Source organism: Mus caroli, unplaced genomic scaffold (genome assembly GCF_978045245.1).
Source record: "Mus caroli unplaced genomic scaffold, Mus_caroli_1 scaffold_8, whole genome shotgun sequence".
NCBI lineage: Eukaryota > Metazoa > Chordata > Mammalia > Rodentia > Muridae > Mus > Mus caroli.
The window spans coordinates 14174610-14296505 of NW_028227263.1; the positions used below are offsets into that span (position 1 = coordinate 14174610).

The 121896-nt window shown below is 42.3% G+C and overlaps 3 protein-coding genes across 5 annotated transcripts; 1 reads left to right on the top strand and 2 right to left on the bottom strand.

The window, feature by feature from the left end:
• Positions 1-37780: 37780 nt before the first annotated feature.
• Positions 37781-83619, bottom strand: Acadsb (acyl-CoA dehydrogenase short/branched chain). Of its 2 annotated transcripts, XM_021168602.3 has the most exons (11): positions 83460-83619; positions 62420-62579; positions 61153-61253; positions 55385-55591; positions 53877-54047; positions 52103-52228; positions 49793-49885; positions 46474-46563; positions 42667-42804; positions 40423-40522; positions 37781-39763 (listed from the first exon to the last, which is right to left on the bottom strand). In XM_021168602.3, the coding sequence occupies exons 1-11, from the start codon at positions 83499-83501 to the stop codon at positions 39693-39695; spliced, it is 1299 nt and encodes a 432-aa protein (XP_021024261.1). In that variant the 5' UTR covers positions 83502-83619; the 3' UTR covers positions 37781-39692. The 2 variants fall into 2 exon arrangements, with proteins under 2 accessions (XP_021024261.1, XP_085697354.1); XM_085841228.1 differs by lacking the exon at positions 37781-39763 and having other exon boundaries at positions 40214-40522.
• A 133-nt stretch (positions 83620-83752) lies between these two features.
• On the top strand, positions 83753-106597 carry Ikzf5 (IKAROS family zinc finger 5). 2 transcript variants are annotated; one of them, XM_085841229.1, is made up of 4 exons: positions 83753-83866; positions 97607-97793; positions 100578-100760; positions 101935-106597. In XM_085841229.1, exons 2-4 carry the CDS (start codon positions 97661-97663, stop codon positions 102876-102878), a joined length of 1260 nt encoding a protein of 419 aa, XP_085697355.1. In that variant the 5' UTR covers positions 83753-83866; positions 97607-97660; the 3' UTR covers positions 102879-106597. The 2 variants fall into 2 exon arrangements, with proteins under 2 accessions (XP_085697355.1, XP_085697356.1); XM_085841230.1 differs by lacking the exons at positions 83753-83866; positions 97607-97793 and adding an exon at positions 99143-99221.
• Positions 106598-107295: 698 nt separating this feature from the next.
• Pstk (phosphoseryl-tRNA kinase) lies at positions 107296-117925 on the bottom strand. Its single transcript, XM_021167708.2, has 6 exons — positions 117691-117925; positions 115260-115554; positions 114831-115029; positions 111167-111242; positions 110573-110666; positions 107296-107558 (listed from the first exon to the last, which is right to left on the bottom strand). Exons 1-6 carry the CDS (start codon positions 117904-117906, stop codon positions 107359-107361), a joined length of 1080 nt encoding a protein of 359 aa, XP_021023367.1. The 5' UTR covers positions 117907-117925; the 3' UTR covers positions 107296-107358.
• Positions 117926-121896: the final 3971 nt, after the last annotated feature.

Sequence of the window (121896 nt, forward strand, 5' to 3'; positions counted from 1 at the left end):
GGGGCCTCCTGTTTTCCGGGGCTGCTCTCCTCCACTCTTATTTATTGTTTCAGTCAGTCACTTTATTCATCCGTCTGTTCGTGGGTGTCAACCTATTTTTAAAAAAATTTTTAATTCCTATTTATAGACTGACCTTAATAAACTCTCCTCAAGTACTGCAGGTTTGTCACTGTCACCAATGAAAACATTATTAATGACTGGCTGGCTGACCTGGACCACGGCTGCCCTTTATTCTCCTTGCAGCTGGCTGGACCGCAGAGGCCGCTGCTGAGAGGAGGGCGGTCGATGAGAGGCAGGGGTCAGCTGCTGGACCCATCATCAAGGCCCCACCGTCGCTGCCTCTCCATCACAGCAGTCCACCATGCCTGAAGGTGGAGCCTTCTGCTTCATTCTAGGAGACAGCCCCAGATTGAAAAAACACCAGAAAGCCCATAGCAATAGGCTAATTTAAATTAAAAATTAAAAAAGTAAACAAGAAGAGAAGGCGTCTCCAATGCACTAAGCTGGGACCAAACCTTTAAATAATTAATCCTCTACTTATTATTATTCAATAAAAAACAAACAATAAAAAAAAAGTGAAGAGACGGGAGGACAGTGTGTTCCTTCGTGTCCAGGATGAAGAGTTTGGGGGAGGCTGGGGAACAGTTTGGCTCGGGTGAGGGTTTGAAATGGCCTCAGTGAAGTGTCTCTGGGAGGTGTCACCCAGACTGTCTTACCTTTAAGACAAAGGAACTCCTGTTCGGGTCCAGCACCTGCCCATCATTGGTGGAGCCTGGAGTTCAATCCTCAGCAGCAAAACAAAAGAAGCAAACAGAATTAGTCTTTCCTGGAGAATGAGCTGGAGCTTGGGGAATCCCAGCAGACAATGCTGACGGCCCACAGAAATGCTGCCATTCCTTGTTGTTGCTGGTTTTGTTTTTGATTTTTTATTTATTTGTTTGGCTTGGTATTTTTTGAGACAGGGTCTCTTTATGTAGCCTGATTGTCCTTGAACTTACTATGTAGACCAGGCTGGGCTAGAACTCAGAGCTTCACCTGCTCCTGCCTCCTGAGTGCTGGGATTAAAGGCGTGTATTGTCACATCCAACCTTTTCTTCCTTATTTCTTTAAAAAGTAGACAAGAATGACTATGAAAGATCACCCTCAAAAATTAAAGGATCTATCCTAGATAATGTTTGTCTTAGTAACAATTCAGTCATAAAAGTAATTTCGTAGTTAGATATGGTGGTTCACACCTTTAAGCTCAGCACTCAGGAGGCAGAGACAGGCAGCCTGACCATTTGAAGCCATCCTGGTCTCCATTGGAAGTTTCAGGTCAGCTATGACTGCATGTGAAATGCTCTCTCAAAGATCAGTATAAGGAGAATAACTTCAACCATGTGTTGGGGGTATGGGGGTAGGTGCTTGCTTGTGTGTGTGTGTGTGTGTGGCGCGCGCACGTACCTGAGAAAGTCAGTTCTCTCCTTCTACCACGTGAGTCCTGGAGATCAAACTCCACAACAGGAGGCAGAAGCAGGTGAGTCTCTGAGTTCTAGTCCAGCCTGGTCCAGGCTAGGCAGAAGCCACCTTTACCCTCCCCTCCTCTTCCCAAAGAGTGATCCATACTTTCATGAAAGGCACACCCTCCCTGCCTTTTTGGCCTTCTCTTGCTACCTGAGTTCATAAACTTTCCAACAATGCCAGCCTGGCAGGTAGAAAAATACTGCATTAAATTGTAAATCAAGGCTGCTCCCATTAGCCTTAAAATTAGACGTTGCTACATTAAGTCCCAGGCACATTCTTAACAGACGATAGCCACCACCCTGCTTCAGAAACGATTATAAATCCTGTGTGTCGCTGGAGAGCTGACCCTTTGGAAATGTTCCCTCCCCTCCCCTTCCCCACCCTTAGGAACCTAAACAAACTTAGCAGTTATTTAGCGCAGGCTATCTCAAATTGCACTCACTTTCATCCTCGAGTCTGACTGCACAGTTTGGACATTAAAAGCACAGCGGGGAGCAGAAGCACCCTGAGCCATGTGGTCACTGCGACACTGAAGTCCCTCCTCACCACCCTCACCACCCCGTCTGGAGCCTGGGAGGTAAATCACACCTGTCCCTGTTAAACGTCTCATGTTGTTGCAGGGTGGTAATTTTGATAGCAAAATAAGCCAGCCAGCTGCATATGCTATGGGGTGACATGTGATTTTAACTTCATTCCGGAGCTGGACTTTTGAGACATTGTTACCTGCTGGAGCCAGCCATAAAGCAGGGATGGTACAGGAATGTGTCAAATAAAGGGCCTTCCTAAATTACGCCGCGAGGCCCAGATTAATACATTTAATATATTCTGGTCATGAGTGAGGTGCTCCGGGCAGAGCAACTGCTGCTTTGTGATATCATTCACACGAATGAGCTACGGTCGCACTGACAGCCTGGAAAAGTGCCTTCACTTTTCAAACTGTACAAATGGTGGTTGGACACAGTAACTCAAAACTGGACACTTCATTTCAAGTTTAAAGCTAGTGGCCCAGCCACAAACTATTACTCCATCTCCTTTATTTGTGGTCCATGGTTTTGTACTCTTTAAGAATCAAATAAATACTGGTGTAATGTTTGCAACTGCCAGTTCAACGAAAAATACTGCTAAATTCGCCAATAAGTCTTTTTTCTACACACACAAATTTATGCCCCCAAGAGCAGAGCCCGTTGCTGCCACCGGGGCTGGCTAGTTTTTTTTAATGCAGAGGGAGACTCACTTTAGTGATAAGAGTTTAAAGCTGAACACTTTTTTCCTTTTTGCTCACTCATAGATCCGGTGCTGGGAGCAGAGGGAGGTGAACGATCGATGTATGTAAGTGCAGAAGCGTTAAGAGCCATTTGTGACTTGGCCAGGAGCAGGCTGGGTTCTTTCCCGCCTCCTCATCCTACTGGGTCCAGCAGGAATCTGCTCATGAGCTACCTATTCATGTTGAGACTCTGCAAAGCTGAGAGCTTCCTGGGGAGAAACACCAGGCGAGGAGGCCTATGTCAGCTCATTGTCGATGTGTCTCGTCTAGACCAGAACAGCTCCTGGGGATGTAGCTCAGAAGTGGAGCGCTTGCCTCCATGCACAAGGTTCTGAGTTTTATCTGAGCACTACCAATCAGTCAACACAAGTCAGTGGACCGTAGCCTCAGTTTTAGATTTATTTTATTTATGTGTACGTGTTTAGCCTGTGTATATGTATATGCCTAGTGTTCAGAAGAGGGGGGTCAGATTTCCCTTGAACTGGAATTAATGATAATCATGAGCTCAGATCCTATGCAAAAGCAGCAAATGCTTTTTAACCTCTGAGCCATTTCCCCAGCTTCTCCCCAACTCCACAGTTTTTGAGACAGGGTTTCCACCATGTAGCCCAGGCTGGCCTGGAACTTACTATATAGGCACTGGTTCTCAACCTTCCCAGTGCTGCACCCCTTTAATACAGTTCCTCATGTTTTGGTGACCCCATAACCATAAAATTATTTTCACTGCTACTCCGTAAGTGTTATTTTGCTAGTGTTGCGAATCGTAATGTAGATATCTGTGTTTTCCAATGGTCTTAGGTGACCTCTGGGAAAGAGTTGTTCAATTCCCAAAGGGGTTGAGAACCACAGGTTGAGAACTGCTCATGTGGACCAAGCTGGCCTTGAACTCACATAGATCTGCCTGCCTCTGCCGCCTGAGTGCTGGGTTTAAAGGAGTGTACTATGCCACCACACCTTACTCTAGGGTCTTATTGTGTTTGTAGATATGCACAGCCAAGTCCCAAGGTTGATTTTAGAATTTTTTTATTAGATATTTTCTTCATTTACATTTTAAATGCTATTCCCGAAGCCCCCTATACCCTTCCCCCGCCCTGCTCCCCAACCCACCCACTCCTGCTTCCTGGCCCTGGCATTCCCCTGTATTGGGGCATATGATCTTCACAAGACCAGGGGCCTCTCCTCCCATTGATGGCTGACTAGGCCATCCTCAGCTATATATGCAACTAGAGACATGAGATCTGGGGGGTACTGGTTAGTTCATATTGTTGTTCCACCTATAGGGTTGCCGACCCCTTTAACTCCTTGGGTACTTTCTCTAGCTCCTTCTTTAGGGGCCCTGTGTTCCATCCAATAGATGACTGTGATCCACTTCTGTATTTGCCAGGCACTGACATAGTCTCACGAGAGACAGCTATGTCAGGGTCCTGTAAGCAAAATCTTGCTGGCATATGCAATAGTGTCTGGGTTTGGTGGTTGTATATGGGATGAATCCCCGGATGGGGCTGTCTCTGGATAGTCCTTTCTACTGTCTTAGCTCCGAACTTTGGCTCTGTAACTCCTTCCATGGGTATTTTGTTCTCCATTCTAAGAAGGAACGAAGTGTCCACACTTTGGTCTTCCTTCTTCTAAAGTTTCATGTTTTGCAAATTGTATCTTGGATATTCTAGGTTTCTGGGCTAATATCCACTTATCAGTGAGTACATATCATGTGTGTTCTTTTGTCATTGGGTTACCTCACTCAGGATGATATCCTCCAGATGCATCCATTTGCCTAAGAATTTCATGAAGTTATTGTTTTTATTTTTTATTTTTTTTTTTTTTAATATTTTTATTACATAATTTCCTCAATTACATTTCCAATACTATCCCAAAAGTCCCCCATAGCGCCCCCCACTTCCCTACCCACCCATTCCCATTCTTTTGGCCCTGGCATTCCCCTATATTGGGGCATATAAAGTTTGCAAGTCCAATGGGCCTCTCTTTCCATTGATGGCCGACTAGGCCATCTTTCGATACATATGCAGCTAGAGACAAGAGCTCCAGGGTTCCGGTTAGTACATCATGTTGTTCCAACAATAGGGTTGCAGGTCCCTTTAGCTCCTTGGGTACTTTCTCTAGCTTCTCCATTGGGAGCCCTGTGATACATCCAATAGCTGACTGTGAACATCCACTCCTGTGTTTGCTAGGCCCCGGCATCGTCTCACAAGAGACAGCTATATTTGGGTCCTTTCAGCAAGATCTTGCTAGTGTATGCAATGGTGTCAGCGTTTAGAAGCTGATTATGGGACGGATCCCTGGATACAGCAGTCTCTAAATGGTCCATCCTTTCATCACAGCTACGAACTTTGTCTCTGTAGCTCCTTCCCTGGGTGTTTTGTTCCCAATTCTAAGAAGGTGCACAGTGTCCACACTTTGGTCTTCATTCTTCTTGAGTTTCATGCGTTTAGCAAATTGTATCTTATATCTTGGGTATCCTAAGTTTTGGGCTAATATCCACTTATCAATGAATACATATTGTGTGAGTTCTTTTGTGTTTGTGTTACTTCACTCAGGATGATGCCCTCCAGGTCCATCCATTTGGCTAGGAATTTCATAAATTCATTCTTTTTAATAGCTGAGTAGTACTCCATTGTGTAAATGTACCATAATTTCTGTATCCATTCCTCTGTTGAGGGACATCTGGGTTCTTTCCAGCTTCTGGCTATTATAAATAGGGCTGCTATGAACATAGTGGAGCATGTGTCCTTTTTACCGGTTGGGACATCTTCTGGATATATGCCCAGGAGAGGTATTGCTGGATCCTCCGGTAGTACTATGTCCAATTTTCTGAGGAACCGCCAGACTGATTTCCAGAGTGGTTGTACAAGCTTGCAATCCCACCAACAATGGAGGAGTGTTCCTCTTTCTCCACATCCTCGCCAGCATCTGCTGTCACCTGAATTTTTGATCTTAGCCATTCTGACTGGTGTGAGGTGGAATCTCAGGGTTGTTTTGATTTGCATTTCCCTGATGATTAAGGATGTTGAACATTTTTTCAGGTGCTTCTCTGCCATTCGGTATTCCTCAGGTGAGAATTCTTTGTTCAGTTCTGAGCCCCATTTTTTAATGGGGTTATTTGACTTTCTGGAGTCCACCTTCTTGAGTTCTTTATATATATTGGATATTAGTCCCTTATCTGATTTAGGATAGGTGAAGATCCTTTCCCAATCTGTTGGTGGTTTTTTTGTCTTATTGATGGTGTCTTTAGCCTTGCAGAAGCTTTGTAGTTTCATGAGGTCCCACTTGTCAATTCTCGATCTTACAGCACAAGCCATTACTGTTCTATTCAGGAATTTTTCCCCTGTGCCCATATCTTCAAGGCTTTTCCCCACTTTCTCCTCTATAAGTTTCAGTGTCTCTGGTTTTATGTGAAGTTCCTTGATCCACTTAGACTTGACCTTAGTACAAGGAGATAGGAATGGATCTATTCGCATTCTTCTACATGTTAACAACCAGTTGTGCCAGCACCATTTGTTGAAAATGCTGTCTTTCTTCCACTGGATGTTTTTAGCTCCCTTGTCGAAGATCAAGTGACCATAGGTGTGTGGGTTCATTTCTGGGTCTTCAATTCTATTCCATTGGTCTATTTGTCTGTCACTATACCAGTACCATGCAGTTTTTATCACAATTGCTCTGTAGTAGAGCTTTAGGTCCGGCATGGTGATTCCACCAGAGGTTCTTTTATCCTTGAGAAGAGTTTTTGCTATCCTAGGTTTTTTGTTATTCCAGATGAATTTGCAGATTGCACTTTCTAATTCGTTGAAGAATTGATTTGGAATTTTGATGGGGATTGCATTGAATCTGTAGATTGCTTTTGGCAAGATAGCCATTTTTACAATGTTGATCCTGCCAATCCATGAGCATGGGAGATCTTTCCATCTTCTGAGATCTTCTATAATTTCTTTCTTCAGAGACTTGAAGTTTTTATTATACAGATCTTTCACTTCCTTAGTTAGAGTCACGCCAAGATATTTTATATTATTTGTGACTATTGAGAAGGGTGTTGTTTCCCTAATTTCTTTCTCAGCCTGTTTATTCTTTGTATAGAGAAAGGCCATTGATTTGTTTGAGTTAATTTTATATCCAGCTACTTCACCGAAGCTGTTTATCAGGCTTAGGAGTTCTCTGGTGGAATTTTTAGGGTCACTTATATATACTATCATATCATCTGCAAAAAGTGATATTTTGACTTCCTCTTTTCCAATTTGTATCCCTTTGATCTCTTTTTGTTGTCGAATTGCTCTGGCTAGGACTTCAAGTACAATGTTGAATAGGTATGGAGAAAGTGGACAGCCTTGTCTAGTCCCTGATTTTAGAGGGATTGCTTCAAGCTTCTCACCATTTACTTTGATGTTGGCTACTGGTTTGCTGTAGATTGCTTTTATCATGTTTAGGTATGGGCCTTGAATTCCTGATCTTTCCAAGACTTTTATCATGAATGGGTGTTGGATCTTGTCAAATGCTTTTTCCGCATCTAAGGAGATGACCATGTGGTTTTTATCTTTGAGTTTGTTTATATACTGGATTACGTTGATGGATTTCCGTATATTGAACCATCCCTGCATCCCTGGGATGAAACCTACTTGGTCAGGATGGATGATTGTTTTGATGTGTTCTTGGATTCGGTTAGCAAGAACTTTATTGAGGATTTTTGCATCAATATTCATAAGGGATATTGGTCTGAAGTTTTCTATCTTTGTTGGGTCTTTTTGTGGTTTAGGTATCAGAGTAATTGTGGCTTCATAGAATGAGTTGGGTAGAGTACCTTCTGTTTCTATTTTGTGGAATAGTTTGTGAAGAACTGGGATTAGATCTTCTTTGAAGGTCTGATAGAACTCTGCACTAAACCCATCTGGTCCTGGGCTTTTTTTAGTTGGGAGACTATTAATGACTGCTTCTATTTCTTTGGGGGATATAGGGCTGTTTAGATCATTAACCTGATCTTGATTCAACTTTGGTACCTGGTATCTGTCTAGGAACTTGTCCATTTCATCCAGGTTCTCCAGTTTTGTTGAGTATAGCCTTTGGTAGAAGGATCTGATGGTGTTTTGGATGTCTTCAGGATCTGTTGTTATGTCTCCTTTTTCATTTCTGATTTTGTTAATTAGGATGCTTTCCCTGTGCCCTCTAGTGAGTCTGGCTAAGGGTTTATCTATCTTGTTGATTTTCTCAAAGAACCAGCTCCTTGATTGGTTGATTCTTTGAATAGTTTTTCTTGTTTCCACTTGGTTGATTTCACCCCTGAGTTTGATTATTTCCTGCCGTCTACTCCTCTTGGGTGAATTTGCTTCCTTTTGTTCTAGTGCTTTTAGGTGTGTTGTCAAGCTGCTAATGTGTGCTCTCTCTAGTTTCCTTTTGGAGGCACTCAGAGCTATGAGTTTTCCTCTTAAAAATGCTTTCATTGCGTCCCATAAGTTTGGGTATGTTGTGGCTTCATTTTCATTGAACTCTAAAAAGTCCTTAATTTCTTTCCTTATTCCTTCCTTGACCAAGGTATCATTGAGAAGAGTGTTGTTCAGTTTCCACGTGAAGGTGGGCTTTCTATTATTTATTTTGTTATTGAAGATCAGCCTTAGTCCATGGTGATCTGATAGGATGCATGGGACAATTTCAATATTTTTATATCTGTTGAGGCCTGTTTTGTGACCAATTATGTGGTCAATTTTGGAGAAGGTACCATGAGGTGCTGAGAAGAAGGTATATCCTTTTGTTTTAGGATAGAATGTTCTGTAGATATCTGCCAGATCCATTTGATTCATAATTTCTCTTAGTTTCACTGTGTCCCTGTTTAGTTTCTGTTTCCATGATCTGTCCATTGGTGAAAGTGGTGTGTTGAAGTCTCCCACTATTATTGTATGAGGTGCAATGTGTGCTTTGAGATTTACTAAAGTTTCTTTAATGAATGTGGCTGCCTTTGTATTTGGAGCATAGATATTCAGGATTGATAGTTCCTCTTGGAGGATTTTACCTTTGATGAGTATGAAGTGTCCCTCCCTGTCTTTTTTAATGACTTTGGGTTGGAAGTCAATCTTATCAGATATTAGAATGGCTACTCCAGCTTGTTTCTTCATGCCATTTGCTTGGAGAATTGTTTTCCAGCCTTTCATTCTGAGGTAGTGTCTATCCTTTTCTCTGAGATGAGTTTCCTGTAAACAGCAAAATGTTGGGTCTTGTTTGTGTAGCCAGTTTGTTAGTCTATGTCTTTTTATCGGGGAGTTGAGTCCATTGATATTAAGAGATATTAAGGAAAAGAAATTGGTGTTTCCTGTTATTTTTGATGTTAAAGTTGGCATTTTGTTCTTGTGGCTGTCTTCTTTTAGGTTTGTTGAGGGATTACCTTCTTGTTGTTTCTAGGGCGTGGTTCCTGTCCTTGTATTGGTTTTTTTCTGTTATTATCCTTTGAAGGGCTGGATTCGTGGAGAGATAATGTGTGAATTTGGTTTTGTCGTGGAATACTTTGGTTTCTCCATCTATGTTAATTGAGAGTTTGGCTGGGTATAGTAGCCTGGGCTGGAATTTGTGTTCTTTTAGTGTCTGTATAACATCTGTCCAGGATCTTCTGGCTTTCATAGTCTCTGGTGAAAAATCTGGTGTAATTCTGATAGGCTTGCCTTTATATGTTACTTGGCCTTTTTCTCTTACTGCTTTTAGTATTCTATCTTTATTTAGAGCATTTGTTGCTCTGATTATTATGTGTCGGGAGGTATTTCTTTTCTGATCCAGTCTATTTGGAGTTCTGTAGGCTTCTTGTATGTTCATGGGCATCTCTTTCTTTAGATTTGGGAAGTTTTCTTCTATAATTTTGTTGAAGATGTTCGCTGGTCCTTTGAGTTGAAAATCTTCATTCTCATCCACTCCTATTATCCGTAGGTTTGGTCTTCTCATTGCGTCCTGGATTTCTTGGATGTTTTGAGTTAGGATCTTTTTGCATTTTACATTTTCCTTGATTGTTGTGCCGATGTTCTCTATGGAATCTTCTGCACCTGAGATTCTCTCTTCCATCTCTTGTATTCTGTTGCTGATGCTTGCATCTATGGTTCCAGATTTCTTTCCTAGGGTTTCTATCTCCAGTGTTGCCTCATTTTGGGTTTTCTTTATTGTGTCTACTTCCCTTTTTAGGTCTAGTATGGTTTTGTTCATTTCCATCATCTGTTTGGATGTGTTTTCCTGTTTTTCTGTAAGGACTTCTACCTGTTTGATTATGTTATCATGTTTTTCTTTAAGGATTTGTAACTCTTTAGCAGTGTTCTCCTGCAATTCTTTAAGGGATTTTTGTGCTTCCTCTTTATTGTCTTCTTCCTTTTTAGCAGTGTTCTCCTGCATTTCTTTAAGTGTGTTATTAACGTCCTTCTTGAAGTCCTCTATCATCATCAGGAGATATGCTTTTAAATCCGTGTCTAGCTTTTCCGGTGTGTTGGGGTGCCCTGGACTGGGTGAAGTGGGGGTGCTGGGTTCTGATGATGGTGAGTGGTCTTGGTTTCTGTTAGTAAGATTATTACGTTTACCTTTCGCCATCTGGTAATCTCTGGGGTTAGTTGTTATCGTTGTCACTATTTAAAGATTGGAGCAGAAGCTGTGTTCCACTCACCAGCAGTCCCAAAATCCTGCGGCGGGGGTCGTGGGTAGCTGGCGGGTGTCAGGCAACCCTGCGCTCCCGCTACCCTGGCGCTGATCCGGCCGGGTGAGGCCTGTGGCCCTACTCAGGCTGGTTTCTGCTTCCCTAACTAATGCAGTCTCAGGTCCCGCGCAATTGGATTGGAGCAGAAGCTGTGCTCCCCTCACCAGAAGTCTTAAGATCCTGTGGCGGGTGTTGTGGGCAGTTGGCGAGTGTCAGCAGACCCTGCGCCCCAGCTGCTCAGGTGCTTTTCTGACCGGAAGAGGCTTGTGGCCCTGTGTGGGCCGGATTTCTCTCTCCCCAACCAGAGCAGTCTCAGGTCCCGCGTGATTGGACTGGAGCAGAAGCTGTGTTCCACTCACCAGCAGTCCCAAAATCCTGCGGCGGGGGTCGTGGGTAGCTGGCGGGTGTCAGGCAACCCTGCGCTCCCGCTACCCTGGCGCTGATCCGGCCGGGTGAGGCCTGTGGCCCTACTCAGGCCGGTTTCTGCTTCCCTAACTAATGCAGTCTCAGGTCCCGCGCAATTGGATTGGAGCAGAAGCTGTGCTCCCCTCACCAGAAGTCTTAAGATCCTGTGGAGGGTGTTGTGGGTAGCTGGCGAGTGTCAGCAGACCCTGCGCCCCAGCTGCTCAGGTGCTTTTCTGACCGGAAGAGGCTTGTGGCCCTGTGTGGGCCGGATTTCTCTCTCCCCAACCAGAGCAGTCTCAGGTCCCGCGTGATTGGACTGGAGCAGAAGCTGTGTTCCACTCACCAGCAGTCCCAAAATCCTGCGGCGGGGGTCGTGGGTAGCTGGCGGGTGTCAGGCAACCCTGCGCTCCCGCTACCCTGGCGCTGATCCGGCCGGGTGAGGCCTGTGGCCCTACTCAGGCCGGTTTCTGCTTCCCTAACTAATGCAGTCTCAGGTCCCGCGCAATTGGATTGGAGCAGAAGCTGTGTTCCACTCACCAGCAGTCCCAAAATCCTGCGGCGGGGGTCGTGGGTAGCTGGCGGGTGTCAGGCAACCCTGCGCTCCCGCTACCCTGGCGCTGATCCAGCCGGATGAGGCCTGTGGTCCTACTCAGGCCCAAGTTATTGTTTTTAAAGCTGAGTAGTACTCCATTGTGTAAATGTACCACATTTTCTGTATCCATTCCTCTTGAAGGACATCTGGGTTCTTTCCAGCTTCTGGCTATTATAAATAAGGCTGCTATGAACATGGTGGAGCATGTGTCCTTTTTACAAGTTGGAACATCTTCTGGGTGTATGCCCAGGAGAGGAACTGCTGGATCATCCGGTAGTACCATGTCCAATTTTCTGAGGAACTGCCAGACTGATTTCCAGAGTGGTTGTATCAGCCTGCAATCCCACCAACAATGGAAGAGTGTCCCTCTTTCTCCACATCCTTGCTAGCATCTGCTGTCACCTGAATTCTTTTTTTTTAATTAATTTTTTTTAATTAGGTATTTTCCTCATTTACATTTCCAATGCTATCCAAAAAGTCCCCAATATACTCCCCCCCCCCACACTCCCCTACCCACCAACTCCCACATTTTGGCCCTGGTATTCCCCTGTACTGGGGCATATAAAGTTTGCAAGTCCAATGGGCCTCTCTTTCCACTGATGGCCGACTAGGCCATCTTTTGATACATATGCAGCTAGAGACAAGAGCTCCGGGGTACTGGTTAGTTCATAATGTTGTTCCACCTATAGGGTTGCAGTTCCCTTTAGCCTCCTTGGGTACTTTCTCTAGCTCCTCCATTGGGGGGCCTGTGATCCATCCAATAGCTGACTGTGAGCATCCACTTCTGTGTTTGCTAGGCCCCGGCATTGTCTCGCAAGAGACAGCTATATCTGGGTCCTTTCAGCAAAATCTTGCTAGTGTATGCAATGGTGTCAGTGTTTGGAAGCAGATTATGGGATGGATCCCTGGATATGGCAGTCTTTAGATGGTCTATCCTTTCGTCACAGCTCCAAACTTTATCTCTGTAACTCTTTCCATGGGTGTTTTGTTCCCAATTCTAAGAAGGGGCACAGTGTCCACACTTTGGTCTTCGTACTTCTTGAGTTTCATGCGTTTAACAAATTGTATCTTATATCTTGTGTATCCCAAGTTTTTGGGCTAATATCCACTTATCAGTGTCACCTGAATTTTTGATCTTAGCCATTCTGACTGGTGTGAAGTGGAATCTCGGGTTGTTTTGATTTGCATTTCCCTGATGATTAAGGGAACTGCTGGATCATCCGGTAGTACCATGTCCAGTTTTCTGAGGAGCTGCCAGATTGATTTCCAGAGTGGTTGTACAAGCTTGCAATCCCACCAACAATGGAGGAGTATCCCTCTTTCTCCACATCCTTGCTAGCATCTGCTGTCACCTGAATTTTTGATCTTAGCCATTCTGACTGGTGTGAAGTGGAATCTTAGGGTTGTTTTGATTTGCATTTCCCTGATGATTAAGGATGTTGAACATTTTTTCAGGTGCTTCTCAGCTATTCAGTATTCCTCAGTTGAGAATTCTTTGTTTAGCTCTGTACCCCATTTTTAATAGGGTTATTTGATTTTCTGGAGTTCAGCTTCTTGAGTTCTTTATACATATTGGATATTAATCCCCTATCTGATTTAGGATTGGTAAACATCCTTTCCCAATCTATTGGTGGTCTTTTTGTCTTATTGACAGTGTCTTTTGCCTTACAGAAGCTTTGCAATTTTATGAGGTCCCATTTGTCAATTCTCGATCTTACAGCACAAGCCATTGCTGTTTTGTTCAGGAATTTTCCCCCGGTGCCCATATCTTCCAGGCTTTCCCCTACTTTCTCCTCTGTAAGTTTCAGAATGTTTTTTGCATTGAGTTTTATCTGAGCACTACCAATCAATCAACTGCCAGTGGGAAGCCCCATACTCACTAGCAATCTCTTTCCTCTTCTCCCAGTCTCTCATCCAGCCCCCACATAACTACCAACAGCCTTTCTGTGCCTGTAGATTTGAAATGAAAAAAAAAAAAAACTGTGTGGATCTTCGGGGTTGACTTCTTTGGCTTAGCATCACACCCTCCTTGTAGCATGAATCCATGCTTTTTTTTTTTTTTTGATAGCAAGCAAATGTACCACTGCATGGACGTACCACAGCTTATTTATCCATCAGTCAGTCAGTGAACCAGAGTATTTCCCTCCCAAGCCCAGTTCTAACCTTCAACAGCTCTTCATAGCAGGCTCGTTGTGTGCCAAACACACAGAGAACAATAATCTGTATACCTACCTAGGGCTTCAAAATTTTGTTAGATACACAGATAGAATGCTGAGCAAACACTGAACATCTGACCAACTTGCAAACTTCAGAAGGGCTTCGTGCTTTCACTCACAGTATTTTGGTTATTTGTCATTCACACACCACAGCCTGCTTGCAGAGGTTAGGGACACCTTTCAAGAGACAGATCTCTCCTCCCACCATGGGTTCCAAGGACTGAACTCATGTCATCAGGCTTGGATGGCAAGCACCTTTACCTGCTGAGCCATCTCACTGGCCCAGAAAGGCCTTTTAAAAGGAAACAAAAACAAAACAAAACAAAAACAAAAACCAAACATCTCTACAATACCTGCCACACTAACAAAATAATGATCCCTTGTTCTTAGCTGAACATCAGTCCGTAGATGGAGAAAACAAAACTCTGTAAAGCTGACATTTGTCAAAACTAACACTTAAAAAAAAAATAGGGCCTAGTTTTGTACCCTGGCTAACTTCAAGCTCTTTAAAAATATTTTTCATTAAAGAATTTTGTACAAAATGTTCTGATCATGTTTTCCCCTCCCCCAACTTCTCTCAGAGCCTTTCACACACACTCATACAACTCCACACCCTTCCTTTCTCTCTCTTTAGAAAGCAAATAGGTAAACAAACAAACAAACAAACAAACAAACAAACAAAATTACCGGAGATGGGAAGTGGGAGGAACAAAAGAAACTCTCATACATACACAAGACGAAATCGACCAAACATAAAATCAGAAACCATAATATACAAGCCCAACCGAAGTAATATGATGCAAAAAAATCTACAAAAATGCCTTTGAGTTAGTTTTGTGTTGGCCATCTACTGCTGGGCGTGGGCGTGGGGCCCACCCAGAAGCACAGGACAACCCCGTGAGGTTCCACTGGTGAAACTGATTTTTCCTTTGTAAGCATGTGTCAGTTGCAGTCAGCGTCTTGTTTAGGGGGTAAGAGCTCGTGTCTACCTCTCTCTCTTAGTGCAGTACCCTGTCAGGCTTCAACCTGTTCAGCCCTGTGCACTCTGCCCCAGTTTCTGTAGTTCATACGTGTACCAATCTTGTCTTGTCCGGAAGGCACTGTTTCCTGGAAGTCATCCATCCCCTCAGACTTTTATGATCTTGCTGCATCCTCTTCATCATGGATCCTTGAGAGTTTTGATGAAGGCGTGTCATTGAGAACTGAGTGCTGCAGAATCTCACTTTCTGCACAGTGTCCAGCTAAGGGTCTCTGTGTTAGTTCCTATCTACCGCAAGAGGACTGGGCCGGGCACTGATCTACGGATATAGCAGAATGTTACTAGGAGTCATCTTACTGCTATCCTCCGTTAGCAGGATAACAGTCTTTCCTTAGGCCCATGGACTATCTAGTCTCAGGTTCTTGGTCACCCAAGCAGTGTCAGGCATGGGTTCCATTTCATGGACTGGCTCTTAAATTCAATGACAGAGTGGTTGGTTATTCTCACAACATTTGTACCAATATTGCACCAGCATATCTTGTGGGCAAGCCACCATTGTAGACTGAAGGGTTTTTAGCTGGGTTGATGTTCATCGTTATTCTCTGGTAGTGTACAGAGTACTTTCCAGTACCATAAAGTTACTAGTGATTAACGCTCTAATTAGACACCAGCTTGACTGTGTTCAATGAGATGTGTAAGTGTTGACTTCAGCAGTCAGGCCTGACTATCTTTCAGTGTATGGAGAACAACCAATAGCCTGGGCAATACCTGAGATGTTCGGGGTTTTCCACAGGGTCTCTTTGACCATCCCTCCCCATGCCCCTCTCTTATCCCTCTTTTCCATCTCCCTCCCCATTCAATCTTCTCACTCCAGTCCTCCAATGTAGGTGGATCCAGCAAAGTGGTTGCATCAGTAACTTGTTACTGTACCAAATATCTGACAGAAAATACAGGAAAACTTATTTTGGCTCACAGTTTAAGGGATACCGGCAGTGTGAGGAGACATGATGGCCAGCAGCTCCACCTAGTGGACATCTAACCTCCTCACACTCAAGCAGACAGGAAGCTAGAAGCAAACACAGCTGGCACAAACCACAAGCCCCTGCCCCAGTGATCCACTTCCTCTAGCCAGATCTTACCTCCCAAATGTTCTCCAACCTCCCAGAACAGTGCTACCACCTGATGACCAAGTGTTCAGACACGAACCTGTGAAGGATATCTCACATTCAAACAGTAGCTGTGGTTGGGGAACTCTGCACCTCCTGGCTCACCACATGCATCAACAATGGGAGTTGTTGTGGTAAGTGACCACAATCCTGCCCAGGTTATAAGCTCCAAAGAACTCAGGGTGAGCCTTCCCCAAACACTCCTACCTTGTAGTACAGAGGCTTAGACTCCTGAAGCCAACTGATTTTAGAAGGCATCCTTTGATAGATAGTAGGAAAATCTTGCTTCTTCTCAGCCTTGGTCCCCTTTCTTTATCCTAGGAGTTTTGCCATCTAAACCAGTCTGAAACTAGGATGGCAATAGGAACAAGAAGGAAGGCAGAGCCCATTGCTCCTGCAGAGAAAAGTTGCCCGGATTAAAGGAAAACAAACAAACACACACACATTGGAGATTGGGGCTGAGCAAGGAGGGTAAGGGAAGAGTAATGACTGGTCCTCTGGGCTAAGGAGGAAGAGGAGGCTAGGGATGGGAAAGGCTTCCTAGGAAGGCAGACCTGGAATTGGGGCTCAGAGGCCATCTTGAGAGGCTGCTAGACTGACACCTGTTTTGCTGACAAGGCCAGAGAAAGCAGCACCAGGCTTGGGTGATTCATAAATAGCCCTTAGAACCTACAGAAGGTCAAGGGTCGTTACTTTCCTGGCCCCCCAAGAGTCTGCCTGCTCCCTAAGCACAGGAAACTCTAACACCCCTCACTGAAGATGGAGCCTACTGGGCCTTCTTAGGGAGCCCCAGAGTGTGGTTCTGTGGCCACCCGCATGACTGTATCGTCTCAGGGACATTTGGGACATTGTCCTTCATGGACTCAAAGGTTAGGTATAGATTCCACCTTGCTGCTGGCAATGAGGAGTCTAGAAGACAGATGGAGCAGCCCCCACCAGCAGTATGCTAATCCCCTGTGAACTCAGTGGACCAGGAAATGGCTGGCCATTTGTGCTGCCATCAACACTCAGAGATGCTGCCTCCAAGTTCACGTGTCTTTAATGCCATCTCCTGGTTAGGAGTCCTTAGAGCAATTGGTCCAGGGTGGCAGGCAGCATGAGGAATGGGACAAGAGATGGATGTATGGGCTGTCTCAGGAGGGCTGCCAAGAGCCCACCTGCACCTCATCCTGCCCTGGCTCCTGTGCCCTTGGGCCTGTCCTCACATCCCCAACCCTGCTGCTCTGAAAGAGCTGTTGGCCAGTGAGCGGGAGGAAATGAGAATAGAATTGTTACAGTGCAGGCTAACCACTTCTGGGGTCTTTGCTGAGCCCCATGTGGCTTTCTGTCCATTACTCATGGGGCCGAGGGTGACAGGTCACATGGGTGATACAGAAGAGAACAATGCTTGCACTCATACCGCTTGATCTTCTGATTCTGTGATGTGCAAGAGGCTGTTTCAGGTCCATCTCCTCAACTTTCTTTCTGTTCATCTCATTCCACACCTTCAGCCCGATGCTTTGGGTGTAATGTGTTATAGCCCTTTCTCTTGTGTCCATAAGTCCTAAGATCCAGGTGTCTAATCTATGGGAGATGGGTAAGCCCTCCTAGTAAGATAAATGTAGACCTGACTGACTACTCCTACCTGCACACCTCCCTCCCTCCCTGCCTCCCTCCCTCCCTCCCTCCCTCCCTCCTTCCTTCTCCCTCCTTCTCTCTCTGTCTCTGTGTGTGTGTGTCTCTCTCTCTTTTTGTGTCTGTGTGTGTTCTATTCACACTATCCAGACTAATGTGGCTCTATAGCCTTTCATATGAGAACATATACATTGTCTTCCCAGGATTTGAAGGTATCACCCGGGTTGCCCCAGGTCCTTATCATCTTCGAAAGATCCTGCTGGGAATACCCTCCCTGTATGCAGATAGGCTTCATCAGGGACCTCTTTCCCAGGAAGTATGAAAACAGCCAAGGAATGAGAAAGAATTTATCTCAAAACTTAAGTTTAACTTAAGTAGGAAAATACATTTATCTAATTGTTGAGTTAAGGCTATAGATTCATCTAGTAACACAGGCTAAGCTAGGAATGAAGCAAATGTGTCTTGGATATACAGGATTTTCAGCACCAAAATGCATGATAGCTTACTCTGTAGGTCGATCTTCATGGCCGATTTTCACAGCATGGTCTTAGAGAGTATCATTTTGATAAAATTATCCGGGCAAATCATGCAGTGTCCCAAACTTAGTTCACAGCACTCAGATCACTCCACTTTGAGTGTCCTCAGTATTACACCCGCCCATTCTTTTCTCCTTTAGACTGAAGAATGGTCATTTTCTCATCTGCTAAGTGTTTTCGCAAAATTCCTATGGTCTTCCCGAATCCCGTTTATGACCGTGTGACATCCTGCAGAGTATACCGTTTGGAGATACAGTTTATACTCCGCATACACAGGCTTTGCAATTGCATCTGACAATTAGTGAGACAGAAAATAAGGATGCTATATGAGATGGGCTGAGCAAGAGAGGCTGGGAGAGTCTGGCAGGGGTGGGGGTGGGGGGTAGGTTTATGTACTATGTAGCCCGATAGCATTGTGATGACAAGAGAGGCAGGGAGAGTCTGGGGTTGGGGGTAGGCTTATGTGGTTGAAGCTTGCATAGATACTATGTAGCCCAGCGGCATTGTGGGGTAGGTTTATGTGAATGAGGCTTACTATGTAGCTAGGTGGCATTGTGATGACTTTCACTGCCCTAAGGAAAACATCTGAAGGACACATTAATGAGTTGTAATGAGAAGCAGGACCAAACTTCTTTTTAAGTGTCTGGTCCTCTTCCCTTTGTTAGGAAGCAGGGGTCAGGCCGGGCGTGGTGGCACACACCTTTAATCCCAGCACTTGGGAGGCAGAGGCAGGCAGATTTCTGAGTTCAAGGCCAGCCTGGTCTACAGAGTGAGTTCCAGGACAGCCAGGGCTACACAGAGAAACCCTGTCTTGAAAAACCAAAAAAAAAAAAAAAAAAAAAAGAAGGAAGCAGGGGTCAGGAGCGACTGCTTTCTTCTCCATGGCTCCTGTTGGGTTCTCCTGGACCAGGTCCTAGAGACAACCTGACAGAAGACACAAGCCCAGAAAGAGAAGCAGCCCTGTGCAGCACAGTCACACACTGCTGAGTAAACCTCTAGACTCTTGGGGACCTCCTTAAGCTGAGTTCCACCAAACTTCTCCTTCCTGGATAGACAGAGGGAGAGAACACTGCCCTGGGCTCTCTCCCCAGGAATCAAGGTGGTGGAAGGTGGCACTTTGGAAAGCCACCCTTATTCAGCATCAGCCACCTTCCAGTTATTAAGTACAACTTGGGATAAGCACTGCCCCTGGGCAGGCTCTGTGTACATTTTACAAGTCTCTCTCTCTCTCTCTCTCTCTCTCTCTCTCTCTCTCTTTCTCTCTCTCTTCTACTTTGTCTTACTACTCTGTTATTTTTTTTTCTCATTTTAACATTGAATTAATGAAGACACAGGAGGACTATCTATTCCAGGATGCACCGTTGTGAATAGAAATGTGCTCCCAGGCTGGCTGCCTCGAGGACCACATACTTAAGACAGACACTGCTAGACAAAGTCTTAGCTTTCTGTCACCGTGGCAAATACCAGAAAGAAACAACTTAAAAGTAGGCAGGCTTCATTTTAGCTCATTGTCTGGGCGAGATTAGTCTTGATTCGCTTAGCTCCTGGTCTCTGAGCCTAAGGTCAGGCTAAGAATCCTGGTGGGAGGGCGCACTGGGTTGAGACCCAGACAAAGAAGAAGTCAGGCACACACTCAGCAATGCACTCCCTCCAACCAGGTCCCACATCCCAGTAAGAACATCCATCTCTCAGGTCAGAGTCCTCAGGATCCAGTTTCTGCTCGGAGACTGGATCCACCACCTGGGGGCCAGACTTTGACCTTGGCCTTCAGAGAAGACACTCCTTAGCCAGGCCTAAACAGACACTAACTTGGTTTTTTCTTCTGGATGTGGGTAACACAAGGAAGCAGCATTGGGTATTGTCCAGCATCCACAGTTGATAAGGATAAACTAGAGACCAGGAAGAACTTGCTTGGTCTGCTCCATTGTTCATCTGGCGCAGGAACAGTTAAAACCCAGTGTCCTCTAAAACCTTAAGGATGCTGCTCATGAGTCAAGAAGGTGTCTCCTTTCAAAGGCTGCTTTGCCAAAGCTGCGGTCGGTCGGTCTCGCCAGGCACAGAGTATTTTTGTAAAGATGTTTCATTTCTTAAAACTAATAAAATAATTGGGTTGAATATGCTCAACGTAGACCTTCCCCTACCAGTGAGCTCTTTTATGGCCACTGAAAAAGTCACTTTTGGGTAGGTGGGGGGCTCATTATCCCTCAAGAGCTTGTGCTCATTTGCATATGAAAGAGGAAGTTCATAAAAGCCCTTTCTTATTTTCTAATGTGGGTTCAAATCTGGGGCCATTATCATCCTATAGAAAGACCCAAATGGCATATGGATCATTCTGGAGAGAGGGGGTGAGTGCCTTTTAAGAGAATTGTTTTAGGTTTTGCAGGAAATTAATCAGAGGGATGGGCTTTGTGGAGCAGGGAGCAAATCTAATCTGTCCTTTGTTCAAATTCGCCCTGCTCCAATTCCTAGCAATTGTACACAACATGATCTTTTGTTCAGGAGACACTTGTTACATGCATAATTAGAGACTGCAGTAGCTGTGTTTAAAGAAAAACTGTTTTCCAATGTAATGTGTGATCTTGATAATAGTATTTTCATCAAAGGTAGCAATTACATTCATTAAGCTGGGACTGGCGTGGAGGCGAGGAAATTAAGTGGGAAGTGAAGAAAGAGCTCCCCTCCCCCCTCTCTTTTTTTTTTTTTTATCTCCTTCCCTTTATAAGTTGAAATGCACCATGGTGAGCTGTAACTGGGAAATACATAGTGAATATAAAAAAATAAAGTCCCTCCTTAACCTTTCTGAATAATGACCCCGCAGACATCCCAGGGACAGATACCATGCATGCACTTTTCAAATTAAAGGGCTTTCTTCCGCCTTAATTTCCAATGCAAGTTTTAAACGAGCCCAACATATGATTCGGATCTTTAAAGGCTGCTGGGATCTTCAGGATTAATTCAATGTCCTTTTCACACATAAATTAGTAGTTTTGTGTCCTTAAAAAAAAAATCACAACAAGGCATAAATCAACCAGATTAGGAGAGAAGCAAAACCAGGTACCTACTTCTAATCACGCCTTTAACTATTCATCAGGCCTCATTCGTTCATTTTGAAGGTGTTGTAAATGAGGAGAGGACACTTAAGATGGAGAAATGGTACCGGGGCAGGGGGGAGGGGATAAAAGAAACCCTGCAGATCTTTGAATCTATATTGCTGGGAGAAAAGACCAAGTATGTATATGCTTGTGTGTGAGCACACACACGTGTCTGTCTGTCTGTCTCTTCCAGGCAGATGTTCTGTGTCCTCACACTCCTAACAACTTGATTAAAAGTCCTGCTTAAAACATAACCTTGCAAGGTCTCAGAGGATATGGAGCTCAGATTTTATGCAGCAGAACAGAAAGAGAGTAAGATGCTCCCAGCAAAAGCTGAAGGGCCCACCCCACTTCCCAGCATCCTTGTTCATGCCCATGTTTAACCTGAGAGGCTTTCTGAGAAAACGAAAGCAGTCCCCAGAAGTCAACTGGGACTCCCCTCCTTTCCACTGGGATGTGTCCTCTCTGGGTTGACTGTCCCACAAGTCATGCCCATCACCTCAGAATAAAACCAAGTTTTTAAACAGCATCAACACTTTCTGTTGCCTGCACAGAGAGGCCCTGATGGCCAACCTAGGTCCAAGTCTAGTCCAAGGGAGTTCTGGAACTTGAAGAGAAGTGGGATTTCTGAAGTGATTCAGATTGACTTTCTAACCTGCTCACTAACAGTTGGTTTGACTTTAGGAGACAAGAACATTGGGTAAGTGTCAGGAGACCCACCTGGTGGTTCCAGCCTGCTGCTGTTCACTGATGGCTGAGTGTGGGACAGGTAATTGTCTTACCATGATCCTTTGAGATCGGCATCAGTATTACCATTATATCCACTTTGCATTTCAGAAAAATCCAGCCTTACAGAGATCAAGCAAGTAGCCACTGCTGTAGTCAGAATATTTTCATCCTTCCAAACCCATAGGCTGAAGCCGAGATGCCCTGGTATAATGAGATGGGGTCCCTGGGAAGTGGTAAATCATGAGGAGTCTACCCTCAGGAACAGGATCATCATCCTTACAAAGGAGCTGGAGGCAGCTCTTGTCTAATGAATCCTTAACTGCATGGGTTTTCTCAGGATATGGTCTTAGCTATTTGGGATGCTAAGATGGGTAGGACATGGAGAAAGGATTCTTTCTCTTATATCCCAAAGCTTTCAGGATTCTAACTTTTTCTTCTTCCTCTTGTTCTTAATTCCATTTTTTTTTTCAGTCAGGAAAAAAAAAAAAACAAAAACAAAACCTGTAATCCTAATTTCAAAAGTCTCACAGCCTTTGGGCTGGCATGGTGGTGCACTCCTTTCATCCCAGCCCACAGGAGGCAGAAACAGGCGGAATCTCTGTGTGTTTGAGGCTAGCCTGGTCTACGAAGTGAGTTCCAGCACAGCCAGGACTTTTGCACAGAGAAACCCTATCTCGAAAAACAAAGAACAAAGCAAAAACAAAAAGCCTTACAACCCACCTAACTTTAATTTTCCCAAATGCTTCTTTCATCTTTCTCCTCCTGTGGAACTCTGGCCTGCTCCCCAGCACCCAGAGACCCATACTCAGCCAAGGCAAACCTCTCCATCACCGTCTGGTGTATCCTGCATTCTATAGCTGCTGCTCCCACATCCACTGTGTTTCTCCAGCAAGGGCAGCCGGGAATCTTCCCTTTGAGTGTCTTTCTCGCTTTCTAAGGGCAGTGCTGCTGGATGCATCCAGGCTCCAGCTTGTTTCCTGAGGCTGTTCTTTTGCTTTTCCTTAAGATTTTGGGCTTCTCATTACCCACACTTGGAAGCTCCTGGCCTAACTTCATATTTCACTTGCTAAGAAAAGTAAAGTTGGGCTATCTTCCTACATTCGCCTTCATCCCACTCCAGAGAGTATCAGATGCCTTTAGGGACAAACTGGTGGGGAAGGGCTAGTGGCTCCACCTCCTCTCAAGTCCTCAACCTAAACAGTTGGCTTGAAAACAGGAATGTACTTCTGCCATACACATATATGTCTTGTTCATACTGCAGACCCCATGAGGGTGGGTGGAGCCCAGTTAGATTTCCTTATGTCAGGAACCCCCTCACCCACTTTCCCCCAAAACTCTGGTTGGCCCAGAGTTTATTCAATTTGTATCCCTCAAACTCAATTTGCTTTCCTCTGCCTCCAAAGGGCTGAGAGTAAAGGTATATGTACCTTTACTGGCAGAAGCCAATTCTTAAGTGAGGAAATAGCAATCTATATGAAAACACAGTAATAAAGGCATTTAGAGAACGTAGCTTTTAAATTAATTAACTAGAAGCTTCGTGATGACTAACATTTTTGGTACTGGAATATTCATGGTAGCAGGGCATGCTACTGGAGGAGAAAACAATCAACAATTTCACCTGGCTACAAATCCTGCAACCTACAACCGAGGCCTGATTTTATATAGTGGTGTAATAATGGCACAAATGCTATGGGATTAACCAACCACTTTTTGATGAATTTAAGGCCTACTCTGTGAGATGGAACCCTTAGTTTGTGCTGCTAATGTGGCTGAGACTAAAGAGTTCATTGGCCTATGGGGAAAACCTACAACTGTTATTCTGCTAAATGAACCTAGCAATAAAATGACTCCTAATGTCATTCTGCAATACTGTATAGATCAGTACCTGTTGGGCTCAGCCATCACCAGAGAGGCTTCCTCTTGTAGTACATGGGAACTAACACAGAGACCCACAACTGGATAATGTAGTGAGAGTGAGAGACTTTGGAGCATTCAGTTCTAAATGGGATGCCTTTATTGAGCCCCCCTCCTCAAGGCTCAGGATCTATGAGGAGAGGATTCAGAAAGACTGGAAGAGCCAGAGGTGGTAGATGACTCAGGGAAATAGCATCTTCTAGACACAGGAGAACTCTCTCTCTCTCTCTCTCTCTCTCTCTCTCTCTCTCTCTCTCTCTCTCTCTCACACATACACACACACACACACACACACAGAGCGGGGCGTGGTGGTGCACGCCTTTAATCTCAGCACTCAGGAGGCAGAGACAGGTGGATTTCTGAGTTTGAGGCCAGCCTGGTCTACAAAGTGAGTTCCAGGACAGCCAGGGCTATACAGAGAAACCCTGTCTTGAAAAACCAAAAAAAAAAAAAAAAAAGAACTGACACACACATGAACTCAGAGATGATGAGATGACTCAGGGAAACAGCATCTTGCAGACCCAGCAGAACTGACACACACATGAACTCACAGAGATGATGAGATGACTCAGGGAAACAGCATCTTGCAGACACAGCAGAACTGACACACACATGAACTCACAGAGATGATGAGATGACTCAGGGAAACAGCATCTTGCAGACACAGCAGAACTGACACACACATGAACTCACAGGGATGATGAGAACACAAGCAAGACCTGTATGGTTCAAGCCAGACATAATCCCAGCACTGAGGAGTCCCATGACTAACCAAGACACAGGCCTATCCCTAACCAAGATTTGCAATTGATACCTGATGGGGAAAAGAAAATCAATTTTCCCTCAGTGGAGCAACACTGGGTATATCAACCATACCCCAGGGCAGGCCACAGGCCCAGGAGTGGTTGGTTGGCTAGTACAAAACAGAATCTATGTTTATGTCTGTGTTGTTAGGGTCTAGGAAAGATGCTGAGGCCTAAGTAACAGTTACCTGGTTAGCCTACTATTATAAGGAAACTTTCTCATGTTTCTGATGTTACTAGGAAACTTTCTTTTTAAAAAAAAATGTTTTATTAGATATTTTATTTACATTTCAAGTGTTATGCCCTTTCCTAGTTTCCCCTCCAAAATCCCCCTATGCCATCACCCCTTCCCCTGCTCACCAACCCACACACTCCCACTTCCCTGTCCTGGCATTCCCCTACACTGGGGCATCGAGCCTTCACAGAACGAAGGACCTCTCTCCTCCTATTGATGTCCAACAAGACCATCCTCTGCTACATATGCGGCTGGAGCCATGGGTCCCTCCGTGTGTACTCTTTGGTTGGTGGTTTAGTCCCTGGGAGCTCTGCGGGTACTGGTTGGTTCATATTGTTGTTCCTCCTATGGGGCTGCAAAGCCCTTCAGCTCCTTCAGTCCTTTCTCTAGCTCCTCCAATGAGCACCTTGTGTTCAGTCCATGGTTGGTTGAGAGCATCCACCTCTGTATTTATCAGACACTGGTAGAGAGCCTCTCAGGAGACAGCTATATCAGGCTCCTATCAGCAAGCACCTGTTGGCATCCACAATAGTATCTGGGCTTGGTAACTGTATATGGGATGGATTATGGGATGGATTCCCAGGTGAGACAGTCTCTGGATGGTCATTCCTTCAGTCTCTGATCCACATTTTGTCTCTAATCTCCTCCCATGGGTATTTTGTTCCCCCTTCTAAGAAGGACCAAAGAATCCACACTTTTGTCTTCCTTCTTGAGCTTTATGTGGCCTATGAATCTTGGGTATTCTGAGCTTCTGGGCTAATATCCACTTATCAGCGAGTGCATACCATGTGTGTTCTTTGCGATTGGGTTACCTCATTCAGAATGATATTTTCTAATTCCATCCATCTGCCTAAGAATTTCATAAATTCACTGTTTTTAATCACTGAGTAGTACTCCATTGTGTAAATGTACCACATTTTCTGTATCCATTCCTCTGTTGAGGGACATCTTGGTTCTTTCCAGCTTCTGGCTATTATAAATAAGGCTACTACAAATATAGTGGAGTGGTATGGCTGGGTCCTTAGATAGTACTATGTCCAGTTATCTGAGGAACCCCAAAACTGATTTCCAGAGTAGTTGTACCATCTTGCAGTCCCACCAGCAATGGATGAGTGTTCTAGCCCAGAACCAGATGGTTTAGTGCAGAGCTCTATCAGATCTTCAAAGAAGACTTAATACCAATACTCTTCAAACTATTCCACAAAATAGAAACAGAAGGAACAGTATCCAATTTGTTCTATGAAGCCACAATTACTTTGATACGTAAACCACACAAAGACCTAACAAAGAAAGAGAACTTCAGACCAATTTCTCTTATGAATATTGATGCAAAAATACTCAATAAAATTCTTGCAAACCAAATCCAAGAACACATCAAAACAATCATCCATCATGATCAAGTAGGCTTCATTCCAGGGATGCAGGGATGGTTCAATATACGGAAATATATGTAATCCACTATATAAACAAACTCAAAGATAAAGATATGAGTTTTCTTAATATTCCAGATGAATTTGCAAATTGCTCTTTTTAACTCTATGAAGGATTGAGTTGGAATTTTGCTGGAGATTGCATTGAGTCTGTAGATTGTTTTTGGCAAGATGGCCATTTGATCATTTCATTAGATGCTGAGAAAGCATTTGACAAAATCCAATACCCTTCATGATAAAAGTCTTGGAAAGATCGGGAATTCAAGGCCCATACCTAAATGTAGTAAAAGCAATATACAGCAAACCAGTAGCCAACATCAAATTAAATGGAGAGAAAATTGAAGCAATCCCACTAAAATCAGGGACTAGACAAGGCTGCCCAATCTCTCCCTACCTATTCAATATAGTACTCAAAGTCATAGCAAGAGCAATCAGACAACAAAAGAAGGTCAAAGGGATACAAATTCAAAAGGAATAAGTCAAGATATCACTATTTGCAGATGCTATGATAGTATACTTAAGTGACCCCAAAAATTCCACCAGAGAACTCCTAAACCTGACAAACAACTTCAGCAAAGTAGCTGGGTATAAAATTAACTCAAACAAATCAGTGGCCTTCTTCTACTCAAAGGATAAACAGGCTGAGAAACAAATTAGGGAAACAACACCCTACACAATAGTCACAAATATGGTTAAGAGCACTTGCTGCTCTTCTAGAGGACCCAGGTTCAATTCCCAGCACCCACAACCTTCCATAACTCCAGTCCCAGGGGAATCTTATATCCTCTTTTGCACATATTGCACAGACATACATTCAGGCAAACACTCATACATATAAAGTGAAAAAATACATAAAATCTCAAAAAATATGCTATGGCCTAATTATTCCAGTAGTATGTATTAGCCAGGAGAAATAGCACATGACCACTCCAGAGTCTTAGCTGTGGCTAAACATAAAGAACCCAAGCTTTTGAGATTCAGCAACAAAGGCATTTAAGAAATATAGCTTTTAAATGAACTACTTAACTTTTAATAGACTTATTTAATTTATTTTATGAGTATTTTGCTTGTATATACGTCTATGCACCATGTGTGTGCCTAGTGCCTAGGAGGTCAGAAAAGGATATCGGATCCACTGGAACTGGAGTTACGCATAGTTGTAAGCCGCTGTGTAGGCAAGAAGTGCTTTTATCCACGGAGACATCTCTCCATCCCCAAACAAACAGACAAATACATTGACTGTTTAGGAAAGAAGAAAGTCTATCCCCCAAACAGCATTGGTAATGAAAGAACCACCAGTCATAACTTGAAAAGGGGAGGAGGGGTAAGCAGAGGCAGGCAGAGTTTTAAGTTAAGACCAGCCTGGCCTGGTCTACAAAATGAGTTCTAGGATAGCCAGGGATATACAGTGAGACCTTGTCTTGTAAAACCAAAAAGAGAGAGAGAGAGAGAGAGAGAGAGAGAGAGAGAGAGAGTTTTACGTTCACAGCAAACTTAGAGGTAGGTATAGAGATCACCCCCCCCCCCCAAATCAGGCTTATGAGCCTCTGTAGATACACTTACTTCTGAAGTCCATAGGTCATGTTAGTGTCAACACTTGGTGGCCAGTGTCCTGTGGGCTTGGACAAGTGGATGATTCATCATTACGGCATCTCACAAACAGCATCTTCTCCAACCCACCAACTCATCTTTCTCTCCTTTAACTCCCAGAGCCCACTAGTCTCTTCCCCACCACCATAACCCTGCTTTTTCCCCCCCGAATATCATCATCCAGATTCCGATCCGGTGTTGCCCATCCAGTGGGTACTCTGTGTTTATTTTGCTTTAGTATATCTCTTCATGGTTTGATAGTTCATTTCTTTTTAAAATTTTTTTAACAATTTATTTTATTCAACTTGTAAATGAGTACAAATCCCTGGGCATTTGGGATAGGGGGTGACAACTGAAGGGTGGGCATGAAGGAGAAGGGAGATGGGGCAAGGATAAACACCACAGTGATCGCATCTCTACATGGAAGGGGAGGGGAGGGGAAGGGAGGGTGAGTTCAGCATAGAACTCATATCTAGAGGAACGCCATGGTGAGGAGGCTTATGATTTAAGCTGCCACCAGCTTCAGTCCCAGGTAACTGGCTACTGAGTTCGTCCTGTAATGGCAGTAGGAGGACGGCCTCAGGGTCCATGCTGGCTAGCAAGAAGAGCAGGTAGGAGCTGATGCCTGCTGCCCTGGGTGGTGTGTGTGTGTGTGTGAATTCCTGTAGGTATCTAGCTGGGGTTGGTTCTGTCCTCACTGGAGGCCCTGGGTTGGCCTCAGAATGTCCCTGAAGCTCAAGGGACTCTGGGGCCCAAAAAGTCTTTTTACCCAACTACTCATCCCTTACCCTGCCTCCTCAAACAGCTCAATGCAGTCAGACCTGGACATCACCATGGTTGGGGATGGGGGCCAAGGGTCGAATCTTAATGTCAATGCAAGATTGAGGTTTCTAGTAGACTTCTGCATCTAATACCATATATTTGGCAGGCACTATACACAGTGGTTTAGAGGGCTGGCAGCTCCAGAAACCAGTCCTTTGGTAAATCCTGAGTACTAGATCTAGGGAAAGCTCAGCACCTTGATAATGGAATCCTGAGCAAGGAGGGGGCCCCATGACTCATGCAGGCTCTGGGCGATTGAACTTTAAAAGGTCGAGCTCCGGAGGAAAAGAGAGCCTTTGAGTCTAGAGCTTGTGGTTAGTTTCCTTCAGTCAATTTGTGACCAGGCCAAGAGCCCCATCTTTCTGAGAGAATTCATTTCAATTCAGTATAAAAAGATTCTTCACTCTGGCTAGGTTATTATTTATTTACCAATTGACTTGTTTATGGCTACCTTGGTTGCTTCAAATTCTGGCAAGTATGAATAAAGCCACTGTAAACATCTACATGCAGGTGTTTGTGTGGCCAAACTCACTTTTTTTTTTCAGTCCCATTGGGTAAGTACTGGGAAGTGTGATTGCTGGGTTGCTTAGTAATGGCACACTTTATTTTCTAAGAAGTAGCCAATGTGTCCTCCAGTGTGGTTGAGCTGCCTTCCAGTCCCACCAGCAAAGAACAAAAGCCTTGGTTGGTTCCAACTCATGGCAGTTCCAGGCACATGTAGTCTTCCGTGGCAAGTATATAGTAGGGATTTGCATTTTCCAGACAGCATCTAATACAGAGCAGACTTCCACGTGCTCGTTTGCCATCTGTAATTTTCCTTTGCTGGGGATCCTCTTAATGTTTGGGTCCACCTTTCATTTTTGTTATTTGAGTGTGTGTGTGTGTGTGTGTGTGTGTGTGTGTACTGTGTATGTGGGTATTCAGAGGCCAGAAGAGAGTGTTAGGGTCTCTAGACTTGGGGGTTGTGAGTTCTCAATGGTGGATGCTGGGAGCTCAACTCAGGTCTCCCATCAGAACAACAATCATTCTTTTTTTTTTTTTTTTTTTTTTTCGAGACAGGGTTTCTCGCAGATTTTTGAGTTTGAGAACAACAATCATTCTTAACCATTTGAACTATGTAGACCCCGACCCCACTTTTTAATTTGGTTCTTTTCCTATTGCTGAGTATTACCTTGTTGTACTGGCTGGTTTTGTGTGTCAACTTGACACAGCTGGAGTTATCACAAAGAAAGGAGCTTCAGTTGAGGAAATGCCTCCATGAGATCCAACTGTAAGGCATTTTCTCAATTAGTGATCAAGGGGGAAAGGCCCCTTGTGGGTGGGACCATCTCTGGGCTGGTAGTCTTGGTTCTATAAGAGAGCAGGCTGAGCAAGCCAGGGGAGGCAAGCCAATAAAGAACATCCCTCCATGGCCTCTGCATCAGCTCCTGCTCCCTGACCTGCTTGAGTTCCAGTCCTGACTTCCTTTGGTGATGAACAGCAGTATGGAAGTGTAAGCCGAATAAACCCTTTCCTCTCCAACTTGCTTCTTGGTCATGATGTTGTGCAGGAATAGAAACCCTGACTAAGACACTTGTCTAGTATGGATAAAGATGCTTGGAAAACATCTTAGTTTGTGGTTTGCCTGTTTACTCTCTCAACCATGTTGTCATCAGAACAGAGCCTTAATTTCAGCCTCTTGAGTCTTTCATGAGTCGCGTGCTACTCGGCTTCCTATTATTATGACAACACTTGAGATGGTCAACTTGTAGAGACAGGTCATTTTGGCTGCCCATTTCAGAGGGTTCAGCCCACTTTTTTTTTTTTTAACCCTGCTACATTTGGGATTGGGGAGAGGAGTACTTTATTTATTTATTTTTTATTGGGTATTTATTTCACTTACATTTCCAATGCTATCCCAAAAGTTCCCCCCACGCTCCACCCCCACTCCCCCTTCTTGGCCCTGTCGTTCCCCTGTACTGAGGCATATAAAGTTTGCATGACCAATGGGCCTCTCTTTCCACTGATGGCCAACTAGGCCATCTTCTGATTCATATGCAGCTAGAAACACGAGCTGGGGGGGGGGGTACTGGTTAGTTCATATTGTTCCACCTATAGGATTGCAGATCCCTTTAGCTCCTTGGGTACTTTCTCTAGCTCCTCCATTGGGGGGCCCTGTGATCCATCCAATAGCTGACTGTGAGCATCCACTTCTGTGTTTGCTAGGTCCCTGCATAGTTTCACAAGAGACAGCTCTATCTGGGTCCTTTCAGCAAAATCTTGCTAGTGTATGCAATGGTGTCAGCGTTTGGAAGCTGATTATGGGATGGATCCCCGGATATAGCAGTCTCTAGATGGTCCATCCTTTCATCACAGCTCCAAACTTTGTCTCTGTAACTCCTTCCATGGGTGTTTTGTTCCCAATTCTAAGAAGGGGCAATGTGTCCACGCTTTGGTCTTCATTCTTCTTGAGTTTCATGCGTTTAGCAAATTGTATCTTATATCTTGTGTATCCTAAGTTTCTGGGCTAATATCCACTTATCAGTGAATACATATCATGAGAGTTCCTTTGTGATTGGGTTACCTCACTCAGGATGATGCCCTCCAGGTCCTTCCATTTGCCTAGGAATTTCATAAATTCATTCTTTTTAATAGCTGAGTAGTACTCCATTGTGTAAGTGTACCACATTTTCTGTATTCATTCCTCTGTTGAGGGGCATCTGGGTTCTTTCCAGCTTCTGGCTATTATAAATAAGGCTGCTATGAACATAGTGGAGCATGTGTCCTTCTTACCGGTTGGAACATCTTCTAGATATATGCGAGAGGAGTACTTTATAATGGGGGTAGATAGCCCAGGAAAGTTGTTCAATCTGATTCCTCGTGGTGAGCCAGGGGACATGGAAGAGAAAGGAACTAGAGCTCTCCTTCAAGGGAATACCCCTAGTGAACTAAAGATCTTTTATTACGACCCACACCCACGTTCATAGCTTCACAAACTCCCAAGAACGCTTTGTAGGAACAAGAATATAACACTTGGACTTTAGGTGACATTTAAGACCTAAAGCACAGCAGGTCATGTCTGACATGTGTCACTTTAAGCAGGCCAGTGAGATGGCTTATTGGGTAAATGTGCTTGGCTTCTAGCTTGACAGCTTGCATTCACACTCAGGGACCCACATGGCTGGCCATGGTGTGCGTGCGTGTGTGCATGCATGCGTGTATGTGTGTACATAGCACATACTGAAATAATAAATAAATGAAAAAAGTCATTAACAAATCCAAGGTCATCTAGCTCTTCTTCTGGGTATTTCACATTTGTATTTTAGACTTAGTTGTATGATTTAAGTTTTGTAACAGGTATAGTCTGTGTTTTTTTTTTTCTTTTTTTGCATGTGAATGTTTGGTTGTTTTAGTTCAGTTGCTGTTAGAAAGGCTACCATTGATTCATTTTTATTGACTTTGTTCCTTTGCTATTGACAAGTTTGCAATACTTATCTGGGTCTATCTTAGGGCTCTGAACTTGGCTCTCTCTGCCTGTTCTTTGACTAATACTCTACTCACCTGGTCACTGTAGCTTTACAGTTGAGTCTTGAGGTTGGGCATCTTCAGTGTTGCTCTGTTCCTTCGATACTGTTTTGCTTACTCTAGTTACTTTGCCTCTCACATAAACTGTAGGATGCTAATAGCTACAAAATAGCTTTCTGGGGAATAGGATATGGCTTGTATTGAGCCTAAGGAGTGGAAGTGTCATAGATACATCCACTGGGACTGTGCTTCACAAATCTGCATTTTTCTTCAACATATTTTTTATCAAATCTTTGGGAACTTTATATCATGCACCCCACTCACACTCATTGCCCAGTCCTTCCATGTCTGTCTCACCATTGTGACCTCCCCCCAAAAGAAAATAAAATTATTAAATTTTAAGAAGTCCAATTTGTGTTATCTATATACTCACTGGAGCATGGCCAAACTCTAAGTGACCTGCCCCTTAAAGAGACACCCTACCCCTATCCCATGCAGAAGCCATCAATTGTGGACAGCTAATTTCAGTATCCTCATCATACTTTTTAAGAGTTCTCTTTGATGGTTTCCTGTTAAGGCTGCTACTTTGGGGGGTGGGGGTGGGAGTAGGAGCTGTCACAGAAGTCTTTCACGTTCCTCTATCTCAATTATACATCTGTAATCATCAGTATCACGGCAAAAATAGCTTCCTGTTGTTTCTAGTCAATGGGACCACCAATTATGAGCTTCCATATGGTTTCTGATGACAGTACAGACCACAAACATAGCCCCAGCTGCAATAGGCCCACAGACCTAGATAAGACCCCCAGAGGCAGCTCAGATCACAGATATCATCATGGCCTTGAGTTACTCAGATCAATATGGTCCCAAGCAGTGGCCTGGTCCGCAGACATCAATCAACGTGGTTTCATGCTGCAGCAGAGACAGACCATAGACATCATGTGGCCTTCAGTGGTAAAACAGGATATGGACATCAACACAGACCCTGGCTGTGGTAGCACTGTGGACCCAGCCTTGATCTTCAACAGCAGCATGGATCTGGATATCACTATGGCCTCAGGTAGCAGTAACATCAGCCTAACATCAGCCTGGTCCCATCTCCAGGTCTGCCTCTCTCCACTGTTTTGGGTTCTTATCTTTCCCATCTCTCCATCATGAATTTGTTCACTGTAGCGGTGCCTGAAGTGTGTGCCAAAAGGCTGGGTGGCCTGTAGGAAGTCCTCCGCCTTCCCACAACTCTGGATTTTAACCAGTTGTGGTTTTCTGTAGGTGTTTTCATCTATTGCAAAGAGAAGTTTTATTTATGAGGAGTGAAGAGAAGACTACACTTATCTGTAGGTACAAGGGCAAATAAATGTTTACAGATTGTCATTAGGGATATGGTCATTAGGGATAAATTTGTGGTCATAGATTATCTTCTGGTAACCATGGCTTCTATTGTTATTCCTCTTATTGAGTGGGTCTTAAATCCAATTAGAGAGCTGTTGGTTACAAGGTTATAAGGTATGTGTGCTACTACTGTACCCTCAGCGTCATCATGCCAAGCTGGCTGTTGATGTGGTTCAACAACTCAAAAGAGGGCTTCTCATATCTGATATTGGGGTTTTTGTTAGTCTTTGGCTCTTAGAGGGAGCACCATCAGCCCAGATGAGAAATGTTTATTAAAATTATATGTATATTTACAGACAAAGCTATGTGTATTACAGGGTTATTTTTGTAAAGAGTTAACAGACTAATTCCTTGTGACTTCAAATATTCTTATTGCTACGTGACTCCCATCTCCTCTTTACTTACATCTTTCACCCTTCCCTAAAGAACCCCTCTCCTCCCACTGCCCCATCAGATCACTTGTATCTTGCCATTCCTTTCTATTCTCCCCCTTCTTCTGTATTTACGTCCCTCCTCCTCCCTAAGGAGTCCCCCCTTTTTCTATTTCCTTGATTAGATTTGTTGTTCCCTGCTATTCTCCTCTCTATCGCTCCCCAAGCCCCATATCCTGGTTTCTGGAGTTACTACAAGCTATGCATTCACACCTGAAGATTATATTAGATATAAGAAATGTGGCAGTAGAACTCTGAATATAAAAGCTAGAAAGAATAAGCCCATTCGTGGGACTGATAGTCACCTGCTAGCTCTAGGCCAGGAATGCAAGACCTCAGAGAGAATGGAGACCTCAGGTGTCCTCTGCTGAAGTGACCAGGTGGCCCTGGAGGGGAAACCACAAACTGAAGTCCTAAGATGGTACAGGAATTCAGGAATTGGAGACCAAATTTTTTTAGAAGTCAAGCGAATAGGACAGTGGCTGAAGAGTAAGAGGTGGATCTTGAGAGAAACGACATAAAAGCCTCAAACCAAAGAACCAATTAACCCTGAACATAAGGGCACTGCCTGCTCCTGCTGAACCCTGCTGGACATGAACAAGAATGGATGAGGGCTGCCTTTCAAGAGCTATTTGAAATGCCAGCGGGATGTTCTGCCCTTTGCCTAGAATGTGCAATGCTTTCCTGGAATGGAGCAGCGGGCTGCTGCCCTGGCATTCAGACTTCTGTATTCAGTTTTATTCAGATGGAGCTCCCTCATCCTCTATACTAGTAGCCAGAGATGCTGGGGCCAGCTTGTTCTGAAATGTTTGTTCTTCCAGAGATCATCCTGGTTGCTGAGGTCCAGTAGAAATTACAGGCTCAAAAGGAAAAAAAAATCAGTGGGAACAAGGTAAAGATGTGTCAACTCAGGGTAAACTGAGTTAAAAAGAGTGCTAGCCCAGACAGCACCCTGCCCACACCAAGGTGACTTGCGAGAACACAGACACTGACAATCTTAAGTCCTTTTAACACAGCATTCAAAACTAAACATAAAGTCCATGTCTTTTTTTCTTTTTTTAAATTCCCACCATCCTTCCTTTCTTCTTTTCTGCAGTCTATGAACTCAGACTGCCTTGGAGCTTGCTTTTAGTCCAGGATGGCTCAAAACCTATAATCTTCCCACCTCTGCTTTTCCAGCAGGACTTCAAGCATACACTTTTCTATATCCAGCAACCTTTCATGTTAATACATTTCAACCTGCATAATTCCCAGGATTTCGTGCCCACTGGGCAAGTGAGGGCATGATTAAGCACATTTGAAAATGAGCATCGCACTCATCAATAAGCGTCTTGAAGCCTGTGTCTGGGAAAGATGGCATATCAAAGGAACTGTACATCTACTGTACTGCGGCTGACCACTAGGCTGGATGAGCCCTCTGACTCCTAGTCCTCCACGGGTACACACTATACTGTGTGATGCCACATCCTAGCATCCTCCTCCTCACAGGCTCTCTTGGTAAGAAGGCAAAGGAAGCGCCATGGAGCCTCCCTTCTGGGGGTGGAAGTGAGGTGAGTAGATCGCCCCTGACAGCTTTGGTTGCACGGACCTAGGAAAGCAGTAGGTATGTGCCTTCCCAGAAGGTCTCTGGGATGGAAGTGGGCATCGGTGATGAACTCTGAGAACAGGTAGAGAACGTTCCCTTTCTCTTCCTCAGGCAGGCGGGGTGGCAGGGAGCCCTGGGCTTTACTGAGCAGGTTTTCCTGGGTGACGCTGGGATAGAAACAGAAAAGGGGTCTTTGGGCTCAGAGTTGTCTTGAGAACCCTTTTCCAGCCTTGGTTTGATGAAGTTCTTAGGGAGGCTTCTAAAGAGACAGATTGCCAGGCCTGAGGCCCAACCAGAGGACGCTTGGCTCTAGAAATGAGCCTTTTGAAAAGCATTCTAGATCATCCCACCCTTACTAAAGGCTTCCTGTGAGGTTTTCTGCCTCAATTCTCTGGCACTTCAACTCAAATTTCCAAAGCCTGCTGGGCTCTCTGCAGAATGACTAAGCTTCTGTAAGGCAAAGGGTACTGTCAATAAGACAAAATGGCAACCAACAGACTGGGGAAAGATCTTTACCAAAGATCTCAATCTGACAGAGGGCTAATATCCAATATATATAAAGAACTCAAGAAGTTGGACTTGAGAAAACCAAATAACCCTATTAAAAATGGGGTACAGAGCTAAACAAAGAATTCTCAACTGAGGAATACCGAATGGCTGAGAAGAACCTAAAATAATGTTCAACATCCTTAGTTATCAGGGAAATGCAAATCAAAACAACCCTGAGATTCCACCTCACACCAGTCAGAATGGCTAAGATCAAAAACTCAGGTGACAGCAGATGCTGGCAAGGATGTAGAAGAAGAGAAACACTCCTCCACTGCTGGGGCCAGGAAGTAGGAGTGGGTGGGTTGGTGAGCAGGGAGAGGGGGTAAGGGATAGGGGGTTTCAGAGGGGAAACTAGGAAAGGGGATAACATTTGAAAATATCTAATAAAAAGAAAAAGAAAGACCCCCCCGGGGGGTACCATTCCTCAGCCTGTACTTCTAAGACACTCCTCACTGTTCTAGAGGATAGTGCAGCTTGTTGTAAAGAAAAGTGGGATACATGGACAGCATCAGGATGGAAGTGGTCACTGAAGGGAGAAGAAGCCAGTCAAGGAGAAGAGGTCTTCGGCAGAGCAAGGCTTCCAGGAAGGCCATCTGAAATCACAGTTGGGATAGATAGAGCAGAGTACCAATTTAGGGTAAAAAGGAGGACTTAGGCATTCAAACTCACCCACAAAAGTGAAAGCCAACAAACAGGGATTGAGAAAGAGGATATAAGGATGAGGAGCTACTGGAGATAAGGCAGCTACAGTCCATTTCCAGACCTGCACAGTAGTGGCTCACAGGAATTTAGAAAGTTTTGTGAAATGGGGTTGATGTCAGTTGGATTCAAACTTATGATATTCCTGTCTTAGTCTCCTGACTGCTAGGATTACAACCCTGTGCCACCACAACAAGCTGCGAAATTTCAGTTTTTTTTGTTTGTTTGTTTTCTTATTTCTTGAGACAATAGATTTCTCTGAGTAGCCTTGGCTGTCAGGGAACTCATTCTGTAGACCAGGTTGGCCTTGAACTCACAGATATCTGCCTTCCTCTGTCTCCCAAGTACTGGGATTAAAGGTGTGAGCCACCACCACCCAACAGGAAATTCAGTTTTTCAGGATGAGGATAAGAATGTGTTTGTAGAGGGAGGGAGGGAGCGAGTAGAATTACAAATAAAATCAAGAGTGAGTATAGCTCATTGTCAATTTGTATTTTGGTATTCTGCCCTGATGGTTTGACAGATTAACCCCTTAAGAGAAATCTGACACAGAGGTAGTCATTGAATGGACACCTTTTCCTTAAAGGGCCAAAAGGTAAATATATTTTAGGCTTTGTAGCAAAAGTCAACATCAAAGACATTGTGTTATTTACATATTGCTTAAACAGAAACCTGTTCTTATTTGAAGCTATGTCATGCATTTTACTACCCATTTACAGCACAGAAACCTATTATAGGCTGTGACAAAAATAGGCAGTGCCGATAGAAGGTACACTGGATTTGGCCCAAGTCATAGCTCACTCACTCAATTTAAAGCAGACACCTAGTTCTTGGTTTAGAGACTTGGGGGAAGTTTCTTTTCTTCTGTCCTGATGACTAAGGATGAGGTAAAAGGAAAGTTTAAATCCTACCTACATGAAGTTGAAAATATCTTAAACAAGAAAGTTGGAGTATATGGGAAAAGACTGCAAATGCTATAAAAACAAAAATAGGAATAACTGTATATTTAACAAAACTGAAATAAAGACAAAACTAATTTTAAAGACTATCTCATAAAAAGGGAGAATTCTCCAAGATGATCCAACAGCCATGAACTTTATTACCCCTAAAAACATAACTGGGAACTACATAGAGCAAAACAAATAGAAATAAATGAGAACAATTGACAAAGCTGTAATCGTGGGCATGACTTCAAAACCAACAAGTCAGAGATGGGAGCTGGGGTGCAGACATGCAATCTTAGCACTGGAAGCCTGAAAGCAGGATTGCCATGAATCTGCGGCCAGCCCAGGTTACACGTGAAGCAGGAGGATTGCCATGAGTCTAGGAAAGGAAGGCAGGCTGTTTACTCATCCTGACTCCCGCTGCCGCATCATCTCTAAGCCCTCCTCTTTTACATTATTACAGGAGTGGAAGGTGTCTGCCCTGTCAGGGGACTGCATCCACCCCTTCCTTTCTTATCACACTCATCTGTCTGTTCTGAAAGACTGGGTGAGGGGCTTTCATCATTTCCCCCATTTGAAAGTCAAGTAGACCTTATCTCTTTGGATTCAAGGTCTAAATTTGTTTTATTTCTTCCTACTGTTTTAATGTAATTCCTATTTCAACTGTATTTATACAACCTTGCATATTTAACTATGATTTGCATTGTGGAAATTAATTTAGCTCAATAAACATTAACTGTGCAAAGCAAAATTACCAAGAGAATGTCAAGTTTCTTAATAAACAGTATCCTTTTGCAAAAGCACTGACATACTTTCTATCTAGAAGTAACGATTATTTCCAGCAACTGCGTGAGCCGCGGGCAGTTTTCACATCTAACTTGTGATGTTTCCTCTGGAAATGTGAAACTCGTTTGTCTACTGTCTACTTCTCTCTCCAGAGGACTCAGGGTCTGCAACTAGAGGGTCTTCTCCCGACTGTAAATCCCTAACACTGATCAATGGCTTCACCAGCTGGATATCTGATTAGGCTTTGCCTGTTTTTCATTTACATTGTAAAACATAGATCTTTGTCTTCACAAATATAAAATTATCTAATATACTATATAAATGACTACATATATTTATACTGAAGGGAGACTACCAAGTCTCCCTTCCCTATCCTTATGAGATTGCGATATTATTTTCTTATGGGGGTATATTTCTCTTAAGAATCAATTTTGAAAACCAAAATTGAATTTCTCAATTAATTACTATTTAGGATAAAGTCCAATAACCAAGTTTGAGGGAAAATACTCAATTAAAATACAGAAATAAATCATACTACCGAAAAATAGTGCATGATCTAATAAATTATTTTCAGATGATTAGGGCAAATTACTTAAACTTTATAGTTGAAAACTAATACAGGGACATGTTTTTTAAATGAGCTGCTAAAAGCCACCACATAATACATCTTTCATTTAGTTCAATTATAGCAGCCAAACATACTGCTTTTGTTGGTTAAAATAACATTTGGGACTTTTGTTATTGTCAATTATATGGCCTACAAGCTACATTTTTTATTTTCTACTATTTCTTTGATATTTAGAACTAAGAGTTCTAGATTTTTCCAAATAAATTTTATCAGTTTCTACCTTGTTTAGCAACTTACTACTGAATCTATAAAGTATTGAATAAAAATTGCCAAGTGTAACAAATGCTCCTCTGGCTCATACCACAGTACAAAGATTTAGTAGGAATATAAATATAAATACAAATATATATATATATTTCTGCCAGCAATACCAATACCTCAAATGGTTTCTTCTTCCCAAATGCTGGTAGAGTGAAACTTTTGTATACTCTGCAATTAGGATGAGAAATACGCGTTCAGAAGCTTGGAAACAGTTTTAGAGTAGATTGGAAAGAGACAGGAACAAAATCCAGGCCTGAGACCAGGACAAGGGGAGTCCAAGGAAGCGCTGCACTGCTCTAGACCCTGCTCAATAAGGCACAGCAGCTGGGAATGGTGCGCCAGTGACCCAGAGGGCCCAGCCCACAGACATCAGTACTCTGCATCGATGTGCTTGGCGATGGTGTTCAGCTGGATGTTGGAAGCTCCTTCATATATTGTACCTGAAACAAAAGGAGAAAGGGGACAATTAGGAGCGTGCCCACAGCTGAAGAGAACCGCACAGAGATGAGTATGGAAGCCACCACCGCTGCACTTGCTCTCAGTAACAGGATTCAGTTTCTAAAGTGATTCTGACAGGGTGACAGTTTCCCATTTGATCTGCAGCTCACTAACACCAGCTCTGAACAGTTGAGGACTTGGCTCTTAGAGCATCAGTGTGCAAGCCCAGCTGCTTCTAAGGACCGGGCAGCTTTCAGGGCTGCCTGCAGTTTGCTCTCCTCGCTGCTGGTGGAGCACTGGAGCACTCAGGCATGATGAGGCAGCTGCCTTCTGAAATTAGAACCATACTTCAAAGAGCAGTATTAGACTCTAGGAATGGTAAATACCAACAACTTCTGTAACAGGAAAATGAAGATAGCGCATTTTGTCGCAGTTCTCTTAAAAGGTCTACGGAGGCATTTTAAGAGTCAATTTGATGTTTTTAGAAATATAAATTCATTTTTCTGATAGGAAGAAATCCAGCCACGAAGAAAAGTCAATAAACATTCTGTAGAGATTAAAATGCTTTTACCTAAGTAGCAGTAATATAAAATCGACAAACACAATAGCCCAAATACCCACAGTGGCAAATAAAACAGGAGACCATGGAAAGCCTGCTTACCGATCTTGGCATCACGGAAGAATTTCTCCACAGGGTAATCTTTGGTGTAGCCGACCCCTCCCATCCACTCGATGCACTTGCTTGTTGTTAGCCCAGCAACCTATCAAAGGCAGGGAGCAGGTTATAGACCAGAACTTTGTACAAGGTGAGTCTTGGAGTGAGATTTTTAGGAGCACACATTCACTGTTAGCAAGTGGAAGGGCTGCAGTTATTTCTCTAAAATTCCCCATCAAATCATAGATTTTTTTTATTTTTTGAAAAAGAAACCAGACTTGTTCATAAGCACACGCTTGCCAACAGGCATCATTTCTTAGCGGATAGTTACTGAAGGTGGGGGAAGACAGACACTACCCTTTCGGTCCTTGTGGTCATTTAGAGAGACGTTAAAACATTTGACACAGATTTTATAAGCTGCAGAGAGCAGAAGAGCCTATCAGGAAAACTGTTGTGAGGAAACAGCTTGGCTGAGGCCTACAACAGCAGTTAGGGGCAGTATAAGCTAAGGAACAACACAACGTGTATAAAGAATCCAAATAGAGCAGGGCCCCACTGGCCTCAGGGACCAGCAAGGAAGAAGGAAGAAGACACTGGAAGGGTGGGCTGGCCCTGAGAGGTGGGCAAACAGTTTGACTATTGTAATGGCTCCTCAAGGATGTCCAGAGAGATCCCAATTCCCAGAAACTGGATGTGCCATCCAACCTGGCAACAGAGGGGCTGTGCAGCTGGGATCTGAAATAAGAAAATTATCCTGGGTTATTGGGATGGAGCACATAATCCCAACAGTGCTTGTAAATGAGGAAGGATGCTGGACAGCTAGTCACTGAAGGCAGGCTGACCACAGCAACGGGGGGGGGGCAGGACAGAGAGGGGGAGGGGGAAGGGGAGGGGGAGGGGAAGGGGAAGGGAGAGGGAGAGAGGGAGAGGGGGAGAGGGAGAGGGGGAAAGGGAGGGGGAGAGGGAGAGGGGGAGAGGGGGAGGGAAAGGGAGTCCTTTGAATATGCTACATTGCTGGCCATGAAGATGAACAAAGGGATGTGAGCCAGGCCCTTGGGAGCTGGAAGGTTCTCTGGAGCCTCTAGAAAGCCTGTTTTGCGAACATCTTTATTTGATATCTGTAAAGCCAATTTCAGACTTCTGACCTGCCAAAGTGGCAGCTGATAAAAGCACATTTTAAAACACTACATTTTGGGAAATTTGCTTGCTATAGCACTTTCAGAAACCAATATGAATATTAGTTCTATTTACTGTGAGAAGTCACTGAAAAGTTCCAAGTGACATGGCCACCAAAAAGACAGCAAGATTGGACTGGGGACAGCAATAAGGACCATGAAAGAAGCTGGGTGCCCCAGGAGTTCAGCTAAGAAATGATGTTGCCTGGACAGATAGGTGGCAGAGAAAGAAACAGAGAGGCGGGAGAGAGACGGAGAGACTGCAAGAAAGAGAGAGACAGCAAGAGAGAGAGAGAGAGACAGACAGACAGACAGACAGACAGACTAGGGTTTAGGCTTTCTCTGGACAGCCTTGAAACCCAATTAAAACAGTCAAACTGCCTGTCCTCTAAGACTAGCCTGCCCTCCCAGTTTCTTCTCTTCTTTTACACTGACCCCAGTTCATGGCAGCCTCTCATTTTGGGAGCTGCAAGGGTTAAGTGAGTATCTGTCAGTGTATCCAACCTGTAGCCCAGGGGCTATGTGTCCCCCAGGAAAGCCACGAAAGCAGCTCATCCCATCTGGAGAAGGTTAAAAGGTCGGCTTCCCCTAAATCCAAATATCAGACGCAGTGTCAAGATTGGGAGACGCCTGCCCCATAGAGTGGCTCAACTCTCTTGCCATAGTTCCACGTGAACACAGAGAATGGATATAGCTGAGTAGAAGATGTTACACATGTAGGCCATGTTTTCTCGGTGCTTTTGGTCTCCTATGGTCCTGGCATGAACATGTCCTCCATGGTAACTCATTGTACCCCAACTTGAAACCACGGCTTGAAGCCATCACTCAGAGGAGGCCTCTATGGGCTTGGGGTAGTGTGCTTCGACCTGAACTGGCCATTCACGGAAACACAGAGACAGCATAGAAGCAACACATCTTCCCACGGCAGCTCTACCCTTGCCCTTCTACTGCAGGAAGTGGAAAGTGTGCATTCTCTTTTTTGGAGGATAGCATAAGCTTAATCAACATTCCCAAGTGAAAGACTAATAATCTCACTTATTTAAAAAAAAGAGGCTGATAACTCCTTCTAATTTACCTCGGATGCATAATATTTGGCCATAGATGCTTCTTTTATAAATGGCCTTCCGGCTTCTACGAGCCTAGCAGCGTTGTATGTTAGCAACCGTGTGGCTTCCAGCTGGGTGGCCACCTGAGCCACTTGGTGTTGGAGCCCCTGTAACATTCAGATCCATGTTAGAAAATGACAATCTGCAAAACTCAGTTTACTTCTAACTGCAAGTTAGATATACAACGCTCACAGACTCATAATCCGTCCCCAAAGAAATCCAAATTCAATCCTTTTAAATACCTTAAGTCTGCAATCTAAAGTGAAATAATAATATACTACAGGTATTATGAATTATTTTTTGAAAAATTTCAAAACTCTTGTAATGCTTCATAGTTTGTTAAGATTTTAAACAGCACCGTAAAAGGTTAGGTTTTAAAACTTTGATTCTAAAATTTATTAATTATTTTCAACTGTTTATGATAAATGGCCTATATTAAACCCAATAGAACAAAACTTCAAATATTCTTTGCTTGACTGAATAAGAAAATTTTGATTTTTGAACATGACCACAACACATTACAAGTTACTAGCTGAGAAATAATGAAAGAATCTTTGTAGCACCAATTTTCTTCCTTCAACTAACTTTATCAATGTGAGTGTACTCCAATGTTCAAGAAGAGATGGCAGCTGTAGATTCCCCCCTCTGTGGCTCTCCCCTTCAGTTCTGGAGACAGGGATCTCACCAGACCTGGTGCTTAGCCTATGGCTGCTGACTAGTAAGTCTCTGCGATGTGGTTTGCTACAAATATAGCCTCAATGTTGACTACAGACTGGAATGTTTCTCATGTCTAACCTATCCACCATTCAAGCACTTATTATATGCTAATCCTGTGTTGAGCAATGGGAGGTACAACACTGAACACTATAGCCAGAATTCCTTGTCTTCATGACCTGAGTCTAACAATAGATGTCAATTAAATTATTTCAGTAATAGGTGATGAAAATTAAGACAGTCTCAATTAAAGCACTTATTTAATAATCCCATTAATGAAAAGTTTTTCCAAAATGAAAGGAGTAAAAACTTGGGCAGTGGGGGCTATTTGTAAATATCAGATAGATTCTTTTCTTTCTGTGATATTTAGTATTTATACTACTTTGATGTGCATAAAGGCTTTTGGAGATATATAAGTTATGAAGCATCACACTAATGGGATAGATACCTGCAGGCCTATGCAGAACGAATACCTCCCTGCTAAGACATGTCTTTTCACTTATGCTCTCTGTTTGTGTTGTGGGCACTGACCACAGGGTCTTATGCTACATTCTAAGTGGCACTCTACCACCAACCTACCCCTCCAGCCCTGCCCACTTAGGACATCTTTCTTGAGGAAAATAAACTGGGTAGACAAATTCTCTGCTTATATTTTTTTCTTTCTTTCTTTTTTCTCTCCTTCCTTTCTTTGTATTTATTTATTTACTTATAGAAGTGTCTTGGTATATTGTCCTGACTGGTGGCTGGCTTCCTACTTGCTATGTTGCCAAGGCTGGTCCTGAAAAATTCACCAATTCTTTTCCTTTACGATTAGTCTTTTTTATGTTTCACTTATGAAATCCCTTCTTTCCTTACTGCTATAAACACAGTCTCCTACTTCTTTTTAAAAATTTAAACTTTTATTTTTGTTTTTTTTTGCTTTTCGAGACAGGGTTTCTCTGTGTAGCTCTGGCTGTCCTGGAACTCACTCTGTAGACTAGGCTGGCCTCGAACTCAGAAATCCGCCTGCCTCTGCTTCCCAAGTACTGGGACTAAAGGCGTGCGCCACCACGCCCGGCTTAAACTTTTATTTTTAACATGGTTTCTTTGCTGTATATGAATTCTATCTGCTGTAAGAAGCAAAGATCTAAAGTTTGCAAGACCTAGGGGTCTCTCTTCCCAATGATGGCCAACTAGGCCATCTTCTGCTACATATGCAGCTAGAGGCAGGAGCTCTGGGGGTACTGGTTAGTTTATATTGTTGTTCTACCTATAAGGTTGCAGACCCCTTCAGCTCCTTGGGTACTTTCTCTAGCAAAAAAAAAAAAAAAAAAAAAAAAAAAAAAGCAGCAGCAGCAAAGATATTTTCATTTTTTTCCCACACGGAGAGAACAGTCTCACTTTGTGGCCTACAAGGTTGTTTCCACCATGTATCAGTGTACAAACTGGCATGTGTCTATTGCTGGCCTATATAGTCTTTGCCTATTAGTCAATTTGGCTGTTTTATGCCAATATCATTATTATACAGGTTCTGATATATTTCTGTGCAGAATTCTGAGATTTTAATCCTTTTTTTAAAAAATATCTTTGTGCCAGTTAAACTTGTCGCCATGGTATACCAATGGTTTAGAACACATGAGCTGTCATAGAAGGCAGAAAGGTAACAGTGGTATGCCTTGAAAAAAAACTGAAAAAAACAAACAAACAAACAAACAAACAAACCCCAAGACAAAACAAAACAAAAACCCAACTCATGATAGCTAGATACAGGTCCCTGAGTGTACTGTAAATAGAAAGCATTGCCTGGGGCAGTGCTCAAGTCTATGCAGAATAAAGAACCGAGAGTTGTAAGAATGAGCTGCCTAGGCCTGTCCTTAAGTCTCTGAAGTCTAGAGATGACAAGGATGTCATTGATACACACCCAAGTGAAAAAATGTCATTTTAGTGAGAGGATAGTGGGATATAACCCTACCGACTCTTACCAAAGCTTTATACAGTTAATGATAAATTTCTATTTTGTCCCTCATACCTTTTTTTGCTTGTTTGTTTGTTTGTTTGTTTTGAGACAGGGTTTCTTTATGTAGTCCTGGCTGTCTTGGAATTTACTATGTAGACCAGGCTGGCCTCAAACTCACAGAGATCCACCTGCCTCTGCCTCCTGAGGGGTGTGATTAAAGGCATATACCACCATGCCTGGCATGACTGAATTTCTTAATATTAAATTTCTGCCTGAAAACAAAAAATAAAGACATCCCAACAGGCTGTGAAAACGCAAGCACTGCTATACTTAGTAGTTTTCCTGACCCTGAGCATATAGAGAGAGACCGATCCTAGCTTACAGGGAAAATCAAAAGCCCCCTTTAACCTGTCTCACTGTCGGCCGGCCCTTCTTGCTGGAAGCTAGAAGCCAACTACATGACTTTGGGAGCCCACCTTCTATGTGCTCCAGTTTTCTTGTATAGGAAGGAGATGACGGCAGGAGCTACAGCTCCTACTGGGCAAGCATTTCTAATCTGAAAATCTGAAACCCAAAATGCTCCAAAATCTGAAACATTTTAAGCATCAAGATGGTGCCACAAGTAGAAAGTTCAACCCGTGACCTTTTCGTTCATAAATAAAATTATTAAAAGTATTATATAAAATTACCTCAGAGCTACATATAGGGCATATAAGGAATATAAATGAAGATTTTTTAGATTTATCTCACATCCCCAGGCTATCTTACATGTACACAAAAATGTCCTGAACTCTGCAAATACCTGAAGCCTAAAATATTTCTAGTGCCAGGCATTTCAGAGAAAATCATATGAACCTGCACACAGAAGAGCGAGGCTTGAACCTAGGGGATACCGGACTTCTGAAGTCGGTGAGGAGACAGCTCTACAGTGCCCACAAGGCATCCCAAACATACATCAGCTGGCCTCAAGGACTATGGTTCTGCCCTTAGAAAAGATTAAGATGGCCACAGTGTATCCCATGAGACCTATTTCTCCTCCCAATAGAACATCCTTAGGGAACTCCCTCCATGGCTTTACACACAGGAAGGGGAAAAGTCCAAGACAACAGAGTTTAATTATATACACCTGAAAATCAAATATTCGTTTGCCAAACTGCATCCTTTCTTTAATGTATGGAATAGTGTAGTCAAAACATCCTTGGGCCAGTCCTAGCATCTGTTTAAAGAAAAGAGAGAAAAAAACCAAAAGATCAAAATGTATTTTGTTACAAGTTTATGCCTTTAGTTGCCTAAGTAGCACATTCCTTTCACAGGGAGACTGAAGCAGGACAGGGCGGGGTGGGGTGGGGCAGGGGGCGGGGCGGGAAGTGAGGAGGGGACTGCAGAGCTGGCAGGTACCTTGGGTATTCACTATGTACCTTTGTCAATGTATCTGATCATGTGGAGACAATGTGGACTCTCTTCATATATGCAAGAGTATGTGCATTTAATTCTAGCAAATTCTGGCTACAGCTATGTTTGTAGGACCAGGATTCTGCTCAGGAGTCCTCATCATTAAATTCTGATTCTCCAGGCATGAAGCAAGCTGTAGCTTAGCCTGGAATGGACTCAAGACTACAGACTCTGTCTCCAGTCCTCAGAGTCAAATCTGGAGTCACTTCGTTGCCTTGCTTGTTTGTTTTGCTTTCTGAAGTACAGAGGGACTAATCCATGGTGCCAGCCTGCTAGACTAGCACTCTACCACTGAGTGGGAGGAAGAGGGAGGAGGGGACGTGGCCTAAACATCAGCGTTTCAAAACCTCCCTGAGTGACTTAACTGGGGTTCAGACAACTGATGAGAGAATCTGGTAAAAACACTAATTTCCACATTTGAAGAACAAGTTAAAAGGTGGTCACAATTTTAGCTGAACTGTCTCACTGCTAACTAATTTCTATAACTATCGAACGATCCGGGCTTAAAAATGGTTTTTAAACTTCAACATTAGGTAGCTAGTAAATCACTATCTAATTATGTCAAACTATGTAGGGTTAAAAAAAAGAAATAGAAAAAAATCAATAGTTAAAGCTTTGGGGGGAAATGCTCACAAACATCAATATTTCATTAGTGTTCATTCACACTTTCTGTTAGCCTTTATTTAGTATTCTCTGGAGAACAGAAGATTATATCCAAAATTAAGGGGACAATGCCCCCACAAACCTCAAGTTAAAATGAGGCAGCAAGTTTTGGTGTTTATAGATGATGTCATCAGTCAGCATGTAAGCCTCTGTTAATGTGAAGACTGGTTTGGGTTCTTAAATTTTTTTTCTTTCTTTTTTTTTTTTTTTTTTTAAAGATTTATTTATTTATTATATGTAAGTACACTGTAGCTGTCTTCAGACACTCCAGAAGAGGGCGCCAGATCTCGTTACGGATGGTTGTGAGCCACCATGTGGTTGCTGGGATTTGAACTCTGGACCTTTGGAAGAGCAGTCGGGTGCTCTTACCCACTGAGCCATCTCACCAGCCCTTTTTTCTTTTCAGCATTTTCTAATATGTATGAGTGTTTTGTCTGCATGTATGTCTGTGTAACAGGTGCATACAGGACCTGCAGAGGACAGAAGAGAACACTGGATGGCCTGGGTCTGGAGTTATAGCTGGCTGTGAGCCACCATGTGTTTGCTGGGAATCAAACCTGGGTTCTCCACAAGAGCAGCCAGTGCTCTTGACTGCTTAGTTATCCTTCTAAGCCCTGACTTTGTTGTTGTTGTTTTTGTTTTTGTTTTGTTTTTATGTAGGTTTTGTTATGTACACACACTGGCCTTGAACTTGCTATGTCTATTTTCAAACTCTCAACCCTTCTGCCTCAAGCCTCTGGGATCACAGGCAAGTGCTAACACCACTGACTTAAACACTGACATTACCCACTGTGAAGGAAAACTTGCATTTCTATCTTGGGAGAATGTTTCCATTTTAAACAATAAAGAAGAAAATTCTCTGCAACTGCAGGATTTTGAAGAACAGTGACTCCAGTTCACTGTTCCATGTACCTCTTCCTCTGAGACTCAGCACGTGCCTGCTTTATTTAGCACTTTACTGGGTTATAAGATAATAGCGAGTAATTGGAATCAATCTCATATCATAGACGTCATGGCCAGAACATCTATATTATGCGTATCTAGAAACCTTAAGGCTTCATGTTAGAGCTCTAATGCTGTATCCAATCAAGTTGTACAACAGGAAAACCTTTAAAAGCACGGGTATGGAAGTACTCTTTTAGCTTTGTTAGCAGCCAAAATTGAATTTTGATCTAAGAATAGTTTGTTAGGGTGAAGGTATAGCTCAGAGGTAGAGCTGATGCTTAGCATGTTTAGGGTCCTAGATTCAGTCCTCAGAATCTCTCCCCTCAAGGGGGGCGGGCACCATTTTGTTAATGTAGTAAAGAATAGCAGGAAAAAAAATGTGGAGTAATAATTCAACATTTAACTATTTTAACAGCTAACAGATATACTTTATATCAAAATCTAAAAGATTTAAGTTAGAAAATCTTAGATACTGCTTAAAAACAAATATATATCTGACTATTGATAGGTTCAGGAAGCGCTTAGGGGGTGCCAACTCTCAATGTTGAACTACCCGTTACTGACAGATTTTAGGTTGAGGGTCAGTCATTGCCTTCAGTTGACTCCACTGGGCTCCAATGCTCACATAGATGGCCTTGGAAATGGATCACTAAACATAGCCAATAGTTACAAAATTCAGTCTGGTAAGATGAGGGGGTGTGGTGTTGCTAAGGATGGGAAGGAGATAAGAGAAAGAGTGGAAAGAGAGTAATCAGAATTACACACACACATGCACATATATATGTGTATGTATGATATGATATAATATATATTAAGGGTTGGGATTAGGGTTATATGTATGTATATATATATATATATGAATAGAACTTTACATAATAGAATATATATGTATATATACATATATGTATATGTAAATACATATGTATGGATTTTATATAATAGAATATATATGAATATATGGATATACATTCTTACATAATAGAATATACATTCTTATATAATAGAATGAGTGCTCTTAATTTTAAAATGTTCTGAAAGCATGAATTTCAGGTTTTGAAAAGTTAACTGAAAAACAGATGCCATTATTTAATATGTAATATATTTGGAAGTTACTGGTCTAGCATTAGATAATGCTTTAATGTTCTCAAAGCAGAAAAGAGCTCTGAATAGGCCATTGTTTGATTTTCTGGGCACTTACATAATTGACCAAAGTAGAATTTGAGAGAAATAACCTGAAGCCATTCTTTCCCCTCATGCTAGGACAGGCTGCCACCTTGTGTTCAAAAGCTTCCAGATAATCAATTGTCTTATTGCAATTCTTTTTTTTATTATTTTTCATTTTTATCTTAATTGGCTCAAAATGTGAAGGAGCTAAGAAGACTTACCTGTGCAGCAATTCCAATTCTACCTTCATTAAGACTTCCTATGGCATACTTATAACCATGCCCAATTTTCCCCAAAATATTAGTTTCTGGAACCTGGAAATACAAATGTATACTTACTTCCAAATTTAGATTTACATCACTTATTTTGATTTTAAATATACATAGCATGTAATTACACACACATACTTGAATCTCCCCCATTTGTGTGACCTTGCTCAATCATGGAATTGAGTAAACTTCAATGAGAAAAGCTGCAGAAATGACTCAGTGGTTAAAAGCACTTGTTTTTCCAAAGGACCCAGATTCAACTCCTGGCACTCTACGTGATTGCTCACAACATCCATATCCAGTTTCAGGGGACCTGGCATCGTCTTCTGACTTCCGCAGGCAACAAGGACACAGGTGGTACACACACACGCATTCATGCAAAACCACTCATACCCAGAAAATAAAATAAATACATCTAAAACATTATAGCTGTCTCCTGAGAGGCTCTGCCAGTGTCTGACAAATACAGAGGTGGATGCTCACAGCCAACCACTGGACTGAGCACAGGATCTCCAATGGAGGAACTAGAGAAAGGACCCAAGGAGCTGAAGGGGTTTGCAGCTTCATAGGAGGAACAAAATATGAACCAACCAGTCCCCCCCCCCAGAGCTCCCAGGGACTAAACCACCAACCAAAGGGGCCCATGGCTCCAGCTGCATATGCAGCAGAGGATGGCCTTGTTGGACATCAATGGGAGGAGAGGCCCTTGGTCCTGTCGATGCCCCAGTATAGGGGAGGGACAGCCAGGACAGGGAAGCAGGAATGGGTAGCTTGGTCAGCAGGGAGAAAGGCAGTAGTGATAGGAGGTTTCCAGAGGGGAAACCAGGAAAGGAGATAACATTTGAAATGTAAATAAAGAAAATATCTAATAAAAAAAAAACCCAAAGAACCAAACTAAACCCTCCAGTTTGATTGCCTGCTGACATCTGTGCGTCTCCTGACCGTTCTCCCAAGTCTGTGCTGCTCATTCGTGCATCCTCCGCAGCCTAAGCACAATCTACTTAATGAATGAGTACATTCAGAAAAAGGGAATTTTACATACTTTGTCAATAACATATATGCGTAACAAGTTACCTCCAATTCTTATTTGTATGTTAATCATGTTAAGATAATTCATTAGAAACTACAGAAACATGAAGTATCTTCAAAAGCAAGAGTAATAAGCTGCTCTTCTGTTGAAATGATTCATATTTAGAAAAGTCTACTGAGGTGTGTGAGTGTGCACTCTCCCATCCAGTAAGTAGGAGAGAAGGAAGGAGAAATAAGCTATAATATTTCCTTATAATATACAAAGTTAATAGTAGAAGTGGAGAGATGGCTCAGTGGCTAAGGGGAATTGTTGCTCTTGCAAGGATCCAGGTTCTCTTCCCAGCACCCACATGGCTACTCACAATCATCTGTGATTCCAGTTCCAGAGGATCCTACATTCTTTTCTGCTCTCCAAGGGCACGAGGCACATATATGGTTCATGCACATGTGCATGTGCACGTGCACGCGCACACACATGCACATGTGCATGAACCATATACGTGCACGTGCACACACACGCACATGCACACACACACACCACATGCAAAACAACATTGCCATACATACAGCAAAATATCCTCAATAATCAATACTTGGAATAAATCAATACTAGAAACAAAAGAAAATAGTTAGGAGGGAGAGCAGGGAGGAATGGACAGGTTAAGGGCAAGTAGGAAGAAGGAAGGAGAGAGGCCCAAAGATATCTGTAACAATAGCTCAGTTCCTCCAGACACAGCTGCCCACAAAGATCCAGGAGCAGTGGAACATGTGTGCCCAAGTCAGGCTCCAGCATCCTGAGGAAGATCCTGCTTTGTGGAGTGTAACCTGCCTGCTTTCCACTCTTACTGAGCAACATCTCCATCTTGTGGCCGTTGGTGTACCAACCTCAGAATTCCTCCCAGCAGTTAGGTTCACAAGTGCCAAGCTTTTAAGTATAAATGTTTCAGAGTATATAAGTTGTAAATAATGAAAATAATAATAATTAAAGTTAATTTCTGGCATTTTCTCTCTAGGTCAGAGGTTGTACAGGAAAGTTTTCCATAGGAAATAACTGAGAAAAGGGCTTCAACTCTTGGCCAGCGCTTAACTGCTGACCAGCTCCACCAAGAACTCTTCCGTGCAGTGCCCACTTATCCCATTTGCTGTTTGGGGCCATTCTCTCATATATTTCCTATGGTTCTACGTAAGGCTGATTTCTCATTAATCTTCTACAGAATAGTCTAGAATACCTACCTTGACATTTTCAAATGTTAACTGACAGGTGGACGAAGCTCTGATGCCCATTTTATTTTCTCGTTTCCCTATCTGAAAACCTTCTGTATCTCGGTCTACTAAGAAGCAGGTGATGCCTCTGTAGCCCTAAAAAAAAGTAAAATATGATTATCACTTAGGCTTTAAAAATCCCTGTTTATAAAGAGTTCGAAGTAAGAAAGTTAAGGGGTTACAGAGACGGCTCAGCAGAGTACTTGCTGCTCTTCCAGAGGACCAGAGCTTGGTTCCCAGCACCTCCATTCTGGCTCACAACTGTCTGTAACTCTAGTTTCATGGGATTTAGCTCCCTCTTCTGGCTTCCATGAGCATCAGACACGCATGTGGTTCACAAACATACATGCGGACAAACTACTCACATAACATAAAAATAAAAAGCATAAAGAGTGAAAGAAAGTGACAAGGCTGGTGAGATGCCTCAGCTGGTAAAGTGCCACTGTGCAAACTTGAGGATGCCTGTTGATCCTAAATACCTGCCTGAAGAGCTGAGCATGGTGGCATGCCCTTGTGATACCAGTACTAGGGAGGCAGAGACAGATGAGTCCTTGGGGCTTGCTGTCCAGGCAGGCAAACACAGTCAGGTAAACGTTATCACTGAGGCCCAGGTCTCAGTGAGGAACCTTGCCTCAAACAGAGCTGGGGGCTTGAGAAAGGAATCCATAGTTAGAGCACAAACTGCTCCTGCAGAAGATTCTCCACATCATTGCGAGTGGCTCACAGTCACCCGTAAGTCCAGCTATGGCAGATCTGCCATCTTCTTCTGGCCTCCTTGGGCGCCTTGAACCCAGTGGACATACCCTTACACAGACAAACATATATACACATTTAATTTAAAAAGACAATCTATAAAACGAAAGTGGCCATTTCCTGAGAAGCAGTGCCTGAGGTTGATTTCTGGTTTCCTCACAGATGCATCCATATCTATACAAACACACATGTGCACACATGTACAAAAAGAAAAGAAAGCTAAAACAGACAGTAAACACCAAGGGACTCTGAATTGCGACATGTGCACTACAGACAGAACCAGAATAATTGGAGAACATTAGTTACTAAACAAGAATCTTATGCCAGGCATGGTGGTGCACCTCAGCGCTTGGGAAGCTGAGGCAGGAGGATGTCAGTGAGTCTGAGGCCAGCCTGCTCTACATAGAGAGTTCTAGGGCAGCCAGCGCCGCCTAGAGAGGGCTCTTACCACGACCTGTACTTTTCCATGCCCCACAGTGAGTGTTGGAATTATTTTTATTAAGTACGTGATCATGAGACCCCCCATGCTTTAAGTTCAATATTCAGAAAACAAAATAAAACATACTTACCATTTTGCTGTATGATTTTCTTCCATCTAAAATACTCTTAAATCTTTTTCAATATTCTTAAAAGTAATGTATTTTACAAGTACTTAAATCCTTCATTATTATACAGAAAAATTAAAGTTCTACCCAATTAAAGCTTAGGGAATTAGGAAAAAAGTCATAAATGGTCCTCTGTGTAGTAAATAACTATGCCAACAAGTTATTTTAGATGAATGAGTAAACAAAAAATATATCATTCAACTCTCATAGAATGAGGAGCGTAAAAAACAAACCCTAGGAAGGAAATGAAAGAAGAAAAAGAAAAAGAAAGAAAAGATGGGAGGGAGGGGGGGAGGGAGGGAGGGAGGAGGGAGGGAGGAGGGAGGGGGGAGGGAGGGAAGGAGGAGGGAAGACGGAGGGAGGGAGGAGGTTCTCTTTATACTCACAGAGCTGGGGTCCACATTGGCGAAGACCAGGAAGAGCTCTGCATGCTCAGCATTGCTGATCCACATCTTCGACCCATTGATGACGTAGTAATTTCCACTTTTTTCAGCTCTTGTTTTCATAGCGAAGGAGTCGCTACCGGCTCCAGCTTCAGAAAGGCAAAAGCTCCCTACCTATAGATGTGAGAGAAAAATACTGTATTTATCCTTTATATTAACAAGTCATAGGGAAAAAATGGGCATTGTGGGTTGTTGTTGTTGGTTTTTTTTTTTCTTTTTCTTCCCTTCATGACAGGTTTCTCTGTGTAGAGCTGGCTGCCCTAGAAACTCACTCTATAGATCAGGCTGGCCTTGAACTCAGAATTCTGCTTGCCTCTGCCCCAGCAAGAGCTGGAATTAAAGGTGTATGCAGCCACTGTCCAGCTTTAAAAAATGGACATATGTAAGTTAAATCTTTAGTTATACCAAAAAAAAAAATCTATATTTGGGCTAGGCATGGTGGTGTATGCCTTTAATCCCAGCACTCAGGAAGCAATGGCAGGCTTCCTGTGCTCTGTCTGTGAGTTCGAGGCCAGCCTGGTCTACATAATGAGTTCAGACCAGCCTAGGGTATGTACCGAGATCCTGCATTTTTATAAAGTTTATATTTAACACAATAGAATTGTGATTATTATTTTCTCAGAAGCACCCTTACTGTTTATCTAAGATAAAATGCAGGCTTAGGAACACATGCTTACTGTGCAGCATTTCCTTGTCTGCCTTCATTAAGACTTCCCATAGCACAGTTAGAGCCTGCAGCCATCTCAAAACTCAAGTAAAAAATGCAGGAAGCTTGTTGTAAGCTTCAAGCCAGAAAAACAAACAAACAACCCCACAAGCTGAAATGTAATTAATTATAGTAGAAAGTGATTTCAACAAAGGTACTGGAAAATGAATTGTGATAAAAGTACTGTTGTTTCGCCGGGCTGTGGTGGTACACACCTTTAATCCCAGCACTTGGGAGGCAGAGGCAGACAGATCTCTGTGAGTTCAAGACCAGCCTGGTCTACAAAGTGAGTTCCTGGACAGCCAGAAACCCTGTCTCAAAACAAACAAGCAAACAAACAAGACAACAACAAAACAAAAAATGCTGGATTTTTGTTTGTTTGTTTGTTTGTTTGTAGCCAGGGTCTCACTGTACATCCCAGGCTGTCCTGGAAGTTGCTATGTAGCCTAGTCTGGTCTCAAACGAGCAGTTTTCCTGCCTCAGCCTCTGACCACTAGAATTATAAGTATGCTCTGCCATGCCTGGCTAAAAATAATTGTCTGATGATTATTTCCTAAGTTTCCACATGACAAATGAGAAGTAGAGTGTGCTTTTCCGGTAGCAGTAATTTATTGAGCATTGCTTGGTTGATGGATGGTGTTGCATTGTGGTCTCGGATAATTAAAGTCAATATGGCAGTTACTGTTCTCCCGAAAACACTGGAACCTTAGACCCAATCCATTTTCAACAACTCATTTCAACTTACTTTTTCTGTAGCCAGCTTTGGCAAATAGGTGGCCTTCTGTTCTTCTGAAGCGTGTTTTCTAAACAGGTTGTTGATTACTGTGTTCTGGATGTCACACAGGAGAGCCACCGAGGCATCCACCTTAGCTAGCTCCTCTATCACTAGGACAGAGCAGAAGAAGGAAGCTTCTGTCCCTCCATATTTTGCTTCAATTTCAATGCCCATCAGCTAAAGCCAAGACAGAGGAGGAAAGATGAGGCAGGTGCAGAAAGCTATTCATACCGGGAGACTGTAAATTGTAAAAACTAAACTGCAAACACATGGATGACCTGGGGCCCCTTATGCTAGGCAAGCACTTTACCACCACCCAAGTGATAGCCATAGCCTACCATATATGCATTCTGAATTTTAAAATTTTATTTATATTTTAATTTGATATAGCTATTTTGCTATAAATAATAGTCTATAAAAACTTTAGATTTTTCGGTTGCTTGTTTGCTTTTCCTTTTTTTTTTTCTTGAGAAGGATAAATTTATGTTAGAGGTTTTATTCCACTTTGGGTATTGGATAACAATGAAAGATGCAAAATGCCTTGAAGCATAAATGAACGGAATAAAAAAATCTAAGTATGCGCTGATAACCTTTCTTATTAAGAAAGTATGAACTGCCCTATATCCCCCAAAGAAATAGAAGCAGTCATTAATAGTCTCCCAACTAAAAAAAGCCCAGGACCAGATGGGTTTAGTGCAGAGTTCTATCAGATCTTCAAAGAAGATCTAATCCCAGTTCTTCACAAACTATTCCACAAAATAGAAACAGATGGTACTCTACCCAACTCATTCTATGAAGCCACAATTACTCTGATACCTAAACCACAAAAAGACCCAACAAAGATAGAAAACTTCAGACCAATATCCCTTATGAATATTGATGCAAAAATACTCAATAAAGTTCTTGCTAACCGAATCCAAGAACACATCAAAACAATCATCCATCCTGACCAAGTAGGTTTCATCCCAGGGATGCAGGGATGGTTCAATATACGGAAATCCATCAACGTAATGCAGTATATAAACAAACTCAAAGACAAAAACCACATGGTCATCTCGTTAGATGCGGAAAAAGCATTTGACAAGATCCAACACCCATTCATGATAAAAGTCTTGGAAAGATCAGGAATTCAAGGCCCATACCTAAACATGATAAAAGCAATCTACAGCAAACCAGTAGCCAACATCAAAGTAAATGGTGAGAAGCTTGAAGCAATCCCTCTAAAATCAGGGACTAGACAAGGCTGTCCACTTTCTCCATACCTATTCAACATTGTACTTGAAGTCCTAGCCAGAGCAATTCGACAACAAAAGGAGATCAAAGGGATACAAATTGGAAAAGATGAAGTCAAAATATCACTTTTTGCAGATGATATGATAGTATATATAAGTGACCCTAAAAATTCCACCAGAGAACTCCTAAGCCTGATAAACAGCTTCGGTGAAGTAGCTGGATATAAAATTAACTCAAACAAATCAATGGCCTTTCTCTACACAAAGAATAAACAGGCTGAGAAAGAAATTAGGGAAACAACACCCTTCTCAATAGTCACAAATAATATAAAATATCTTGGCGTGACTCTAACTAAGGAAGTGAAAGATCTGTATAATAAAAACTTCAAGTCTCTGAAGAAAGAAATTATAGAAGATCTCAGAAGATGGAAAGATCTCCCATGCTCATGGATTGGCAGGATCAACATTGTAAAAATGGCTATCTTGCCAAAAGCAATCTACAGATTCAATGCAATCCCCATCAAAATTCCAAATCAATTCTTCAACGAATTAGAAAGTGCAATCTGCAAATTCATCTGGAATAACAAAAAACCTAGGATAGCAAAAACTCTTCTCAAGGATAAAAGAACCTCTGGTGGAATCACCATGCCGGACCTAAAGCTCTACTACAGAGCAATTGTGATAAAAACTGCATGGTACTGGTATAGTGACAGACAAATAGACCAATGGAATAGAATTGAAGACCCAGAAATGAACCCACACACCTACGGTCACTTGATCTTCGACAAGGGAGCTAAAAACATCCAGTGGAAGAAAGACAGCATTTTCAACAAATGGTGCTGGCACAACTGGTTGTTAACATGTAGAAGAATGCGAATCGATCCATTCCTATCTCCTTGTACTAAGGTCAAGTCTAAGTGGATCAAGGAACTTCACATAAAACCAGAGACACTGAAACTTATAGAGGAGAAAGTGGGGAAAAGCCTTGAAGATATGGGCACAGGGGAAAAATTCCTGAATAGAACAGTAATGGCTTGTGCTGTAAGATCGAGAATTGACAAGTGGGACCTCATGAAACTACAAAGCTTCTGCAAGGCTAAAGACACCATCAATAAGACAAAAAAACCACCAACAGATTGGGAAAGGATCTTCACCTATCCTAAATCAGATAAGGGACTAATATCCAATATATATAAAGAACTCAAGAAGGTGGACTCCAGAAAGTCAAATAACCCCATTAAAAAATGGGGCTCAGAACTGAACAAAGAATTCTCACCTGAGGAATACCGAATGGCAGAGAAACACCTGAAAAAATGTTCAACATCCTTAATCATCAGGGAAATGCAAATCAAAACAACCCTGAGATTCCACCTCACACCAGTCAGAATGGCTAAGATCAAAAATTCAGGTGACAGCAGATGCTGGCGAGGATGTGGAGAAAGAGGAACACTCCTCCATTGTTGGTGGGATTGCAAGCTTGTACAACCACTCTGGAAATCAGTCTGGCGGTTCCTCAGAAAATTGGACATAGTACTACCGGAGGATCCAGCAATACCTCTCCTGGGCATATATCCAGAAGATGTCCCAACCGGTAAAAAGGACACATGCTCCACTATGTTCATAGCAGCCCTATTTATAATAGCCAGAAGCTGGAAAGAACCCAGATGTCCCTCAACAGAGGAATGGATACAGAAATTATGGTACATTTACACAATGGAGTACTACTCAGCTATTAAAAAGAATGAATTTATGAAATTCCTAGCCAAATGGATGGACCTGGAGGGCATCATCTTGAGTGAAGTAACACAATCACAAAAGAACTCACACAATATGTATTCACTGATAAGTGGATATTAGCCCAAAACTTAGGATACCCAAGATATAAGATACAATTTGATAAACGCATGAAACTCAAGAAGAATGAAGACCAAAGTGTGGACACTGTGCACCTTCTTAGAATTGGGAACAAAACACCCAGGGAAGGAGTTACAGAGACAAAGTTCGTAGCTGTGATGAAAGGATGGACCATTTAGAGACTGCCGTATCCAGGGATCCATCCCATAATCAGCTTCTAAACGCTGACACCATTGCATACACTAGCAAGATTTCACTGAAAGGACCCAAATATAGCTGTCTCTTGTGAGACGATGCCGGGGCCTAGCAAACACAGGAGTGGATGTTCACAGTCAGCTATTGGATGTGTCACAGGGCTCCCAATGGAGAAGCTAGAGAAAGTACCCAAGGAGCTAAAGGGATCTGCAACCCTATTGTTGGAACAACATGATGTACTAACCAGAACCCCGGAGCTCTTGTCTCTAGCTGCATATGTATCGAAAGATGGCCTAGTCGGCCATCAATGGAAAGAGAGGCCCATTGGACTTGCAAACTTTATATGCCCCAATATAGGGGAATGCCAGGGCCAAAAGAATGGGAATGGGTGGGTAGGGAAGTGGGGGGCGCTATGGGGGACTTTTGGGATAGCATTGGAAATGTAATTGAGGAAAATATGTCATAAAAATATTAAAAATAAAAAAAAAATTAAAAAAAAAGAAAGTATGAACTGTTTTGGTATTTCCATACTGGCCCCTCTCTACTGATTTGATGTAATAAGTGAATGCAGAGAGTAACCAGCGCCCAGGGAACACGTCTGTAGCTTGTAGTTGTTGGCACAGAGTCTTCTAAGCAGGTCTTTTGACGGAACCTTCTCAGCAGAGATAATGACTGCACGAGCATCTATCTGGGGCCACTTTAGAAAGTCCAAGATGGCTAGCAGACAACACCTGGTTAGTGACACACCCAACAAGTCACAGATGCTGACACACAACACTAAATGTTGGCCGTTTGATTTCAATGTCTAAGTCTGGAACATGAAATGTCCTCAGTACTGCTCTGTGTTTAACTGTCCTTGTTTTAGGAAAGGCACATGCCATATAGCAGTGGTGTAAGAGCCAGGTCTGGTAGCAGGAAGGGGGAAGCTTCCTTTCTCTCTAGGCTCTCCTAACAGCAGTGCTGAGTTAGGGCTATGGCTATATTTCAGGGTGAAGATGTAGCCGACAGAAAGGCAGAACCACGAAGGCTGAGAACTGCAATGGAGTGGGAGGGGAGGAGAACTGATAGTGATTTCGGAGTGGGAGCAATTGTTAGCAATACTGCTCCTCGATAAAGGTCACAGTTCTCTTTAATCGGAAATATGTGGCAGGTGACTAACACAGGGAATGAGGGGTTAGGAGGCAGTTGAACTACTATAAGCAGGAGTAGTTTCAGGAGATGGACAGTGCGGGTGCATGGCCCTGAATGCAAGTTCTACCCCAGGAGAACAGTTTTCAAGCCTTTCAAGCCGTGAGACTATCAAAGTAGTCCCACAGAAGCATGGCCTGGTGATGGGGTCTGTCCATGATGACAGCAGAACTGGGTTGGGAGAAGAACCATCGGGTCTTTGTCTAACACACCAGGTGTCTGTGCGGTCCCATATGTCTCTACAGGGGATTCCATTTCCTAAGCATTTCACTGATAACAAAAAATTAGAAAAGCCGTCAAAAGCTGGTCACATTGAAACCAGAAGAAATGAAATTATATGGCATGGTGCCAAAAGTTATTTTTCAATTAGGTGACAGACAAGATTTAAGAAGGTGGTACTGAATACATACTTAGTATTAAAGACAACCAACGAACCAACCAACCAACCAACCAACCAACCAACCAAACAAACAACTCCTTTGAGCCTAAAGACAAGAGAGACACCAGGAATTAGCATGGGGATTTTTAAAGATGTTCTCCTTGGAGTTCCCACACTGACAATGTCCTACTCATAGCCAGATTAACTCTATTTTAATCTCTTCTACATGTCATATGTGGTGACAAGAGCTATGTGACAAAGACTGTGTGAATCACAAAGCTGGAAATCTGCCTAACATGGAACTCAGATATCAGCTCTGCTTTAAGACTGACACACAAACAAGAATGCACACAGTGTCTCTGGCCTGTAGTGTTTGATGGAGCTAGTCAGCTCTTAGGTGAGCTTCCCTGTGTGTGTGCGGTAGGATGGTCAGTCTGTAGCGCCCAGGCTTCTTCCCACCAGGTGCTAGTGGCCTTCTCCTTCACAACATTGCCAGTTTAAAATGTCAATCCAGTCAGAAATCTTTAACTGTATAAAATCAACTAAGACCTTAACAGAGAAGAAACACAGATACTTTGGACTAGGAATGAGGAATTCACTAAGATTATTATAATCCCTCAATTGAAAAGTTTGCATATATTTTAATATACATGATGTATTTAAAAGTAGTTGGCCAACACAAAATGGACTCTGCTTTTTGTGTACTTTTTTTTTGGTTTGGGTATTTTTGTCTTGTTTATTTTGAATTTTTTTTCTTTTTCTTTTTTTTTTTGAGAAAGAGAAACAGAAAGACAGAGAAAATGAAATTGGGTAGGTAGAGAGGTGGGAGAAGACAGGAGAGGGTAGAGGAGGCAAAAGGATATAATAAAATAGAATTAAGGAACACGTACCCCTTGCTGGAACAATCCCTGGATCACCGATTTCTCCATTTTTGAGTTCTCATCCATAGGGGAAACCAGAGGAGCAACGTGCTCCTGTGCAAATTTTTTGACTGTGGGAAAAAGAATTGCTGATGAGTTTATGTTTAAATAGATAGAGTGGATATTTTTAAGTTAAGAAAGAAATAGTTCATTAACAGTTTGCTGATAAACTTTTTAAATCATAAAACACACATGACTATATTTAGGTTTTCAAGATACAAATTACAATTTCCTTCTATACATACAGAAAGGCAATCCCCTAACCTGCTTTGAAGCAAAAATGTAAAATACTATGGAAGGCATAAAATGAAAAGCGAAAGCCGTGTTCTCCTACCTTGGATTTAGAGTTCATCTCCCCACAGGTAACTGATTTTAAACTCATGTGTCCCTTCTGAAAGCTTCTCTTCCAAGTATGCCTCTGCCCAGACGCTCTACCTACCGGCTCACTTCCATTACCCAAACCAACCTAAGACACACATTCAACCTTCTCCCTGCTTCCTTCCTCCCCATCTTATTCTTTTTGCTATTTTTTGAGACAGAATTTCACTGTGTGGCCCTGCTTGGCCTGGAAGTTACTGTGAGATCAGGCTAGCCTTAGCTCACAAAGAGCTACTTGCTTCTGGCCTTGGAGTTCTGAGAGTAAAGCATATACCATCATGCCAGATGCCTGCTGTCTCCCTGCCTACACCTTATCTTTCTACAGCAGCATATCCCATCTAACATGGACCTTTTAACAGCTGCATGACCACACCCAGGAAGGTTTCTCCACCTAAGTCCTAAGAACGTTCTGGGACGGCAAGCCTTTGTTTCGGAGATGCTTTCCCTGTGCACTGTGGGATGGTTAGTATCATGTCCTTACTCCAGGGCTACAGAAGAGACTGTCAATGAATCAGTTTCTGGGAAGAGCTGGAGAATCAGGGAAGAGAGATGGGGAAACCTTAACCTGTAACCTAACCCTTTATTCTGCTGTTGTTTTTATATTACTCTTTCCAAAATATTATGTGAAAAATCTCATTTATATGACTCTAAATCCTTTGGAGGCTAAGGTAAGGTTATTTGAGCCCAGGGGGTTGAGATCATCATGGGTAACACAACAACACCCTGCTTCAAAAATAAACAAATACCCTGATGCCCCTAAACAGGGCAACCACCGCAGAGATGAGCACAGCTCCCGCACTGATTTGTATTATTTCCCATGACCAGAGGGGCAACAGGGTGAAGTTGAAGGCTTACTTACCTGTCTTCTTCATCATAATTTCCTCATCAGTAAGTGTCTGTAGAGGTGCCAAGGCCAGTGCATTGTTTGTCATACTGAGTAGAGCTTCTGGTTGTGAGGATTTGAGGACATGAGGAGGAATCTTCCAAGAAGACAAGCAGGTTGGGAAGTTTCTTCTCAGCTTTAGGAACAGACCCGATTGAAGAAGACACATGCATAGAGGAAAGCAATTGGGACATTAGTTTCCTTGGGAATAACTCTATTACCCATTCTTACTTATTTATATGTATGTGTGTCTTCATCTGTGTGTTTATTTATACCATATGTGTGCCAGTGCCAGTGGAAGAGGGGATCGTGCCCCCTGGAACTGGAAATTTAGATGGTTGTGAGCCATGATATGGGTGCTGGGAACCAAACCTGGGTCCTCTGCAAGAACAGTTCACATCACTTATTCTTATAGCCTATACCCATATTCTAAAATAAGTGAGGTTAATTTAGTACATTTTAAAATTCACTTTTTGTTGTTGTTGTTGTTTTTCTGAGACATGGTTTCCTCTGTGTAATAGCCCTGGCTGTCCTGGGCTCACTTTGTAGACCAGGCTAGCCTCAAACTCAGAAAGATCTACTTGCCTCTGCCTCCCAGGCACTGGGGTTGAAGGTGTGTGTCACCATGCCCCACTAAAGTCATTGTCTTTTAAACACAGTGAACAGTCATTGACTATGTATGGGACTCCTTTATCTAGCGATGAGCCACTGTAAATAATCAGGCCCTCTAATTAAACATTTATTTTTATTCTTTTTAATTGTGTATATGTATGTTGTGTGTATGTAGGTCTATGCACATGAGGGCCACACAGGCCAAGAGGTGTCAGATCCCCTTGGAGCTGGTGTTATGATGTGAGCCAGCTGATGAGGGTGGTGGCAACTGAATTCAGGTCCTCTGAGACGGAAAGCAGTGTGCTCTCTTCCTCTCCTCTCCTCCTCTCTTCAGGGTCTTTATATATAGCTCAAGGTGTCCTGGAACTCTAGGCAGATCAGTCTGGCCTCAAAACTCAGAGATGCCCCTATCCCTGCCTCCTGGGATTAGGAATGTGTGTCCCTACACCCATCTTCTAGTGCATGTCCTTAACATTAAGTCATATCTCCAGGCCCAGCTACCATTTAACCCACTAGAAAACAAGTTTTTACACTGAACTCATTCTCTAAATACATTTCTCATTTCATTAACTTCTTGGATGACTCCAGTTGTGAGTAACCACTGACAAGAAGGGGAGACAATGCAGTATAAGGATTAAGGAGACAAGCTTTGGAGTCTAAAGGAACCAGGCTTAAACCTTAACAGTGGACATATAACAGCTATACCATTTTGGCAAGGGATTTCACTGTGTTTTGGAGGATGTGGTGGTTTGAATAAGAGTGGTTCCCCGTAAGCTCATATATTTGAATGCTTAGTCATCAGACAGTGGAACTTATTGGAAGGATTAGGAGGTGTGGCCTTGTTGGAGTGGGTGTGGCCTTGTGAGAGGAAGTATGGCACTAGGGTATGGACTTTGAGGTTTCAAAAGTCCATGTCAGGCCCAGGCTCTCTTTTTCTGCTTGCAGATCAAAATGTAGCTCTCAGCTGCTTCTCCAACCTCACACCTGCCTGCCTGCCTGCCTGCCTGCCTGCCTGCCTGCCTGCTTGCATGCCTGCCTGCTACCATGTTTCCTGCCACGATGACAATGGACTAAGCCTCTGGAACTGTATACAAACCACCAATTCAATGCTTTCTTTTATAAGAGTTGTCTTGGTTATGGTGTCTCTTCACAACAACAGAACAGTGATTAAGCCAAAGGGGTACAGGTGATTTTTTAAAATCTCTCACAATCTTAGTTTCTATAACTATAAAATGCAGGTAATTTCTTGCAGTCTTGTGAGGATTAATAAAACAATCTATATATAAAAGATTTATCACAGTATGACCATTTAGCAGGAGCTTAATAAATATTTGTGACTATTTTTACTTATGACTTTGACAATATTTGTGACTATCTCTACTTACGAATTGTAACAAGAATGCTAGGCTAGGAGGAAGGATGGGGAAGCACATTATTTCCCTCTTGATGAGACAAAGAAAAAGTTTCTTACTTGTCTAAGAAAAAGTAAAGAGAACAGGAAAGGAGAAGTGTAAAGGAACTACAGTCAGGAAGGCATGCTGCTAATAGCTGAAGGGAGGCAAGTGCTAGCAGCTGATTCAAGGAGTGAAGGAAGGATGGGAGAAGTGGAAATATGGAAGCAGAAGAGAAATAAATACAAGGGCAATTTTGCTCAGTGCTGGTGATGGAGTCTTGGATTGTGCCCTCAATATATAGTCCAAAGAATGAAAGAATGAGCCAACCACCTCCATAAACTGCCTGTGAAACTTGCCTATCCATTTCAAAGCCTGCAATACACTGGGCTACATTTCTCATTTCTAGGAGAGGTTATTTACTTCACTAAGCTCACTACAGAATTCTTTCTGTCTCTCAGTCAATATATCACCTTAGCACCTACGTTGATCTTTAAAAGAAAGCCCACTGCTGAGAAACTTAAGAAGCCAGTGGGTCTTGCAATAATACCTATTTTTCCTGCTGACACAAGTGTAAGCCCCTTAGTCTCAATATTGCTACTGACAAAGCACATGCCAGTTCAACTCACAACAATTACTTCAGATTCAGAGGAGATAACAGAGGCAAATGAAGTTTTAGAAAGTTCAAAATGGCATCCAATCATAGGGTAGGTTACTGAAGATGCTAATCACAAAATCTGAAGACTAAATGCTGAGTGGGATCCATTTCTAGCCAAAGCATCATAAGAGATTACGTAAGCCTCTTGGTAGATGGTACAAAAGGGAAGGAAATCTTTCCTCCTCTTGCCTTTTACTGCACACCCAGGATTTCACTGTTGATTTTTCTAATGTCCCTATGCTTTGACACTGACCACAGTCATTGCAGTTTTGGTATCCACTCTATCAAAATGATTTTCGGCAGTTATAACCCACTGTATCACATCATCACATTTTTTTTTTTTTTTGTACAGAACAGCAACTATTACTTGAATGGGATAATGGTTATTTATGCCTTGCCAAATCCTTTCCTTAGTTTCCATATGATCTGTTTCTACTCAGCTGACCAGAGAGTTCTGATGTACTATGGCTAGAAAGATCAAGTCCATGAACTTGGGGAGGGTTGAGGTATTACATATTTATTTCATTAACCTCTAGCAAAAAAATACAGCATTAAAAATTATGAATGTGGGCAACACATTTTGGTAATACGAGCAATAAATATGACTCTGCCAAAAGAAATCACAGCCATTTTCATATCACATTGATTTAGTGCTAGTATCTTGAAATATATTTTTGTTCATCATTATGGCAAAATTACAGTGGCTATTAGAATGACTGCCAAGCTCTATTTAAAAGCACACACTGTTCAATCGCATTAAGACATTTTATAACTGTTTCATTATAATTGATTTCCTTTATAACGCTGTATCTTTTATTTTATGCATTTTAAACATTTGGAGGAAAGGTCTATAAACTTTTACTATACTGCCACATATGCTGCACTCAAAGTGCTGAAAAGTTAAGAATGCTTGACTGTGGAATGTTCTGGCAAAACTATTGCCATTCTTGTTACATTTAGCCACTGTGTTAGAGAGGACCAACTTTCCACCATGCTTTGGCATAATGAAGTGTTATTTTAAATGCTCCTAGAGTATTTCCTAACTGCATTCACAGTCCAAGAAAGGCAAAGAACACACTACAGAAATAGTGCTGACTTGCAAAGACTCAGTCAGACTTGCAAAAGGAGAAATTTCTTTTTTTTTTTTATAATTATTTTAATTAGGTATTTTCTTCATTTACATTTCCAATGCTATCCCTAAAGTCCCCTATACCCTCCCCGCACCCTGCTCCCCTACCCACCCACTCCCACTTCTTGGCCCTGGTGTTCCCCTGTACTGAGGCATATAAAGTTTGCAAGACCAATGGGCCTCTCTTTCCAATGGTGGCCGACTAGGCCCATCTTCTGCCACATATGCAGCTAGAGACACGAGCTCTGGGGGGTACTGGTTAGTTCATATTGTTGTTCCACCTATAGGGTTGCAGACCCCTTTAGCTCCTTGGGTACTTTCTCTAGCTCCTCCATTGGGGGCCTTGTGATCCATCCAATAGCTGACTGTGAGCATCTACTTCTGTGTTTGCTAGGCCCTGGCATAGCCTCACGAGAGACAGCTCTATCTGGGTCCTTTCAGCAAAATCTTGCTAGTGTATGCAATGGTGTCAGCGTTTGGAGGATGATTATGGGATAGATCCCCCGGTATGGCAGTCTCTATATGGTCCAGCTCCAAACTTTGTCTCTGTACCTCCTTCCATGGGTGTTTTGTTCCCAATTCTAAGAAGGGGCAAAGTGTCCACACTTTGGTCTTTGTTCTTCTTGAGTTTCATGTGTTTTGCAAATTGTATCTTGTATCTTGGCTATTCTAAGTTTCTGGGCTAATATCCACTTATCAGTGAGTACGTATCATGTGAGTTCTTAGTTGCACTTCCCTGTAGCCATTGTTTTTCTGCCCTGCTTTCCTTCTTGGCTCCTCCTTCTGAGAAGGATCCAGAGGTGTGTCTGTGTGTACTAGCTGCTGACACAGGGCATGAGGAAAGTCTGCTTTTGCTGCTGGGGCTGCAGAGAACCAACACTCTTTCCCCTTCCTTAAATTCAGGGTAGCTTTACTTTCCTCCTGAAACTGTTCTCGCAGTCTCCCTCCTAGGGGGAGGGGAGGCTCCCTGAACGTCACAATAAAACTTGAGAAGGCTTCAGGACTTGAGAATGTCCTTCTTGGAGGAAGAACAAAGAAGGGTGAGCATTTCTCTTAAGACTCAGGAAAGCTATCAAAGGCATCCTTTTCTACCCTTGACCCTTGTTATGCCCTAGTGGACAACTGTCCTTATATTGTGTTGTGATGGTTTGTATATCCTTGGACCAGGGAGTGGCACCATCTGAAGGAGTGGCCTTGTTGGAATAGGTGTGACCTGGTTGGAATGGGTGTGTCACTGTGGGTGTGGGCATAAGATCCCCACCCTAGTTGCCTGGAAGTCAGTCTTCCACTAGCAGCCTTTGGATGAAGATGTAGAACTCTCAGCTCTGCCTGTGCCATGCCTGCGTGGATACTGCCATGCTCCCACCTTGATGATAATGGACTGAACCTCTGAACCTGTAAGCCAGCCCCAACTAAATGTTGTTTTTTTTATAAGTCTTGCCTTGGTCATGGTATCTGTTTACAGCAGTAAAACCCTAAGACATGGGTTTACATCACAAATATTTTTTGTACCCAATACCTATCAAGAGCTTAGAAGATTTCAGGTCAGAGGCCAACTTAAGAGACACTCTGGTCATGACCTCTTCTCACATTCCATGAATCCCCCCACTCCCACACAATGCTACTGTGCATTTGCTTTGTGATGTCACTCAGTACTGCATCTCTTAAGGTCTTTCTGTATCTGACCATAGTCTCAATTGCTGTCCCCCAGCTTTTCTCATAAAATATGGTGTTCGAACATATCACCAGATATTCAAGCTGATCAACAAATCTATTTTTTCCTCTGGTCTCTCTCCTGACTTCACAACCCTCCTTAACTAGCCCAGATCCCATTGTTGATCTTTGAAACCAGATTTTACAATACTGGAAACATTCTTACCAATATCTTCTTCTACTAAACAAACAGACAAATAACAACAACAACAACAACAACATTTTATACTTCGAAGAATGTCGCTTTTCTTTTCCTGGGTCAAGGGCAACTTTCCTTTCTTCACAAACCTTTGTCTGGAATGCCCTATAGGAGAGTTGTGAAAGCCAGTTTTCACTACCTCTCACCCTCTTTCCTTAAGTGAAGAATGCATTTTCCAAATGCAAGGTATTAAAACTTAAAAGCTATACAGTGGAATCAAGATGTGGGGTCCCTTAGAGGTGATAAGGCCAAAATAGGCCCCCCTCTTGTGAACAGAATTCAATCCATTTACCAGTTCCTTTCCTCACTGTTACCACAGACCTGTCAGGAAGCAACAGAAAGACTTGTTGTGTTTGGCTCACTGCTTGAGGATACTTTCCACACCACTGGAAAGGTAACTGAAGACATGCTAGTGGGAGTGGCTTGTGGGTATGGTGACAGAAACACGAGACTGCTTATATTCTGATGGCTTAGGAAGCAAGAGATGGGACAGGAAGCAGGCAAGCCTACACACTTCAAGACTACCCCCAAAGACCTACCTCTTCCAATCAGCCTCCAACTCTCAAATGGTCTACAAGCTCCCAAAACACATCACCAGGTAGAGCATTTTATATCTAAGCCATCCTACCCTTGCAAAAGAGGCTTTCCCCAGCATTCCACTCATTTCCCTTGAGTCAGTCAGTCAGTCAGTCAGTCAGTCATATGAGGTTAAAGCAGTCCTCAGCAAGGAAGCCCACACAGGCAATCTAACCTGCTGGTGTTGCTTTTGGACTAACTAGAGGTTTATAAGAGAATAAACATCTAATCTTTAAAAACTGCCCACTCTCTGGCACTCTGTCATAGCATTATAAAACAGACTAAGATGCCATATTCATAGGAAGACACAGCAATTCTACTGCAGTCATAGGCACAAGTACACACAGACAAATGATATACTGAAGTTAGCAAAAGTAAGACATTTAAAACCCAATTAAATTTAATGAAGGAATAGTTAAATTTTTGTGGTATATTGATTCAATACAACTATTTCATGGCCATTAAGGCAAACCAGGCTTAAAAATACTGAGGAAAAATACAATTAGAAAAAAATGTAAGTTCAGCATGGCAGCATTTATGTACCCTCATAAATGAATTATTATAATATAAATGTAAACTAAGAGAATTAATCTGGCAGCTGTATTTCCTTACCTTATGCTAGTCCCCCAAAACTACTCAGAGAAACCAAGATTTATTTAAAATTGTACCTCAATAGCTGAGCAATTAAATGATCTATCTTTATCTTCTATGCTTGCCTGGCTACTCCTAGCCCCATCCTATGATATTTGCATATTATTATTGATTTGGCTCTTCGGGCTTTAGGTCTGCTTCCATGATCTCTCTTCTGACCCCTTTCTTCTGGCTTCCTTATAGCTGCAAATCCTTCATCCTACCTCGCTGATCGGAGTCTCCCTCTCCCCGCTTTCTCCTTCCTCTGGTTGGTGGACTTCCCACCCTATTCTGGTCAGCCACTGGGTGATCAGCAGTTATTGACAAGGCAGAGAAGAAATGGTAAAAACTGTTTACACAAACCTGAGACAAGAGATTCTTGGTATAAGCATTACAAAACCATGTCTGCATTGAAACTCGATATCAACATTTGAATAACACAAGGGTAAACTTTATACAGTGTATAAAAACATTATGCTTATATAAACTTTAAAGCACAGATGTGCTAAATACTTAAAGAAATGGACTGAAGTATATATATCAGCTCTGGAGTTACTATCTATGAGGACAGGACAGAAGTGTTTGTGTGTGTGTGGGGGGGTGATGTTTATTTCTTTGAAAATAAATCTTAGTAAAGGGTTTGTGTCAGTTTCATTACTTTCTGCTATTTTATTGGTGGCGCACGCCTTTAATCTCAGCACTTGGGAGGCAGAGGCAGGCGGATTTCTGAGTTCGAGGCCAGCCTGGTCTACAAAGTGAGTTTCAGGACAGCCAAGGCTATACAGAGAAACCCTGTCTCGAAAACCCAAAAACAAAACAAACAAACAAACAAAAACTTGACAAAAATTTTAATGTTAAAACTTCTTTTCTAAAATTGCATTTGTTTCTATGTGTGTGAGCCTATGCGTATATTTGTACCATGTGCTTATAGGATCCCATGTCAACCAGAAGAGGGAGTAAGATCCTTGAAGTGGCTGGGCCACAGAACTTTCGTCCTCTGCAGTAAGTGCTCTTAACTGCTGGGTCATCTCTCCATCACCTGATGAAACTTCTTAATGTGATGTAAAAGGCTAGAAGAAGGTTTTAGGTAACACATTCAGGATATCATTTAAGGACCATTTCTTAGATTTCTCAAAACTACAGATAATTAAACTAAATAAATTGGTTTATTCTGGAAATATTTATCAATAACCGACTTCCTTTCCTCTATCTGGCTCCTTTCTCCTTAAGGTCACAAAGCAACGTACCAGGAAGATGCCTTATCTGATCTTACTTAAGACATTGCCTACTTGTCCTCAATATTGCCAAGACTGCATTACACAAGGATGATTAATAGCAGGATAAGTCTAAAATGACCCAGAACTTAGCTATATCTCATCCCAGGCCATTGACTGTCCTTGGGACTATCCATCTTTCCTAAGAATCTTTCTCAGTAACCTATCCCTCCCCCTTTATCTGCAGCCTTTTCTTTCCACACTCCTGTGATCTGTGGTCTGAAAATACTAAATGGAAGAGTTGCAGAAATAAACCAAGTACAGTTTTAAATTGCAAAATATACAGAGTACAAAGGAAGTCTCTCATTATATTATTCTGTCCAGCTGGCCCAGCGATAACTGTGTGGACAGCCAGGCTATCAAACAGATTGTTAGCAGTGTGGCAATTGCTTTGTACAGTTCAGAGAATGATCCACAAATGCTGTTCTTCTGGTTTTGAATAAGTGATTTATTAAGTATATAGTGAGCAAAAGGTACCAGAACAATAGTGAGTAGCAGTTAAAGAGACAGATGGCAAAACATTATCAAACTGGACACTCACAATATCCAGTCAAGACACCGGAGGAGCCCAACTGAGGAAAGCAAACAAAAAGTGATGTCATCAAATTAGGGGGCTGACAACACCTAACAAGCAGCCAAGGAATCCCTTTAAACAGTTAGACAGAATTCCAGATTGAGAGTCTTAGGCGAAGCAGAATATTCTCTGGGTAAGATTTCCAAGTAAAAGAACAAAGAGCAAGCAGCAGATAGATAACATCAAATCAAGTGCATCCATCAGAAATCAGCTGGGGAAGAAGGGGCAGTCAGCTGCAGTCCTCCCTAGAGAGAATCTCCACCTTCTCTCTCTCCCTGGCTGAGCTTCTGCACCACTGAACCTCCTCCTAGTCTCACTGTAAGAATTATTGCATTATAGCATATTCAACAGTAACCTGGGTTGAAAATGGCTTATCTTGAGCTGTTCTCAAGGGCAGAATGAGTTTACTTTTGGGCTGTTCTTCCCTCTCCCAGTTAGAGACATTGGGGAGAAGGCAACCTTGCTTCCAGAGCCAGCCTCTCAGTGAGCACAAAGAGCACAGAGAGCCATGTTACCATTAGAATGCGCATCACAACAGTGCTTGTGCTCAAATAACTTACTTCATTTAATAATGTCTCCAAAGTTTGAAAGAAGTCGGGCTGGTTGGGTGTGCCAGAGAAAGCACGATTTCCTTTAAATGAAAAGTATTTCTTACCTTAATAAGGAAAGAAAAACAAAACCAAACAGATGTTGAGATTGCTAGGATCTACCATAAAAACAAATGATCTGTGAACCTGTGCAAAAGTAAAAAGAACTTCATCCCTGCTTGACTGCAGCACCTCAAGCTACAAAAGCAGTGGGCACAGAGCGGCAAGTGTGGCAGGCACTCAGGACGTGGGAAGGGCATTAGAGGCTTTGGTCTCACCTACAGTTCAGGTGTCCATTGAGCATTTGGGAAAACACACCTTGCAGATGAGAGAGACTATTGTAGTCTTCTAAAGTTTTAATCATCTCCCAGTTGAGTCTCCTCTGAGAAGAAGGGATAACTGAGGGAAACCCAAATAAGCCCTCTAGCTTCAAATATTTTTAGTTGACTATGAAACCATCAGTCATGTTGGATGGAGGTCCTGACAGCATTGCTACAGATGACACCCCTGACTGAACCTACTCAATAGCCTGAAAGTGTTTGTTTGTTTGTTTTGCTGTTTGTTTTTTGTAAAAACTGGTTTTTGTTCTTTGTCTTAACAGTGAGGTTAGCTACTCTGGGAAAAGGAGTTAAAAGGACTTAGTAACTAGCAACTCACTCCGGGTTTATAGAGGGTAGAACATTTGAAAACTTTCTGGTGCTGTCAATATGTGGATCATCTAACACACAGCATGTATTTTTGCTGCTCTATTTTTTTTTAAACTAAAAGCAGACATATAGAACATATTTGCTTTATTGGGAAACACTGTGTTTATCTAAATAAGGCTATCCAGTTTATGGCCCAAGAGACACATGCAGCCCAAAATGACTCTGAATGCAGCCCAATACCAAGTTACTTTAAACACTATGAGATGTGTGTGTGTGTGTGTGTGTGTGTGTGTGTGTGTGTGTGTATTTTAGGTTTATCTTTATTTTTAAGTTATGTGGAATGGGTGTAACTGTGCCAGTAAGTACAGGTGCCCAAAGAAGCAGAAACATTAGCTCCCCTGGGAATAGAAGTATAGGTGGTTGTAGGCCACCAAACATGGGTGGCTAGAAATTGAACCCAGGTCCTCAGTAAGAGCAGAGGCACTCTCAACCACTGACATTTCTACAGCACCATTATAAGTGTTTTGTAATACTTTTTTGGAACGTCATAGTTCTTGAACATAAACTTTGCAGATGACAACATCATATTATAATGTCATGCAAAATAAATGTGAATCACGCGGGACCTGAGACTGCTCTGGTTGGGGAGAGAGAAATCCGGCCTACATAGGGCCACAACCCTCTTCCGGTCAGAAAAGCACCGGGGCAGCTGGGGCGCAGGGTCGACTGACACTCGCCAGCTACCCACAAAACCCGCCACAGGATCTTAAGACTTCTGGTGAGTGGAGCACAGCTTCTGCTCCAATCCAATTGCGCGGGACCTGAGACTGCATTAGTTAGGGAAGCAGAAACCGGCCTGAGTAGGACCACAGGCCTCATCCGGCCGGATCAGCGCCGGGGTAGCGGGAGAGCAGGGTTGCCTGACACCCGCCAGCTACCCACGACCCCCGCCGCAGGATTTTGGGACTGCTGGTGAGTGGAACACAGCTTCTGCTCCAGTCCAATCACGCGGGACCTGAGACTGCTCTGGTTGGGGAGAGAGAAATCCGGCCTACATAGGGACACAACCCTCTTCCGGTCAGAAAAGCACCGGGGCAGCTGGGGCGCAGGGTCGGCTGACACTCGCCAGCTACCCACAACACCCGCCACAGGATCTTAAGACTTCTGGTGAGTGGAGCACAGCTTCTGCTCCAATCCAATTGCGCGGGACCTGAGACTGCATTAGTTAGGGAAGCAGAAACCGGCCTGAGTAGGGCCATAGGCCTCATCCGGCCGGATCAGCGCAGGGGTAGCGGGAGAGCAGGGTTGCCTGACACCCGCCAGCTACCCACGACCCCCGCCGCAGGATTTTGGGACTGCTGGTGAGTGGAACACAGCTTCTGCTCCAATCTTTAAACAGTGACAACGATAACAACTAACCCCAGAGATTACCAGATGGCGAAAGGTAAACGTAATAATCTTACTAACAGAAACCAAGACCACTCACCATCATCAGAACCCAGCACCCCCACTTCGCCCAGTCCAGGGCACCCCAACACACCGGAAAAGCTAGACACGGATATAAAAGCATATCTCCTGATGATGATAGAGGACTTCAAGAAGGACTTTAATAACACACTTAAAGAAATGCAGGAGAACACTGCTAAACAGGCAGAAGACAATAAAGAGGAAGCACAAAAATCCCTTAAAGAATTGCAGGAGAACACTGCTAAAGAGTTACAAATCCTTAAAGAAAAACAGGATAACATAATCAAACAGGTAGAAGTCCTTAATGAAAAACAGGAAAACACATCCAAACAGATGATGGAAATGAACAAAACCATACTAGACCTAAAAAGGGAAGTAGACACAATAAAGAAAACCCAAAATGAGGCAACACTGGAGATAGAAACCCTAGGAAAGAAATCTGGAACCATAGATACGAGCATCAGCAACAGAAAACAAGAGATGGAAGAGAGAATCTCAGGTGCAGAAGATTCCATAGAGAACATCGGCACAACAATCAAGGAAAATGTAAAATGCAAAAAGATCCTAACTCAAAACATCCAAGAAATACAGGACACAATGAGAAGACCAAACCTACGGATAATAGGAGTGGATGAGAATGAAGATTTTCAACTCAAAGGACCAGCAAACATCTTCAACAAAATTATAGAAGAAAACTTCCCAAATCTAAAGAAAGAGATGCCCATGAACATACAAGAAGCCTACAGAACTCCAAATAGACTGGACCAGAAAAGAAATACCTCCCGACACATTATAATCAGAACAACAAATGCTCTAAATAAAGATAGAATACTAAAAGCAGTAAGAGAAAAAGGCCAAGTAACATATAAAGGCAAGCCTATCAGAATTACACCAGATTTTTCACCAGAGACTATGAAAGCCAGAAGATCCTGGACGGATGTTATACAGACACTAAAAGAACACAAATTCCAGCCCAGGCTACTATACCCAGCCAAACTCTCAATTAACATAGATGGAGAAACCAAAGTATTCCACGACAAAACCAAATTCACACATTATCTCTCCACGAATCCAGCCCTTCAAAGGATAATAACAGAAAAAAACCAATACAAGGACAGGAACCACGCCCTAGAAACAACAAGAAGGTAATCCCTCAACAAACCTAAAAGAAGACAGCCACAAGAACAAAATGCCAACTTTAACAACAATAATAACAGGAAACAACAATTACTTTTCCTTAATATCTCTTAATATCAATGGACTCAACTCCCCGATAAAAAGACATAGACTAACAAACTGGCTACACAAACAAGACCCAACATTTTGCTGCTTACAGGAAACTCATCTCAGAGAAAAGGATAGACACTACCTCAGAATGAAAGGCTGGAAAACAATTTTCCAAGCAAATGGCATGAAGAAACAAGCTGGAGTAGCCATTCTAATATCTGATAAGATTGACTTCCAACCCAAAGTCATTAAAAAAGACAGGGAGGGACACTTCATACTCATCAAAGGTAAAATCCTCCAAGAGGAACTATCAATCCTGAATATCTATGCTCCAAATACAAAGGCAGCCACATTCATTAAAGAAACTTTAGTAAAGCTCAAAGCACACATTGCACCTCATACAATAATAGTGGGAGACTTCAACACACCACTTTCACCAATGGACAGATCATGGAAACAGAAACTAAACAGGGACACAGTGAAACTAAGAGAAATTATGAATCAAATGGATCTGGCAGATATCTACAGAACATTCTATCCTAAAACAAAAGGATATACCTTCTTCTCAGCACCTCATGGTACCTTCTCCAAAATTGACCACATAATTGGTCACAAAGCAGGCCTCAACAGATACAAAAATATTGAAATTGTCCCATGCATCCTATCAGATCACCATGGACTAAGGCTGATCTTCAATAATAAAATAAATAACAGAAAGCCAACCTTCACGTGGAAACTGAACAACACTCTTCTCAATGATACCTTGGTCAAGGAAGGAATAAAGAAAGAAATTAAGGACTTTTTAGAGTTCAATGAAAATGAAGCCACAACATACCCAAACTTATGGGATGCAATGAAAGCATTTCTAAGAGGAAAACTCATAGCTCTGAGTGCCTCCAAAAGGAAACTAGAGAGAGCACACATTAGCAGCTTGACAACACACCTAAAAGCACTAGAACAAAAGGAAGCAAATTCACCCAAGAGGAGTAGACGGCAGGAAATAATCAAACTCAGGGGTGAAATCAACCAAGTGGAAACAAGAAAAACTATTCAAAGAATCAACCAATCAAGGAGCTGGTTCTTTGAGAAAATCAACAAGATAGATAAACCCTTAGCCAGACTCACTAGAGGGCACAGGGAAAGCATCCTAATTAACAAAATCAGAAATGAAAAAGGAGACATAACAACAGATCCTGAAGACATCCAAAACACCATCAGATCCTTCTACCAAAGGCTATACTCAACAAAACTGGAGAACCTGGATGAAATGGAGAAGTTCCTAGACAGATACCAGGTACCAAAGTTGAATCAAGATCAGGTTAATGATCTAAACAGCCCTATATCCCCCAAAGAAATAGAAGCAGTCATTAATAGTCTCCCAACTAAAAAAAGCCCAGGACCAGATGGGTTTAGTGCAGAGTTCTATCAGACCTTCAAAGAAGATCTAATCCCAGTTCTTCACAAACTATTCCACAAAATAGAATCAGAAGGTACTCTACCCAACTCATTCTATGAAGCCACAATTACTCTGATACCTAAACCACAAAAAGACCCAACAAAGATAGAAAACTTCAGACCAATATCCCTTATGAATATTGATGCAAAAATACTCAATAAAGTTCTTGCTAACCGAATCCAAGAACACATCAAAACAATCATCCATCCTGACCAAGTAGGTTTCATCCCAGGGATGCAGGGATGGTTCAATATACGGAAATCCATCAACGTAATCCAGTATATAAACAAACTCAAAGACAAAAACCACATGGTCATCTCGTTAGATGCGGAAAAAGCATTTGACAAGATCCAACACCCATTCATGATAAAAGTCTTGGAAAGATCAGGAATTCAAGGCCCATACCTAAACATGATAAAAGCAATCTACAGCAAACCAGTAGCCAACATCAAAGTAAATGGTGAGAAGCTTGAAGTAATCCCTCTAAAATCAGGGACTAGACAAGGCTGTCCACTTTCTCCATACCTATTCAACATTGTACTTGAAGTCCTAGCCAGAGCAATTCGACAACAAAAGGAGATCAAAGGGATACAAATTGGAAAAGATGAAGTCAAAATATCACTTTTTGCAGATGATATGATAGTATATATAAGTGACCCTAAAAATTCCACCAGAGAACTCCTAAGCCTGATAAACAGCTTCGGTGAAGTAGCTGGATATAAAATTAACTCAAACAAATCAATGGCCTTTCTCTACACAAAGAATAAACAGGCCGAGAAAGAAATTAGGGAAACAACACCCTTCTCAATAGTCACAAATAATATAAAATATCTTGGCATGACTCTAACTAAGGAAGTGAAAGATCTGTATAATAAAAACTTCAAGTCTCTGAAGAAAGAAATTATAGAAGATCTCAGAAGATGGAAAGATCTCCCATGCTCATGGATTGGCAGGATCAACATTGTAAAAATGACTATCTTGCCAAAAGCAATCTACAGATTCAATGCAATCCCCATCAAAATTCCAAATCAATTCTTCAACGAATTAGAAAGTGCAATCTGCAAATTCATCTGGAATAACAAAAAACCTAGGATAGCAAAAACTCTTCTCAAGGATAAAAGAACCTCTGGTGGAATCACCATGCCGGACCTAAAGCTCTACTACAGAGCAATTGTGATAAAAACTGCATGGTACTGGTATAGTGACAGACAAATAGACCAATGGAATAGAATTGAAGACCCAGAAATGAACCCACACACCTATGGTCACTTGATCTTCGACAAGGGAGCTAAAAACATCCAGTGGAAGAAAGACAGCATTTTCAACAAATGGTGCTGGCACAACTGGTTGTTAACATGTAGAAGAATGCGAATCGATCCATTCCTATCTCCTTGTACTAAGGTCAAGTCTAAGTGGATCAAGGAACTTCACATAAAACCAGAGACACTGAAACTTATAGAGGAGAAAGTGGGGAAAAGCCTTGAAGATATGGGCACAGGGGAAAAATTCCTGAATAGAACAGTAATGGCTTGTGCTGTAAGATCGAGAATTGACAAGTGGGACCTCATGAAACTACAAAGCTTCTGCAAGGCTAAAGACACCATCAATAAGACAAAAACACCACCAACAGATTGGGAAAGGATCTTCACCTATCCTAAATCAGATAAGGGACTAATATCCAATATATATAAAGAACTCAAGAAGGTGGACTCCAGAAAGTCAAATAACCCCATTAAAAAATGGGGCTCAGAACTGAACAAAGAATTCTCACCTGAGGAATACCAAATGGCAGAGAAACACCTGAGAAAATGTTCAACATCCTTAATCATCAGGGAAATGCAAATCAAAACAACCCTGAGATTCCACCTCACACCAGTCAGAATGGCTAAGATCAAAAATTCAGGTGACAGCAGATGCTGGCGAGGATGTGGAGAAAGAGGAACACTCCTCCATTGTTGGTGGGATTGCAAGCTTGTACAACCACTCTGGAAATCAGTCTGGCGGTTCCTCAGAAAATTGGACATAGTACTACCGGAGGATCCAGCAATACCTCTCCTGGGCATATATCCAGAAGATGTCCCAACCGGTAAAAAGGACACATGCTCCACTATGTTCATAGCAGCCCTATTTATAATAGCCAGAAGCTGGAAAGAACCCAGATGTCCCTCAACAGAGGAATGGATACAGAAATTATGGTACATTTACACAATGGAGTACTACTCAGCTATTAAAAAGAATGAATTTATGAAATTCCTAGCCAAATGGATGGACCTGGAGGGCATCATCTTGAGTGAAGTAACACAATCACAAAAGAACTCACACAATATGTATTCACTGATAAGTGGATATTAGCCCAAAACTTAGGATACCCAAGATATAAGATACAATTTGATAAACGCATGAAACTCAAGAAGAATGAAGACCAAAGTGTGGACACTGTGCACCTTCTTAGAATTGGGAACAAAACACCCAGGGAAGGAGTTACAGAGACAAAGTTCGTAGCTGTGATGAAAGGATGGACCATTTAGAGACTGCTGTATCCAGGGATCCATCCCATAATCAGCTTCTAAACGCTGACACCATTGCATACACTAGCAAGATTTTGCTGAAAGGACCCAAATATAGCTGTCTCTTGTGAGATGATGCCGGGGCCTAGCAAACACAGGAGTGGATGTTCACAGTCAGCTATTGGATGTATCACAGGGCTCCCAATGGAGAAGCTAGAGAAAGTACCCAAGGAGCTAAAGGGATCTGCAACCCTATTGTTGGAACAACATGATGTACTAACCAGAACCCCGGAGCTCTTGTCTCTAGCTGCATATGTATCGAAAGATGGCCTAGTCGGCCATCAATGGAAAGAGAGGCCCATTGGACTTGCAAACTTTATATGCCCCAATATGGGGGAATGCCAGGGCCAAAAGAATGGGAATGGGTGGGTAGGGAAGTGGGGGGCGCTATGGGGGACTTTTGGGATAGCATTGGAAATGTAATTGAGGAAAATATGTCATAAAAATATTAAAAATCAAAAAAAAAAAGAAAAAAAATAAATAAATGTATACTTTTGTAACTGCAGGCTACAGGTTGTGTGGCCTGCACACTCATGAATTTAGTGGATTTAATGTATGGCCCAGACATTTGTTGTCCATTGTAGCTCAGAGAAGTCACAAACTTGGCTATAGCTGATCTAAAAAAAAAAACTACAATATTTAGTAAATAAGGGTTTCTTGTTATGTTAACGATGTTCTGCTGTGAAGAAAGGAGGGCAAACCTCCTGAGAGATGGAGATCACTATCAAGCCTGGATACAGCAGAGCAGTCTTTCTGCTTACTTAGGTCTCTGCAGCTCTTTCCCTTTCTAAAAATAGTCTTTTCACATACCTGGTTCCCCTAAGATGGGCTCTGAGATAACAGTCAGTCTTCTCAAAGCATCAGCCCTTGAAACCTGAGTTACTGGCTTCTCACTTTCCTGACTCCCTCTTGTCAGTAATAAACGTGTACACCTCTTGTGTTGTTAATCTCTTTACTGTCTATTCAGAAGGTTCAATTAGCAAACATTCATTCAGAGGGTGCCGAAGGAAGCTCCTCTTGCCCCACACCACTTGAGCACATCCATATTCTTTTGAATCAAGCAGAATATGTCTCTACCTCTATGCTTTTATTTACATAACTCCTTGTCCTTGCTCTCTACCCTTCTGTTGCTTTACCTAAAGTTAAGCCATCCTTTGGATGGTCCGTTCAAGATTCATCTCCCATAACCACATCTGCTCATACTACTTCTGCAACAGCAGCAACACTCTGTTTTCTAATGTCCACATGACCTTGCTGTAAACGGTAAGACCTGCCCAGGTACTTTATATAAAACACCTTATCCCCTTCCTTTCAGTTTTACAGATAATGAGTTTTGCCTGTATCGATAGCTAGTATTTGCCAAGTCTTTACCACATGCAAGAATCTGTTCTGAGTATATAATAGCTAATACCTAACTTAAACTATTGTTCTTGCCCTTTGCAGAAAAAGAAATGGAAGGAGAGTAAGTCACTTCCTAAGGTTATCAGACCTAAGAGGTAATAGAATTCAAACTCAAGTATCGTGAGTCCAGATCTTATAATATGCAAACCAGTTCTACTCCATCAGCAAGAATGTAAAAGACCAAAGGTAGGGGTTGGTAGAGCATTCCTGAATGCTGTGAGAGCTGGAGGCATTGGGTGTTGCTTTTGAATTCTTCATTTGCAACTCAAACCACTTATACTGACTTCAGAGGGTTCATAGAAAGAATAAAAATCACAGATGTAAAGTATTGTCCCAGTCACCATCAGAACCAGCTCCACTGTGTAGCCCAGCCGGGGTACAAGGCTCCCTTTTTCTCCTGAGTGCTGCAGCTGGTGAGGAGCAGGGCCAGCTCACCAGCTCCCATAACTTCAAGGCCTCAGACTGCCTCAGGTGGTGAGGGGCAAGGGGGTGGAGGGCATCACCCCTTAAGCCCAAGCCACTGAAGGGCAGAGGAGTGGTGGGGCCAGCTCTTCTGCACCCCCCTCCACCAGGTACCTTCTTTGTACCTTATGGTAAGACAGGGTCTTACCACATAGCCCAGGCTGGCCTAGACCTTCCTGCTTCTGTCTCTACGGTGTGTGTGTGTTGGGGGGATGAGGGGGTGGTGTTACAGGTATTTGTCACTGTCCTGGCTCATGTCTCCACTCTCTTTGTCACTTTTTATCATAGCAATCTATATATTTTCACCGTAATTAAGTGCCTCTGAGGCTCTCAGCCTTCAACAGCTCTACACAATCCTAAAAGCTAAACTCTCAAATTCTTTTTAAAATAGTGCCATTCCCTGTTTGTTACAGTGTCCTTCTTTTCCTCCTAGATTCTAAAACCTGTATCCTCTTTGTCCTATAATGATCCCTGCCATTGCTTTCTCCGTTGAGCTCAGGGGTACACTGTGGACCCCTTGAGATCTTCTTTTCTACTGCTAACTGACACGTGGTTAGGTAGAAGCAGGTCTAAATGGCAAGGATGAACTGCTTTAACATATGTGCTTTAGTCTATACTGTATCTGCTATAGCACACGGTGCCTCGTGAATGGGAGTAAAGACATTTACTGAAAGCTGGCTAACCATTATGCTCGTCTATGTGCCTTACAAAAACGTATGAACTCATTCAGCCCTTGCAACAACCCTACAGATAGGTACCGTCCTTCCTGACCCCCACTTTACCCATCAGAAAGCAGACTCAAAGAGTTTAAGCAACCGGTTAAGGTTATACCACAGAGCCTGGGCTCTAGATCCAAGCAGTTTGGCACCAGAACTTACTTAATTAACTACCATGCTACAGGCAAATTTCAGCAAAATATACTATTTTTTATAAAAGAGATCCAAAACCTATGCAAGACAATAAGGCACAAATCTAAACAAAATACTTCCATGGTATCTCCGACCAAGGAGAAGCAGCAGTAGTTTTTGTCAAAGTCACCTAATCCTTTGTCTGAAATCTCTGCATCTCAAGGTTAAACGGCTACTTGTTAAGAGGTTCATGCAAAGTAAGAGAGACTGGAAGCTGGAAGAGCACCAAGGGCTTGTAGGCTGGAAAAACAAAGGGTAGGCCAAACTCAACAACCCACACAAGTCTGCTGGCTACATTATTATTAAGCAACAATTACCAAACAGTATTAAATAATAATCACGAGAGCCCATTTCTAATCCTTTGTGACAATATACTAACACAACTTTATTAATTTCCTAAACACCCCAAGCTTGTAAAACAATAAAATAACGTTAATTATCTACAATGTGAGGTAAAGAGGTGCAGACTGCTGCACCGTTTACAAGCTACTTCCTCTCATCAGTAGCTTGTAAAACCGGGAATAAATACTGCAGGATTTTGATTGCTCGCCAGAATAATGGGTGAGACTTGAGACTTAACATCTATCTGCCCGAGGAAATTTTAAGATTACTATTTAGCTGGAGGTTTTCCAGTTAACTACAACCACAGCAAAGACACCCAACTGTCCTTTCACTTCAAAGTTAGCTAAATGGGTTTGTCAATCGCCTAAGTAGAGAAACATCCTCCAGGAAAGCTGTCTCTTTCAGGCACCTGAAGAAATAGCACCAAGTCCAGCTAAAAACGTAGGTTTGCACATGGTTCTTTTGGCCATTGCCCCCTCTGACTGGTCAGAGTGTCTTCTGTTAGTCTATGACACATGCTGTCTTCTGCACTGTACTGTGTGTCCTAATTCCAAGCTCAGGAAATCCAAGAGAGCAAAAGGAGGCCAGAAACATCCTGGTGAAACAAGAGGCTGGCCTCAGACCAAGTTTGAGGAAGAGGACTAGAATGGGCTTTTGGGCTCCTCAGAATCTAAGGGAGCTGGTCAGAACCCCGCAGTGAGATAAAGCCTAAGAAATTCTTTCCCTGAATGGTTAAGACCCAGAAATATGAGAGGTCCCTTCCAGCTGGGCTGCTGAAGGGAAGAGAGTGTCAATAGGCTCGACAAGCAGGTCTAGATTTTAGCCATTAAAAATCATCATTATCGGTCGGGCGATGAGGCGGAGGCAGGCAGATTTCTGAGTTCGAGGCCAGCCTGGTCTACAGAGTGAGTTCCAGGGCAGCAAAGGCTACACGGAGAAACCCTGTCTCGAAAAAAAACAACAAAACAAAACAAAAAAATTATCATCATCATCATCATCCGGGGAAATGTGGCATGAGCTGGGACCGATCCTGAAGGAAATCCAGACGGAGGTGAAGGGTCTGTGGAGACCAGCCCCAGGCTCAGCCCCCTCCACCAGCCTCCCAGTCCCCCAGCCCATTAGGAAAAGATGACGTCGCCAGGAATCAGTGTGGCCCCAAGCCTCCCGAGACGGTCGCTTCGACCGACCCCACTCACCAGCCCGCCTGCACGCCACAGCTGGAGCGCAGAGACCGCCATCCTCGCTTCGGGCAGGGTGGCCTGGTTAAGGTCGCAAGGCTTTCCACGAACCCTTGCGCGAGACACCCTTGGCCAAGCAAGCTCGAGCCCTGCCCACTCCGAGCATCCGCCCCTCACACACCCCTTTGAGGCCCCTCCCACTCCCGCCTACGGACACCCAGGAGAGACATAATTCTCTCCTTGCTCCCTGCAGCACGCTCACGCGAGACTTGGGCAAGGCGTGGGGCGGGCGGGAAGGGAGCGGAGACACAACAAATATGGCGGCTACAGCTGCGACGCTGACGAACGCTGAGGCGGTGGCGGTGGCGGTGGCGGCGACGGCAGTGAAAAGGGCTGTGGGGATTCCTCGGTGCGGTTGTCAGGAGGTGAGTCACAGGGGGCGGTCAGCTTCCACGGCGACGCTACGGTTACTCAGGGCACGTTGACGGAATGGCGGAAGGTAAAGTGCCGGGTTCATTGCTGGCCGGCTAACACCGCTTTCGCCTTGGCCACAGCGAAGGGTCCTGCGTGCCCCGTGGGCTGGCAGCGTGGTGACTCGGGACTCTCTTGGGGCTCGTAAGTGACTGGGTGCGCCGCCGGGAGGCTCGCGAGTCGGAGCTCAGGGTGGGGAGCTGTCTCCGGCTTTGACAGGTGGCGATCGCCGGGAGGATCCCTGTGTAGTGCATTCTCGGGGTGCCAAAGTCGACCCCAGCAGCCCCGGCGTATCCTGGAGAGGGTGTTAACCTCGACGCGGGTCCCGGGCTGCTGTTGGGAAGGAGTTTTCTTTCTCTCATGACCTGGCGTCTACTGCCTGTACTTTCCAATGTTGGGAACAGGTGAGGTTGGGGAGGAGCTTCCGACTCATTCAAGATTTCTGTCCCTGATCGATCGATCGATCGATCGACTGTCGGGAGTGCTCTTGGATGCTCAGTGTGGCTCCTCCTCAGCTAAGCGTCCAAGTGCTGTCTGTCTAACTGTAGATCCTAAGTATAGTCAGTGGTAGCTGCCAGTAACCACATGGCCTATTTAATGACTCCTTTGTGTGCTGGTCAGAACCGGACAGAGGAGTGAGAACGGACATGAAGACTTCTGAAGTTGTGAGGTCCAGGGAAATTACACTTAGAAGACACAACATGAAAACAGCAGCTTAAAACATCTGGACTACTTGTAAGACTTTGTCTTGAGTTTATGTTGTCTTCAGCACAGCTGAGGATGAACGTTTTCTTGGAAGTTCCTTGCAGGGAACTGGGATGCTTGAAGTTCTTTTCCTGTAAGGGTCCCGTGTTTCCCAGGAAACCGTAACTGTTGTACTGTGGGATACTGAAGATGGGGTTCAGATATGCCGTGGTTGAGTCCTGGTGGTTGTTACATATATTTCCCTGGTTACTGGACTTATTCAGCAATATTAAACCTGACATCTCTTGAAATTAACATATTACATATGAATGGCATTGAAGTTTTTTGTTAAAAGTAAATGACCAGTGGCAACATGATAGTAACACAAATGGCTAGGATGTACTTGTGAGCCACCAAGCTTGCCTTTGCTTTTTTTTTTTTTCAATTAATGATAATGATACACAAGTTATGTTATTAACTTGTTATTAAGCCTGTAGTCCCTAGCAAAGTTTTCACTTATGTGTCTTTCTTTGCAGACTTCTTGTGGCTTTTGAATTTTAGTTGAAATTCCCTCCATGGCCTTTTGGAGGCCTTTGTTGTGCCTCCAGAGTAAATTTCAGTTATTCAACATTTCAGCAGTGTTGCCGTGAAAAGTAAAAAGTGGAGCTAAATTGGGGTGAACAGGTTAGATTGTATCATTCTTTTTTGGATTTCTTCAGATGTGGCTTTGTTTCTGTTTTCCTTTTTATGTTTTCTGACTTCCCAGAAGAGCCTTATCACAGTGTTCATGCATTGAGTCTTTAGCAGCCGGGAACTCCGGAATTGTGTTCTAATTCTTTTTGAAGGTCCATGTTACTCTGTATGAACTAAGTCTCGTTTATCAGCCTTTACTAATGCATATTCTCTTGGAGAGTAAATCTTTCAATGACCATAATCAACAGGTTATAGAAGTAAACACAGCTATTGAACAATAAAGAACTTTAGTAGGCCTGACTAACCTCTGGGTTAATTGTCACATAAAAAGTTGCGCTAACCCAGTACAGGGGAATGCCAGGGCCAAGAAGCAGGAGTGGGTGGGTTGGGGAGCAGGGCGGGGGGGGGGGGGGGTATAGGGGACTTTCAGGATAGCATTTGAAATGTAAATGAAGAAAATATCTAATAAAAAAGAAAAGTTGGGCTAAGTATTGTTCCTTATCAGTAGTAACCCTTCAGTTACACATTTCTTTTAAAGCAGTGCTAGATAAATGTAATACCCTATACTGTTCTTTGAATTCTCCTTTGTGCAGAGGGCATCTCTAGCACTTAGATGACTAGGGTTTGTTTGTTTTTTAAGGTTATACATATTTTATTGCTGAAACCATTTAGCTCATATGGGAAAGATAAAAGCAAATCAGATTCCAACTGAAACATGTTGTAAGTGACTTTGTCCTTAGTTTTCATCCAAATCCCTTGGGGGAGTAAAACAGTTTTGTTTTTTGGCCAGAAATGTCTTGATTTTGAAAGGCAAGAAGTCGAGTCAGACCTGTGCTCATGATGGAGGAGGAGGATGGAGGAGGAGGATGGTGGAGGATGATGGAGGAGGAGGATGGTGGAGGATGGTGGAGGATGATGGAGGAGGATGGAGGAGGAGGATGGTGGAGGATGGTGGAGGATGGTGGAGGATGATGGTGGAGGATGATGGAGGAGGATGATGGTGGAGGATGATGGAGGAGGATGATGGAGGAGGAACCCTTTGACTTTTATCCTATCTGCTTCTTAGTAGTACTTACCTTCCAGTTCGCATCTTAACGCGTCTTTTAAATAATTAGCTCCTGATTAAAAGGTGTTTGATCGTATATGTAAGTACACACACACACACAGGATATGTGGAATATTAATTCTTAGGTATTTTTCCTCTACTAGCTTGGGCAATATGCCTTATAGTCATAAGGTTTGGACGTTTTTCTCTTCTTTAGTTGATGGCATATATATATATATATATATATATATATATATCTTAGTTCACACTCTGATAACAAATTGAATGGACTGTGTCTTGCTTAGGGCTTGTACTGTTTTGATAAACTTCCATGACTACCCTGTATGGTGGTGCACATTTTTAATCCCAGCACTAGGGAGGTAGAGGCAGAGAAGCAGGAGGATCTTTGAGTTTGAGGCTAGCCTGGTCTACATAGTGAGTTCCAGGGCAGCCAGGGCTATACAGAACTATCCTGTCTCAAACAAACAAACTAACAAACTAACTAACAAACTACAATGACTAAAAGTAATTTAGGGATGATAGAGTTCATTTTTATCCTATATTTCCATTAACATTCCATCACTGAAGAATGGCAGGGCAGGGCAGGAATTATGGCACAGAAGCTAAGGCTTTTTCTTAGTGCTTACTGGCTCACTTCTCATGCCTACTCTTTTTTTTTTTTTAAGATTTATTTATTATTCTATGTAAGTACACTGTAGCTATCTTCAGACACACCAGAATAGGGCGTCAGATCTCATTATGGGTGGTTGTGAGCTACCATGTGGTTGCTGGGATTTGAACTCAGGACCTTTAGAAGAGCGGTCAGTGCTCTTAACCTCTGAGCCATCTCTCCAGCCCAGCCTACTCTTTATAAACCCAGGAGCACCTGCCCAGGGGTGGCACCTCCCACAGTGAGCTAGTCCCCAGTCCCCGCCATATATTTCATTAATCAAGGCAATCGTCCTCAGGCTTGCCTACAGGCTAATCTTATGGAAGCATTTTCTCAAATAAGATTTCTTTTCCTCCAGGCATTGTGGCGAAAGCCTTTAATTCCAGCACTCCACTCAGGTGGCAGGGGCAGGTGGATCTCTGAGTTCAAGATCATTCTGGTCTACATAGCATACTGAATTCCAGGCCAGCAAAGCTACCCTAATGACCCCCTGTTTGGAAACAATGTTTTCTTCCTGGATATGCCTGAATTTGTGTCAGGCTGATAATAACCAACTTGGACAGGCTAGGTGATTTAAAGAATTCATTAAGGTTGGAGGCTGGGAAGTTGAGTTCGAGTTGCTAGCAGATACAGGATCTGGTTTCTGGTTATGTTCTCATAGTGCAGAAAACAGAAAGCAAACTGTTATTCTCATAATCCTATTCTGATGCCTCTGCCTCACAACTAATGTCATATTGGAGGTTAGAATTTCAACATAGACATTTTCTTTTCTTTTTTTTAATTAGGTACTTTCCTCATTCATATCTCCAGTGCTATCCCAAAAGTCCCCCACATGCCCCTCCTACTCTCCCACCCACCCACTCCCACTTCCCGGAGGCATATAAAGTCTGCATGACCAATGGGCCTCTCTTTCCACTGATGGCCGGCCAGGCCATCCTCTGATAGGTATGCAGCTAGAGACACAAGCTCCAGGGGGCACTGGTTAGTTCATATTGTTGTTCCACCCATAGGGTTGCAGTTCCCCTCAGCTCCTTGGGTACTTTCTCTAGCTCCTCCATTGGAGGCCCTGTGATCCATCCAATAGCTGACTGTGAGCATCCACTTCTGTGTTTGCCAGGCCCCAGCATAGTCTCACAAGAGACAGTTATATCAGGGTCCTTTCAGCAAAATCCTGCTAATGTATGCAATGGTGTCAGCGTTTGGAGGCTGATTACAGGATGGATCCCGGATATGGCAGTCTTTAGACGGTCTCAGCTCCAAACTTCGTCTCTGCAACTCCCTCCATGGGTGTTCTGCTCCCAATTCTAAGAAGGGGCAAATTGTCCACACCCTGGTCTTCGTTCCTCCTGAGTCTCATGTGCTTCTCAAATTGTATCCTATATCTTGGGTATCCTAAGTTTCTGGGCTAATATCCACTTATCAGTGAGTACATATCGTGTGAGTTCTTTTGTGATTGGGTTACCTCACTCAGGATGATGCCCTCCAGGTCCATCCATTTGCCTAGGAATTTCATAAATTCATTCTTTTTAATAGCTGAGTAGTACTCCATTGTGTAAATGTACCACATTTTCTGTATCCGTTTCTCTGTTGAGGGTCATCTGGGTTCTTTCCAGCCTCTGGCTATTATAAATAAGCTGCTATGGACATAGTGGAGCATGTGTCCTTCTTACCGGTTGGAACATGGAACCTCATGAAACTGCAAAGCTTCTGCAAGGCAAAAGACACCATCAATAAGACAAAAAAAAACACCAACAGATTGGGAAAGGATCTTTACCTATCCTAAATCAGATAGGGGACTAATATCCAATATATATAAAGAACTCAAGAAGGTGGACTCCAGAAAATCAAATAACCCCATTAAAAAATGGGGCTCAGAGCTAAACAAAGAATTCTCACCTGAGGAATACAGAATGGCTGAGAAGCACCTGAAAAAATGTTCAGCATCCTTAATCATCAGGGAAATGCAAATCAAAACAACCCTGAGATTCCATCTCACACCAGTCAGAATGGCTAAGATCAAAAATTCAGGTGACAGCAGATGCTGGCGAGGATGTGGAGAAAGAGGAACACTCCTCCATGGTTGGTGGGATTGCAAGCTTGTACAACCACTCTGGAAATCAGACTGGTGGTTCCTCAGAAAATTGGACATAGTACTACCAGAGGATCCCGCAATACTTCTCCTGGGCATAGAAATTTTCATTTGGAGCAAAATCAGTTAGCATAAAGTAGGTCTGACTTGCAATGTAGTATCAAAATCTATAATAATAGGAATGCTTAAATATGTTTTTCTGATGATATTTTACATTGAAAACATGAGTAATTTCTTGTTCAACAAGTCTAAGGTGTTGAGTTCACAGCCAGTTAGAAAGATACTGAATGAAAAAAAAAGAAATAAAAAGGAAAAGAAAGGATATGAATGGTGGTAGGTATGGTGGAGGAGATAGTTTATTATAGATATGTGGGAGAGCAGAGCCAGAGGCAGACACATCTGAGAAAGTCCAGAGGAGTCACGACCCTGAGCCATGAGGGGAGGAGGCAAGGGAGAAAGAAGAGAGGGAAACCAGGTGCAGCAGCCAGGAGGCCAAAGGTACAGAAAGGACAGGTGGCCAAAATGATTGGCTTATATAGGGAAGGACAGCCCAACCCCTTGGGCTCAAATGTTCAGGGGAGAGGCCAGTATGTGCAAGCCAGGTGGACCCTGTAACAGGTAGGGAATGTTACAGGAGAACTGCTGGGAGATCTTGGTGGCCAGGTCCACTTTGATATGTTAAGTAGGCACCTCAGCCATTTGTCCAGATTTTGAAACTTAACATACCATTTTGAAAGATTATACTTCCTGGATTTTCTAATGTACATACAGTAAGTTGTCCCTCTGTATTCCTGGGGGATTGATGTAGGACCCTGTCTTAGTCAGGGTTTCTATTCCTGCACAAACATCATGACCAAGAAGCAAGTTGGGGAGGAAAGTGTTTATTCAGCTTACACTTCCGTACTGCCGTTCATCACCAAGGAAGTCAGGACTGGTACTCAAGCAGGCCAGAAAGCAGGAGCTGATGCAGAGGCCATGGAGAGATGTTCTTTTTACTGGCTTGCTTCCCCTGGTTTGCTCAGCCTGCTCTCTTATAGAACCAAGACTACCAGCCCAGAGATGGTCCCACCCACAAGGGGCCTTTCCCCCTAGATCACTAATTGAGAAAATGCCTTACAGCTGGATCTCATGGAGGCATTTCCTCAACTTTCTCTGTGTTAACTCCAGCTTGTGTCAAATTGACATAAAACTAGCTAGTACAGACCCCTCTGTACACTGAAATCTGAGGATACTCAGTGTCACACATAAAATGCAACAGGATTTGCATGTAACTTGTTACACATCCTTCTATACACATTTTTTCTTTTTCACACAGGAGTTTTATGTATCCCTCAGTCTGGGCTTGAACTCCTCAAGGCCTTAGGCACTGAGTGCTAGGATTATAGGCACACACTCGTATGTATTCTCTTTATTCTCCAGATACTTTATATTGCATAAGCTGTTCTGATTCTGTATTGTTTAGGGGATCCCAAGGGAAGTGAATCTAAACTGTTTAGGATTTTTTTTTTTTTAATTTTAAATGTCTTCCATTCACATTTGGTTGAATCCATGTATATATCATTCATGTTATGTTTTTAGGGGTTTTAAAATTTGTCAGTCCTGAACAACATCCTCAGATAGCAGGTTATATATGGAGTTCTTGTTATCAGGATGGTGTGGACAGCAAACCTGTATTCTCTCTTTATAGCAGGGGCTCTTTTTAGCTTCAGAATTACTGTTTTTCCATATATCATGCTTAGAGGTATTGACCTGAGATGGAAGAAGCTGCGGTTTGAGCCAAAGACTCAGCTTAGATTTAGGCACCTATTATTTACACAAGTATGTTTCATTGTCTACTGCTATGTAAATAGTTGGCTATCATGCCTGTTGCCCACAGATATATGTAACATAGCTAATACAGGTTTGATGGACACAAAGATGCTTAGAGATGAAGGGTCACTTAAGTTTTAAATCATGGACGGATGTGTAGATTAAACCATATGTGTGTTTGAATCCCTAATTCAGAAACTGGTCTTCATGTCTGCAATGCTTTCAGTTACTTCCTTGGCATTCTTTTTTCTTTAATTCATCATGCATAATTGATAGCGGCATACAATTTATGGCAGAGAACACAGTGAAACTTGTAATGTGACAATGTCAATAGCTAAGACTGTCAAAATATGTCAGCCATGCTCTGTAATTGGGCTCATTTCTGTCCTTAAACTTTACTTAGAGGTATAAAAATCCCATTTCTTCTGCTTGCTTATGGTAGGTCTTGTGTTTTTGTTGCATTGTCAAGCATCGTACAGCAGCATGGCTAAGCTTTCTAATCAAGATTTGTTAAGATTGTCTTGCTTATTGAGGCCCATTAAAGTACATTCATTTTCCGGGAACATGTATCACTTTGCATATAAATTGATTGGCAAGAAGAAATTCTGAATTGCAAGTAAAAAACTGGGATTTTTTTCTTAATTATAGTTTTGTGTTTATGTGTTTACATATGTGTGTGTATGCATGTATTATGTGTGGATGCACGTATACATGTATGTATGTGGAGGCTAGAAGTTGACATCAGGTGTCTTCCTCAGTCTCTCTCCATTTTTAGTTTTTGAGATGGGTGTGTGTCTCATTTAACCTGCAAGCTCCAGGAATCCTCCTGTCTCCACCTCCCAATGCTGAGGTTATAGGTGCTTTCTGAAATGTCTCTCCTTTTATGTGGATGCTAGGAATTTGAACAGATCTTAATACTTGCATGCCTCGTGATTGACTGAGCCATCCCTTCAGCTTTAGAATGCTTTTATAATCAGAACACAGAAAACTGATAGAGACTCATAGCCTTTATAATTAAAAAAACTATCCCGGATATGATTTGTTTTAAAATTAGTATATTTTAATTGTACAAAGGGGTCTTAGTTATGACATTTCTGTATGTACGTATTATTTGCTTTGATCATTTTCCTCTCTTCTGTTATTTCCCCCACCTTTGTCAGCCCTGCCTCTCTTTTCTACTTCTGCATTTCTAACAGTCCCCCTTTACTTTCATGTACTGGTTTATTTTTTTAATTAAACATTCAGGTTTCTTTCTTTCTTTCTTTTCTTCCTCTTTAAAAAAATTTTGAGATAGGGTCCTCAAATTCACTATGTAACAATCATTCTACTGCCTCTACCTCCTGAGTACTGAAATACAGGTAGGCATGGACACATCTTATTAATCAACTTTTTCATTGGCCAACTAGTTCGTGTTTTCTAACTAAAGAGCAAATTTGAAAGAACAAATAATTAGTAGTATTAACTATAGTTAAACAAATAGTCTGACACAACTAGTTACTATGGTAAGACAAGAAAAATGATGATTAATAAGGTTGGAAAAGCTGAATAAACTAAGGCAAGAGATTTAAAGACGTGCCCTAATACTATAAGAAAGGGCAAATTTGGAAACTTGCAGATGGACTTGGAAAGTTGCAATCGGGGATCCGTGCACTGATGGGAACTAACTGCTGCTTACCTCACCAATCTACGGAACAAGCAGATGCTAATTCTATTTTCTAACCAAGTTGATGAACAGGGAAACAACTTTGAATCTGAGACCAAGATACAACATTATTATTTCGCTGTAATAATAATTGTTCCCAAATAGTTAGCATTGTCTCAGAGATTACTGTGAGCTGTATGGTTTGCAATATTTTATATATGATTAATATAAAGCTTGAAAGAGCACTGCAAATGTGTATTGTCTTAGTTTGTAAAATGGGAGTTCACTGTTTTAAAGCTAAGAGAGATATAATTCTCTTCAGTCTAAAGCTAGTGAGGTGGACATAAAAGCAAAATAGTCAGTTCTTTCATAGACTGCTACTTTGTAGAAGACAGCAAAGAGAGATTAGTAATAACTTTTCAGGCCTTCTAGCTAGCTTTTAAGAAGGAAGGAAAGAACGCAGAAGATGACAGTTACTGGAAGTTCAGCCACCTGTATGTCCTTATTTGGCAAAATATCTTCAAGTAAAAAACAGATTAAAGGAGAAAAGAAGATAAATAATGAACAAAAATATATCAGCTTGGGGTCAGTAACTATTAGGGGAAATATCAGCCTTGTGTCTGTCATTGTCTGAGGGCATCACTTCATTGATATAAAAGATAATGATCTGCAATAAGGGCTCAGTCAAAGGGCTCAGTTCTACTAGGGTTCTGGTTGAAGTGTACAAGGTTTGCTTCTTATAAAGTTGGCGAGGTTCTTGCAAATTGAAAAATGTGCTTTTATGAAAGTCCCTCACTTGTTAACCTCTGCCATTTAAAAACTTGGGCCAGGGACTAAAGAGATGGCTGCTACTATTACAGAGGACTTCTGTGGCTCATAGCCACTTGTAACTCCAGTTACAGGAGAACTGATGTCCTTTTTTGGACCCAGTGGGCATAACACAAACATGGTGAATACATGTACACAAATAAAAATAAATCTTACAGAGAAAAGAACCAAGAGTTCAGGTATTCTTGGAGAAGAAAAACAAAACTGATAGAGACATATTACCAAGGTAACAAAGACTTGTTGAGAATAAATTTGGCTGTAAGAATAGATAGTCTTGGTGGAATAGAATAGAGAATTCAGACATAAACTTCCATGAATATAATTACCTAATTCAAAGAGGCAATCCTGGGTGTATTGGGAAAGCCGATCTGTTAAATGCATATAACTGGGACAATTGGATATTTTCTTGGAAAAATTATTCTTTTGACTCTCGTTTTACATTGGTCACAAAATTAAAGTCTGGATAAAATATGAAAGGTGAAACATAAAAAATGTTTTTCAAGGAAATATTAAGCTCTGTATTCGAGTAAGATAGAAGCATGGTTATTCTAAATAGGACACAGATAGTTATAAAATGTAAAAAGGAAAAATTGGTAAATTGAATTACATTAAAATTTTAAGATCAGGAAGCTGGGGAGATGGCTCAGCAGTAAAAAGTCCTTGTTACTCTTGCAGAGAATCTATACTCAGTTTCTAGCACCCACATAGTGGCTCACAACTACTTAAACTCTGGGCACCAGACATAGATATGGTGTACATGCATACATGCAGCAGAATCACTTATATACCTAAAGTAAAAATGAGTCTAAAATTTTTTTAAAGCCACAAGAATCATGTTATTTTAATCTAAAATTACATATAAGGGAGAGAGGGAGGGAAGGAGAGAAAAAGGGGTGTGTGTGTGTGTGTGTAGTTTCAGTGAAGTTTTGCCATTTGGGTTAATAATGCTCCCTGGAAGAGCCATATACTAACACAATTCCAGAGTCCAAGATGGGCTGTTGCTGCTGTATTTGATTACCTCCTAGAGGTTAGAAGTCCTGATTGCTAAAGACACCATGCACTTTGATATAGGACTCAGGATTCAAGCTGGATCTGACCTGAAAACTTCCTCTCTGAAGACTAGCTTTCTTGGAACCTGAAAGTGTTCTGCAGTCTGCCAAGGGAGGAAACAGTCAGTCGTCCTGCCCAGCTGTGATACCTGTGAACCGCAACAATAGCCAACATGGCATGATACCCCGAAAGGTGCAGTAGAGACAGTGGTTTCTTGGCAGTAACCAACTGCTATCTAATAGGACTCAAGGTCACTCAGAAAGAAGGAAACCATGCCTGGTACTAACCCTACCCAGCTGCATGGGGGCAGTTCCATGGCCATGGACTGTAGACGAGCCTCCTGCTACCACTCTAGTCAACCAGCATAACGTCCCAGCAGCGTTTTAAATACTTATCCTATGCCCACAGGTAAATGTTGCTCTCACTTCTCCTCAAAGAAGTTTCTCTTTCAGCTGATGGAGACCATTACAGAAAACCACAAGTGGTCAAAATGAAGAAAACAAGTGATTATAGAGTCCCCAGCCCTCGTGGATACATCTACAACACAATTTTTGCACCAAAAGCTCAGGGGCCATCACAGAAGAGAGGGCAGCAAAATCCTAAAAGTCAGTGGGCCAGGAAATGTGCCATGAGCTTGTGTCTCCTAGAAATGAAAGGGAAGCTACACCCATGGTATCTCAACAACATGGCTGTCTCAAGAAGGCCTGAGCAATGGCATTGCCAGTGATAATGTAGATGAGGTCATTCCCATGAGAGCCATCCTGAGACAGAGAACTGCACAAAACTAATGACTGCTGAGAGAGGGAGAATTAATAGCTCTTAGGAATGAGCCCCTTAATTGATTATCCAACACCAAGTTGTAAGTCCTGAAATCATATATACATCAAGCAACACAAAATGGATTTGGGAACATGAGAGGAGAGTGGAGGAGATGATGCAGTTATATTTTAATTAGAAAAACAGAAAAATGAAATCTGCTTTTGTTCATAAAGACTGTGGCAGCATACAGAGCATGCACGGGTCAAAGCCAGATGGAGTCTCGGCACTCAGAGAGGAAGTGAACACAAGCCCCAGTCCCTAACACGCAGCTATCTCCAATCAATAAACAGAGTCTCATGGGTATACAAACACCCAAGAACAGACCAGGTGGCCAGGACAGATGAACTCAAGTGACAGGCTCCTTAGCTCATAAAGTTCTTCCTAGACATTATTTTTATTTATTAATTTTTAATTTTCCTTACAGATCTTTTACATATATATTATGGTTTCCTGCCTTGTGTTTTTATGTGATTTCTCTGTGTGTGAACATGTGTGTCTGCATATAAATGTGTTTATTGTACTTTTTTTTGCTCTTTTTCTTGTTATTTTTTAATTTATTATTATTTTTTAGATGCCTGTTTGTAATCTGAAAAGAGAGAAAGAAAGGTCTAGATTTGGGTGGGCAGGGAGCTGTGGAGTTGGGGGGGAAACTCTAAACAGAATATATTGCATAAATTTATTTTTAATTAAAAATACCTTAATAATGTTCTGCAGAAGACTTGGAGACAAAGCCTGAAGCATACATTTCTTGTATTCAAATATCCCTATGATTACATTTTATAAATTAATTCTTAATTTAAAATATGGATGAAAATCTTATCCAAATGAACTCTAGTTTTGGTCTAGCCTCGTTTCCTTTTGATTATTATTTAGTGTTGGTAGTGGTGTGATCTTGCATTTGTTGTACCACCACTTGCTTTCAGAAAAGAATCTTACCTCTGCAATGTCATAGTTCTAATGTTTAAAAATAAATTTTAGGGTATATATTATCTCAAATCTAATTTTAAAAATAAACAGTTCAAAAAAAGAAATTGATAGGAAATTATAAAGAGAAGATACTTAAAATGCATACATGTAATAAAGGATTTATATTTAAAACATTATGAAGAATTCTTATCTATTAGAAAAGACAGATAGTCTATATGGGAAAACAGTCATCGCCTAAAAGAATATAAGTAGCCACTTGCATACAACTGCATTAATCATCAATGCATATGAATCAAAATTGGTGTGGGAATGCCACATACCCTCCAAGATAGCCACAATGAAAAAGCCAAGTGCTGGTGAGTACATGAGTCAACTACTCTTACACATATGCTGATTGGAGAATAAATTAGTATAATGACTAAAAAGTTATTTGACATTGCTTAAAGCTGAGTCTGCATACACTTTCATTTCAGTTTCTCTATAGCCAACCCAAATGGTGTAGAGAGGTTTCTGAAAATATTTTTCCTTAACTCAGATTATTTAATGAGTAATTTTTATCTATAATGGCTAGCAGTAGGCATGCAAAGATTGCTTAGCTGTTTCTTGAAATCTAGCGTGTATATAGAAAAGCTTATAAATCTTAAAGCTTGGTCTAGCGGATGGTCAGAGTGGTGACTCTGGTCATGAACTCAGCATTGATGTGAAGAAATGGAAGGCTGCCAGCACCCCAGAAGCTCCTTTTATGTCCCTTCTAGTGATAGGCTCTAGCTGCCCTAGCAACCAAGGGCTACACTCTGCTCATTGCTGGTACTGGACGTTAGTTTCTGGTCTTTAGTATTATCATATGCTAGCATCCTTTGTCTGACTTCTAGTGCTCAGTGCTAGGATTGTGAGCTGTCTGTGTGTTGCTGCATGCGGCTGAAGTTTGTTTATTTTTCACTGTCTTAGCCCATTGTGTGATCATGCTACAACCAATTTATATATGGTCCTATTTGAGGATCATTTGGGTAATCATCAATATTTGGCTGTTGTAAGTAAAGTTTTCTCTTCTGCTTTGGTAATTTGTTTCCATTTTCCCTAAACTCAGTGTATTTATTAAATCTGTTTCCCACTGTTTTCTATAATCTTATTTAATTTTCCAGATAAGGTATAAAGAATATAAAGACAGTTTTTATTTTTCTGTTGCTTTATGCAATATCTTTTTTTTTTTTTTTTTTTGGTTTTTCGAGACAGGGTTTCTCTGTATAGCTCTGGCTGTCCTGGCACTCACTTTGTAGACCAAGCTGGCCTCGAACTCAGAAATCCGCCTGCCTCTGCCTCCCGAGTGCTGGGATTAAAGGCGTGCGCCACACAAAAATCTTTATTGTCTACATTTTTAAATTTTATACTGCTTGCTTTTTAAAATTATTTATGGATTCTTTATTTTCTTGTTCCCTAGATATAACAGACTTTCAACTTAAAGAAAGAAAGAAAGAAAAAAAAAAGCACCAAGATGGGTGAAAAAAAACCAGAGCCTTTGGACTTTGTAAAAGATTTCCAGGAATACCTGACCCAGCAGACGCATCATGTGAACATGATTTCGGGATCAGTTAGTGGGGACAAAGACGCAGAGACTCTTCAGGGAGGTAGACTTATTTTAATACTATCGAAAAGTTCACATTGGTAAATGTGTTACTATTCCTGCATAGCTCTCCATTCTGTGACTATTACTATCTACTAATGTAGATCATTCTTTTCTTTTTCTAGAAAGATACAAGGCATTTTCTCCTTTTTTAAAGATTTATTTATTTATTTCATGTATATGAGTACACTATAGCTATCTTCAGACACACCAGAAATGGGCATGGAATCCCATTACAGATGGTTGTGAGCCACCATGTGGTCGCTGGGAATTGACTCAGGACCTCTGGAAGAGCAGTCAGTGCTCTTAACTGCTGAGCCATCTCTCCTGCCCTTCTTCTTTCTTTTTTTTTTTTAATTTTTTATTAGATATTTTCTTCATTTACATTTCAAATGCTATCCCTAAAGTCCCCTATACCCTCCCCCCACCCTGCTCCCCTACCCACCCACTCCCACTTCTTGGCCCTGGCATTCCCCTGTACTGGGGCATATAAAGTTTGCACGACCAAGGGGCCTCTCTTCCCAATGATGGCCGACTAGGCCATCTTCTGCTACATATGCAGCTAGAGACATGAGCTCTGGGGGGTACTGGTTAGTTCATATTGTTGTTCCACCTATAGGGTTGCAGACCCCTTTAGCTCCTTTCTCCCTTCTCTTTAACATGCAGACTTCTGCTATGATTTAATGTAGTCTACATAATTGTTAGAGTCTTCTTGAAAGGTTAGGGCATCTAAATCCCTTGTCTGTCTGTCTGTCCTTCATGTTGTTAGCTGACAGTCAATTCACGGAACCCAGGGAATTTGACCATCAGGCAACATAGATTAGACCTGAACCTCAACTAGGGATTTCTTCTCTTTAAGTGGATGAAGAGAAACTAAATTAGATGAAACAAACATTTGATGAGCCTGCTAGAGATAAAGTTTCTCTAGTTTGTGGATCACATATACTGTTCTTAACCTAGCTCAAAGTCAGCTGAGTACCATCAATGGGCCTCATCCAACAGCTTTCCTGTAGCTTGCAGTCTGGAAATTGGAATAATTAGAAATTATTGAAAAGTATGCAAAAAGAATGTAATAAGACATGCAAATTATATGAAATTTAAATTTCATTGGTCATAATTAAAATTTTATTAGAACACCTGCATGCTCACTTTACATATTTGTAACTGGTTTGTACTACGGGCAATCAACATCTATTGTATACATTAGGCAAGGGCTGTACAATGAGCTACATTCACCCCCATAGCTGCTTTTATGGTACAGCAGCAGAGTTGGGTGTTGTGATAAAAACAAACCCACCTGACTTTAAGTATTTACTACCTCAGCCCTGTAGAAAACATTTGCTGACCTCTGAACTAGATCTTGTAAGCCATGAAGATGCAAAGACTGGCAGCAGTGATCAGGGATCACATCCCCCAGAGTTTTGTTAGAAAGGTAAGCACCAGTTCCTGCCTGGATCTAGTGATTCGGTTTATCAAAATATTGAGCATCAGGGTCTTAGGAAAACAGTGGGAGAAAGGGAGACCGCAAGCCTGGTATCTCCCCTTAGTTCCTTTTGGACCAATCTGCTGGACTTGCCCGTGCCAGTAAAACTATTTCCGGTGAAGGGCAGAAGGAAAGGAATGGATAGGGTTTGAACTGAGCATGTGAGGACTATGTCTTCTGGCATCAAGCTGAAGTCCTGGACCCATCAAGCTGTAGTTCCCAACATGTTCCTAACTATGAGCACTGCTGCTGCTGCTGCTGCTTTCTAGACAGTTCATCTATTGAGCTGAAAAGCAAACACACTAACATTTTAGTTCTGAAATGCATACAGTCCTCACATTCAGAGCTGTCAGACAGATACCTTGTTTCCTTGCTGTGCTCCATTCGAGTTTTAAGATCCTAAATGTAACCCAGAATTTGTAACACACAAATAACTGGCTATAACAGCATGTCCAATAATTGTTTTTATTTATTTTATTTTTTATTTTATTTTATTTTTTTGGTTTTTCAAGACAGGGTTTCTCTGTATAGCCCTGGCTGTCCTGGAACTCACTCTGTAGACCAGGCTGGCCTTGAACTCAGAAATCCGCCTGCCTCTGCCTCCCGAGTGCTGGGATTAAAGGCGTACTGTAACAACTGCTAATTAAAGTTGTTGTCATAACTAGTATTTAGACACTACACTTGTGTGTGTCTGTGAACTCATACTTGAAGAATCTCTCTTTTTTTTTTTTTTTTAATCTTAAGATTTATTTATTTTGTCTACAGAGTGAGATCCAGAACAGCCAGGGCTATACAGAGAAACCCTGTCTCAAAAAAACTAAATAAATAAATAAGAGATTTATTTATTTATTTATTTATTTATTTATTTATTTATATGAGTACACTGTAGCTCTCTCAGACACACACCAGAAGAGTGCATCAGATCCCATGGCAAATAGTTGTGAGCCACCATGTGGATGCTGGAATTGAACTCAGGACCTCTAGAAGAACAGTCAGTGCTCTTAACCACTGAGCCATCTCTCCAACCTGAATAATCTCTTTACTCCTTTCTACCTATTTTCTTCAAAAGCATGTGAGAGTTGGTAAATTTTTATATGTAAATAAAAGGTCCTTTTTAAAGGTTCTTAGAGTATAATTCTACTTTTGTATAAACATTGTTCCAGTTCAAGAAGTCTGGATTGTTTTATGAATTCCACTCGTGGGAAGGAAACCCTCAGATTGTAGAGGAGCATGAGCCACGTGATGTCTGACATGCTGAGCTGGATCAGTGCTGAGCTGCACGATTTCTTTTGCTTTTGTTTATAGCTGGAACAGATGGCGATCAAAATGGCCTTGATCACCCGTCTGTTGAAGTTTCCCTGGATGAAAACTCAGGAATGTTAGTAGACGGGTTTGAAAGGACCTTCGATGGGAAGCTCAAGTGTCGGTACTGCAACTATGCCAGCAAAGGAACGGCCAGGCTCATTGAGCACATCAGGATCCACACAGGTATGGAGAAACAGCTGGAGGGGCCCAGGGAGGCAAGTCCACATAGTTCTGAGTGTTCCCAACAAGGTTCATGAAGGTTTGTTGGGTGGTAACTCCATTTTTTTTTTTTTTCAAAGCAGTGGCTTAAAGGAATACAAATACTGGAAACAGACTCCTTGCTCCTCCTCCCTACCCATTTTTCTGCTTGATCTCCATAATCTTTATCTTTCTGCTGTCAGATTCAGGAGGTCATTACTATAGAAAATAGAAAGGCTTCTGTAGAGTTGTAGAGTGCACTGGCTAACCGTGGTCTCTCTTAGCCACCCTTTGGAGAAACCTTCCAAAGTGCGCCTTGCCCTCCCACAAGCCCAGGCACAGTCTGTGCTTCTGCATTACATCATGGTGGCCTGAACGCTTCCTGAGGACATCCAGAGGCCATCTTTGTACCCACTAGAGCTAGCATGAAATCTGGAACATGCTAGGTGCTCTGTCCTTGTCAGAGGAGTGATTCTCAGTCTGACATTCTAAATGATAGTTTTACATACTTGAAGAGTTTGACTTTTAAATAAAATTGGTCTTTCTGAACTAGAATAGGAAAGTGGAGGAGAAGCCTTGGCCCTGGCAATTTCATATTTAAACCAGGAGTTCATTTTGATTTTGAACTTTCTTTTGCAGGGTGGGGGGTGGTTTTTTTCCCTTGAGGAAAACAAGTATTTATGCATAGATAGATATGTGAACATATACTTTGAAACATACTGTTGATTAAAAATATTTTGGGTGGTGGTGGTTTGAGACAGGGTTTCTGTGTGTAGCCCTGGCTGGCCTTGAACTCACAGAGATCCACTTGCCTCTGCCTCCCAAGTGCTGGGATTAGAGCCAGCTACTCCCTGGCTGATAAAATCTTTATATCTCCTTATTATGTGGGGAATATTTTTACTTTTTCCCCAAGTGCCAGTTGAAGCTGTAATGATTTTCATACTAAATAGATTGTAAGTATAAACAAGTTGTTGCTAATGAATTCTTAAGCTTTATTTCAGTTCTTGGGTTTCTTTACAGATCTTACAAACCTAATATACAAGTATGCATTTCTGCAAAGAATTTTATTTTTGTATCAGTTCTCACATGCAGTGGACAAACACGAAAAGTCCTATGAGTGAGCTCCTCTTGCAGTCTCTTCCATGTCTCTCTTACACAGGCGAGAAGCCTCACAGGTGTCACTTATGTCCATTTGCATCTGCTTACGAGCGCCACCTGGAAGCCCATATGCGCTCTCACACTGGGGAAAAACCATACAAATGTGAATTGTGCTCCTTCCGCTGCAGTGACCGAAGTAACCTGTCCCACCATCGAAGGCGCAAACATAAAATGGTACCAATTAAAGGTACTAGGTCTTCCTTAAGCAGCAAGAAAATGTGGGGGGTTTTACAAAAGAAAACAAGCAATCTGGGGTATAGCAGAAGAGCACTAATCAACCTAAGTCCACCTTCCATGGTGGTCCAGAAACCAGACTACCTTAATGATTTTACACATGAAATCCCAAATATTCAGACTGACTCCTATGAAGCTATGGCTAAAACTACACCAACTGGTGGCCTGCCAAGGGACCCCCAAGAACTCATGGTTGACAACCCTTTGAATCAGCTCTCTACTTTAGCAGGACAGTTGTCCAGCTTGCCACCAGAAAACCAAAACCCTGCCTCTCCTGATGTAGATGCCTGCCCTGATGAAAAGCCTTTCATGATCCAGCAGCCCTCTGCCCAAGCAGTTGTCTCTGCTGTGTCAGCAAGTATTCCTCAGAGCTCCTCCCCCACAAGTCCGGAACCTCGGCCATCGCATAGTCAGAGGAACTACAGTCCGGTGGCAGGGCCCAGCAGTGAGCCAAGTGCCCACACCAGTACTCCCAGCATAGGAAACAGCCAGCCAAGCACTCCAGCTCCAACCCTGCCGGTGCAGGATCCTCAGCTTCTACACCACTGCCAGCACTGTGACGTGTACTTTGCAGACAACGTCCTTTACACTGTCCACATGGGGTGCCATGGGTATGACAGCCCCTTTCAGTGTAACGTATGTGGGTGCAAATGTAAAGACAAGTACGATTTTGCCTGTCATTTTGCAAGAGGGCAACACAACCAGCACTGAACACAATCAACATTGTTCTCACTTGGTTTGGCCTTTTGGGAGTTTGTAGTTTGGTTTTTAGTTTGATCATCCCTAATAAGGTATATGCTCATTTAAAATTTATACATTCTAGTCTATAAAATAGAAGTTTGATAGTGAGAAAGGGTTTTGTTAACTTTTCATAAAAGTCTGGTCAGGGTTATTTATGCATTAGATAGTTAGATGCATTGCTGTCTTTTTTATTTAGACCTATGAGAGTTAAAGTACAGTTGTAATCAGTTTCCTACACTTGTCCATAAGGACTCCCAGGGTTATCTGTACTCCTGATGCTTCAGGATATACATTACAGCTAATGTTCTTTCTGCCATATGTCAAAATGGCACACTTCGCATAAAATCTTTTATAACATTTCAGTGTTTATAGACAAACTGCCTTTAAGTTTGCTCCTAATTAAAATACCATTTTCATTCACATAACTTAAGTTGAATTAGTTTCATTACAACCAAAACCAGTAGTTTTTTCAGTGTAATAAATATTTCTCTCAAGGAGAAGCATAAAACAGTTCTTTTCAAATTTAAATTATAAAATGAAAATCTTGGAAGTTGAAATTTGGGGCTAAATTGAAAATTGTGTTTGGTATTTGAGATATCTGTTCATTTAATGTGTAAACATGTTTTTAGTTTTTCATTTATATATGTATTTATATATTTTGAATATTATTTTAAAGCCACAGGTAAATATACTAGAGTGCTAGATGCCTTTTTTCAATCTGAATCTTTCATTTAAATTCTGCATTCACGTATTACTGGTGTCAGGTAAGATTGACAGCCACACTGATTATTTTATTCTTCCCAGTCTATGATGACCAAAGAGGAAGTGAGCGCATCATCCCACTAAGATGCTTCCAGACAGCCTCCGAGGCTCCTTTCCTGCCCTCTCTGCATAGTTGCCCATAATGTCCACAAAGGGTTGGTCTAGAAACCCAGAGACGTAATAAGTGAGGAAACAGCTACAAACCCAGAGCATGCCCAAACAGAGCCTATCGCCACTCCAGAGCAGAGCAGAGCAGGCCATGGAAGTCCTCCCCGTGAGTCTTTATGGACAGAGACGGTGGGATAGTCACCACAGTGGGAAAGGATAAACAGAGTTATTATGAAGCACATTTAAATGTGACATTTATCTTACTTAGAATTAGAGTGGTTCATTTTATATAGGAAGCCATTATTTTCGTATTGTGTAATAAGTAGCTTACTCTGAAGAGAGCCTGGCAAAACAATAAAACATTGTCACTTACTATTGGTTTCTGTGTACTTTGCAAATTTTTCATTTTTATTTGGTTAATAGCTTGAAAATATTTTCAATTTGCTTCTTAAAGAAATACCCTGTCAAGCATTTATTAACCAAAAAATAGCCTCTTACAGTAAATAAGAGGGAACTATTGAGAGTGTCTACCCATGAAGCCCCAAGTGCCCTGGTAATGGACCTGCTCTCCCTTTCTGTGCTAGAAAGCCATTCGAGGGTGCCTGTTCTTACACAGCCAGTCATCCCAACTTGGCTCATCCCAACTGCACTGTTAAAGCGCAGCCCCGAAGACACTTTCTAGTGATTTTGGTCTGTTGCTTAAATCATTTACTTGACTGTTGTGCTTATCAGCTGCCAGAAAGAAACAGGTTATTGTTGGGAAACCTTGCTGATTTTAAAGTTTGATTCAATTAAAAGCAATACTTCCAAATAGACAGTGAAAACTTCCCGAAAGATAAAGAAGCCCAGTGTGCTGCCATGCATCTGTAGTCCCAGCTGCTTGAAGCAGAGGCGGAAAGAGTGCTAGAGTCCAGGAGGTCCCTGCCAGGCCGGGCAACACTGCAAGACACAGTCTCAAAGGCCAAGCAGCCTGAAAGGGCTCTCCTCACAGCCAGCTTTATCACCTCTACATTCTGGGCCAAACAGTGACATGGGCATTTTGGTTTTCCTAACAACTAAAGATGAAAGTTCTGAAGGTACATTTCATTTTAAATATGGAAAAAACTTTTCATAATTACAGACAAGAAGGAAAAACCCCTGATTTTCCAATAATATAAAGAGCACAGTTGGTCTTCCAAAGGTGTCCATGTGTGAAGCTACAAGTACTTCGAAATGCACTAAAATTTTGAAGCAAATCTACCTTAGGAACTTTTTTGAAATTGTACTTTTAAAGGTTTAGGCTTTTGCTTAAATATTCTGAGTTAAATTCTGTACTAGGAAAGATGTTGGATTCTTTCCTTAAATACTAAATAAGTTCCTCATCTTATTTTTAATCAAATGTTTTATAGAAATGAGTTGAGAAAAGTTGAACATGCACTATTTATAGTACTTTGCCATTAACAGGCAATGTTCTAAAACTAAATTTATTTTTGTTTAGTGAACATGAGTTTAGATTTTTAAAGTTGGTAATTTATCTCCACTAATATTTTTTTAAAGAAACTGTGAAGAGATTAACAGAATAATTTTATTTCAGATTTTACTAATGTAGTGTGTAGCTACAACTTGACATTCAAGTGAAGACTAGACTTACGTTTTGAAATTTTTTCCATCAGGTAGTGTCAGTGGTTTCATTTTAGAAATGTGTTTGCAGATGTTTGACAAAGGGAATATTACTAAAAAAGAAAAGCAAAAAAAAATGCTTATCAAATGAAGAATTGTTAGAAAAATTTAAATTCCCTGCTAAAGACATTTTTGTTGGTCTTAGGGGGTATTTGCTTCCTAGAACTTGTTTTGTTGATAGCTGGATGTATGGAACCTGTTTCTATGCGAGGTGCAAGTCTTGCACTACAGTTGTAAGATATATTATTATATTGTTTAGGGATCAAGAAAGCAATCTATGCTGAAGTAACGATAGTATGTAGTTCCTATTGTGAATAATGCTTTGCTTTTGTAATGTATTAATAAAAAGTAACACTTTCTAATGACTTTTGTTTTTTGTTTTTTAAAACTAAATTTTTTTTAGTAATTTTACAGTATATAAAAATGTTAATAAAGGACTTTATGACAGGCTAGTTTGAATTTCTGGAAGCTCTTATAGAAAGAGGTATTATAAGTTTAGAACAAAAGAGCTCTATAGATCTAAAACTCCTTTCTAATTGGTATGGTTTGGATGACAGATGTGCCCCAGAGGCTCTTCAGTCTGAGCACTTGAACAGTGGGTACCACTGTTTTAGAAGGTTGTGGAACCTTGGCAATGTAGTGCCTCTTTGGTGGAAGTAGTCCCTGGTCTTTGAAGGTTTTATTCACCTCTGATTCTGTTCTAGAGCTCTCTGCTTCCTTCTCCACAGTGGGAGATACAACCACCACAAGATTCTGCCACTCTGTTCAGAGCCAACCCAGTGGCCATGCCTTCCCCACCTCCTGAAACTGTGAGCCCAGATAAATCTCTCCTCTCTCAGTGGTTTTCTGTCAGGTATTGTGGCATCACTGTATGCCGGGAAATAGATTTTATTCAGATCAGTTAGGGTGCTGTACTCAGTTCGTGGCATATCAATGAGGAAGGTTGCCTCATATACTCAGTTATCTATGTCGATTTGACAAGCAGCTCACTGAAGTAATTTCTGGTATGCAAAATGGAACTTTTAGAATAGACATTTTGGATGTGTGTGTGTGTGTTCAGAGTAGTCTTTGGCAAGTCATAGTACCAGTCATAGTACCAGTCTATAGTACCAGTCAGAGTACCAGTCAGAGTACCAGTCTATAGTACCAGTCAGAGTACCAATCAGAGTACCAGTCTATAGTACCAGTCAGAGTACCAGTCAGAGTACCAGTCTATAGTACCAGTCAGAGTACCAGTCAGAGTACCAGTCAGAGTACCAGTCTATAGTACCAGTCAGAGTACCAGTCTATAGTACCAGTCAGAGTACCAGTCTATAGTACCAGTCAGAGTACCAGTCTATAGTACCAGTCAGAGTACCAGTCTATAGTACCAGTCAGAGTACCAGTCTATAGTACCAGTCTATAGTACCAGTCTATAGTACCAGTCAGAGTACCAGTCTATAGTACCAGTCAGAGTACCAGTCAGAGTAGCAGTCAGAGTAGCAGTCAGAGTACCAGTCAGAGTACCAGTCAGAGTACCAGTCAGAGTACCAGTCAGAGTACCAGTCTATAGTACCAGTCTATAGTACCAGTCAGAGTACCAGTCAGAGTACCAGTCTATAGTACCAGTCAGAGTACCAGTCTATAGTACCAGTCAGAGTACCAGTCTATAGTACCAGTCAGAGTACCAGTCTATAGTACCAGTCAGAGTACCAGTCTATAGTACCAGTCAGAGTACCAGTCAGAGTACCAGTCTATAGTACCAGTCAGAGTACCAGTCAGAGTACCAGTCAGAGTACCAGTCTATAGTACCAGTCTATAGTACCAGTCAGAGTACCAGTCAGAGTACCAGTCAGAGTACCAGTCTAGAAAACATCCAGCCATATAAGATTGTTTGCAAAAGTTTATCCAAATCAGACATTTGACTAGAAATTCAGAGAGTTTAATGTTGCTTTGAAAAATACTTCTGTACAATAGTATCTCTCTCCTTACAAAAAGAAGAAATTATATCTGATAAGTCAGTGGTTTGCTGAAAGTGCAGATATTTTCTATTTCCTTGTCTTAGATCTTCCAGAACATCTGCTTTGAGCTTGTTAAGTTCTTCTGCTAGATCCTTCAAGTTATTAAGAGGTATTTGTTCATCTAAAATAAAGCATATATTAACATTAGTCAGTCTGGACTGCCTGCTGCCATCAGTCATTTGATTCCATCAAATAGGCCAGATTCTCCAATAATCAATTAGAAGGCATTTATAATCGTTTATAGATAAGAAATCATGTTAATGTGATCTAGAAGAGTCATCTGAACTAACAGCCATAGGAAGTTAGGGTTAGTATTTGCTCTGGCGTGTTTGAATAGAAAACAATAAACTTGGAAGAATATGTATTTTAAAGATTTTATTTATTTTTATATTATGTATTTGAATGTTTTTCTTGTATGTATGTCTGAGTACCACTGGTATCCCGAGTGCTCACAGGGGCCAGAAGAGGGCATACTATCCCCCATTACGGGAGTTTACAGATGGTTGTGAGCCACCATGTCAGTGCTGGGCACTGAACACAGGTTGTCTCCAAGACTAGCAAGTGCTTTTAACTACTGACCCATCTCTCTAGTTCCCTAGAAGGATGCTTTTACAGATTCTCATTATGTAGCACTGGCTGGCCTGGAATTTGCTATGTAGGCCAAACTGACCTTAAACTCACATAGACATGCTTCTGCCTCTCAAATTCCAGGACTAAAGGCTCGCCACAGTAGGTTATTTTTGAGCCTAGATACCTAACTTACTATCTTTTGCTTTGAAAAATAAACTGACAATTTGGTTTTTTGAAGCTGATAAATAATACATTTGGACAGTTGTCCCAAGCAACTTTCTATGATGACAGAAATGTTCTACTAGGCATGGCCATATGGGTTGTTTACTGAGCATCTGAAATTAACTTTATTGAGATATAACTCACTATAAATGTATCTATTGAAAATGTAATGGCTTAGCTTGAATAGTGGCACATGCTTTTAACCCCAGCACCGGGAAGGCAGGGGCAGGTGGGTCTGAGTTTATGCCAGCCTAGTCTACAAGAGTTCCAGGATAGCCAGAGCTACTTAGACCCTGTCTCAAAAAAAAAAAAAAAAGTAATTTTTTTTAGATTATTCACATATGTGTAATCATCACCACAGTCAATTTTAGAACATTTTCATAACTTAAAAGCAAACCCTGGATCCCCTGACAGTCACCCTTCTCACTTCCCACTTCCCTATCCCAACCCACCACCCCTACCCTTCTGCCCTGATTTCCCAGTTCTGGATGTTCATACACTCTTTCAGTTGGGATGTTTGCAACATTCCCATGTTCTATCCTGTGTCAGTATTCTAGTGTTACTTATAGCTAAATAACATTCCATTATATGGGCAACCACATTGTATTACCCATTGATAAATGATAAATGTTTACCCATTTATCAGGTGATGGACAGTTGGGTTGTTTCCACCTTTTGGGTGTTATGAATAGTTCTGTTATAAACAGCTTTGTATCAACATTATAATTTTTTTCTCAATCCTGTTACCATAGAGTAGAATAGTTGGGCCACATGGTAACTATAGACTTACATAACTAAGACCCACCTGGCTGTTTCCAAAGCACATGCATCATTTTATGTTCCCACCAGTAGAGGGTTCTGATTTGTCCACATTCTCAACAAGTCTTAGAGCCCTCATTCTGGCCATGCTAATGGCTGCAAAACAATATCTCCCATGGTTTTGACTGGTATTTTGCTATTTAAACATGTTTTCGTTTGAATACTGGCCATCTTTCTATCACCCTTGGGAGAAAAGTGTCTATTTAGATATTTATCCATTTTAAATTTGTATTACCTGTGTGTTACCAAGTGGTAAAGATTTCTCTAAATATGGCTCATGAGACATTTGCAAATGTTTTATACTATCTGGGGGCTGCCACCTCACTTTCTTGATGGCAAAGAAACTGAATTTTTAGTTTCATTCAAGCACACATTTAAAAACCACACCAATCCCCTCCAGAAAAGTCTCCATTTTTCCAGTGGGTGGGAATGGTAAGTGCTATAAGACGTCCGTCATAAGCCAGAACAACAAGAGCCAAATGGCTGAGAAAAAAAGAATGATTTCTGCTTTGTTCTAATTATAATGCCACTTCTGTTCTGACCCTTTTGGATTGTACTTCATTAATGAGTGGCAATGGGCATTTTTCTAAAATTAGAAAATAAAACTTTACATTAAATATGGGGATGCGTTTCTGAAGCTTGTTTCTTCATGTGTCCGTTTATATACTACACAATTTACAACATATGCTCATGGGTAAAGAGAATTTGAGAAACATGGTATGGTTACTACACTGGTTTTCAGTGCCCCCAGCTTTCATGAAGGTGACAATAAAGGTAGAGAGGGTTTCACAACAACAGACTGGATGGGAATCACCTTCAGCCTAGGTTGCCCCCAAATTTAACAGCTGTTCAGCCTTGGGAAAGTTACTTGAATTCACTGTGAACCCCCATTTCCTATTTATAAAAATTAGACCCACTGTACATGATTATAAAGAGTATAGAACATTTAGTACATCAGACTAGTTAATGTGCTGTTTCTTTTTAAAACAAATTTTAAACATAACAAGGCATTAAATGTTCAAGACCTAAAGCAGCTATTGAAAAAGCTATAGTTAACCACATATCTGAAATATGATTGTTTCTTTTTAAGTATTATTCATATTTATAGTACAGTGACCTTGTTCAAATCCCATGCTAGTCTGACCCCTGAACCTGGACTACTGTTAACCATTCAGTTACCTCTCCAGCACCCTAGTTACTCTCAAAACTCAATCCAGCACTCTACTTCAGGGGACTGTGTGTGGTCATATCATTACGTCTGTGTCTGTCTCCTCACTAGAGTGTTCTGCTTCCTGTTGATTCCCTGGCATCTAGGAAAAGGGCTAGTGAAAGAAAGGCCATCAGTAAGGACGAGAAAAACGATGCTGTTTCAGGGCATGGTCTAGCTGTGAAGCCAAACGGCAAGGGCTAAACTGAAACACTGATACAAACTCTGATAGAATAAATCTTTCTGGTGTCAAGGAAATGGCAGCAGCAAGAGAGAGCACCCCAGCAGCTAAACAGCACAGAAATAAGTCCACGTACCTTTGGCTTCCCTCATGGTCTGAGAGACGGTTCTTCGGAGTGCCTCATCAGCTTTATGAAGGATGTTAGCGGAACAGATAATTCTGTCCGTTTCCTGTGTAATACAGCCACTGTTACTGGGAATAGTTTATAAAAGGAGTGACCAAGGTACAGGCTCATTTGAAGGGACCAAAAGAAAAGCAATGGTGGTTTTTCGGTTCGTTTTATCTCACAGAAGATCCAAATGGATCATGTCCAGTTGTAAAGTGTGTGCTGCTGAGTGTGCAATAGCTGACTTGCTAGGAATTAAAACTTCCTCCAACCTATATGTAGTTGTTTCTGTGCTTTAATGGTATACGCACTTCCACCTTGGTCCATTTTAAGTCCCCAACATAAGGCTCCAGCATGTCCGAACGTTTCCTGTGGGTCCTTGGCCAGCCAGCACAGGCCCTTGGCAGTCCCCTGACTGGATGTCAGAAGCCAAAGGCCGGTACAGTGCTCTGCTGCTAACAGACCATTTCCTCCTTTTCTCTTGCTATCAGCAGCTCAAAAAGTTTCCCTGCAAGAAAGTTACTCCTTTTCATTTGCAAAACCAAGTCTAACTGGAATACTTGCCTTTTGTTCCGTATTATCCTCAACACATTTTACGGGATTTTCCAATGCAGTAAGCAACAAACCAGTCACCTCCAGGCTACAGAGAAAGTAAGATGAAGTAAAAAAATCTTTCCGTGAGACATTTTATTTTTAAAGAACCTGCAATAATAATACTAGGTTGAACTCCTAGGTCCTCCAAGGTCCCTATTGAAAGGAGTGATCTGAACGCCATCTTCCTTTTATATAATGTTCAATGAAGCTCAAACAAATTATAAGCCATCATAAGAGGCTACTTTTCTAAGATGTACCAATAAGCAATTTCTTCCCCTATTATATCCTGAACTGTGTAGTCCCTAAAGAAAGATAAGTGTTTATTTCTGGCTACTTCTTATTTACTAGATAAGGATTAACAAATTTCTTCACTAACCAAAGGTCCCTAGAGAATTCAGGTAGAATTGATTCATTCAGTAAATATGTACATTGAGCATCTCATGTGTAAACACTGTATGTGAAAGCGCTAATCTGGGGGTATAACAAGGTGCTCACCACTCTAGTCCTGAAAATGGAATGCAGTGAGACAGGAAAGCCATTGAGCGAAACATAATACTGGGTATCAGTAAGTGGCTGAATGAAGACAATAAAGTGATGGTTCTGAGAGACTGCGTAGCCAGATACTGTCATTCGCTCCATCTTAGATGGCTGAGCCAGGCGGAGGAAACAACCGACACCAGGCCTGGAAGTAAGCTCTTGGTGCTCACATAACATAGGAGGCTCTTCCGGGATGGTGGCAGGGCGGTTATTAGAATATGTAAGTCAGGAGCAGACTGGGTTTTACTTAGAGTAAAGGGATCAGAGCTGAGCTTACAAGCTAATGACTGCACAGTGTAGCATCTCCACCTTGATCTTTCTCATGGGGGAAAGGAAGTCCAGGCTCTAGAACGTGACTGCACTGGGTCCCTTGGTTCTGCCATTTACATCCTAGGCACGTTACTTGATTTACCTGGGCCTCAGTTATCTCAGCATAAAGTGGAAGTTTTATGCAATTCTTACCCTTGAAGGGTTGTAAGGATGGAATGGCATTGCGTCCAGAAACCCTGCCAATATGTAAGTATGCTGAGTAGTTGTTTTTACATTATAGAAGCTGGGGAAAGCTATCGTGATCAGATAGATCTATCTCTCGGTTTGTAGTGTGGGTCTCCAGACTTGGCACTACCTCAGTTTGGTAGCTTGGTTGCTCTGTGACTATTGCATGTGTACAAGTCACTCGACCATGTTTGTAAGACCTGGGACAACATTGCAGGTTACAGTAAGGGCTGGCAGTGACTACAGAAACCCACACTCTCCTACCCCACATCTCGCCGGTGCCGAAGCAGTGAAGATCAAACTGACACTATTCTCACAGTACCTCAATCGGCCAGAGACGGGGAGGGATTTATAAGCTCCAGAAAGGATAGCAATCCGTTGGCGATGTGCCTGTTCAGTTTCAAGATTTTATGACAAAACTAGACACCTTATTTGGGCTTGATGGCATATATCTATCTGCAGTCAATCACAGTATTTGGGAGGCTGAAAAAGAATCATAAATTTGGGACCAGCCTGGGTGGGCTACATACTGAGACCCTGTTTTGGAAAACTGGAAACCTCACCAGCGACTTGTTTTATGAACTGCATAGACAATAGCAACTTAAGTGCTAGGTCCATTTTATTGTGGGTATATGAAACTTATAAACTATACAGAAACTGCACTAAGAAATCTGTCTAATGACTTTCAAAGAATTAATTTTTAAAATTAAGCTTAAAACCAGCACAGCACACTATCTCTAATGTAGCAGTAGTGGCTAGCAATCATTTCTTGGCAGTAACCAACAGCTGCCTATTTGGACTTAAGGCCCACTCAACAGAAAGAAAACATGCCTGGTATTGGAAACCTAGCCAACTCCCTGAGTTAGGGAGGCCATGGGCCTTAGAAGAGTACCTAGTACTACCACTATAGTAAGCCAGCATCACTTCCCAACAGCACTTAAATACTTATCCTTATACCCATGGGGAAGGGCAGCTCTCACCTCTCCTCAAAGACATTTCTCTTTGCAGCCAATTGAGACCATTACAAGTGCTCAAAATGCAGAAAACAAACGATCATGGGGTGTCCAGCCCTAGTGGTTACAGCTATAACACAATTCCTGTACTCAAGGTTCAGAGAATATCAGAGAAGACAGAGATACCAGAAAATGTGCTGTGAGATTGTGTTTCCTAGCAATGACACAGAAGCCAAACCCATGATTATCTCAACAATCTGGTTGCCTAAATAAGACCTGAACTATGACAACACCAATAGACAGTCTAACTTAGAAGGGGGAATCCTCATGGGACAAAGAACTATAGGCAACTAATGACTACTGAGCAAGAATTAGTCTTCCCTAGAGAGGTCCCTAGTTGGTTATCCAATACTAAATTGTGAGCCCTAAAATCACATATATACAGGAAACACTAAACAGACTCAGCAGGTTGTATTATAAACTATATGTATATGTGTATTATTTATATATGTATATGACAATAATAAAGAGGCCATGGATTTGGAAAGGAGCGGGGGGGGGGCAATAAGAGGAGGTGAGGAAAAATGAGGAAATTATTTGATTACATAAAAAACAAATTTAAGCTTAAAAATTAAAGTATTTACTAATGTGCACAATGTATCTGAGATTTACACTGTTTAACAACAGCACAGATTGTCACCATATGAGGCCATATTAACTATCAGCTCACATATCACTAACATTAGATACATTTAAGTCTTCAATAACTCTCATGACTGGCTGCTCCCATATTGGACAGAACAGAGAACATTTCCATCATTCATGAAATTTCTATCAAAAATGTTACAAATTCTGCAGATATATCACCAATGGAAAGTTTCACATACACATGGGCAGGATGACTAGAGAGAGCTCTAGGACAACCCAGAACCCAATATTAATTTAATTACAATTTAAGACTTTTGAGGAAGCCGGGCGTGGTGGCGCACGCCTTTAATCCCAGCACTCGGGAGGCAAAGGCAGGCGGATTTCTGAGTTCGAGGCCAGCCTGGTCTACAAAGTGAGTTCCAGGACAGCCAGGGCTACACAGAGAAACCCTGTCTCGAAAAACCAAAAAAAAAAAAAAAAAAAAAAGACTTTTGAGGAGTATTAAGTTTCTTACTATGACTTTGCACAAGTTACACAGGTGCTTGACCACTGAACTCAATAGATTTCATTAAAAACACTTCACAACCTATTTAGTAGGCAACTTTAACAAGAATGCCAAAAGACAGGGTCTTTCAGTAGAATGGCTAGTCATGAGTACCACCCCCACGCAGTGCTGGGATTATAGATGTGAGTAGCTATGCCCACCTGTACATATCTGAGCTTCAGGTCCAGTGCAGCAAGCCCTTTACCCAACGAGTTATCTCCCCAGCCGGAGACATTACAGTTTGAACAGTTAAAAGCAGACATTTATAAAGAAACTTGGATTCAAATCTTAGCCGTTAAAAGTTTGGTGACCCTGAACAAACTAAACTTTCTTGGTGTCATTTGCTCCAGCACACAATTCCCCAAGCCTGTGGGAGAACGGTCAACCCCATACGGTTAAGCATATGTTTCCCATGATACCTAGCAGGAGAACACCAAAATGGCTTAGAGGAGAATACCTGGCTTCCAGAGAACATGCTGAACTCTGAATTATGAGGCTGTTGTGTTCCCAGGCATTTTTCTCAGGGTTGGGCTTCTCTATCTTTCTCCCCATGAGCTGGATGGTCTCGTCAGGCAGTGGCTGGGACCTCTCACCATTCCTCTTCAAACACGTCTCCAGGGGACAGTCTAAAAAGAGCTGGCAAAAGCCTAGCGAATCTGAAAACAGTTTTAAATTACCAAATTACCAGTCTGTCTCTCCAGAAATGTGAAATAAATATATACCAGTCCCAAAGGATGCAGTAGAAACTCCATTTGCAATACTGAATACCCTCTTTAAAAACAAAATCCATATAAACCCAATCCAATTAAAAGCTCACTAAAGGCAGCTGTGATTTTGATATATGTGAATCGATGTTTCCACGTGTAAGAAAAAAAAATGTAATTACATTTCCGAGCCAGTTGGTAGACTTCATATCTCATACTTTGGTAATAAAAGTTGTCATCTAACACCAAAAACAAAGGTCTAGAAACAGCAGGTTTTGCCAAGAGGTGGCAAGGCTGGGCCTCTAGTGCTGTAGGAAAGATCATCAAATCCTGACTTTTTAAGCAGGCTATGAAGTCTTCCCACACGGCCTCAGTCCTGTTGGGTGGGGCAGACATCTGAGCCCCACTAATGACCGCCACGAGGAAGCATTCCAGGTGCTTTAACAGTTCTTGTCGGAACATTTTCCACTGGGATGGCTACAAAACACAACAACAAAGAATTGAAATTTATATTAGGCTTTTTTCCCCCCAAGACAGGGTATAATAGCCCCAGCTGTTCTGAACTCACAAAGATCCACCTGCCCCTGCCTTACAAGTGCTGTGATTAAAGGTATGCGACACCATACCTGAATTTTGGCCAGTAGGCTCACTGTCTTGTTTTATTGCCATCCTCTTCCCATTTAAACTTGCACATCACAATACTGAAGCATGTGCAGCTCTCAGGTGACACCCTGTTTCACATACCTTCCCGTCTTTATAGTTCCTGCACCCTTTCTCCCTGGAATATTTCCAAAGTCCCCAGAGCTGTGTGAAGCTTTGTCAGACTCAATTGTGTAGAAGGCAATCCAGCCCTATTCTGTCCATTGTCCCTATTCTAACAGGGCTTATATCAGCCAGGTCCTTCTGTGCACCTTCATATTTCTCCCTGCCAGACCACCCGCCTCCAGCAGAGAGGCTGGCCGGCACCTTACAGGTGTTCTAGAAATGTGTCCGAAATGGATGGATGGATGGGTGCATGCATGCAAGAATATATGAGAATGAAAACCCTTTATATAGGAGACCAAAAGAGCCACAACCAAGATCCTGCTAGATTAAAACAACCTAAGCAATGTTGGTTTGTCCTTGGAATGAAAAGGGATACCAGTAAGACAAGTCCATTTGAAGGTCCTTTGGTCAAGATTTGAAGACCTCAGGCCAACAGTTGGATTGTGAGATTGGGGGGCAAGTAGTCTTGTGTTTTGAGGGATAGTGAGAGGAGAGTGGTTCTGCAGTCAAGACTGGAGGAGATACAAAAGGGCAGGAGAGGAGCCCTGCTCCTGCCCTGTCTACAAAAACGTACCCCAGATTAACCCAGAGAAGGAAATGTGTGTCACTGCCTAAAGGGTGGAGATTTTCTAACCACACTGACCAAATAAGACCTGGGGCGGGGGAGGGGGGGGGGCGGGGGGGGGGTGGGGGGGTTGAGTGGAGAAAATAAAAATGCAGTAATAAAGGTGAAGGCAAGACAGTCCTCATCAGTAACCATTATCTTCCTCCAAAGTGGCGGGAGTACTACCTACAAGTTACCCAATTACAATGCTGTTTGTTGTCCTCAGAGCCGAAGCAGAAGCAGCATCTGCTGATGAAGAAATACATGTTTCCCACATTCCAAATACACTGAGTCTTTGTATAGACTTATCTTTGTGTGCGGGCACTTTGTATATACTTAGAAAATGTAGTCATCCTATTTGCCTTAAATTCATGTAACTTTTCTACACCTGAGCACTAACCATCAAATGCAACAATTTAAAATGTCAGGAGATATCTGCTTTAGAGTTAAGTATGCAACTGGAGATTGGACTCTATTGCCATGTAGTCGGCTTCCAGCAGGGGCACCTCACTGGGGGGTAAATGCAGGGATTAAGAAGTATATACTTGGCACATACAATTCAGGCGTATCACTCCACCTGGCTGTCAACCACGAAATCACCACGTTTTCCAATACTATTGGCAGACCAGGCCCTTGGTTTGGTAAATTTTCCTGGAGGGACCTAACAATTTTGCTATTTATCACTTGTATTCTTTATTTGGAACTCATGGGGAGTTCCAAAATGGTACAGAGCTCCAGAGCTCCAGTCCTAGATTCTGGTTTTAACCTACTAAAAGCAAAAATCTTTTTTTTTTTTTTAGATCCCTTTCTTTGCCTAGGTCCTAGGCGCTACGGAGAAACTACCCAAGGGATTATTATCAGGGTGTATCTGCCTAGGATGTCTACCTTGTACACTAAATGTAAAACTTCACTCTGCCTTAGTACTCTTGTAGGGGAGGGGTCTGGGTGATCCTTAAGCACGGGAGTTTGAGACTAACCCAGACAACATAGCTAGGCCTTATCTTAAAGCTCCACTACATAGAATATGCAATATGTGAACGTACCAAATGTGGCATAAACACCTCTACAAAGCAATGGCCCTGACCTTATTATTCCGAAAAAGGTCTACAGAGCGGAGCTAACCAGCTCCCCTAGCCACCGGCTCCTGTCAGGCTTCCCTTCCCACCCAGGCACTGCAGGATCCACCCACAGCCTCACCGCCTGGGCCGAGCCTGCAAACCCGTCCGCCCCCACCCGATGCTGACCCGAGGCTGTGTGCCAGCGCAGTCCGGGAGCGCAAGAGGCAGCACATCGTCGTAGGAGAGGACGCCCACGGCCCAACCCCGCTCCCGCCGCAGGCGGAGGGCCAGCGCACGAGCAAAAGTCGACTTTCCGGCCGCCGGCAAGCCGCAGAGGACGCACAGTCCTAGTTTCGGCTGTCCGCCTCTGCGAGTGGCCCCACGACCCGCCGCGGTCTTCATGCCCTTGCTGCAGTCTCCAGAAACCTTTGCGCCGGGTGCGCACGCGCAGTGCCCCAGCACCGCGCCGCGCCCTCTGGCGACATTGCGGAGGAGCAACAAACGAGGATGCGAGTCCAGAGAAGATGCCTTGGTCCAGGCTGCTACTCAGGTGGCCCTCTGGACCTTGTGAATAATAGGTGTCAGCTGTCCCTGACCCTAGTACCCTAGGCCAGGTGTCCTTGGCGCTTCTTTTCATACTTTCTGGACACTTTAAGGGTCCCAGAGTTGGGTTTACTCCAGATGTTATCTACTTCCCTGCCCCACCTTAAAGCCATTAGGGTTTCCTGTTTGGTTTGGTTACGTTGGCCCTCCTCTGTACAAAGAGAGACTAGAAACTTTTTAAGGAAGGCTTTGAAAGGTAAAGTGTGGGACATCAAATAGGCGGTGAAGCGAGGACAGCATATTTCTCTCTCTTTCTGAGCTTGAAGGGAGCAATGGTTGAATATTCCTTAGTGAGTCCTGGGCTGCCAGGTGGCAGCTAGTGGGAAGAAATAGGACCGGAAATGCACATCCTTATCCCCAATGCATGCTGGCAGAAAACTCGGATTATAGAATTTTTTTGTAAATATTAGCGATCTTGGAGTTGGGGTATGATCCGAGCACTCAGAAGGAGCTGCACATAGGAGCATAGCAGCACACAGGAGGAGCAAGACTTCGAGGCAAGCCTGTGCTACAAGAGACTGTCTCAAACTCTTTACCCTTCCTAAAAACACAGACTGACAGACCTCAGAGAACTACCAAATTAAAATGTGTGAGAGGGGTGTGGTATAAGAAAAATAAGCTTGAATTCTTTGACTACCTTTATAGTACTTTTTATTCATAAAAGATGTGTTCAAACTGTAGTCATCACTCAAGAACAAAATCAGTGCGTGCTGAAGTGAACTACAGCTGACATAAGAAGGGTGGTACATGCCTCTGGAGGGGCAGGAAGGAGAGTCATGGTAAGTTCAAGGCCAGCTTGGTCTACAAAGAGAATACAAGACCAATCAGAGCTACAGTGTGAGTGAGACCTATTCTCAAAAGACCAAACAAAAATAAGAAGCAAAACCCAGAGGAGAATTGGCTGCTAAGTGCGGTGTGGTGCATGATGAAGTGCATGCACGTTCTCTCTCTCTCTCTCTCTCTCTCTCTCTCTCTCTCTCTCTCTCTCTCTCTCTCTCTCTTGGTTGAAGAGGAAAAGCAGTTCCATTCACATGGCTGCCATTGGCCCAGTGCCAGGGCCTATCCTAAGCCATTTGCTTTTCTTCATCCTTCTCCACACCCACACAAGTTTCCTTGGTTTCTCAGGCAACAAAATCATGGCTATTTTGGGAGAATATATATGTTATATTATATTTAATATGAAATATTATATATATATATCACATTCAACTAATTCTTAACAAATTCTTTATTCTTGAGAATTCCATACCGGTATACAATGTAATATGAATTTATTTATCCCTACTATTTTCTTCTTCTACCATGTACCATGTCAGAAGGTGTGAATAGCAGAGCTGCTTGTGCCTGTAACCCAACATTTCAGGTTGGAGACAGGTGGACCCAGAGAGCTGTGAAAACCCAGGTGAAACCCCATCTCAAGGCAACTGACAGAGATGGCCTCCCTCTGCCCTCTGTATGCACTTGTGTAACTGGACACACCCCGTCAAATGCTTGTACTATGAACAGACACTATATTTCCCTACACAATGTTCAAGTTTACATCGAGGTTCACTTTTCAATTGTATATTCTTAGTTGTATTTTGAAGTGATAGCAAAACCCAAGGCTTCACATATACTCAATAATTCCATCAACTGAGCAGTAATGTCTAGAAATTATTCAGGATCAGTCTACTTGCAATTATTACAGACTTAAACATTTATTGACCCCAGATCAATTTTATTACTTTAAAAAAAACCCTATGAAGCTTGCTCTCCTCTTTCCCATTAGAGTAATAAAAAGCACTGTTGTCTACCCAGCTAACCTGTCCCCCTTGGTTCTTGCCTCTTCTTTACCCCCAACTTGCCAGCTTTCTCCATTTTCTCTTCAAAATACATTTCCATCTTCAGTCACCATATTAGCTATGTTTCTCATTACCCACAAAAAACAGTTTGAGCTTTTGTTTTGCCTTGGTGTTCAAGGGTACAGTGAGATGTGGTAGGAAAATCATGCCAGCAGAAACATGATGCAGATTGCCACATTGTATCCACTGGAAGCAGAGGAAGATGAATGCTGGTGTTCCAGTTGCTTGTTGCTTTCAATTCAGTCCAGGACCCCAGTCCATAGGTTGCCCACATTTGGACTCTTTCCACTTTAGTCATCCCAGTTTAGAAAGCTCCTCACATAAACAAACAAAAGAAGAAACTTAATCACAGACTTGCCCAGAATCACATCTCATCAGTGATCATAACAGGTTGGCAATATTAACAATCACAGCTATCTCTCATTCCTGGGCTCTACAGGTTCCTAATACTGTAAATGAAACCACTTCCCCCAGATATGCTCTAAAGTTTGTAATGTGTCTCAGTCTGGATAAAGCCAGTGGGTGTCCAGGATAACAGCACATATCAAATGCATTAACATTACCATGGGTATTCCCCCAGAGCAAGGAACATCTGGACCCCCATACTCATTCTACTTTTTGAACTACATTCCTGAAATTCTTCAAATCTTGAAAAGTCAAGAAGTATTATTCTATCTGTAAGACTTAGGAACATAACTGTATATTAGTTTGCCAAGAGTCAGCCACCTATTGCGCTGTATAGCTTTATGTAAACAAGTCATTTGAGAGGAGGGAAACTTCGGTTAATCCCAGCACTCGGGAGGCAGAGGCAGGCGGATTTCTGAGTTCGAGGCTAGCCTGGTCTACAAAGTGAGTTTCAGGACAGCCAAGGCTATACAGAGAAACCCTGTCTCGAAAAACAAAACAAAACAAAAAAAATGCCTCCATAAAATCTGGCTGTAGGCAGGCCTGTAAGTCATCTTCCTAATTAGTGATGGATGGGGGAGGGCCCAGCCCACTGTGGGTGGTGCCATCCCTTGGCTGGTGGCTTTGGTTCTATAAGAAAGCAGACTGAGCAAACCACAGGAAGCAAGCCAGTAAGCAGCATGCTTCCATGACCTCTCCATCAGCTTCTGCCTCAAGGCTCCTGCCCTGACTTTCTTCAAGAAATTTGGAAGTGTAACTTGTTGTGATAAGTTTACTGGCTTTGAAATATATTCTGATTTTATTTGCATAAAACTGTTAGGAAACTAGACAAAAAGCCATATTTACTGCACATCTCCAAAATCTCCAACATAATTGTTAGCCCTAACAAATCCACTTAAAAACAGAAACGGGGAAGATGTAGTGATTTGTAAAGTGAAGCCTCTGTGTCTGGCTCTGAGCGAAATGTCTCAGGAGAGCCTTTGCTATGTTTGGGTCAATCAGTAGAGGCTGAGAGACTGTTTGAACCTTGAAGAAATAGCGTCTCTCAGGAAGTCTGCACTTGGTGCTACGTGGGAGCTCGCAGCTGCGCAGACCTTGCTCCTCAGGCACTCCTGGCAAACTTGGGAGTTCTTATTTTTGATTAACAAAGAGGACTGAGATTTGTGTGGGCTGTCAGTGCTCACCGACATTGAGGATAAGACAACTTTGGTAGTTGGAACCTTCCCTCTCCCCAAGTGACCTTGTATAATGCTTGAATAAAATGACTCTAGTGAGTTAGCTGGATGTCGGTCTTTTCCAAGAAGGCTGAACCCCTCTGTTCCTTCAGAAATGAAGGCTTAGCACCGTGGTAAGTGTCTCTCTCTACTGGGACACCTAGGACCACCTTCAATCTCTAGTAAGCCAAATAAATAATTTTCCTCCCCAAAGTTGCTTTGGCAATGGTGTCTCATCGCAGCAGCAATACCCGTAACTAGGCCTTCCATAGGATCAGTCTGCACCTGCAGGCTTTCCCATCCGTGCCCCAGCTCCTGAATAGTGACTC

Excerpts from the sequence above, each read along its gene's own strand:
- Pstk (XM_021167708.2), bottom strand. The coding sequence starts at position 117,906 with ATGAAGACCGCGGCGGGTCGTGGGGCCACTCGCAGAGGCGGACAGCCG. Across the intron at positions 115,555-117,690 it reads GCGCTGGCACACAGCCTCGG|CCATCCCAGTGGAAAATGTT; the intron begins GTCAGCATCGGG and ends TGTGTTTTGTAG. Across the intron at positions 111,243-114,830 it reads GCATGTTCTCTGGAAGCCAG|CCTGGAGGTGACTGGTTTGT; the intron begins GTATTCTCCTCT and ends CTTTCTCTGTAG.
- Acadsb (XM_085841228.1), bottom strand. The coding sequence starts at position 83,501 with ATGGCGGTCTCTGCGCTCCAGCTGTGGCGTGCAGGCGGGCTG. Across the intron at positions 46,564-49,792 it reads GAATTGGAATTGCTGCACAG|ATGCTAGGACTGGCCCAAGG; the intron begins GTAAGTCTTCTT and ends TTCTTTAAACAG. Across the intron at positions 40,523-42,666 it reads CCAAATATTATGCATCCGAG|GTTGCTGGGCTAACAACAAG; the intron begins GTAAATTAGAAG and ends TGCCTTTGATAG.
- Ikzf5 (XM_085841229.1), top strand. The coding sequence starts at position 97,661 with ATGGGTGAAAAAAAACCAGAGCCTTTGGACTTTGTAAAAGATTTCCAG. Across the intron at positions 97,794-100,577 it reads CGCAGAGACTCTTCAGGGAG|CTGGAACAGATGGCGATCAA; the intron begins GTAGACTTATTT and ends TTTTGTTTATAG. Across the intron at positions 100,761-101,934 it reads GCACATCAGGATCCACACAG|GCGAGAAGCCTCACAGGTGT; the intron begins GTATGGAGAAAC and ends TCTCTTACACAG.